We start from the raw sequence: 142,634 nt of genomic DNA on the forward strand, positions 1-142,634 counted from the left end.
TGAGGTGAATGTTTTGCGCATTGTACATTTCATATGTCTCGTTTTTTGCAAAATTTCTTCAACATACCTTGAAATCTTCCATGAGCTCCATACAAATAAAAAATCAATTGTAGGTTGAAGAAGAAGAACAATAAATTTCTTCAAGAGACATTGGTCCTTATTAGAGGTTTTTCAAGGGATTAGAACTTGCATGAAAAATAAATTTCCTCCTATTTTAATATTTTTTCAATGAAAGTGATTCAAACTTCACTCCAAACTCCGAGAAACAAAACGAAATCATGGAAGATGAAATGCATGGTTTTCTTTTTCTTTACTGCACATTCAATTTTTTATATCTTGTGGTATGGTAAGTATCTATAATAATTTTCTAGGATGACTCAATAAAAAGAAGCTAAAGTATATACATCTCTCTTTTTTTATTTCTGTAATATATTGATCTATTTTTTGAAATATGCATATTTGTTGAATAAGTGAAAGAGTAGGGGGGGGGGGGGTCATAAAAATGATAACGTCTATTGACTGGCTGGAGTTAAAGAGAAGAAAAATGAACATTATCAGAATGTTCCGTATTGTTCCGTATATGTGTCAGTATGAAAATTGAGAGAAACCAATTATATGAACAAAAAACAATGTTAGCAGATATTGAAAGAAATATGGCAACCTTCATGGTGAGGGGTCTGTAAAGCCACCCTCTCTTACTCCTCCAGTACTGTCTTTGAGTCAAGTTCTGCAAAATTCTTCTTTATGTATAAGACGCCTACGGTCCCATTCGTCGAAAGTAACGTAAAAAGTAAGCTATCAAGGATCCCATTTTCAATAGTCATGAAAAAGTGTGTCAAAATCATATTAAAACTCGTTATTCGGCTAAAACATGCTCAAAAATTGAATCTTTGACGAAAAATACACCAGGTCATGAAAATTTGCTATATTCTAAGGGCAGGAAATCTCTGTAATCAGAGAAAATAGGACTCGTGATGCGCGATGACCGACCTCTCCCATTGACTCGATCCACCGTGAGGCGCAGGGATACAACTATATGAACGCTCCGGAACGCGTGAGGTATCACGCCTCAATTGAAGGCGTTTTCGAATCTTCTCTATTTACATGACGAGATTTTCCAAATTGTTTTGCATTATATTTGAGATTTGAGTACCCTTTATTTTTCAGTTAAATTAATCCTGCCTCTTAATTTTTAATTATTCTGCAAAAATTATCCATTTGCGAAATACAACCCTGGCTTTAGCGCCCTTTAACTACGGCCTTAATGGTCGAAACTGCAGTAGCGGCACAGGAAAATCGAGAAACCAAGCGGTGACGCTACTTCAATATTAAGCTTTCACCAGCTAAGGCGCAGGAATACAACTATTTGAACTCTCCGGAACGCGTGAGGTATCACGCATCAATTGAAGGCGTTTTTGAATCTTCTGCATTTACATGACGAGATTTTCCAAATCGTTTTGTATTATATTGTAGATTTGAGTTCCTTTTATTATTTAGTTAAATTTCTCCTCCTTCTTAATTTTTGATTTTTCTTCAAAAATTATCAATTTGCGAAGTACAATCTTGGCTTTAGCCCCCTTAAACTAATCCCTAAACGGTCGAAACTGCAGTGGCGACACAGGAAAACCGAGAAACCAAGCGGTGACGCTATAGTCCAGGCACCTGGTAAGTCTACCTGGAATTTTGGGTACACATGGATTTTTATGGCTTACTTAATGTTTTTTGGGTCGCTGAATCCGAATCTGAAGTTTCCCACCGCGTATCTGGTGAGCATTTTTCGCCATGTTGAAAAAATTTCCTAAAAAGGCCTTTTTTGCGGTTTTTTTTATATAGCGATTACGCATGAGAAAAAGTCCCGGATTTAGTTAATGTTTTGAATAGCTGACATATTTAAGAAGAAAATGGTATATGAATATTCTAGGTTTGCTTAAAAATGGAGGATCTTCGGAACTCGGAACTTCGGAACGGTTCGGAACTTGGCTGTCCGCGGCGAGCCGGATCGCGCGTTGACGGGTGCGCCGCGAAAACGTGAATGGGCGCGATGTTCACGATGCTGTGTCTTCCTCAATTTTTAAGCAAACCTAGCTCATGTATACACCATTTTCTTCCAAATTATGTCAGCTATTCAAAACATTTAATAAATCCGGGACTTTTTCTCATGCGAAGCCGCTTTATGAAAAAAACCGCAAAAAAAGGCCTTTTTAGGCAATTTTTTCAATATGGCGGAGAATGCTCACCAGATACGCGGTAGGAAACTTCAGATTCGGATTCAGCGACCCAAAACACATAAAGTAAGCCAAAAAAATCGCTGTGTACCCGAAATTCCAGGTAGCCTCATTTTTAGCTACCAGGCGCCTGGACTAAGAGTCAGCTGGAGCGCGACGCGTTGCATCACCAATCACCATTGCTTGGAAACAAAATTTCCCATTCAAAATTATCCATTTTCATTAGTTCGCCTTCAAATTAGCATTAAAAAAAGGAGGTGTTTGCATCTTAAGGATTGTGTGCCCTGTGATGTAGGTCGATACAACCAAGACCAATCCACACCTAGGTCAGTCATTGCGCATCTTTTTGAAAGCCACTTCCCCGCCCGGCCCTAACTCGGCTGCACTCAATAGTACGTCACAACGGGTGCTCCCATAAGAAATACATTGCAAGCACTCAATAGTACGTCACTGCGCAGTAGAGTACCAAAACTCGTCCACGGGAATGACTGACCTGTGTGGATTGGTCTTGGATACAACCTGGTCAGCAAAATCCGGAATTCGATATATAAAAAACGGAGCATAACGTCCGATTTTTTTGCTTAAATCAACTCATGATATAATTTCGAACACTTTATGTTCTATGAATTTTTTCCATAAACTAAACCATTTCCAAGAAAATCGATGATAAAAATAGCCGTACCGACATGCGTCATCAAAAACATTTCAAGAGACCCGAAATGCAAACACCGCCTTTTTTTTGTCCATGTCAAATCAGGAGATGCAATCGAACCTCACACTGAAGTTCATTAAGTTGCATCCACTGATTGGCTTTATTTTGAATGTTTCCACATGCAGAGATCCTGAGGACGTATTAATTTCACTTCAGGAAGTAGGTATTAATACAATGACGAACACGCACAATAGATAAAACTTGAATGATTGGTCTTCAAGCCAAAAATCCTCATGTTGGTTTTAGATAATCGCTAAATTTTTTCTTTGTAACTTCCTGTTCATACTAGCTATTTTTTCTTATGATTTCTTTTTGTTTTTTTCCCTTTTGCTTTGCGCTTCTCTCGAGAGCACCTCAAAATTCATAATTTGGCGCTTTTTCGTGACGTCAGTCGTAAGTTAGTGACGTCAGTGGCAAAACCACGCGCCACCCGCCACCCTCTTTCTTCTCTATGTGAAATGCTTCAACGAAAATGAACGGCTCGTGAAATCCTTCAAAAGTTTTCCTATTTTTTATATTTTTTAATTTTAAAAGTTCCCTGTAAGTGTTACACTTCGTGTGATTTCAATTGTTCCATCGTAGTATCGTACATATTTGTAAACCAATATTTTGTGTCCGTAACCGGATGCTCGCATTTAATAATGTTTAGAAAGTTCATCGGTAAGTAGGTCCTCTTCACTTTTCTTTTCAACACTAATTTTTCCCAATGATTGTGACAGTTCAGGCTTTAGAATTAGATTAATTTTAAAACTGTCGGATGAATGAATCCGTCTTTTGATATTATCCCGAAATTTGACTTAGAAGTGATTGAAAGAAGGTGTCTCCGCGCTTAGGTTGTTCAGTTAGGTTAAGTCGACGGAATGTCAAATTACAGAACAAAGACAATCAGGACTGAAAGTCCCTTCACTAACCCAGTGCATTGGAGTAATATATGGTAGCTTTTCTCTTGTTTGATTTGCTGCAATCAGATTTGTTGATGTCCACCATAAGTTAGGGTCGAGAAGTCAGACATCCTGAAAGCTGACATTTGGCTACGAACTGTCCAGGGACTGTCTATGTCTTGTCATGCTCATGAAAATGCGAAGGCTTCCTAGTGGTCAATCAAATTTGTAACATTCTCACATTCCACCCTGATTTGATCTTGATCTCATTATTTACGTTTCCTCCACCTCAGTATTCATCCTTCAATTATAAAAACTTAACATTTACCCATGGATGGTATAGGTTAGGTACTTAAACCGAAGCCTTACGGTCTCCACATTTTCCCAATCTGCTCTTGCATGCAATGCGCATTGGCAGCAAACTCTCCCTAAATGTTCCAGTTTTTGTAGACCATTGGTGAAGTGCTTCTTATCAACAATGAACGCAACAAAATTTTGTTACTCAACTAAGTACTGAACTTACTTCAGGGATGGTATCATTTTGATTCAGTATTCCTTTTAAAGGCTCTGTTTCACCTGTTGTGGCATATTTATTGAACCTCAAGTGATTCAGCACTGATTAACCCAACTTTCCAAGTAGAGGTTCGTAGACCTCATCTATTCAGTCCATTAAATGTCATTCAAAAAAGAAAACTTTTTTTCTGTCTTACCTGTCATCGTTCACGCTCTTTCTTATCTCTCACAACTTTCTTTGATCCAACGGGTGTCAGACACCTTCATATTTCTTTGTCAAAGAACACCTTGTTTTAAGAGAGACTGAAGCACTGAATTCATGCTTTTAATGGCAGATTTGTTGCCTTCACACTGGATGTTGCTGCAAGGCTTTCAATAAATTGATGGCTAAATCTCCGATAATTTTCATTTCCTTCTAGGAAAACTAAAAACTTTCCTCGCAATTTTGTGCCATATTTTCAGCATAAGGGAAGGAAATTCATAGATAATTTCTTTAGAAACTGTTGGTTAGTTTTCCTTTTAAAAAATGAAGCACCATTGAAGACTTACAACGTAGCAATCTGAAGTTGCGTTTTTCAACCTCAGCCATTGAAGCAGCAGTACCAAAGAGGTTTTAGTTGAATTCTATCAGCCTGAAAAAGTCAAACCAAACTAGCCTTGAATTGGCATCATCAGGCCATTTCATTCACTCAGGTGGCACAATTGAGGAGTATTTTTTTTTAGTGAAACATGTTTCCATTTAAGCTCGCCCTAGGCTTTTCAAATCCCAGGAAATCCCCCATATTTCTCGTCAAAATTTTCTTCTGATTCAGCAAAATCGAACGTCACCATCTCTGTTGAGATTAAATTGACATCTTCCCTGTTTTCTTTTCCAGACATTGGTGCCAATCTGACGGATCCTATGTATGAAGGGTTGTATCGGGGATCACAAAAACATCAGGCAGATCTAAAGAACGTTTTGGAACGTGCATGGTCAAACGGGCTGGACAAAATCATCATCACTGGAGGAAGTTTAGAAGAAAGTCATTCTGCTCACAAACTTGCACTCTCTGATGGTAAGTGAAGTGTTCTTCCTGGCAGTGATACTTCTAGGTCTTACGATTGTAACCGAGTCAATCCCCACGAAAAAAATGCAACTTTTTCAATGGTTATAATTAGAATTTTGAGGGATGCAGAATCTCCCCAACCATGCCTGACCGGACTAGCCAAGTGAATTGGGCCAACCCAGATGGTTTTATATTTTAAAACTGCATTTGATCAGTTAGAAAGTTCAATTTTGGGTTAAAAAAATTGAATGGTGCATTGTACCACCTTTGTTCTTTGGGGAAAGTTACCAGAAATTTGGTTGAACATAGCAGAGAGGTTGATTGAATTTACAGGACAGTCCGAACCTTTCTAGAGGTGTCGTCAGATAAGTCGACATTTGTTTACTTTCGATTTGCAGGCGTTTTCGTGTTACTGCTATCCCCATGAAAACATGACTTTTGCAGAAGCAAAAATACAAGCTTGGATAGGTTTTTTAATACGTTCAAACCGTGTAACACTTCAATTTTTAGCCACACAGAAATCACAACCACCTAAAAGTTGCAGACCACAACTGATAAGTAGTTTCTTTACGGTGCGATCATGATACGGATGTTTTTAAGGTGGACAGTAGCAAACATCGCTTTGTGCAGAGGCGTAAATTCGTTGCCTGCACCTGCAAATCGAAAGTAAACTAATGCCAACTTGTCTGACGACACCTCTACACCCCTGAAATTGTATTTTATTGTAAGCATGGTTGAATTCAAATCACGTATAAACCCAAAGAAATGTATCGATTAGAAATAAAAACAACTAAAAGTCATACCACCAACCACCTGACCTCTTGTATTTGCTTTTGAGCAGTATACGTCAGAAAGGGGAAAACTTCTAAAAATTCATTTCATCAAGCAGCCTGAATTTTCAGCAACATAAATCATGAGAAATCAGTATCCTTACTTTCCAAAGTCTCTAATGAGCAAAGAAATTGGAGATTAATTTAAACCAACGTGCAAAATGCAGTTAAAATGGCCATGTGTCCAACTTATCACAAGTTTTCTACTCACACCATAGAAAAGTGAGACATACGCAACAGATTTAGAGAAGTCTAGCATTTCAGAAGTGATCTCACCTTCCTTGATCTCTGGGTTGAATTTAAATGAAGAAAATTGTTTTCTCTAGGATATACTTTGCAAAAATATTTTCTATGCAGCTCAGCATTTTCATGCGTCATACTTGATAGGCAGCTTCTTGAGAGCCAAAGTTACGCTATTGCAAAGTTACGATCATCCTTTTTTCCTTTTAGGTCATCATTTTTTGTTAACCGTTTAAACCTTTTAACTACCAATTATTGTGATTAAGAAACTCACCGTTCACTGGAGCAAGGCTCTGTATGTTAATTCCGAAGTCCTGGAGGTTCGCTTTTATATAATCTGTTGAACATTATCTGTTGAAGTAAATCCGTTGAACATTATGTAGCTTAATTTAACTGATTAAAACTATTGAAAATAAGGGACTATTGAAATAAGGGAACTATTGAAATAAGGGCACATGTGACATATGTAGCTAGTAGCCAATCAGGCACTTTGGTTATATGCTGTTGAACGAGGTTAATTTTCCTTTCATGAGAAACTAACCATTCCGAACACTGATGGATTGCCTTGTGAAGGATTTCGACATTAGCATAGATAATTTTCAGAACACAGTTTTCTTATCAATTCCATATGTCACCAAATTATACCAACTGGTTTAAGAAAACTCTTTTGATGAAAAATGGACTGTTAAAACTTGCGATTCGTCAACCGTTGATCATACTTTGTACTTTTTATTTTGCTTCAGTCTTGGTTTTAAAACTCGACAAAAGGAATTTCACTTGAATTCCAGTAGAATCATAGGTTTTCAATCAAGTTTTGAAATTTTGACATTAAAGGAGATAAAAAAAGTTTGTGCTATCAGAGGATTTGAAAAGAAAGCTCATGAAACCGGAAAAAAAAAAAAAAAAAAAAAAAAAAAATCAAAAGTAAATCTACAAAAATGTATTTTTGTCGATTTGTGTTCTTCACTTGATGCACATTGGCGGCTAATGATGCCTTGAAGAGTAGTACTTATTGCTTCTTAAAGTTTTTTCCTGATAACTTTACAAAACGAAGCTCTGACTGTCCTTTCTAATTCGGACGTCTGTTTTTTATTTCAGTGTTGGTTGGCGACACAAAAATGTGCCAGATATACTAAGTTTGGAAATAACTTTAGAGTTGGTCTGCTCCAGTGAACAAACCAGCATACAGAAATGCCTTCAGCAACTGGTAACGCGTCGACCGTCGGCAACACAGTGTCCTCCGGGCAGTCACTAACAAGTCCGTCCTCAGGAAATAACCAGGGCACTCTCGTGCGGCTCAGCAACGAAGAATGTGGTATCAAAGATGTCTGGGCATACAACATGTACGATGAATTCCGAACGATCCGTCAAATTGTCAGCAAGTACAAGTATGTCGCAATGGACACAGAATTCCCAGGCGTTGTTGCCCGACCCTACGGTGACTTCAAGAGCAATGCAGACTTCCAGTACCAACTCCTAAAATGCAACGTTGATCTATTGCGAATAATTCAGCTTGGACTGACCTTCCTGGACGAGGAAGGTAAGACAATCAATGGACCCTACACAACGTGGCAGTTCAACTTCAAATTCAATCTCTCCGAAGACATGTACGCCCAAGACAGTATCGACTTGCTCCAGAACTCTGGTATCCAGTTCAAAAAACACGAAGAAGAAGGCATCAATCCTGTCGACTTTGCAGTCCTTCTCATGACTTCTGGAATTGTTCTGATGGACAACGTTAAATTTTTGTCCTTCCATTCAGGCTATGACTTTGGGTATCTCTTGAAACTCCTAACAAATGAGAAACTACCCCAAGAGGAGTCTGAGTTCTTTGATATTCTCCGCACGTACTTTCCAGTTGTTTACGATGTCAAGTACCTAATGAAAAGTTGCAAGAACTTGAAAGGCGGCTTGCAAGAGGTTGCGGATCAGTTAGAACTTGCACGGATAGGACCTCAGCACCAAGCTGGCAGTGACTCGCTGCTGACAGGCATGGCTTTTTTCAAGATGCGTGAGATGTTCTTCGAAGACAACATAGATGATGCCAAGTATTGTGGACATTTGTACGGCCTAGGAACCTCTTTCATCGTGAATGGAAACAACAGTAACAGCAATCCTGCCAGCACAAACGCCACCACGAATAGCAGTAATTCAAATTCAAGCAGTGCGACTACTAATGCAAACTCGGGATCAGCAAATGCTACGAACACTAATGAAAGTGGAGACAGTAATAACACTTCATAAGGGAATTCAGTGCTGCCTCTCAGTAATTTTTTTCTTTTTTCAATGTTTTGTCAGAAAATGTGAAGAAGTGTCGTGAATGCAGCCCCGATTTGTTATTTATTTATTTTAAGGTATTTGTAAGTATGTTAAAAACCATTTTGTACTTTTATTACGATTTTTACTGTAACAGCTCTGTTGGCTGTTAGATCAACTATTTTTCGCTAGGAATGAATCTACATTATGTGCTGTAAAATGTAAAGATAATAAGTCAATCTTCTTTCATCAAGAGGGTCATCAATTTTGTAAAAAAAAAAAGAAAGAAAAAAAATTACTTTTGAGAAAAATTTGGGTAACATTGTTGGCATTATTCATGTTTTGAATATCCGTGAGTCCTGTAATTAAGTCCTCTAAGCACACCATTAGTCCTCAAATCTTGAGGAGAAGGTAAATGTTCTTTAAAAATTTCCAGGACAAAACTTTGATCAGAATTTATATCCTTTATGAAAAAAAATAGATTTTTTCTTCATTTTTTCAAAACCCCAGAGCCATTTTCTTTTACTTGTTCTCTAATTATTGCAAAGAAATCTATATCCATTTTTATTTTTCAGCTATTACTCTGTTTATTACAATATTTTTTTTGTTTTTCCATCAGAAGAAATTATCACTGAAATGGTTTTTTCGTTTAAGATATTTACCAAAAATAAATGAATTGTGAAAGAATGTTCTCAAGCGAAACTAACGTGGTTTTTAAATTTTTTTCTCCCTTGACACTCTTGTTCTAGTTAATGTTAATTTGCTTTTCACACGAATTTTAAAGTCACAGTTTTAAACCAAATTTTTTCTTCATTCTCTTAGATTTGTGATAATTTATTAATTTTATGTTTCCAAATTTATGCAGCTCAGCAAGGAATGTGCTTAAAACCCATTCTGAGTTTTTAAAACCTGCAGACATGTTGAAAATAGAAGAGTAAGAAAGAAAGAAAAAAATTATTTCTCTTAATGATCAATTATTTATCATTGATGGAAAACAAGTCCTATCATTTTTCAACTCGAAATTCATTTAGTCCAATCCGGGCATTTCAACTGCCGATGATGATATTCAGGTTGCAAAATTGTATGAAAAATAATATCATGAAATTTCATGTGAAATATTTCATGAAATTTCAGAAATTTGTGAAGGATATTGAGGTGTGCCGGTCCGTCTTCATTTTTCGCAAAATGTAAAAATTGTGACTTTCTTTGATTTTTGTGTGTTTGAGTGCTGGTCGCATACTCTAGCCCCTGAAAAATATGAAATATTCACAGCCTCGTGAAATTCCATGAAATGTATCACTGAAATTTCCAATCTTTCATCTCTTTTTTACGTTTCATGCCACCCTGATGATATTATTTTACAGTAGATAAAGGCAATTGGTATGCACTAAAAATGTTGATTTCCATTTAGGTTTCATCATTTAAGTCTCTGTGTATTTATCATTTGAGCCGTTTGGAGGAGAAATAATTTAAATTCATTTCGATGCTTTTAAATTATTCGTTTTTAATTTTTGTTCTCCAACTGACAAAATATTATTAAACTCTTAAAGCGAATTTTTTGTAAGATATGCTGCTTGAAAATGTATGATGTTGTAGTAAGGTCACACTGCTTTCACTCTGGGCAGCTCATTTTCCTAAGATTCAATCCTTGATTTCTCATGACTTATGGCTGAGTATTTAAATGGGTCAAAAGTAAAAATTGAAACCAAACTTTATGTGAATATCGACCAGATTCTCAAAATTAGTTTACTCGTCAAGTTCATTAATTTTACTGCAAAATTTTCCAATGATTAACGAATGATCCAAAATAAGATTCTCTTCTGGTTGCAGAGCGTCTTTTCTGCACCGTTGGTTGTCATCCGACCAGGTGCAACGAGTTTGAGAGCTCAGGAAATCCAGATGACTACTTGGAATCCCTTTCGAAGCTCATCAGAAGTGCTCATGGAAAAGTTGTTGCAGTTGGAGAAACAGGATTAGACTATGATAGACTCCAGTTTTGCTCAAAAGAAATCCAAAAAAAGTATTGTTTCCCTTTATTTTAGTTGACATCTACTAGTTTTGAAAGGCAATGGATGTTGGAAGGAAATGAATTGGCATTGAAATTAAAGAATTCCGTATTTTAAATGCAACGTTTCAAAATTTCTGCTGTCAGTACATTTTTATTTAAGGATACTGGGAGTCAGCCTGTCTCAATGAACTTACAGGCCCCAAAAGCAAGTTATTCCCATGGTGCTAAGTTAAACAAAAGAAGTTAGAAATGTTGCATTTTGAGATACCTGGCTCTCTTGATTCACCACTTAATGCTATGTTGTACCATGGAAGAAGTATTGATTTTTGTAAAAATTCAAGAATCCACTCATTTTATTGAACATTCGAAAATAGAGAATTGCATGGCGACACAAAATTAATCGAACATTTCATAAATGACTGACTTAAAATATATAGATGGTTTGTACGAACCACATATCCTAATTCTGGTGTTTGAAAATGTATTATATAATTATATTTTTTCAATAGGAAGCAAGAAAACTTATAACTGCTCGAAATTTTCACTGAATATTTCTCAAGTAGGAAAATATTTGTTGAAATTTTTCAGATACCTACCTACGTTGATTAGCTTTCCAATGCATAAGTAAGTTTCTGTGGGCAATGCCATGCAAAAATCAGATATGTGGCTCAGGAGTTTAGGCATTGAAATGTCTGATTAAAATGGAAGGAGAGCGTTCAGCATGCAGAAGATTTACTGTGGTGTCAACTCAACTTCCTATTTAACTGCGCTTAAAACCCTGGAGATACCTACTTGAAAATTAATTTGGAAATTTCGGAACTACCTGAAGTCTGCTGCACAAGCATTTTATGTAATACATGCATGCATATGAATATTTGAGAGTTCAGCATGACTTGAAGATGAATGTAAAATAAATAAATGAAAAAAGAGTGGCAAAAAAATTACATGCTCAATTTAATTGAAATTGAGCATTGAAAGTTTCGGTGAGCGATCTGAAGAGTGAAAATGCGAACGCTAAAAATATTCCCATTGCTTCGCATTAAAATCTTTAATATACAGGGTTATTCAAAAGTCATGCACCACTGGCCATAACTTCAGTTCTAATTATGATATCGATTTGCGGTTTATGACGTTTTTCCTCATATCGAAGGGGGAACTTTTTTAAGAACTTTCCAGTTTTTGACTCCTTCAGAGGAGGGGGGGCGAGGGGCAACTCAAACATTTCAAATGGCCACCCCCCACATGGCCAGTGGTGAGTGACTTTTGAATGACCCTGTATGTAGATTAAACAATTATAAAATTGAAAAATTGATTTCTTGTAAGAGTGTCATCAGCATAGTTTTGTTTCTTCGCCAGATATTTTGAGATTCAATTGAAACTGAGTAAGTTACATGATTTACCCCTATTTCTTCACAATCGAAACACTGGTGGAGACTTTTTGGAAATTCTTCAGAAGCATGCTGGAGATTTACCTAAAGGGGTCGTCCACTCATTTGACGGCTCATTGGAAGAAATGGAATCACTAGTTAATCTCGGCTATTACATTGGTATAAATGGGTGGTAAGTATAGTGAAGTAAATAAATTTGGAATTTAAGTGATCTGGGTCAGAGTAATAGAACAACATGCACGACATCTGAGAATGAATGTCTTCATAAACTTTCAGTCCAAAGTACTATCATCTAAGAAGATTTCAGAGAATTTTTTTCAGACAAATCAGTGAATGGAACAAATTTTAAACGCATGCTTTATGAAAAGGATTTTTCCTGATCTCCATGCTTGGAATAATTGTCCGAGGGCTGTAAATTTTATTTTATATCCTAAAATTCTATTATTATAGTTCTGTCCTAGTTGGTAATGTTCATGTCTGCTAACAACTGAAAAATGTTACGACAAACTATACCTCATCATAAACAGGGCTGAGTTTAGAATTTTTGGGCACATGTAGTGGCATTCTGAGGTGCAGACCCCCCTAAGGGGTAGCCGCCCAGAAAGGAGAGATTCAGCAGGAAAACTTTTCAGGCAAGGTGGATCGAAGGGGTTTCCCTTGATAAATTTTGAAATTTAAACCTCTTTTTACTGTAATTAAGGCGTTTTTCGACACATTCTGTGAGGGAAAAGAAGGAAGAGGGTTCTCTATGAATTTAACTGTAAGTGAAGGAAACCACTTAGTATAAAAAAATAAAAAGATTACACAAACGGGAAGAAAGGGGGGGGGGGGGAAGTCAACGATACAGGCCCCTGGGTGTGCGCTCATACGATAAATCCGGATCAAAGTGCAGTACTGATGTAACAAATGTAAAAAGCACTTAATCTAACCGATTACTTAGTTCACTAATGGTTGGTATATCAAGTTTTTTCTTTACTTTTATTGCTTCTATCAGCTCTCTAAAAACAAAAGAAAATTTAGAGGTCGTCAAAAAAATCCCTGAAGATAAACTGCTGTTGGAAACGGACTGCCCTTGGTGTGAGGTGAGACCGACCCATGCTGGTTTTCCATTCGTCAAAACAAAATTTGATGCAGTGAAAAAGGAGAAATGGAACCCCGACCTGATGGTGAAGAGCAGAAATGAACCAGCAACAATGACGTAACTACTTTTTGAATATTTAACTGATTTCTATTAAGTGTAAAATTACCACTTTATGTACCTTCTAATCTTTTTCCCAAAAAAAGATTCCATAGATTCCAAATCACCTGAGAGCATGGGTGCTAAATGCTGAAAATTATAATGGCAGAAGAATGCTTAGTGCTCAGTCAACCGGAAAAGAAATAAGAAACATATTATCTTGATTGCCATGCCTCAATATTTCTGCTCAAAGTGACAGGCTCTAAAGAAAAAGCCACTTGATGATCGTAGTTTGGGAAGCTTTCTGTAGCTCCTAATTCTGAGCGAAAATAAAAAAATCCTGTGGCTAAGAAGTTTGTGTTCCTATCAATTATTTCAATGAATTGAAAACTTTAATGAGACATATATTCGTGACCTTGTCAAAGGGATAAAGGAAATGAAATATTCCTGTGCAAAGATATATGGTCATTGATTAAAGTTTTCCAACTTTCATTTTCGGAAAGAGCATACTATGATGATTTTTTGGTAGAAGATCACATTTAATATTTCATCAAATTTCTCTTTTTTGCAGACAAATACTGGAAATAGTAGCAGCCATTCGGGACGAACTCGAGGAAAAATTGTGTGAAATTGTCTACAACAACACCATAAGACTTTTTTTTAACAAATGATTTCAGACTGAAAAATTGTCAACTTTCTTGACACTAATTTTTCAGGAATAAATATTTTCATCTGCCATTGTTGTGATATTTACTTTGTTTTGAAGTTAAATAAATCCTATTGCATCATTGTATGAAATCTTGTAACTAATTCAATGGATCTAAGCTAAGGATTTTAAAAAAAGTTAGAAGTTAAAGATTAAAACTTAAGATCATACTCCAGTGATCAGGCTCTACTAGCTGTTATTCATTGATCAAGATTGTAAGATGGGTCATTCGTGATTTTAAGATTTGACACAAAATTTAGGGAGGAAAAGTTAGTGCTGCATCTTTAACCAAAACTTAAGAATAAACCCAATCAGAGCAATGACCTGCTTGAAAAGATCAAGTTTGAAAATTAAATACAAGAGGAATAAAAATTAACTGATTAGCACAACGATTATACCTACAATTTTTTGGCTACTGAGGATGGACTAGAATGCGAAAAACGCCTGCTGAATTATTTTAATGATTGATGTACAGGTGAGCTTGTGTTTATAATTTAAAATGTTCACACTTGCGGAGTATGATGGATGCATAAATACAAGAGTTATTGAAAAAAAAAAAAAAAAAAATTACACAAATGCCTCTGCTGACGATACAATTATGCATTTTTGCAAAAAATTAATTTCATGAATACCTTAAGCCCCCAAAACAACAAAGCTCTAATTAGGATGAAAATGAGAAATTTATCAAGTTTTAAACTCTGAGAAGGTAGGAAAAAAAAGAAAAAAAAAAGATGAAGACATTTATAACTTTCCTGATATTTTATTGGCAAAAAAAATAAACAAACAATATCTTAAAACATCCGATATATACAATAGACTAAATTAAAACATCTCATTCAATATAAATAAAATAACTAACTAAAGCCAGATTGTGTGTGCAGCACTTGCAGCTGAAAATAAAGTGAGATTAATGCGAACTGAGAGAACAGGAGGCAGATTTTTGGACGCTCCTTAATTTTTCAATTTATGTAAAACTAAATGTTATGATGAAGATAATCTGATATTAATAGATAACATCTTTTACACCGGAAAATTCAGGAAGAAGTATAAGTTATTTTTACAAGTGCTGCAAACACCAAAATATTTTAAAGACACAAGAGATAGAAATTACAGGGAAATATAAACATGGCAGGTACCCGACAGTCCAAATTTTAAGTAAAATTTAGATACATATAGATGAGAGTGCAGGGTTGATGTAACTGAGCTTTTATTGTTTAAAAAACTGTTTTTAAAGTGAAAAATCATGCTCGAAAAAACCCATGCTTACAGGTTAAGGAGAAAGAAGGACAGAAAATGACAACTATCAGGACATCTTCAGCAATAAGAGCGTATGATGGAGTAGATCGTGAGCTTGAAGCATTTGATGTACTTAAACGTTTCTCAAGAATGCATCAAAGAATGAAGACGATTCAGGGGGAATAATTGCCTATTTAATGCTCTGCGTTTCTCAAAAATGCGAGTTGAAATGAGGAGGACAAAAACATTTTTACTCATTTGAGGCGCTTTTGTAACTTGGGATAATGCAGAACAATACACAACAGTGTTACTCCAAAACTTTAACATGAAGAGTGCGTTATCTGCTAATGCTCTTGTAACATATGTATGAATAAGAATTTCAAGTGTCCAGAGGATATTATAGGACTCTTATCAAAATTATTTGGAAATTTTAATCTTTCTTTCCTAAAAGCCTCGTCCATGGTAAAAAAAAAGCATGAGTAATAATTATTGTGTGACTGATAACAAATGGTTCATTCACAAAAAATATCCTTTCAAGGGAGCATCTAACATTTCATGTATTACTGAACATTTTATGAGGTGTTCGGCATTTACACTGTTTAAAATTCAGACCAAAGGTCAAGAAACTGAAATTTTAGGATCGTTATACATTTAATCACCATGATTCATTTATGTTGCATATTAACTCAAACAATAACAATAATTTTTTTCTGTAATCTTATAACAAAGGTTACAAAGAGAGGAATGCCTAAAGTTCAGTGTTATTACAGCTAAAAGAGAGGAGAGAAGAGAAAATGGTTAAGTATGATCAGCATGCAGAGAGTTGAATAATTATCCATTAAAATTTCATTTTTCCATGAAGCTATACTATAAGGAGTTTTGAATCAGATTCAGCCTCTAATCACTTGTTCAGTACACACGGTTGCTGCAGAATTTGGAAGAAGAAATTCCCTGACAAATTTTGGTAAAATTCTCGAACATTTGAGTATATGCTGGATAATTAGAATGATATAAAAATTGTCAGGCATGCAACATCTGTTGTTGGAAATGTAAAACACATTCTAAAAAGAAAAAAAAAAGGTGATTTTGGTGAAAATTTTTTCCAGACATTTCCCGGTTTTACGCAGACTGTAGCAACCCTGAGTACGTACAAAGTTGATCATAGCATTTACAGGGAAAAAGTTCACTGAAGGACTGATTTCTCATTAAATCTTCTAAATCTAACTCTAATCAAGAACTGTGATGAGAAAAATGTACCAGTATAAAAGGCAGGGTAGATTTTTGTTAATAACAATCAAAAATTTAATCTTGAAAGGTAGGCTTTGGGAAAGAGTTAGTATACTCACTCCAAAGGCATGGTTTCAGTAGATGGATTAAATCTTCTGAGGGAGATTGAAACAATTATCAACAGACTCAGGAGTAAATAAATTTTAAAGATTTAGCAGCTAGTTTAAGTATTTTTCGCAGTTTACAGTAAACCTCCACTCCAATGTCAAACAAGCACAAGAAAAATTGCAAGGAACTTCCACATGTAATGAACCAATTGCACTTACATCAAGAACTTAGACTGAATTGTTTTTTGTACGTTGCTGCTTCATGTGCCCAACATGAAGCGGGCTATAGAGCTCAAAATCTAGGTGCACCATACCTACCATTAGTTAAATCATACCTTTGCCGGCCCTTGACGCCGTTCAAAAATTAAAAACACTGTCAGGTGCCAGCACCCAATCTCACTATGAACGTGTTTACAAATATGAGTAGCAATGATTAAAATATCTTCACCAACAAAACTTGGAAACATCTTATCTCAATTTGCAACTTTGTAGACTTCCATCATACTGAATTTTTCAATTGAAAAACTGGTCAATGTAATTTCTTGAAGACTTCTGAGATTTCTCTTCTTTGCTGATGGAATGCTCTAAGAAAATTTACAGCAATTAGGTTGGATTTCTTCTTTTAAAAATATACAGCAGTAGCGGAAAATTTGAAATGTCACAATCAAGATAAGACATATTAAAGTTTAGCGGATAATGTATTCTAGTGATACTTGCAATTGACTCATTACAGCTGCGCTTAAACATTTGACGGTCAATTGTTGGACATCAAGTTCTACAGACCTTAAATATTAAATATTTTGAGGATCAATTGATTTCACAACCTGGGTAGAAAAAAAACAGGACGGGGTAAGAAAATGTATACAAAAAGGTTTGAGTCATGGAACAGAGAATTAGACTGCTTACAAAGAACTCTCGCTAACTGTTGAAATGTTTTGCTAAAACTATGCATAAAAACTATCAATAACAATAACTAAAATTAAATAATAACAATGGGTACATCGTTCTATTATCAGTCTGTGACCCTTCAAATAATCGGTTACCACAACAATGCATCATTTACAATTTGTAAGTTGCTCCAGTATGATGGAACACTGAAATCATTGTTTTTCTAAAAAGTCACATGAGTTATTTTCACGCCCAAAATATTTTGTACATGCTTTCTCAAGATATGAAGAATGATATCGACTGTTGTTTCACATTCGTTGTATTCGTTTTCATAGGGCTTCCTTCAGAGACTAAATAAGCGGTAGATTCAAGAGCCTTCGATTCAACTATTCACTTATCAAAACTCAAGAGTTCAAGATATCTTGATCAATGAGGATAATAAGGCTCAAAAACCTCAGTCACTTGCACCTTTTTAAAAATGAACAATTTAATCACATAGCATTTAATAAAAATGTGCAAAATGACGTATTTAAACAGAGAAAATAGGTTAGAGGTCTCATTACTCTGAAAGGCTTAGTGTAAAATTAAAGCTCTAAGTCCTTGTTTCACATTCTGCATGTTCTGTTCAGACTTCAATTTTAGACAAGAAGAATGCTCTTTTGACAAACTCAATACTGCCTTTACCTCAATTTTATCGAAAATTTCGTGCTAAATGCTCAAAACTATGACAAGTTTTTGATAGGTTTTGTTAATAACTCAGGTGATGAACAGAAGGGACCAAATGCAGATTCTATTGACAGGGGGAAAGATTTCTGTGGTTTTGGCAGGACAAAAAATCATAGATGGTATTGAAAAATGATATTTTGAAAACTTTTGACTTAAAAAGCACAGAAGAAACTTCTTCGATAGGCTAATTGACATTGATACTCCTTTCGCGTCAGACTCAGTTACTACCTGAAGTAGAGTAAGTGATATTTAAAAATTTGATGGAGTAAGTTAAAATAAATGAAAAATTTGATGATGTACATCTGAAGATCTTTACAGCAAACTTACCACACACAAAGGGAAATACTTCTCCAACAAATGCTCAACATTTTAGGGTAAGCACATCATCTGCCAAACCAGAATAAGCTGTTAGTTAAATAACTTCTTGAAAGAATTCTCTCCCCCAATTCTGTTCGATGTTCAGTTACAGTGCAGGGTCCCGATGAACCAATTTTGAAATATGGATTAGCAAAACTTTGCTATTGACTAAAGACATGAATATACATTTATACACAGCTATCTAAACAATATCATAGAAATATGTACAAGATTAAATTAATTGATTAGATAACAGTATAAAAAAATCATAAGACTCAATACAACTTTCACTTATCAAGTTGAGGGAGGCCTTTTGGCCTGAGTACATGCTTCCTGATCAGATTTTCACAGCATAGCGATCAGAAGTGAATTGATACAATGATTAATTTTGGAAAATGAGGTGATTCTTTGCGAATCAAAGTGAGCTGAGGCCAAACTTTACTGCATTTTTCAACAAGAAAATACTATTCCTAGTTCATTTATAGAAACGACATAAAAACCATTGATGTCGCTATGCAAATAAATGCTTTTGTAAATAAGTCTGGAATAGTAGTTCCTATTACAAAATTTACTCCAATTTACTCCAAACCACATTTTGAAATGAGAACTACTATTCCACGCCCAACATTAGAAACAACATCAGTGCTATTAGTTTCCCTTCGAAGAAAGGTGCTGTTCTGGATGAGTCAGGAAGAATAGTTCCATACAACAAAATATAGTCCAATTCAAGTAGGTACACAGTATAAGTTCTACTTGGTTTTGAGAATGGTTTAAAATATTATAGAGAAATTAAATGACCACAAGGTACTTTTAAAACGGGTACTTTGACTGAAGTCTATTGTATTTTTGACATGGGTTTTGAGGCAAGATATGGAAAAAAAAATTTAGAGAAAAGTGACCAATTTTTAGTTTAAAATAGTTGAGACCATTATCCTTAAAATACTTTTGACAGAGGATTGAAATTAGTAAAAAAAAATTTCGTTCGTCTTCATTATCGATGATTTTCATTTGCAATAGCATATCGTGACGGTAATTAGAGTGAACTTACAATCTCATTCAAACTGCAATCATCGTAAAACAAGATTAAAAAATCGGAATTCGTCTTGACAGCCAATTTTAGAAAATTAGCGAAATGCGCATAAAAAATTCATTGTAAACAGAATTAAAAAAAAGAGACTTTTCATTTATAATTTACAGGAATGGTCGAATAGAGTGAGATATAAAAACCTTAGGTCAGAATAAACGTTGGAATTTATTTGATTTTAGTTGAAAATGTTGTTTCGACTTTCTGAGCGATCCACGAGTAGGTATCCAAAGCGTACTTTTGGGTAGAGTTCAAGGCTAGGGAAGCATACTTCTTCATATTTTCAGGGGACATGTTTCCACTAAAAATGAAAAAAAATAACATCAATTACTAACTATTCAAATTTGTTCAAGAAAAGCTAACAATGCTCATGTTTCTGTTTGAAGGAGGCAAAATGAACAAATATTCAAGGCAATTAATAAGCTTGAAGCTCCTGGTAAGGCTACTTTTTGATATAAGTAGCAGAAATTAAGCGATTTTGAAACTTCAAAAATTTCTTCTGGTATCCAGCGCCAGGATTCTTTTTATTGATGCATAGTATTTTCATTCCCTACAAGTAATTTGAAACTCTTTCACATGAGCAAGGAGATCATGATGAGAAATTTACACACGCTAAAAATCCTGATTTCCTGCATTCATCTCATTCGTCTATTATTTTCGAAGTGGGTTCCCTCTCAGTATTTGGCGATCTGAAATCTTCGGAATAATTCCAATTATGATCAGTTTGGAGGTAAAAAATTGAGCACTTATTAGCAGCGTTCTAAATTTAGGGCAAACGTTTAAGAGCCATCTTGGCTGGCAAACCTAATTTTTAGGAGCGATCAACAACTTTTTAGGGGCAAAAATTATTTTTATCATTTGTGTTACCTGACATGGCAGATGAAACTTTGCGAGGGGCGGAGATTAATAGTTCAAATGTATAACGGAATTGCGGTTTCCAAAATTTTCAACGGGTTCTATCTCAATTATTTGCACATTATTTTTACGCACACTCAAGAGTTTTGATATGAAAACTCCGTAACTTTAGTCACAATGGAGAATTTGCACGCAATTTTTTTATTGCTTCATCTGAAAGTGCCTAATGAGCTGAGTTCCCAATATTTTTCATAATTTTTTTCTGACATGGGAAATTGGAGAAAAATTGATTTAAAAGTGAGAAAATGTGCGCCTTGTGACGTCATCTGGCGGCATTTCCCATTTAAACACATGTATTTTAGCAGAATCGGTTATTTTGTCATATCTCCTCTAATAATTGCTCAATTTATGAATCAAGGGTATCTTCGTGTTCAGTTCACTCAGAGGATTCCACTTAAACAGGAAATTCATCAAATTTCAGACCCTTGCAAATTCTCCATTTGCGTACGGCACCCAGTGAAGTTGGAATACTAGTTGATGGGTTTGAAAATACCGATAGTTTACGTTTTTAGGTCTTTGCCTATCGAAAGATGAGAGAGGCGAAATCTCATCACTTTCAGACGAATTCATTTCGGTCAGTTAAGAGCATTTCTAGGAACTAATGGTAGGAGAATGACGATTAATACAAACAGTTAAAGTGCATAATAAAACCAAACAAATTTAAGGTGAAGGGAAGGAGAAAAGAAACAAGCTAAAACTAACCGAACGAGTAAAGTACTCCAACAGCCATGCGTTGAGAGTATATTATATGAACAACACGATGAAAATGGATTCCGATTCCTAGTGAACAAATTCATAAATTAACATCAGGTACAGTGAGGTGAACAGAGAATACTTTTTTTATCAGCCATTGAAAAATAATGGATTAAATGATGGAATAAATCACAGCAAATATTCTAGTCTATTTAGTTTGAAAAACTAGGATTAAATTTCTGACTCAGAACAACTTACGTGAACAAATTTGTTCGTGCCCATTCATCAAAACTCTTAAAATATTTGGCACTGAGGGTCACGCCTTCCCAAAAATAGAACTTTGAAGCGGTCCAAGCTTTCACCGCAGATTCTTGTGCATGATGTGTAAAACCTTCTGGAGCATACTGGTCAACCTAAGAAACAAGAAACAGTCACATTTTACAATGGATGATCTTAAAATGACATGGATATTACACTACAATTTTTTTTTTAAATTCACTGAGCGATAAATTTCCTAAGACATATCGTCCGGATAGATTAGCAACCCTGTATCTTGTTTGCAATGTTCGGGAGTCACTGCTCCTGAATTATTTATTCAAAGGAGAGCGAATGGACATCATTCCTTGAAATTTTGCAGAAATTTCTTCACACAGAGATGTAAAATCACCACGGTTTTTAATAATTACCGTTGAGTTTTCAACTGTCCACTAAAATCTAGTAGACAAACAGATGTATGATAAAATTGTTTAATTTTCATGTATCAGATACTGGCATCTGACATTCGAAAATTCGAAATATCATCTGTCATTGGTGACTGACGCTGTGCCCAATAATTTGGATTTGCACACATCCTCAATGCAAAATACTTCCAGCAAGAGTCATGAAAATAAGCAGAAAAGAACTTACCCATTTGATAAAATCAGGCCATTTTTGCTGGACATAAGAGGAAATAGTTTGTGCCGCCTTGACTGCGTTATTGTACACTACCAAAGAAGTTTCTTTTGCTAATATAGCATATGGTGTAGCAAACTCAACTGTTGCATTATAGTAGATGGGAGTATTTTTCACCGTCCACCTATAAATAGAGAAAATTATGAAAAAGTTAAATTGGTAATACCACAGAAAGGATACTGCCTAGTTTAATTTTTCTACTTGCAAAATTGCCTGGATGAAAAAACACATGTGAAATTTTCTTAATGCACTCATGTGGATCAAAGTGACTTGAAACCTATTAGTTAGACTTTTGATCAAAACAATCAGAAACTATATCTAGGTTTTTAAGGGTTGTTCATAAAATACGCAACGCTCTAGAGGGGGGAATGTCAAGGAAAGCGTTTTACACCACTCCGTTTTAATGTATTGAAAAATAGGGACTTGGGCCACGAAAGTGTTACGAGGAGGGAGGAAGGGAGGTTGAAAATTCTGACTTTAACGTTACATATTTTATGAACGGCTCCGTTAAAATATTAATTCTTTAAAGAGAGGTATGGCAAAGCAGCTTAGTGCAATGACAATACCTGCAAGAACCAAAAAAAGTTTAATTGAATTTCCCAACAATGAGGCTGAACAAAACATGACCTCTACTATAGAATTTATTTACTTATTGAGTTTCTAAAACTTATACTTCAATTCCTATTCACTAGAGCTTAAACTGTAGCTTCAAGTTATTCAGGGTGTCTAGTTTTTTTTTTCATTTTGGGAAATCCTGATTTATCCTGATTTTTGACAGGTACATCTGATCAAATCCTGATTTTTTGCGGAGAAAAATAAAAGTCCTGCATAAGCTTAAGCAAAAGCAGAACTCTAGAATTTCGGACGGCCGACTTTTCTCAAATCCTGATTTTAAGACCGATTTTTCCTCAAATCCTGATTGAATCGGGAAAATCCTGATGCTAGACACCCTGTTATTGCTAACAGTTCTGTCCTAATGATTTCAAATGTATCAATGGTGCTAAACATAGTAAATGATAAGAAATGAGTCTACTTGTAGAAAAGGTAGAAGAGGTCAACTTACTTGTGAGCCTGGTTGTAATAAACTTTGGATTTAGCAGAGGCTTGATCGACAAACTGCAGAGTTCCACTTTCTTTCAAGAAAACTCCTGTTTTGGATGCTACAAAAAGGTGAAAACAACAATGAGTATGAGTTGAATCAAACTAGTTACATAAGAACTTCAGCTATCGGGCACTTACAATAGAGGAGGATTAAGATATGAGCTATCAAAAGTCAGACTATAAGCAAACAATTTCCAGCTTGGTTTTTTCTTTGTTAACAAAATTAATTGCGACCACCAAATCTCAAAGGATACATAATTTTTTCTGTAGATTGAAACAATAATAACTGGTATCAAAACCAGGCCGCTGGTTTGGTATGGACACGTGCGGAGAATGGCAGATGGTAGGTTGCCCAGAAAGGTATTTGATTGGGTTCCTCCGAAAGAAGACGGCGAGAGCATCCAGTTAAAGGTTGGCAGGAGGGAAAAGATGGAGGAGGATCGATTCCGATGACGATTTGGAGTCGCAGAGCGCTCTAATGCACTGAGATAGCGGCTTGATATATATATAACTGGTGCATATACTTTCATAATGGGCCAGTTCACAGAATCGCATTTTGAATATTTAAGCTTGTAGATTGGCAAAAAATAATATAGTCTGTCTAGACGAAAGGTTTTCACATCCAACATGAATGGAGATATCACCCTGCAAAACACAGTGTATGATGCCAGCCACTGCAATACTACATACAATTGTTTCTTTTACCTTGGGTTCATGAATTAACTGTGCACACAAAAAAAAATGCACAGGTTGATGGACTGGAAATACTGATGAAACTAAGGTGGTAGATACCATGGTATGCACCACTACAGTGGATGATGTCATACGCTGTGATTTTTTAGTGATATCTCTGCCAATTTTGGACGAGGAAACTTAGTGTCTGCACAAATCTCACTATTTTTTCCTGGCCTATGATCTGAAAAAATCAAAACTTAATTCTGTAACCAGCTCAACCGACCTACTCAAATAGAAATTAAGTACAGTGGAAATCGGATATTACGACATATCGGACAAAACGACCTGCGATCTGGTCGTACCCGTGATTGACTTCCCATTGACTCAATGTATTTGTGCATCGGTTATAACGACAATCGGATATAACGACCAAATCAGGCCAGTCCCTAAAGGTTCATTGTATCCAATTTCCACTCTATTTGGAGGTGACATCAGTTCTTGTCTCTCATCCTCATGCTGCTTCTTCTTGGGAGTGCTTTTCACTGTCTACCGAAACAATTTAAGCACTTTGAAATTAAAAAAGAGGCAATTTAACTAATTCTCGATCGATATTCAAAGGGAGGATATTCAAAGCTTGATGAGTCTTACGACATGTCACCAAAACTAAGAAGCTGTCCCGCTACTTTAGCAACTATCTATACTTACTTAAACCAAAGAGTGACAACTATTTCCTCAAATATGAGATTCAACCTAATGAATGGATAAATAGCTTTTTTATGAAAAGTTTCAAGGCAACTTCTCCGCCTAACAAAATCTGATGGGGCTTCACTAGTTTTATGTTTCCTCCTGTAATTTTTCTGTGGTGTGGATAGAGGAGCCAGAAATTGATAGTTTGAAATATCAAGTTGTCTAAAGACACAAAGCCAACCTTGTTATAATTTTTTCATTTCGCTCTTGTCCTCTTGGAACTCTAAAAAAAAATTTCAAGGGAAACTGTTTTGGTACGTTCTTGAAAATCTGATCTTGAGGAACTTACCTTTAAAACTGCCATGTTTGTTGATATCATAGGCGATCAGCGATGCGGCTGCAAATATGATGACGAAAAGTAATACCTTCCATGAGAAGGAGGATTTCTGTTGTTTGCTGGCTTTTGATTTGGCGGACATTTTTGTTTGCGTAAGGCTCTGCAACAAGAAGAGAAGAGAAGATCATAAAATTAGAATACCTTTTAACAAGTAAGTTCTAAAAAGCATCGGGAAGGGGAGGGGTGGGGTGTTGTGTGTGTGTGTTTAAATTGAGAATAACCACGATATCAATTAAATTGAGGATATAATTCTTCGAAACGAAAAAGGACCAACCTGAACAAAAAACATTATTCATTCAATGGTTCAGAACATGTCATATTATTAGATCATTATGGCTGATGTATAATGAAATGATAAACGCTGAAAGGGGGGGGGGGGGCTTAAACCAGGGAGACAAGATAAGGGATTTTCAGTGACAAATCCCCCCCCCCCCCTCTTCTTTCAAATATAAAAATGATGGAAATCAGACAAGGGCAACATAGTATCTCCTCTCAACTTTAAATTGGAAGAGCACCCAAATGTGAGGATAGGTTCGATGAGGAAAAGAGGAGGGTGTTCAGAGGATAAGATGAACAAACAAGTAAAACACAGACAGATGTAGCATTCATCAGGAAAATCTGAGTGTGGTTTTACTGTCGGAATTTGAGCAGGGTGGACATCACAGCTGACATTGAAACAGCTGGCAGGCAGATTAATTAAGTATTCAATGAGCTGCATTAGGACAGGTCGTTTAGTGGTAACGCTGCGTTACCACTTCCAGCAATAAGAAACTGGATTTTACTGAGAACGCGAATGCCTTTCAGTTCGACTGCACTGACTGATTTACAGTTGAAACAAGCTCAATAATATACAGCTTGATTGTTTGGAGATAAAATATTCCCACAATAATAACTTGATTGAGCATGACGTTTTTTTTTTTTTTTCAAACATTATATTTTACAAACAAACTACAAGCTAAATTGTTCTCCAGGCAGATTGAATACCTAGTACACCCAGGAAGGACGCCATATGAGTCTTTAGATGTTGTCAAATTCCTTTGATAAAATCAGAATTTTCAGGAAAACTGCCGATTATTTTCCTTTCAATTTTTTAGATAATTTCATTTGCAGTTTATTTTAAATTAAAATGTATAAAAATACTGAGGGAAAATATTCGTAACTTTTTATAAAAATTATGGTTTTATCGGAGAAATTTGGCAACATCTCAATATTCATACGGCGTTATTCTTCAATACAGCAATATACAGGTGGCATGTTTCTTGCTGGATTAGCTACTTCTTTGTACATGCAGAAAAATTGCAACAATTTTTTTTTCCATACGTAACTTAACAATACGTCTATGGCCCTACTGATGAAAGTAATAGACTATTTTTAAGCAGGGGGAGCTTTAAAACATGCATTGACTTTTGAATGGCTTAAGGTATTGACATATGAAAGTTAAAACTTTAAAACTTTTTTGGTGAGGCCGGAATTAAATGAGCCTCTCTCTTTCAGCAATACTCATTTAATTAATGTAACTTGATTAAATTATTTGTCTTTAAGTAATTTCAATTTTTTCTGATATATAAAGAAGCTTGAGTTGTTGTAAGTTGGCCTGTTACTTAGATAGATTGTTGCACTGGATCTTTATTTTACTTGTTTTTAGACACACATTCCTTACATTTGTCAATAAATGAATAAATAAACTTTTTGCTCTTTCTTGGAGAAAGGGATACGTGAGTAATACTTAGTTATTTAAAACTGGAATTTGATAAACAGGAGCTGTTGTCTGACAAGCTTCTATTATTGGTCAATACTTAAGTGATCAATGAAAGAAAATAATATTTTTTAGAGCCTCATTCTGTGGGCTTACCTACATGTAAGTTTCATTTGGATTTGAATGATTAGATGAAGGAACTTTGAGCGATAGATATGCAACTTAGCTTTTTCAGAGGAAGACCAGGAGACTTCAAAGATGAGGGGGATGCAGTGGCGTAGCTAGGAAATTTCTCTGGGGGGCGGGGGGGGGGGGCATGGGACCACCTCTCGTTGTGAAAAGATCGGGGGGGGGGGGGGTTGAGGAATGGAGGATCCCGTTTTTCTTGGGGGGGGGGGGGGGGGGGGCAAGATTTCTGGGGGGGGCCAGGACCCCCCCCTCCCAGGACCCCCCTAGCTGCGCCCATGGGGGGATGATGATGAGAGCCATAAAGACCAAAATATAGATAACAATACTAGCTTTAGATGAAAACAGCTGTTTAACAGTTCATGAAAGCAAATCAAACGAGTGTATCTATCCTTCCTGTGAGGTAATAATTTTGCAACAAGGTCACACTCAGCTAGTCAAACATTGACACAGAGTGACAATTCCCTACAACTCTCGTCAAGCTAACTTAGGTGACTCATTCATTTCCGACAAATTTGATTTTAGATAAGAGAGAGTTACCTAGGATTCAACTCAAGACTTGGATACATTCAAGGAAGTCTCATTCCGTGTAGTAGAACTGGCATGCATAATCGATATTGGTTACACCAAAATTCTTAGCAGATTTTGGTGCCCAAAAACCCACAGCAGTCCCTATGCATGGATTTAAAGAATTATACAAGACAAAAAAATTTCAAAATTCACAGAAATAAAAACACGATTCGGTTACGAAAAAAAACATTATTTGATACAGAGATCGGAGGCATACCAAATGTGCTATTTTTCCGTATCCAGATTTTGTTTCTATCTCTGTGCATTATGCACTTTTTGCCACAAATAATTCTTCACACACATGCACCAGGGCTATTATAGTTCCTTCTTGCTAAAAAGTTACAATCGGCCAAGATTATTAACCTATTTAATTATTGTTATATATCACCCAACAGCTCGACAACAGTAAGAACCTGACACAAAGATAAAACAACGTTCTCATTAAACATTGTTATGTACTTATTCATTAGAAAAGAATCTAAAGGATAAGAAAATATTGCTCAGCTAATATCCTTCTGGTAAGCGTTACTCTTTCATGTTATGTAATGCTAGGTTAACTACTTTCATTTTCTCTCCCAATGCTTCATCTCTCAATAACTCAAAGAAAACAGTGGCCGAAGACCACAAGAGAGCATTATAAAAGCAGGTTGACTCGTTTGTTCAAATTCTTCCAAGGGGTGAGAATTACAAAATCTCTGAAAGATCACTTGATTTATTCTGTTATACTTCAATTGCTCACCTACGCAAACCATGTCAGAAGCAAATTATGTAGTGCGCTGAGACTTTTTCAAAAGTCCCAACTAAGTTTAAATTATCCGAGAGAACAGGGTATTAGCAAGGAGTCAATAAATGAGGAAAATTTAAACTGGAATAGCCTCATATCAGCACCACTCAACAGGTCAATGCATGCATTTCAGCCAATAAATCTAGTAATTAAGAATCACTGGACATAGGCAACACTACTTTCTTCATAATTCCATATCACTCCTCTCACCAGCCAGAGCTCTGTATGACCAACATATATTCATTCATACAATTTTTTTTTCCACACAAAACAAAAAACAGCCAATGCTGTAAAGATCCAGCAGCAATATAAGGAAATAGGAGCCGTTATTTTGAAAACTTAACAGTAGAAAACCCATTAACCCGTGGAAAGACCCAAACAAACAGCAACAAGTGGCAGAGTTTGGACCAAACAATAATCGCAGCAAAGCCCGAAGAGTCTGATAGGAGCCAATACCTGCCTTCTAAGGGATCATTTAATGAAAGATTTATCACATCTCGATTGAATAATAATGTGTGAGAAACTAACCTCGGAGGATAGAGCAGCTGTATTTGTAAGTGCATGTAAGGGCGGAGAACAAAGGATAAGGGGATGATCAAGAAGTGAAATTCTTCGTCGGCTGACTTTTGAACTTTGCTGATAAGAGAAATACACGTATGCCGCCAGCAATCAAACCCTAGTTGACCCTTGATACAGCTACTTAGTTGACAGTGCAAAAATGGATAACAACTGTGAATTGTGGCAAGAATCATGAGTTGATCAGATTCTACAGAATCCTGAATGGATAGTCGTGTAGTTCGCTGGGAAGAGCGATACTTACATTGCTGCAAAAAATGCAACTTTCTAAATGCAAATGGCTTGGGTTCCAGCAGACTAGAGGGGGCAAATAAACTCGACCTAGAGTTGAGTTCAGAATACAAACTTAGAGATGAGAATGAAAGAACAAGGGAGTTATGCAATAAAATACCTGTCAAAATGCGAAGAGGGCCGGGTTATACGTGAAACTGAAAGCAAAGTCTTGGACTGTTGTGTTCCTGGTGAAACCCAGCAAATGCAAGATGATAAACTACACTGAAACCGAGAGACTTACGAACTCGCGAAGTAAACAAACTGAGATGATAGCTTCAATCCACAACTTGGAATCTTAGATTGCAAAAATCGATCACGCGATTTTCCAATCCGAACGAGACACGAAGCAAAAGCACAAAAAACAACGCGAAAAAGCGCTCAAAATGCCAGGACGCGACAGTTGGAAAGCAGATGCGCCAATCATCAGCCAATCGCGAGGAGAAATCGGGTTGTGAGGTTATGGACAACTTCCTATCGTTGGCGGTGACGTCGACATTTTTCTTAACTCGACTATTTGAAATAATGGCGCGAAAATATGACGCGCCGATGGGCTCGATTTTATGGTTGGCGAAAAAATTAAAAAACCGGAGAAAAATCCATAAAATGCGAGAGGGTGCTGAGGGAGTCGTAAAAAAGTTGCAGATACCCTATTAGTTCAGGTACGGATAGGGGGTGGAATTATTTTTGTCTTCATAATCATATCGCTTGGCGCCGAGATTTGCCGCCACGCCACAAAAGAACGGCCGACAAAGAGAGGGAGAGAGGAGGAGGGGAGAAAAGGGCTAACTGAGAGGGCCAAAAGACTAAAAGGATTTGTGCTTTTTCTTTTTTTTTTGGGGGGGGGGGTCCTTTTGCAAAATTTTGAAACTAAGTTTTCTCTTGACTTTCTTTCCAAACCCAAAATCATCGGCTTTAAAAGGCTTTTCAAGCCTTTGATGTACTTTTCAAGCTTTGGAATACTTGAATTAAGATCTGTTGACTGTTGAGGACTTTCGGAAATTTTTTGATGTAAATTCGATTTAAAAAAAAAAAAAACAAGCAGTGAACTCCAACACAATGTGTTGATAAGGCGCGTCATTAACTCACACATATCAACCCCTTTAGTTTTCATTTACAGAGATTTCAAAATAGGCAAGTAGCACAACAAGAGAATTCATACGATCCAACACTTCAACGAAGCACTTTGACGAGACCGTGTATTGTGAATGTAGAAAGCCATTCGAACGAGTTTAAGTTTTTTGATCTGCCCCCAGCAATATCTCATCAGATTCTAAAAGAAAAGTGCTACGTAATACTTAAGCAAAGAAAGGAAAAATTCTGTCAAACTCCTGAAAGATACAGTCGATTTAAAGGTATTTTTGGGGCTAAAATATCCAAATCACCGGTAAGTATCTATTATAAATCCCGATATATTATTGAAAAGAAATTGACTCGATATAAATGTAATTGCATTAAATATGTCTTGATTTTGTTATTTTAAACGTATATCCATGCAAAGAAGTTCAACCATGTCCGTGCTTTTTTCATTCATGAAATGAAAGTAAGCAATCTACATCCCGAAAATCTACCGATTTGTCGTAAAAAATTGCAGAAACTTGATATACCAGGTCGATGCACTCACTCGTTGAATTTACCAACCAATTTCGTGGAAGCAAATATATAAAAATCAATATGCTATAGTCATTTTGGGTGCATTTATTTTTCATGAAACAATAATAATTTCAATCCCGAAAAACCATCAATTTTCCGTATGAAATCGAAAAAATCGAGATGTGTCGACTCCCTGACATGAAAATTAGATTCTACGTGTAAAAATACTTACACATGGATATGCTGAACAGAAACCATGTGTGGACACAGTTAGGATACATAGCCCCAGAATACTTTTAAAGCGCCTTTACTTTCCCGAATCTTGACGGAATTTTTTTTTGCTTAAACGACTCAAGAGACACTGTAGTTAAGAAATATAAAGAATTTTCGATTTTGACACACAAAAAAATGTTTGTTCAGGCACGCCATGTATTGTATGGTGTATTGCGCTGGTATTCAATCCTTGCCTTCCGATCAAAATTCTTACAAGGAAGCCCCTTGCAAGAGGCGAATTTTTTGTAATTTCTCCCAATTTTTTCTCCGTTATATAGTTGAATTGCTTGCCAAATTCTGAGGTCAATTATATTTAATTGTAATTTATACATTTCTTTTTTCCCCCTTCATTTTATTTTTTGTTTGGAGAAGTTTCGTTGATTTCTTCGGATTTCGAATACTGTAATTTCTCTTCTATTCGGCCGATTTTTATGAATGAGACCTCTTTCAATTCGTCTTTGAACGGAGAGTAAGGAAAAAATTGTTAAGTACTCGCGAAACAATTTTTTCGAAAATGTGATGGATCCCAGCGTGACGGTGAAATGGGTAATCGAGTGAAAGTAATTAGGTCCGACTGTGACGAGGACCGCGAGGGTCGCCTTTTGTTCTTTAGCTGGAAAGCGACGCGGCGAACCGAGCCAGGACCGGGACACTACCTGGGTTTTGTGCCTGCCTGTGCACTGTTTTGGCCTGATAGGGAAGTGAATTTCTGTATGGGCCACGGTTAGCACATGGTCTAATGAGTCTCGAGGCTCATCACAGATTGCACTTACCACTATCCTGCTGGCCCCGGCTATCAGAGCAAGAGGTACCAACTTTTGAAAATCATAACAGGGTTGTGGAGATCTGTCAAAGCAACGTTTTAAACAAAACGAAGAAGTGAAATTCTCATTCAACGAGTGCCGACCTGATCAGCCATCCTCGAATCAGTTCGCTTGCTTCTGCTTATATATGCATATTTTAAATCAGCGCGCCCCATTCTAAGGTTTTTTTAAAAAAAACCAAGTAACGTAGACTCTTGGTATTCACTGCACATAAACTAATGAGCCCCAGAATGAGAAACAACTTTAAATCACAATTATTGACGGATAAATAAACTTTTTACACGCTTTGGAAAATCTCAGAAGTTCGCGGTAGTCACTTTTCGGTAAGGAACTAAGGGACTCGGTTATTGTATCGAGTGGGGGGTCGAAACGATCGCAAAGGCGGTATACTACGTATACGCGCCAAAATTAAAAGTCTACGAGGGTTTACTTCAAAATAGAAATGTTCCGGGTACTCTCGTTCTGTTTTGGCTTTGCTACCAATACATAAAAATGCAAATGTAAGGAGTAGGCGCAGAGGACATGACCCATATTAGAATTTCCGAAGTTTTTAAGGCAAAAGAACAAGAAACGACCGATTTATCAAACGGTCGTGAACGGAAAAACAAGATTATTCAGACTTACAAGTATCTACGCCTACATGAGCTCAATTACAGATGTTCTTTTCAAAAAAAATAAAAAAATGGAAATTCCAAAAAAAAATTCTATTAATTTCAAGTTCTTTACTAGGGTTAGGGTTTTTTCAAAACCTGTCTTTATGCGTACAATTTCTCAAGACAGACGCCCGAATCCTCTTCTACGTAAATCAATATTTTTTCTTTTTCTCTCTGACCACCATTGGACTTTGGATTTGGAGAGATCATCATGCTAATCAATCAAGGCTGCCGTGTTATGGAATTAAAACAGGGATATTTCACGGGATTCAAGCAGAGAAAGGTACCTACTAATTTTTGGCACTATGTGGCAACGATGCGTTTAATTATAGGGTGCTGCTACTGGATTGCCGAATGTCGTTGTTTTTTTTTTTTTTTTTTGACGTTGCTGTCACTAAATCACACTTGCTGTGCTAGTGCCGTCAAATCCATTGCAGAAAGCTAATAAAGATAATTAAGCGCAATTCACACTATCCGACTTTTCATCAGACATGATTGAACGAAAAGTTGGATGGAAAGTTGGACGCAAACAAATTTGATTCAATTACCGTTGCAGTGTGATATCGTCATCAGCCTGCGGTTCGCAAAGATACAGCTTCCGCTCATGTCGGTCAGAAGATTTTATTCCAACTTTTTGTTCAACTTTCCATCCAATTGGTGGGCGCCAGTTGAATGGAAAGTTGAACAAAAAGTTGAAGGTGACATCACATTCAAGTTTTCGTTCAATTTTTCATCAAATTGTCGTTTTCTCTCGTCTGTTTCAGACTATTGAATTTTCCATTCGACAAGTTGCATCCAAGAGTTGGATGAAAAGTTTGATGGTGTGAATGGGCTTTGACAATTTTACCCTGACGTTTTAAAATTCCCTGACATTTCCTGACTGTGGCAAACCTATTTTCCCTCTTTACTAACTGAAGGTTGAATAGCATTATTACTCAGCTGAAGGATTCTGGGTTTGAGTGATAACAAACATGGCATGCAGATGTTCAAGTTTGACCTGCATTAACGCAATCTAGTTTGATTTATTTTTAACTGATTGTTTTTAACATCTGAATCCTTTGAGCCTGTTACTTTCCTCTGCTCTTAATACTTCTACTTTAATAACGTGACAGTTGTCATTTTTATCGAGGTACAATAGTAAACAGATGTGGTAGCTTACCCTCGATCACCGCTTGCCTTTTAGTAGTTTTTTTTTCTCAGGTTTTTTCCCCCCTCAGTTTTTTGTTTTAGTTTGCTTCTGCTAGTTTTTTGGTTTTAGTTACTTAGTTTTACTAGTTTTTTTTTGTGTTTTTATTTCGGTTTCGGTTTGTGACTTGTCACCATGTGACCAACCCAGGACATTACTTCCATCAGTCTGGAGCAAAAACAACACCTGATGATGGAGGATTTACTCCGGAATGGCCATCGTGAAAATAATTTGAAGTAAGCCTACTAAGTGGCAAAAGGGTGATCGACAGTATGCTACCACATCTGTTTACTTTTATTTTACCACTTATCCTCTTTAGCTCAATGATTTTGCCCTTCTTCCTTTCACATATCCATGGAATAGGACTTTTAGTACTCTCCTCTAGCTTCAAACTCTACCTCTGCAAGAAGCATTAGACGTCCTTGTTAGCTGCACCTTCTATAGAAATAGAATCAATCTCTCCTGAAGTGGTAGGATTTCTAGTCGCAAAAATCCATAATAAATGTGCACTCGACCAAAAACTTGATTTCGCCTTCCATGAAATTAAAAGTTATTTTGTTCAAAATTTGATTTGCCTCTAAGTCATTTAGTCGCAAAGAGACAATGTTTGGAGTGATTTTACGCCAAAGCCCTTTGGCAAATTAGGGAGAAACATTTGAGTGCCAAGACAGTTTTGGGTAGACGGAACGCACTTCCTGGTGTGTATTCTTGAAGGTAGGTCCGGTTTGCTAAACGGAAAAGAGGTTGTCAATGGAGCCGTCAAATTTTGAATGCAATGGTACCTCACAAAAAGTCTTAGCGCCAGAATAAGCATACGCTGAATGTCAAACTTTGACAACTCTGTCAACAACCTTTTTCTCAATGCAAAAAAAAGTATGAGCGGTAACTGCATCAAGTACTGAGGTCCACTAGGACAATTTTCATTCCACATCTTCTAAAACTTATGCAATACAAGGTAACTTATCTGATTGTGAGTTCCATGCACTTTTATTTGATCATGTTTTGAATTAAGGTAATTAAATTTTTGGGTGTGACAGGAGAAATTGTACAGTTCACATTCATTTTTCAACAAGCTAACACTCTGACCAACTTTCTTACAAGTCATTTAAATAGAGGAGAAAAAAGTAGCCAACTTTCAATAATTGCCACTATCTGCTAGATTTTGCAGTGGACATCCGTAAAGAAAGGTTATCTATTTAAATTATGGGCGCATAGCAAAAGTTGGTTTGCACACAGCAACGGGAGATTGTCTCAATGAAATTGAGTTTCTTTGCGTGACATCCGCTCTTCTGAATTGATTTTTGAAAACTTGAGCTTGTTCCAAAGTGATGAGTATTTCTGACACGTATTTTTGTAAAAATTTGGGTTAAAAATTTGGGTAAAAATTACGCGCTCTATTTGAAAGATATAAAATAGAAAACCTTACTATACATAAGATCCTTGTAAAAGATAAGCGAATACATTCTTAACAATTCTCTCATCGTACCTTAAAGTGCAACATTATGAAAAATTGCATTGTAGATAAAAAGAAAAGACTTACCTCCAATAATTTTCCACATTTTTTACACTCTTGAAGACCCTCTTGGCTTTTCTTCTTTTCAGACAGGTCATTTGCTGTTTTGAGGAGGCTTCCGAACAAGGACTGCAAGTCTACTCCTGGAGTAGATTTTTTGTCTGGCGGAAAAATAAATCATTCTAGTAAGTGGTTGCCATTGCCATAAATTTTGTTAATTAAATAGCAAAATAGCAGACCAGGAGGTCTGCTCAAATTTTCCTCCTCCATCTGACTTACAAGGTTTTCTTTGACCCATAAATTTTCCATTTTCCTGATTCTCTCTGACCTTTTCATTCAAATCAAAAGAAATTAAAAAATAAACAGCACAAAGCACCAAGATAGACCAGGATATGCCTGGAATTTTCGAGGGTAAAATTCACTGCAAACCGGGAGAGCGTAACAATGCTCAATATCGAGGCGCCATGAGGTTATGCAAAAAATGTAAATGTTGCACAGAAGTTCACAACTCTTCTGCTTACACATTTTCTTTCTTTGAATCTCTCTGACCTGTCTCTGACGAATTTCATCTCACTAACTTTCTTGGTTTTTAGAAACCCTACATACTCTTCTACGATCATTCTGATAAAAGTAATTAAGAAAAACTCCTTGCCCTGACTGATATGTGTAAGAGATATTTTTTCTGAGCACTTGAATAGAGGTAAGTTACAGAATGATGGCGTAAGTCCGCAATCACATATCTCGTTTGCAGTGTCTGAAAATCTCCGCCTCTGTTATTTTTTAAAGCAGAACAAATTGACATCATTCCTTGAAGTTCATGCAGAACTTTCTTGCACAGAGAAGAAAAATCACAGCAGTTTTAGAGAATTGCAATTGAGTAGTTTTCCATTTAAAAATAAAGTATGACTGGAAGTCTGGGACGTTGCAAACCGAGTTGTGTGATTGTGAACTTACACCATTGCAATGCTCTGTAGCCATACCTGCGCTAAAAAAGTATACTGTTGGAACGATCAAACTTGGCTAATTTTGATTAAATAAAAATGTCCTCAAAAAGTTGTGGATGTTTCTCAATGAATTAACTGCTAACAACTCACTTATCATTTAATCCATTAAACCTGAGAATTCGACAGAAAAATATTTGTATGCTTTTTGCTGAATGAATATTTCATCTGAAGAAACTAGTCAACATTAAAATCCTTAAAAGGAATTTTACTTATCACTGTTGCATGGTTTATCATGATTCGGTTGGGAAACTCAAAAACTCATTCATGATAATTGATTTTTTTCACAAATTGCTGTAAAAATACAAGAAGCACAGAGAGCTTCTTCTACAGCAGAAGCACAATAGTAAAACAGGGGCAAATGCTCTACCATTCTGGACCATGAGATTGAAAAAGACTTACCAACATTACTATCACCTTTGCCGTGCTGAGAATCTTTGACTGCTCCGTTTCCTACTTTAGTACTATTCTTCTCACCTAGAAGCAAAACATTTTGGTCATATTAGCTCAGCAGTTTTCAAATGGAACTTTTATGTAGGGGTGTTCTAACGAATTTTTGCCGGATCAGTATTGTCTTAAACCGATACTGGTGGTGGTACCGACAGTGACGATGATATCGTTAACAGCCCGCCTTATCAGAGTTTTGAGAGCTCGCACTCAATGCATTGCTTCCTGTGTGACAGTTTGTTAGATTGCCTGGCATGGCGGCGCGTAAAATAGAAGTACACATGGCAACAGCCTATTTTCGTCAGCTCCGAAAACTCAGAACGCTGTTGGTAAGAGCGCTCTTATCGCAACTTTTTCCTAATGAAACTGTTTTGGTAGCTTACCTACGACCAATAGAACAGCCCTACTTTTATGGTGGTCAAATTTTACTATTTTCCAAAATTTAATGAAAAAAAAAACATTCTTTGATGTAAAATTGATTCATTCTACTTTTTTTCTCCTAACCAGCTTCTCCTACAGGTGTAATTTTCGGAAGCATTTTGATTATCACATAGATTAAGGTTGGACAGAGCTAGCACACTAGAATATGCCCTAAAATAAAGTGGTAAGGAAGCCAAAGTTTTTTTCTTTTATTTATTTATTTATTTATTTTCTGAATACTTGGTTTTTCAAAAGCCTAACTGTGCTACTCTAGTAATCAAAATTAAAATTTTCCCCATATTTTACATTCTGACATCATCTAAACTAAATGATCGATCATCAGAATTCCATTTATTTTTTCTCTTTGTTGTAATAATAGTCTATTCAACTTTTCTTTTAAATTTCAAAAGTAAACTTCTTCAGAAGTAAGAATCAATATAATCATCTTTGAAGTCCCAGCGAAGTTTCAATACTGAATTCCAGAGACTTGGATTATGAAAACTTAGTGCACACAGCCAAAGGTAATTTATTTATATTTTTGTTTAAAATTGAATTTCAACCTACAATTGATTTGCTTTGCAAAATTCAGAGAGAAAAATAATAGGCAACTGACAATTTTTTTTTACAATTTGATTGCAAAGGCTATCAAATATAAATCTATTCAGAGGTATTTACTGACCAGATTTCATTCAGTAGCTTTCTCAACACACAAATTGGAATCACAACAGAAATTTTAAGGGAGGAAAAAATTTGAAAATGAGTAATAATAGGTTTCTTAATTATTTGTACACTAGAATGGACTAATTAATAAATGCGTAATGGATTCATGATCTCTTTAAACATTTCATAATCAATGAAGACTGTTGCCTGGCAACATGGTTATAATATTAAAAAGCAAAATTTATAATGTAAGAAGGGTGTATCAAAAGAGAAAAAAATTATACATGCACAGAGGAACCCCCCCCCCCCCCCAAAAAAAAAAAAATAAAATAAAATAAAGAAAATGCTCATAGAAAAAGTGGATATGAATAATTGATAACAAATATTTGCCTTCGGCAACTGTCTGCAAGAAAATCATAGAACTCGGACTTTTTTGCAGCATGTGACATAGAAAATAATTGTGTCTAGAGTTATTTAGGCATGAGAGTCAAAATGAAGTCAACTGTTAGAATTATTTCGAGTAAAAAGTATCTGGTTCATGTATTTTTTGTTTCCCAGCGAAAATGTTTTGTTATTAATTTTCCTTTTGATATTTCTTCTTTTTTATTAAGGCCAGAAAACATTTTGAACAAAGGCTTTTAGACTAAATATATGGATTTAAAAGATACTTACTAATAAAAGACAAAAGAACTGAAGACTGAGATAAATTCTTAGTAAATATATTTTTCCATACCCCACTTGTTTTTGGGTCACTAATAAGGCACTTGTAAGTAAAAGAGCACAGCTGTGAAAGAAAAAAAAAGAAAACTGATGACACTGAAATATTTTCATAAAAAGTCAATACATATGTATTTGTGCAACAATGCTGCATTAATCGATACATTTTCACTTCCTAGGGGTGCAGAATGTTCTTAGTTCCCACATCACTAAGTGCTATTAACAGTGCTTTCCACTTTCTTCTCTGCGTAAAACAGCAAGTTCACTTATTTTTATCGATTAGTAACTGGCAAATCTACGGGCTTACTCGAGAAAAATGCTGCTTATGAATAAAAAAAAAACTCAAGGTATTCACATTATTGGCAGCCTTTAGTTTTGCTATGAAAATGTCCTTTTCCAGAGAAAATAAATGGCAGTCAAAAATTTGGCCTGGTGGTCTTAGCTCCTAAGAGTATCTCCTTAAAGGTGGCCAGAATAAAATTTGAGGACAAGCCTCACAAGCGTAATTACAAGATCTAATATCTCAGACTCAAGAATCTAATTAGCATTGAATTTGAGGAAAATGAGACTATTGTTTTGTCAAAATGTAAACAAATAAAAGCTACAGGTGACAATTAAAAAATCATAAGGATAATTGAATCAGATAAGCAATGAGGATCTTAATCTAATAAATGTTTGGAAATCAGCGTAATCACATCAGACGATGTCTAGTCTTCTCTGATGTTTGATTTTTAAATACCTAGAGAACTACCCGACACTTAAACTTGAAATTTTGAGTATATTATTCATAATCTGGGGTAAATTCACGAAAAGTTGAAAGGCGTCAATTCTCTCAGTTCTCTATTAAGAAAATAAAACACGAGAGAAAAGTAGACGATGTGAGATGCAGTTAGGCTCATCACAATTCAATCCATGCACTTGTTCCAGGTCTATAAAAAATTAATTTTCCGAGAGAGGTTGGCACCTAAACTAGAGCAACTTACCTCAGGTTTAATACGAATAGATAAAGTTGGAGTCAGGTACTTTAGAGAAGTCTCAAAATATTCATGCAGAGTATCACGAGGTATAGTGTTAATGGAAGATTTCTGCAAACAAACAGAGATGACCAAAAATGAAAAACGAGTAAGCAAGGCACCTTCAATTTCCCATTGCTCATCCATGGGACAAAAGTGAGGGCCGTTTAACATGTTGTCTGCCGATCATGCATCAACATTGAAGAGTTCCAAGAGTGCTATGCCAGTCATTTTGACCAGTCATTTTTTTGGGGGGGGACTCGCATTGAGTGCTCCCAGGAAGCAAGCAGTTGTCAAAGCCGTATATATGCTTAGTACTCATAGCCGGCACGGCTTCAATGAGGAAAAAAGCATCACGGAACTTTTCTTTTCTTGTAAGGAGAGGAGGGAGAAAAACGCAGTGGTGCAAGGGGAAATACGTACCTCAAACACCGTGGCAGGCAACATGTGAGTTCTGATAGAAAACTTGCCCGTGTTGATAAAATTGCCCCAGTGAAATATTTATTTTTAAGAAAAGTTGAAGACATAAACCTTAAAATTTCTACATCCTTTAAATAAAAGTGAGAAAAAAATTCTCTGCGAATCTCGAAGAGAAATATTCACAAATTTCCGTGAAAATCTGTCTTTAACCCTAGCAGGATAGTAGATTCTACAAGAAATAAATAAAATCAGATAGTAAAGTTTTGTACACACTTTCACTGCTAAAATGAATAAGGTAGATTTTCTGTTGCACTTTTGAAAAAACAGTACGGCAGTTTGCAGTACATGCAAACTAGAACGGTAATAAAATAAAAAATCAAAGCCACACATTTAATATCTTAATCAGTTTGGTCTGAACGATTTTCTTTTCCGACAAGATTACGATTTCAGAATAATATACTAAGAGAAAGTCAAATATTTACCTATTGAGGAGAAAACTTACAATGAAAGAAGGAAAATGACTTTGATAGAGAGACACAGAGCTTGATTTGCTAAAGGGTGGATGAACAAAACTATGTAACAGCTTGGCGAACATTGTTGGAGACACTGGCCGCACGTGGGGCGAACTAGAAAACAAATATTGGAGGAAGGCAGAGACTGCTTGCGGGTGATTATCTAGATGCGGTAGGACAATGCTTGTCAAAGCTGAAAAGAAGCAGAGAGGGACATTTTGATTATTCATTATGTGTGAGAAGATATGAGTTCAAACTAATCTGAAGGAAATTAAAGCAATGAAAACCAAAAATTAGCTTTAGAGTCACATTTGAGTTTCAGTGCAAGACTGTTACCTACTTACTGTATTTGGGCCATATTTTCAATTTTTTTCTTTACGCATTACGTTAGGTAAGTTAACTAATGTAAATAATAAAAAAGTACTAAAAAAGGGATATTCTAAGCACTTTTTTTGATGAAAATGTTGATTTGAGAAGGTAAAAGGATGAATTCATTCATTACGTCTCAAACAAAAATCTCTCTCCCACTTTACAGAGTTTACAGAGGCCAATGGTTGCCGACCGGATTACTGGAATGGATGTCTGTTTGCAGATAGGCAGTATTGCTCCTTAGCAATCAATAATCCTGTAGTGGCTACAATGGTTTTCCAGGCAAGGTATGAATTAAAATATCAAGCAACACTTCTCTGCAAAATAGCACAAGGGAAACTAAACACACAACACAAAGTCTGAAAATTTATTCCTAAACAAGATGCAAAATAAATTATTCAAAATTAAATAATTACTTAAACAACAAAATAAAGATTACATTCTTTGCACAATCTAACTTCAATTTGATTCGTGTTAAGAATGCATGTTGTCATTCAAGAGTTGATTTTTAAATTTTCTAAAATGTGAATTGTGTCTGCATACAATTTTGAAGAGAAAACATGAGACATTATTTTCTACTCTAGACCTTGTCTAGTGGCCTTATCTTTTAAATGAAATTTTCTTTAAAAATAAAATAAAAATTATAAAGCAAGTGTGCTCCTCACATTGAAAACATACCTTTGTAACCAGCGAAGAAACTTTTCAAAGCTTCTAGGCAGCAGGCCCATAGAATTACCGAAACATTTGATGGTTTCTTGCTGTTTGCTTCCAGTAGAGACTTAATCTTAGAAATATTGCTAGTAACACAGTTTGGGGACAAAACAGATAACAACTGCAAGAAAAGTAGATAGCCATTGATTTGTGAGCCTGAAAAGTAAAAATAAGAGGATGAAATTAAGAAAAAGTAGATAATTTGGAAAGTTAAATTCACCATTGTTTAATAGACTTAAGAATTTGGATGTTTTGCTAGTTTCACCATGCAGGTATCTAAATTTAATTTTTTGGTGGAAAAATTTGGCATTGTAAAAACTCATGTAAATATTTCTACCTTCTAGAGTCTCAACTTTTCACCTTGGAAGGAGGGCTGAATGCAAAAATCAATAAAACGGAACCAACTTTAATAATCGCATTTTTACCATGGGTTTGACAAATGGTTAACTCTTCAAGATGTAAAATGGATGCCTTAATTGGCTACACAAAATGAAGAAATGTAACAGACTGTAAAAAAACAAACCTTTACTATGCTCTTCCACTGCCATTTGAAGACACATAACAAAATAATCTGCTAGAGCTGGTTCGCCGATCGCTAAAAGCTCCTTCTGTAGCAGGCTATGAACATTCGATGGAAGCTGCTTCAGAGGCATGTGAAGCGTTTCGAACGCCAACACAAGACTGTATTTTTCGCTACCTAGTTTTTGGTTGACGTAGGCTGCAAGATTGCTTAGTCGCATTAGTGGAATCTCAGAGAAACGCTTTCCTCCAATTTCCACCTCCAGTTTCAAATCATCAAAATTCTGCTTCCCTAGCTGTAATACACAGAGACATAGGATTAGACCAAAAACTTCAATACATCAACCTGCATAAGACTGCTCCTTTAGCACTCTCTCGTCACTCTTTTCGTTGTCTATACTTTAATATGAATGACAAAGCTTCAAAAATCTTCATCTCCTGTAATGATTACTTCCTTGCATAAAATAGGTTTGTAAATTTTCTTAATGCAGCTCTTGCAGGCCACGGGGATTTGCTATTTAAGTAGATCTCTATGGGTAAAATTTCACGAGAAACACACTGATGCCACTGGTTTTCTCTAAGACAATTTCTAAACTAAAAAAAGCTCCTAAAATTGAGTCCCCAATGGAGGAGATGCCTACATTACGGAGAGTTTACATCTACTAGATACCCATACAAATGGGTTATGTCCTGCCAGTTTTTTTTTTTTCTTCTTTCTTTCTTTCTTTTTTTTCAGTCTTTAGGGGTACTTAGGGATCATAAATTAAGATTCAAAATTGGGTAGGGCTTACTAAATTTGAGGGAGAGTTTAGCTCTATCTGCACCCCTGTGTGGCAGAGAAGTCATAGGACCCTTTTCATTTGGGGTTTTTCAGGGCAGGACTCCGTCAACAGATGACCTTTAATTCTGCTGCAGATAAAAAGATTTGAGAGTGATTGGCTCAATACCGCAATCATGGCAGCTGTAAAGGAGACAGCTTTCCGTGGGGCTGACTTTTTCCCTGATGGATTCTTTGGCGCCTTCTTTTCATTTTTCTTCCCTTCATCAACCTTGTTTTTGTTGGGGATTGCTCCATTTTTCTTATTTGGCACTTCAGCATTATTTATTGCATATAATGTGTGAACTTCAGAGGCTGGCACTGAAAATTAAGAAATTTACAAAATATATTAGGAGAAATTTTGATGGATTAATTAATTTCTTCTCTCACTTTTCAATGTACCTGAATGACTCCTGATGGATATGTATTGAGAGAAAGCTGCTGCAGCACTCTCTGTACACCCTGTCCCTGAGTTGAGCACAAATATTTCGGCAATCACTGAAATTGGTGCAGCAACACTGATTAGATGCTTGGTCCACACTACTTGATAAGATAGATGAACCGTCAAGTATTTGTCCAATTGAGACAGTTGATCGACGTTGTTGATTCACCAAATGATTTCCGAATAATTTTCGCCCATTTCAGCCTTAACTAAGTACAGCACAGAACCTTTGCTTGAGTACTGAATGAACTTACACCAAAAAGCTATGCGGCCTTGGATCTGCTTAAAATATAGATCGTAACTTATTTACTGCAACTTGTGAATGTTCCTATGGAAACTGGGGATTTGAGGGCTATCTGCGCCAATCATTTAAACTGACATATGGTGGCACTAAGATTGTGGTTTATCACCATTACATGAAGAATAATGTTAGCTTCACACATGAATCAGTTGGGCAGGTACAGAAATTGTCTTTCAGGGAGAAGTCTTTGAGATTTGTGAATATTTAGTGGGAGATGTATAAAAATAAGAACATTAGCTGACGAATGTATATAACACGGATGGTGCTCAATACAGGAGTTCCGATGGAAGTTTTAAGGCAAAGGACAGTTGAAGTTGAAGGATGTACAGAAATTCCAAGGCTTGCAATTGGAAACTTGCCTATAATTCACATTCTCAACAAGCCCAGAGAGAGAGAGAGAGAGACAGATGAATATGAGGTGAGATCGATAAGTACAAGAGGGAAAAAATGTTTTTTGAGCGCTAGCGGGAATGTGTGGAATTTTAGATAAAAAACTAAAGAATATCAGGACTAACAGACAGTTGTGAGACTTACGTATATCCTCAATCTTTGGAGCCTTGTCCAGAAACTTTTGAGTCTCCTTCTTAGCGTTTTTCTTGTTGGACGGCTTCTCTTTCTTGTGCTTGCCACCTACTACTTCCCAGTCAGACATGGTACTGCTACAAAAGTTTAGTGCAAAAAAAAGAGGAAAACAAAATCGGAATGAATCACCTGGAGTGAAAAACGAGATTGATAATCAAAATTCAGACTTTTTTAGGAGTGCTTGACACTAAAATTTGGTGATAAGGATTCAAAACATTAAGAGTAATTGATGTGGGCGATTAAACCGGTAGAACTGAAGGAAGGCTTGACCTATGTTAGAACTTTCAACTTGATTAGCACAATTTTCTTCAATCGGTTAAAAGGGTTAAAAAAGGAGAAATAATGAAAATTTCACATGTACGACACGGTTTTGTTGATGACACGTCGGACCAGTTTGCAAAGGACAGATTATAAACAAATAGATAGGACTGTCCTGTCTGAGATGGTCCAAGCAACCAGTAACAGATTTCAGATTTCAGCCAATCACCTGGCAACTTTCCAAACTAAAATCTACATCTCGGTACATCTAGGTGCACTAAAATGTAAAGAAGTTGCCTATACTGCAAAAAATAGCTGTGATTGGTCAAAAAATGTAGGTTAAATTTTTTACTTTAAATCCAGTGGTTATGATTGGCCAAGGCTAACCCCAGAATGGTTGGCGCGGTATTTTCGTTTGTTTTGCCCCTTTCTCTGACAACTGCTCTGTTGTTTTGAAGAAGAACGAGGTTATGTGTGGTGTGTGCAATTTTGCATTATGGCTTGCGTTTGTGTCATATTTCCAAATTTTTCAGTTTCCCACGATATCCTAGAATAATATTCTTAGTGCTGTTTTATTGTTGTGTGATTTGGAATAATGAGTAAATCAAAATTAGTTTTGAGCCTTGAAGATGTCTTCTGCATCGCATGCAGAAGCATCTTAATCAAACCAGTGACCATGCCATGTAGCCACTCAATATGTGAAGCTTGTTTTCACAGCACTGTAGAGTGCAATAAGTTAGAGTGTCCGTGGGATAAGAAGCGATTTGGAAGCTGGCTTCGCCGAGCCACAAAGAAAAAAGAGCTGGTGAACGAGGCATTCTGGGCAACGATTCAACACCAATATCCGGATGAAGTTGCGAAAAGACTGAGGGATGAGGATGATGGGGTAGAAGAACGTAAGTTACTGCTTCACACATGTGTTTCCTAAATAAGTGAGACAAGTTAGCACCCAAGGTATTCTGGGCTGAAACAACTGAGCTCCAAGATTGTCACTTGATAATACGTCAGTTCAGGATTGCATGCAGAGAGACCAGGTGACCCAAAGATGTCATAACCGTTTAACATACATGGAACTTTGCCTAGCTGCAGGCGTAGCCCAGTTGTGTGACTTTGTGCACACTTTTGTCTCTACTTACAGAAAGTGAATCTCCCAGAGCAAACTCAAAAGAATATCGCCAAAAAGGTCGAACACCTCGTCAGTACACGTAAACTTCTGACAAGCCTTAATCCTTCCTGTTATTTAAGAGCAGAAATAGAGACTCAAAAGTATCCATCGATCAATAGTATGTCGAGTCAATTAAAATTTTAAAACAAAAACTATTTACCTACCCTCTTCACAATTTTCTTGCAGTCCTACAATAGATCTTCATGAAAGTTGCATTACTTACTTACTTATGCAAGGGACTCTACATCCCCCGAGGGTTGTTGAGGGTTCAAATATAATATTGGGTTTGCTAATGTCAGCCCATGAATCAGCAGGTAATTCAAACCATGTGGGTTGTTGGACCTTGAGCAATTCTGTTTCCAATATGTCTACTCAGACATTGCACCTTTTATTTGTTAGCACAGGAAAATAAAGCAAGGCCCTTTGCTAACCGTAAAAGCTCCAACCATAAACACTCTCCTGATTTCTCTCCATCTCAAAAATTAAATTGAGAATGGAGCTCTTACATGTCAAGCGGTTTTGCAATTTATGCACTCTTTCATGTGTAAATTTTGCAAAAAAAAACGTTACCTACCTCTGGTTTACTCTGAAAAAATTCCCAAGTTCTAAACAGCTCTCAAATTTGTGGTGGTAATGGAGTGGATCACCTACATTATTGTGAGAGTCTACCTCTGCATCCATTCAAACCCCCTTTGCGCAGATAGGGTGCAAATACATCAGCAGTGTTGTCACTTTGTGTGACACACAAAGCTGGCAAGGCTTAATCCTTCCTGTTATTTAAGAGCAGAAATAGAGACTCAAAAGTATCCATCGATCAATAGTATGTCGAGTCAATTAAAATTTTAAAACAAAAACTATTTACCTACCCTCTTCACAATTTTCTTGCAGTCCTACAATAGATCTTCATGAAAGTTGCATTACTTACTTACTTATGCAAGGGACTCTACATCCCCCGAGGGTTGTTGAGGGTTCAAATATAATATTGGGTTTGCTAATGTCAGCCCATGAATCAGCAGGTAATTCAAACCATGTGGGTTGTTGGACCTTGAGCAATTCTGTTTCCAATATGTCTACTCAGACATTGCACCTTTTATTTGTTAGCACAGGAAAATAAAGCAAGGCCCTTTGCTAACCGTAAAAGCTCCAACCATAAACCGCAAGGCTTTGTGTGTGAGGCAATCATGGCACCCCACTAAAGTATTATTCACTTTTTTTCCGAGATATTTAGATTATCGTTATGGTATCGCTCGGAATGTTATAAATGGTTTATATGTCGCAACTCAGAAGGATCGGATTTCTTCTAGTATCGCAATTGCACAGGCTGCATCTTTAATTATTTAGGTGCACATGGGACATAGCACCTGTGGGATTCAAACACTAGTTAAAACATTAAGGTGCTTTTTATTAATCTTGTAGTTATAAGTATGAATTCAATGTTCCAGGACTTCTGAACCAAAGTGGTCCTAGCGTCCAAATTAGTAAGCCTGGTGAAGTGGGAGAAGAGTTTCAGAGGCAATTGAAAGAGTACGAGGAGCAGCTAAGGAAAGAGAGGGAAAAAGAAGAAATGGCTAGTGAAGAAATTGTTAGGCAACTTCAGGTAAGAATCTAAAATTACCCATGTTTATTAAACTATGTTTCATATTAATCATTTTATTCTCTAATATTTGTAAAGTGAAAGGGAATAAATGTATCAGTCAATAAAGCAAATTAAGGTGTAGCACACACACAACTAACATAAGTTGTCAACAAAGAGAACTAGGATCACTAAGGCAGATAATCTTTCATTTTAAAGTGGTTAATTATTTTCAATACTGAACATTTAGCATAACTTTTTCTGCTAATGTGGTAACAGTGGAATAGTTCTCAAAGTTAAGGGAAACTGAAGCACTGGGTGCTGAAAGTGCATTTCTTGGATGCCATCTACTATAATCAAAGCAAATGCATGGAAATCATTGAAATTTTTACAGAATTTGCTTCATGATTTTACAATGGTAAAAACTAAAAATTTCAGAAAATTTGCCCGATAGTTTTCTCACTAAGATATAAATTAGCGGTGGAGATTCTGAAACTCCGCAACAATAAGAAATGCCCTTCCTACACCCAATGACTCAACTTCTTTTTTTTAATCTCACAAGAAAGTTTTTGGGAACCAATTTTTTAGTTTCTACCTAGAAAAGAAAATTTTTTTCCATAAAGTCTGCACTTTTTTAGCATCAGGGCTTGCTTAACTGGGCACGAAGATGAACAGTCCTTTTAGCAGGAATGATCTACCGCTAAAATCAGGAGATCTTTTACAATCCTCTGTTTAAAGTATGGCTCTTGGTCTTCTTTTGAAATGGTCAGGAAGTGCAGGGTGTCTACAGGTCCGGAAAGTCCCGAAATTCCTGAAAAAGTCCGGAATTGGCATGACCGGTCCCGAAGTCATGAATAAGTTCGGAAATTTAGCTCGAGGTCCTGAAAAATTTAAAAATTATCGGTTTTTGCGAGTCAAAGTGTAGTTGTCGAGTAGAAAAAATGCCCCCCATTTTACATACATATCATGGATTCCTTTAGTCATCAGCAATTTTCATAAAGATGGACTCGATTTCCATTAAAATTAGTAGTAAGTGAAGACCCTGATTGGCTAAAATACTCTGAGGGTCCTGAAAAGGTCCTGAAAATGGTTTTCAAAAATCTGTAGACACCCTGGAAGTGGTGATAGGAAAAGGTGTTACTTGAAGAAGGTGCTCTAAACATATTATTTCTGAGAGTATCAAATATGGACCATGGAATCGTCACCAGACTTAAAATGCCTCCTTTGATTTCAGAAAGAAGAAGAAGAGAAAGCAGCGGCGCTACAGCGAGAAAGAGAACTAATGGCTGCAAAAGATGCAGAAATCGCAAGACAGTTACTGACTGCAGAGCAGACAGCAGATGTAAGTGATCGTTTTTTTCTTTAAGTATGACTATCCAGGGCTCTAGAGGAGAGATAGGTAGAAGAGGGATTTGCCGAGTTACGTCATCGAAGCCTGGGGGAATCCCTTTGTGGCAAGCCACTTTAGACAAAGACAAGGGGAAGACTCTGATAAGGGTTTGGTCCAAACCCTCACCCTTGAAAAAGCTACAGGTACAACCTAGTCTGCAAGGTTTCTCCTTCATCAAATAAAAGGCCAATTCTTTATTCTAAAATTATTTTTTGCAAGTAAAACCAAGCAACAGTAATGTTCTTAGTGTTATGAAAGAGACAATGCAATTGATTTTTCAGTCGAAAAAGACATGGTGCATTTCTTTTAGAAAAAATACCAAAAATTGAGCAGACCCAGGATGAAAATGACCAAAGTATGTCTCGAAAACAAAAGTAGTAACAAAAACATTGCTCGATTTATGGCGTAAAGATTGTCTACTAGTCCTATGATCACTTAAAATGCAGTGAAAAACCAAATTATGCCCACTTATGTTTTTTTGTTCTATTTTTCTGTTTTGCACATGAGCAAGCAGTGTGCAACTGTCTATTTTTAAATGGATGTTTTTATCATCAGGTTGTAGGACGAGAACCCACTCTCATCACATCATCTTCATCTATTAGTTTCTCTGATGACGCAGTGACCTCAACCCCAAAAACGAACACTCTTTCCAAAACGTCAAAGAAAAGAATGGTTTCCAGCCATGGAAAGGGTTTTACCAGTAGTAATTCCACGATTTCCTCACCCCAAGAAAATACTGTTATTGGACCCCTTGACAGTTTTATACGTACGTATATTTTCAACACAGTAGCTTTGATCAAATTTCCAAAAAGGTTAAGTTTAATTTATTGTTAAGAGTGCTCTTATCATTACTGTTTCATAATGGAAGACTCTCAGAGGCTCACCAAAAAATGAAAGAACAGCCCTAGATTTCGATCAAAATCTTGCAGCAGCCTTCTCAAGTAACCTCTCTCCTTTTCCTTATTCATGGTTCTCTAGTTGTGACAGTTATTCAAAATAAAAATTACTATTGACCAATTTAATCTCTTGAGCATTGTCATTACAAAATGTATTTTTCATGGCAAACAACGCCAAGCAAGTGCTTTTAAAGTTTTGCAAAGATGCTGAACCAATCTTTTCAGTCGCGTTTGTCCAGTATAATACAACTGAATGGTTCAGTTGCCATGTATTATTTTAATGTTGAAGCTAGGCAACGATTAAAAATCTTCCTCTCTTTTTCTCAAACTTCAAATCACTTCTCTGTTAACTCTTCAGAGCTGTTATAAGTTGTACAACTGTTTTTGCTAAATTTTACAAGCATAATGACCGGAAAACACCCAGATAACCATATCTATACTATAAGCTCCAAGACCTCCTAATTTGGCGAAACTGGTGACGCTTAGTTCCAGCGTTCTACCGGGCCGATTTTCATGATTTTTGCGGCAATCGACGGGCAATTGTCTCTAGATAAGCCAACTCTTTTCAGATTTTCAAAATATGGCCCAGGTTTTTTTATATTACGTGGTAAAGTTGCAAATTCTCTCATTTAAACAATGTAAATTTATACTTTTTGTCATAGTTCGTTTGAGCGTTCTACCGGGCCGATTTCCATGATTTTTGCGTAAATCGACAGGTAATAGGCCCTAGATGAGCCGCTGTAATCAGATTTTGGAAAAAGGACCCAGGTTTTTTTAAAATCACGTTATAAAAGTGAGTGAGTTTATAGAATGCTCCGGTACTGCTACCGCTATGCGCGGGAGGATGCGCAGTGGTCGAGGAGGTTGCGCAGTAGCTGTGTAGCCTGCGCATCAGCTCTACACTTATCTACACAAGATTCGCACCTGAGTCCACACGTCGAGCGGTGGTCGAGTCGTCTAAGACGTCGAAAGCGTCCATTTTGAACTCGGTGTGGGTTCGATCCCCGACCCATGCAAAGTCTTAATGATTACCTGTGACTATCTCTGTGCATTGTTTTACTGCAATATTTTATCAAGCAGTCATTCCAAGACGCGTCCTTTAATTTTAAAGTAATTTTAAGTAATGTTTAAAATTAAAGTATACCTCATATCGTAATTTTTTAGGGGAAAAATGAAACTAACACAGATAGGAGGGTAAAAATAGGGCCGCGAAGCGGCCCATTGATGGCGCGGAGCGCCTTCAGGGGGTTGGGCCGCGTAGCGGCCAGGGGGCGTAGCCCCCTAGTATATGTATAGGATTATTTAACAGCTCTAGTGGGCTCAAGTAAGCTTTTTTTCTCTGAAAATATTTGGTTTTGTACATATCGCATTGTATGACTGATAATGCTACTTTTGTGTCCTAAAATTTGTATTCACTCTTATTGTCTTTTATATTTTTCAATGAAAGTAAGCTTTATATCAATAAGGTGTTCTGTATTCATTTTAAGGTCCTAACAAGAATGCTTCTGTGAACACAAGTAAAAATGAAAGTGGGTGCCTCTCAACCATAAGCTGTATCAGTGACTCTTCCCCAGAAGGCTCTTTGTTGGCTTGCTATAAAAAAGTGCCAGCTCTAAATCGACCAATGACAGACTATTTGAAATTAAATTTTTCATCAGATCGTGAATTGCCTGTCAGTGGGAGCTCGAAAGAAGGCCCAAACCAGTTTCGTCCAATCAGGCCATCTCCTGTCACTCCAACGAAAGATTCTCCCTGTAAGTATTCTAAAAATTTGTTAATTGAAAATAATTCTCACAATATCCATGACCATGATCTTGATAAGTTTTCAAGTTGTGAATCCCAAACAAATAACAGACTTTAAATATCAATCCTATCATGCTTTCAAGTATGATAAAAAAAAAGGTATGGGTGATGAAGATAGCCGTGTCTGAATGGTCCTTAACTTGCCACAGTAAGTGTAGACAGAAAGATAGATCAGAATGAATGTAAGCTTTATATCAATTATTTTAAGGTCCCGACAAGAATGCTTCAATGAACACAAGTAAAAATGAAAGTGGGTGTCTCTCAACCATAAGCTGTATCAGTGACTTCCCCAGAAGGCTCTTTGCTGGCTTGCTCTAGAAAATTGCCAGCTCTAAATCAACCAATGACAGACTATTTGAAATTAAATTTTTCATCAGAACGTGGAATTTGTACACAGAACAAACCTTTCTTGCAAGAGGAACATTCAAACTTTGGGACTGATGGCCGTCTTGTTACTGCAAGGAGGGAAAATATTAAGATGGTCAAAAGAATTACTTTTTATAACTGGAATCATCCGCAAAACCAATTCAAATTAGATATAATCAAACGAAATCAGCCTATTTACATTTCACAACATGAAAGGACAGTGGCAAGGAATTTTTGCAGGGTTTTTGTTCAGTTTTTCCCATGTAAAATTTTACAAAAAAACCTTAAAGTCTATTAAATAGTTCAAAAAAAACGTTTTGAAGGGGAGAAAAAGCTAATCAAAATTGGACCAATCAAAAGCCAATTTCTGGGCTAATATGACAGTAGAATGGTCGCACTGTCAGGCGCTAGCACCTGACACACCTGAAAATACAAGGCCTGTTAGATTAGAAACCGGATTTTGGTGATAACTAGCCCACAATGCATCCGAATTAGGTTTTCTTGAACTTTCCTAATAGCTAGAAATGTACTAAAGAACGCTACATTCACAAATTTGAAAAATTCTAATTAGCTTCGTTGGTATATGGCTTGAAGTGAGGCAACCTCATGGGTGTTCTGTGATTTTTATGTTTGACCGAACTTGTCTCTCCTTTTTCGGTCTTGCACCACCTTTCTCAACCCTCAAGGATGATTGGAGTTTCATAATCATATCGTAGCCGTACTCTCAAGTTTTGTCACCGAAAATTATCCTATCTAAAAATGTAGGATCATTGTTAGGATGTTCATGTAGCTAAAGGGAAATTGACATTCGGTTGGATTTTTGTCCAACGGACAATAATCAAGGGGCAAGTTTAGCTGAAACTTGATGCATGTCTACATAATAAAAATTGTATGTACAGAGCCTTCAGAAATATTACACTGTTCAGCAAGCTCGAAACGACCATTTTCGAGCACTTTTGCTGGCACTTCTTCCACGTGGCAAATGTCAGTTGCCGTTGATGGTTGATTCTTATGCTCCTCATTTTCGACGGACTTCTGACCAGTTTTGAATCGTTTAACCCACTCAAAACAGTGAGAACAACTCATACAATGATCTTGGTAACTTAGCATACCAAAGGTTCCAGTACAAGGTATACAGAGTGTAAAACAAAATTTAATGTTAAATCTTTGCTCTATCAGTGATCGCATGATGAAAATCGCAGAACGCACCTGACTTACTCGTATTCAAGGTGACACAGAATGAATACTGATCAAAATAAACAAAGTCTGTGAATCTCGCGTTCTATAGAATGTTATCAGCTATCAGGAAAGTCTAAGGAAACCGAATTTGGACGCACAATGGGCTAGTTATCACCAAAATTCGGTTTCTAATCTAACAGACCTTGTAACATTCCTGCTCATTTTGGGACTCGAGTCAGAAATCAAATGGCAATAACTAGAACTAGGAAGCATGATTTCGAAACGTCATATAGCGCAACTGTTTTGCAGATAAACAAGCTCATCACCCTGCAGTCAGATTTATGCATCTTCCAGATGTTAGCATTTGATACCAGACTAAATTTGGAAACTCTGTCTGGTGCCAGCTGTCATTACCAAAGTGGTAAAAATTAGAGCATGAAAGAAAATTCGGCAGAGTGTAGTATCATCAGGCTGTCTCTGTTCAAAACCAAATGCCAAGTGTTCTGGGAGAAAATCTTTTTCTTACCCTCCTGCTAGGGAAGCAGTCCTAATTGCCTAATTCTTGTATTTTAGCGCCAATGTTTTAGCCTTGCACCACCACAAAATATGTATGCTAAAAAAAATATTTTGCTTATTTGTTCACAGCTAAACGCATAATTATACCGCAGACTGTAAAGCCATCGATTTGCAAAAGTTTTTTCCAGCCTGCAGGGTCCACTGCCCCGAACAAAAGCCTGTCATTCTCTCCGCACAAGCGAGCTTTTGCCTTCACATCGACTGCCAACCAAGGGAACTCAGACTCGGAGACAGATTTTGAAGATGAAGATGAAAGTTGTGTCCCTTCAGAACCGCTAGAAATTTCGGATGTTTCTGAATTGAAAGAACTAGAAGAAGATATCATAAGGAGCTACTGTGAAAAGTCGACCCAATTACTGGAGCCCTGTTCAGTCCGGAAACCAAAGCAGTCTCAACTGCAAGAAAGCCATCGGGCAAACAAAATGTCATTGTCACCATATAGCAAAGAAAAAATGAGGCAAGTCAACGAAGATTACGAGCTCGCCCTAAAATTGCAGGAAGAGTTTGACAAAGAAAACAGGAGACGGAGGCAAGTTGTTAGCGATTACGAGCTACGAAATAAGCGCCGGTCTGAGTTCGTCAAACCTGAAGTGCCTGGCAATGCGAGCAAAAAAAGGAAAATAGAGAATAAAAAAGCAGGAACCAAACAGAGAACAATTGAAGAAGCCTTTCAGATGAAGTCCTAGGACTTCATCTGAAAGGCTTGTTTAGGCTTGTTCTGAAGGCATTTTCTGTTTGTTTCATTTTGTTTGCTGTACTACAGTATTGATTTAGGGTGCAGGATGCTCCCAAATCTGCTGAAAGTTCGTAAATTTTTAGTTATGTTGGACCTATCAATTGATTTTTAACAATTTTTGGAAATTTTTTAACATTGACAAAAGATTAAAATTCATTTGTAGGGGAGATCTTTGAAATATATGCAGGAATTATTCCTTCGAATTTTCCAACATCCCTATGAAGTTCCTAAACTACGTTCTTGAGCATGGCAGTCCTGCACCCCTACCTCTTAGCGTACAGCACAGCAAGTTAGTGCCTGACCACTGTGAACCAGTTGTTTCTCATTAATTTGAGGAAAGCTTGTAAATGTTACCACATTTTTCTCAATTTTTTTCCCGTAAGTATTATGACAGCCGCATCACAAAATTAGCTGGTTTAGTTTGATTGTATTATTTTAATCGAGAGAATGAAAGAGTCTTGTCCCATACTAGTGTTTTGTCCACTTGTCTCTCAGAAACCTAAAATATCGAGGTGCTGTCATATACAACACGGAGTTTGTATGTATGTTGTATATTTACAAGGCAGAGATAACAAGGATTTAGAGCCATCTTTGTTTTGTAAGACTTTGCAAAGCCTAAGCTTTGGTTGTTTCAATGTTTTTTTTTTATTTTTTCACCTGTTCTCTTCATGTTCTTTCAAAGACTACGCACGGAACATCAGGAAATTCAGCACAGGCCAAATTTGGATATTGATTGCTATGATGTTCCTCACAACTTCCTTAGCACTATGAACTTTTAAAATTGAACTTCGTGTCAGTCAATGTAAAAAAATAACAGAAAAAAGAAAAAAGAAGAAAACAGGGCCAATTGGTGAATTTTTGGCCTTCTCACAAGCATCTTCTTATGTAGATGCAAGACTGTAATATGTGCGGGACGCTGTAATCACTGAACTCTTCTCGATTTTCAATATTTAACCAGATATTGCATGTATAAGTGTCAAGAAATTCACTCTTCACTTCAAGGCTGGTTATTTTTTCTTTTAAGATTAGCTCATAGGAAGTTTGATGTAAGCTCATTCTGCTCAGGGAACCATGAAGAACATCACATCAAATAATATCTAAATTTAAGCGCCACCAAATGTCTTGTTCTTGTTATTCCGTGCATAAGCCTTTACCATCAGTGTCCTCAGTTAGTGCGTTAGCCCACTTCCTCAATTTTAAGTTGTCCAAATAAAAAAATGTGTTTTAGTATACTCAAAGATAAGGGGTACATGTACATGTATCATTCCACCGGAAAATCGACTTTAGTTCCTAGTGCAAAATTCCTCTGGAAAGCGGTTTTTGTTCAAGTGGGTAAAAAAAAAAATTCAACATTTTGACCTACAACTTTATATTATCTGTGCGTAAATTGAGGAAAATCTTCAATGTTCTACAACAAATGCCCATTGCTAAGGGACTGCTTTTCCCTTAATTTTATATTCATCACTTCTAAAAACAAATTTCAGCTACCTTTGCTCAAACAATTTTTTTCTGACATTGTGAAGTAAGTACTCACATAAAATTACTGGTGCATGAGATTCGCTGTTTCATTCAACTCATTAGAGTGCAATATTTCATGATCAGGCTAACCCGACTTTATTTTCAAGTTACAAGAACTCCTAAAACTCGGCCTAAAATGGCAGCAATGGCCTCTTTTTAATAGGAGACCTATTTTCAAGGTTAGAAACAAAAAGTACAGAAAGAAATATGCAGGTATCATCCTTGGAGAGAGTGACAACAGTCATCAAAGTTGATAAAAATAATTATTTTTCAATTCTGCAATTTTGGATTCAAGGTGCTGTAGTGCCTTTGTGCGGGTTAAAAAATGTTTGGCAAAGAGTCTACCCAGGACTAGTTCTTGGAAGATTTAATAAATAAAACAGTTAGCACAATCCAGGTGCGGCCAGAAAAAGCCCTTTATGCTACTCCTCTCTTGGTTTCAACCAATAAATTTGAATTTTTCATGCCTAAGTATATTCTCAAAAAAATATTGTTTTCATCACAAAACAGTTGCAATCCTGTTTTTGAGGAACTGAAGCCTATTTTCCATGGAATTTTTTTTTTTTTCCTTTTTTCTGGAAGAATGTAATTACCTGTGATGGCAAGTGTCATTTACCAGGTATTGGTTTACCTGAAAGTGATTTGCACAGTAGAGTTTATCTCAAATGAGTGTAAAGAAGAGGTGATGGAATTGTAGTGAGGAATTAGATCGCAGAAGATACCATTAGATAGTTCATAGAGCTTTTCCAATTCATGTTGATTGATCACAGAGGAAAAAAAGGTCTGCTGTATAACTGGAACATTCCGATTTTGTCAGTATTAAACTTTGATCAAAATCATTTCAATGTTGTTGAGAAGATGAAAGTTGTTCATCCACCACTTCCTCCCTGAATTTGTTTATATTTTTGTAAATTTTAAACTTTGTCTTTACGAACTATTGAATTATTGTCAGTGTAATGTTCTCTTTTGATTGCTGTGGTCATTGGTCCCTTAAAATTTGATGACACTCCCTTCACATTAGAGATTGTGAGGAATACTTCGTGTGAGATTGACAGAAACCTTTAGTTGGACCGAGTTTAACAGAAAGGAACCAAGCCACATCAGCTATTGCCAAATTTAACTGGGCAATTAAATTTTTTACGAGAGAGCGTTTGTACAGATTCCTTAGAAACTTTAAAGGAATCTGCTTCAAACTATGGCGATTTTTCACTGAAATTTGCACGAAAATCTGCAGAACCGTTTTCATGTAAAAAATTAAATTGCCCATTTAAATTTGGCAATGGCTGATGTGGCTTGGTTCCTTTCTGTTTAACGCGGTCCAGTTGAGAGTCGTGTACAAAATCCATATGAAAAAGTAGGAGCCTGTTTTGAAAAAGAAAAAATTATGCTAATGCACTGTTCTGTCTAGTCATGCAATGTCGCTCAATCCTTTAAAACAGAATATACCTATATGAAGAAAATTTATTTAGAATTTTCACTCTGCCTCAGAGTCATTTTGAAAAAACTAAATACATGCCTTTTTTAACCTCCATTTGTATCTAGAGATACAGAGTATGAAACTTTTCATTGTTATTGGCTTCACAGCAAAGATTTTCTTTTATTTTTCTTTGATGTAAAGAGTAAGCATTAGCTGAACTCAGCACTACAGAATCTTATTATGATGGTAGGTATCCACATTGTGATTGGCTCTAAGTTATGACATTTCTCTGAACTCTGAAATTTATTGTCGTGAAATTCATGAATACATGATTTTGTAAAATGGAAGATTGATGGATCAATCTTCCATGTAAATATTGATTTGAAGGATACTATGAATGACCGAGTTAATTAATATATTTTTGATTACGAGAAAATTTCAGTTAGAATTGACGAATTTTATAGAAATTTTTATTGAGATAAAATAATAATGGTAAATATGTAGAGTTCTATTTTTCATAAGCTCCTCTCCAAGTGCAAGTATGTATCTCAATTTTGGTGAAAATATTTGTACGTAGAACTCCTTTATTATTGATACTTTGTGACGGTGATGAACTGAGGCAACCATTTTACTTCACTAATTCTCTTACTTTACCTTCGCGATGACAGAAGTTTTGTTTGTTTTATTTGAGGTATCTCTTTTATTTTGTTATTATGTTGTATTAATTTATTATTATTTTAACCAAGTTCTGTAACTTGATTGAATAAATTTATTGCGAACTAATCTCCTCCAGCCGCTGTGATTTTCACCCTTCCCGAATCAGTAGTTTCAATCTGATGAAATAAATTAGATAACATTAGACTTTAACCTTACCATTAATAAGATTAGATCAAATTGGGTGTACTTTCCGACCCTTATCATTCTCATTCATGGCATCTTGCGGCAAATTCAATGATCATTGAGTGTACGCTGAAGGGCTGTAGCTTGAACGACTCACTTTTTTTAATACTTTCGGGGACTATCAGGAAAGGGTTTAGTTTTAGAATTCTTCAGACTTGAATTTCCTTGCGGTCTACAAAAGTCAACCTGGCACAAAGACCATCGACTCAAATGGACTATTACAAAAAGGAAGAATTTAAGAACCACAGTATATGTTTCCGCACCCAAATTTTCAAAAAACACAGAGGACTTGTCAGAAATGGAGAATTGGATTACATTTTGTAATTTGGAACTATAAATTCTAGCTCCGTTTAAAAACAACACATGTGCCATTAGTTTCTCCATGCACATAAGTGTTTCTCCAGAACAGCCAGAATCTAAGTTCCAAATTGCAAAATGCAGTCCAATTTGCAGGTGTCTGAAATTTGATGAATTCCGCGTTTGAATGGACAGGGACGCCACCAAGTGAGCTGAACACGAGGTACCGTTGGTTCATAAATTGAACAATTATTGGAGGAGATATGACAAAATGATCTAATTTGCTAAAATACATGCGTTTAAATGGGAAATGCTGCCAGTTTACGTCACTAGTCGGTGCATTCTCTCACATCTAAATCCATTTTCACACTATTTCCCATAGCCAAAAAAAATTATAAAAAATACTGGAAAATAAGGTCTACAGGCACTTTCAGATGAAGCAATAAAAAATATGCGTGCGAATTCTCCATTCCCAAATTTAACTTTTAAACTTATGATTTTCTGGCACTTGCTGAACTTGACAGATTCGCACTCCCTTCATGAAAAGATCTTGAATCTTGTCTTGATCTGACAAAAGTCAAGTAGGCTAGGTTTAGCAGAAACGCACCAAGTCACATTTAGGAAAGCAACGTTAGTTTGGAGTACCTAGTCAACCAGTCAAAAAAAAAAAAAAATTGAAACTTCTTCACAAATCAGAGTGAGATTGTTTGAGTTTTTGGATCTTACGCATTTCTTTTCTGTTATTTTAATCCAGCTCGGTTTGTCGCCTCGTTTTTATCACTCAGTTCCGTTTCACATGTGAGAACAAATGTTAGGCTTCGTCTTCAACATTTATCTCTAGAAAGACAACATGTTGAACCTCATTTTATCCATTCCAACTTAGTGCAAAATGGTGCATTTCTGTTACTCTCTGCCATAGTGCCATCCAAGTAAAGCTCCGAACCAAGTCCAGTGAGCTTCATGTTGAGATTATTTCCTTTGAGGGCTGAGTTTTCTTGACAATTGCAGGAGTACATGAATCAAAGGAATAAGAACACATCCGTGTAATGATTATATCTCAAAATGTGCCTCAAATGTGATGTTGCATTCTCAATGGCTAATTTCACCTGCACAGGTTTAGCTACAAGAAATTAGAATCTGGTCATTCTTGCACTAAATGCAATGGAACAGCAATCAAGTCCCTAATTATTTCCTAAGGCGAAGTATCAGAGTAAAAAGTTCTGATAGAATCAGTAAATCTTAACTTCCAGCAAATTCATTTCAATCAACTGGATTGCATTTAGCAGAAAGGAACCAGCGCCCGATAACAGTGTTTTCAAACTCATGCAACTTCCTTCCTTCTAAAAATACTCATGCAAGTACATACAGTAGTAAAACTTACACAATAATTTTTCTTTAAAATTAACAATTTTTTGGTGGGAAGCATAAACTATTTGCTATTCTGAGAGATTTTTTAGATAATTATGAAGGAACAAAATTTTTAAAACACTGTAATCTCGCTAGTTCCTTTCAGGCCATATGCGATCCAACTGATCATGGAAAACAGGGATAAGGTTGACTTTCAGCTATCCTCATTTCTCCATACTTTTGAAATTAAGTAAAGAAATTAAATTAAGCAACAGCCACAAAGTGAAGTATTATTACCTTGACGAGATGAGTCAATTTTTGATGAAACAGAGGATACATAAACTTCACCAATAGTACCAAAATAATAAAGCATTCTACGAAGGTAATAGCTCACACAATTTTGGGCATGTTTTACGGATGCTGGTAGAAGTATTAACGAATTTATCAAGACTTGGTAAATATTTTTTAATTGAGGGAGGTTATCCAGTGCACTAACTGATCTTGGATGAAATAAACACACAAAACTGGGTAGTTTTTAAACAATTTAATCATTGTCAGTTTTAAAAATAATAAAAAAAATGTACAAATAAAAAATTACTTCTTCTTCTGCTTGATTTTTCTTAGATAAAACTCAAGCTCTTTGCCTTCAAGAATATAACCATCACAGCGCCCACACTGGCCAGGTCGACTCGAAATACAAGCTGAAATCAAGCCCAAAACAGATATTAGTGTTTTATAGAAAAAGTCTACAGCTAGGAGTAATGTTTGTTTATTTTAAGGCACTGTTTATCAGACTAGAGTGGTTGTAAAAATCCTATTCCCAGCCTTCAAAGCCTTATTTACAAAAGAATACTGGCGGTGTTGGTGCATATTGAAGTCTACTCCTAGGTGTATCAGGAAGGGGTAATTTCTTCATAGAATCCTGTGGACATGTCTGCTGGTACATGATTACCTAAAATCCTTTCATTTCATTACCATCTCTATGCAAATAATATACTTTCCGAAAAATTTCTCTTCACAGAAGTTTCCCAAAATCCTTCCTTTTATAGCATTTTCCTCACTTCTTCCTTATCTGACACACATTTTGAGCTCTGACAGGGACAGCTTTTGGGAGATAAAAAGAAATTCAGATGGTGGGAATTCCAAAAGAACAAAATAAAAATCTAAAATTTTTCGAGATAAGATAAAATGAAATATACATAAGAATCGCGTACTACTGAGGCTCTTACAGTTTACTGCAAAATTCTCGACTCTTTATTCCCTTTCTAGATGAAAAAAACTGGCTGTCCAATTTTCCATACTCTTGCAACATTCTTTTCAAATCCTTGCTTTTTCAGTGTATTTGTACTTTTTTTGAAGACCACCTTCTGGGCAGACAGCCTCTTTAAACAGAGAGCCTTCAGAGAGATTTTTAAATATCAGCATTCAGATATGAAGCACTTAGATTTGTAGGAAAATGGCAGCTACAAGCTGCTGTTTTCCTGCATATTAGTGCTATCAATATTGATTAGTTGGAAGTAAAATTTCGATGCATATAAGGTAGGGCTGTGCGAATATTCGCAATTCCGACTATTCGCTTCGTCTGCCCTGCGCACTATTCGCAAATCGCGAATAATCGCGCTGTCCCGAATAGTGAATTTTTGAACTGACATTTTCAAATATTCGCGCTGTCACGAGGAACGAATTTTCAAACATTCGCGCCATCAAAAATAACGAATTTCCGAGTAGCAATCGTGAAATGTTGCGAGGACCTGCACAAGGCTTCCGCTTCCACCCGAGACATCGCGAACGGCGGATCTCCTTTGATCTTTGCCGAGTTTACGAACAGTGAGCGCGATTGTGATTGGGGGAAGAAGCAAAGAGCCCAAATTATGAATTGAAAGACACAGAAATGTCTGAAGTAGAAAAAAAAGTTCATAAACACATTATCATTTACACCGAAAAAAATAAAATACTAAAATGTGTCTGGTGATCCTTCGATACTAGCTTGACTGCCCACGCAGTTACCTTCAAATCCTGGAAATGCATACTGAACTGCAGCGACAGTCAAGCCAGCATCCAGAGATCTTCAAACACATTCTTAACAGCCTAGGCTGCTATCATAGCATTTCATTGTTTTCTGTGCAGGTGTATGAGCAAATGGAATATTCTTAAAAAAATTAATCACATTTTTTTGGGTTGGCTTTTGTAATATTCGCGAATTTTCATACTTAAAAAATTCATTTCAAATTATTCGTTTTACTATTCGTAACTGTGAATAATTGACTTAAATTATTCGTTATTCGCTTCGCTATTCGCGAATAGTTGCCGAAATTATTCGCTATTCGCTTCGTTCCGAAAATTCGCTATTCGCACAGCCCTAATATAAGGATAGACAACTGATTAGATGAATAGCATTTCATACATACCGAGGAGTCGTGAAGTCTGGAACTGTTCTTCAAGGGCATGTTCGAGTTTTGCTCGGGTCTGTCTTTCGGCGTACTTAGCCGCAACTTTCGGAGACCGCTTCTTATTCAAAATACCTTGGGCGACTTCTCCCTAAGAAACGGAAACATTTCTGTTATAGTTTGAATGGCTGAAATAAATGCTCAACAAGAAATACTCTGTCTTGGTGAAAATGAAGTACTTGTTAAAACTATGTTTTAAAGTTAAAAGTACTATCATTGATCTGTTGAGATTGTGATAAATGTATCACATCATTAGGATTGGACAGGCTAGAAAGGAACTGACTTATAAGAAATTATCAATGGATGGCTTTCATTATATTCTATGGCAAAGGGTTTGCCCTTTCCCTCAACATTGCGGCTAAGTTGTCATTATTCTATCTCCTATTAGGTGAAATGGTCTTGCTACTTCAGTGTTGCATGGATAGATATCAAATGAAAAGTTGATATACTGATGAAGTGTGGTTTACTACGAACTTGACAAATAATTGATTATTTGACATGAACTAGGGTAAAAAGCATTTATTAAATAAGCTTTGCCTACTTTCCTAGTTTAAGACACATCAAGAATTGAAAGGAAGGGAATGGTAAATTTGAATGGGTGGGCTTAACCTTTGCAAATGATACTCAGATTTCAAAGCTGTGCTGATCGTGAAAAACAGTGTCTGAGGAGTGAATCGCATAGGTCAAAAAAACTAGGATGATGCTCATTTGAGCTAAAACAACAATGCGACAATGATAAAGAAGAGAACGGATGCAAACAAAAAGAGGAACGTTCTTCTTCCGTCAGTTTGTTCATTTATAACAGTTTGTCAGTTTCATATCGCACCACCGACTCCATCCTTTCCTTCTCTGTTTTGAGCTGGAGTGCCTGTTGAAAATAGTCAAATTGTTGCCTAATTGCTCAAAAAAAACTTACATGCAGTTCATGGATTGATTTTATTTCCATCATTCTTCAGAATTTGTTTACCTTGAATCATACAGCAGGCAAAATTGCAACTTTTTTATTTGCATTACTAATAGGACTTTTGACAGGCTGAGTATTCGAAACAATAATCAAATGGAAACTTACTGATTTTCCAGTCTTCCTCCTGCCAAGAGGTAAAGCGTAATGTGCTTCATACCACTGTCTGAATGGGGTACCGTCAATTTGGATGATGGAATTCTTAACCAGAGTTTTTGTACGGACCAACTCGTTGCTGCTGGCATTATAAACTACATCGACGATTCGGGTTTTGCGTGTGCAACCTGAAAAGAAACAATGTTTTTCTTTATAATCTGGAAATTTTATGCGGAGAATCTTAGAATTCATGATATTGAGGGAGCCTATTAACAATTGGAGCAATCAAAATTTAAAGAAGTGCACCTGTTTATTTTGGAAAGATACTTATAGGTTTACAAGTGAACATGGCGACACTGGGCACTTTAAACAGCATTGTCATAGAATTTTGGAATGAAATGAATTGACAATTCCCAAACTAGTATTATTAGTAAAATTCCCTGACATTTGACAATACGTGAGGTGGTTAAAAATCCTTGCTGCGAAACCTTAATATGCAACATTTGTTGTTAAAAGCATCAAAAAGACATTCTAGAAAGCAAATACAGTTAATGTAGAGCTCTTTTCTTGCCCCTTTAGTAATTTTCTCAGCTTTGCCTCTATTATCACAGACTACTTAAAATTCCCTGACAATTCCTGGTTTTCTTTGACAGTGGCAACCGTGTGAAAATATTGCTGTTATGACACAATAGGTACTCCTCTTTGATTCTTGTAGGACACAATCGCACTTCAAATTCCAACACTTAGGAATTAAAGTCGGCGGTGTCCAAATGATTATTTTGGGCTCCGATAATAATTCATAAGAAAATTCTTGTTCAGATGATTTGATACACAGAGCCACAACAGACTGCAATTCCGGCGTGACTGAGGGAACTTGACTGTTCCTGAATGAACTGCATTCAATCAATGGTGGTTGATAACCAAAATCATGTAGAGTCATTAGGACTGTGAAACTGCAAAAACGCATATCTCGTTTGCAGCATTTCAAAATCTCCACTCCCATCTAATTATAATAAAGGAAAACAAACCAACACCATGGCGGGAAATTTTCATGGAACAATCTTCACACCAAGAGAAAAAATCATTTAAGTCCTCAAAAATGACATTGAATATTTTTTCAATTCAGAAAATAAAAAACGAGGAGTTAGCAATGTAACAAACCAGGATACTCTCTTTTTTAAGTAGTTCTAGCATTGGTAGGTTTGAATATCTGTTTGAGATAAATGTATGAACTAAATAAAAATATCTAGGGCGGTGAAATAACATCACGAAGAGCTTGGCAGCTGAGCTCATGTTTAAACCAAAATTATTATTTGATTAACCATTGATATCGGCACCACTCAATAGCTCAATGCATTAGGTGGTACCATTGATGAGTGGTGACATATATTAGACTTTTCTTTGATCTCAACAGAGGATGAGTCAAGCTATAATGCTAATAAAAATGAATAAATTAGGAACACTACCTTCAGAACCCCAAGAGAAGTTTCCTTTGTCTAATCTTAAAGCTCTAAACTTTCTGTTTCCACCTCGAGTACGTAACGTATGGACTCTACGTTTGCCAAGCTGAAACACAAAAGAAAATAAAATGAACTCCTGATAAAATAAAATAATATCTAAATTCATCACTGAAGTTGAGAGAAGCAGTGACACAATACATGGACCAATTTTAAAGTAGCCCACAGGGCTAATCTACTTCTTTAAACCCTAGGATGAGGTGACCATTGCCCGAGACAGTCAAACTCAGGTCACCTAGCCAGGAATTAAACCTAGGATCTCTTGGTCTTGGGGCAGAGTTACAATCACTACACCACAGGAGGCCCGCTTTTCTGGGGCTGGATTTTCTGAGATGGAACTAGATCATTGACTGGAAATTTCATGGCTGACCAGCACTGTATACATTAATGAAACTTAAGAGACTATAGCAATTACGGAATCCATCCCAGAAGATGACGTCTGAGATTTTCACAATAGATCAGGTGGAGGATGATGTTTAAGTACTCTACTACCCTTTCATTAATTTAATTCCTTTTTCTAAAGACTCATACTACAAATGTATCATATATGCCTTCGGCAGTCTACCCAAACGCATTCCAACTAGCCCCACGTGACTACTGATAGAGAGTAAGACTGCCATTCACCAATCTTTAGGCTGGGAACTGAGCCCAGAACCTCCTTGACGTAGGGCACACGCTAGACCAGAGGGGGTTGACAGTCTGGACTGAGTGGCAAATTCAAATCATGAATCTTCTTTCCACTAAGATTCGGCTTGAGGAAATTCAGCACTTGCAAAATTCTGATACGTAAAACTAAATGTCTTAACTAAGTCTGGCATGTACACGGTTATGAGGTATTCATTATTCATTTCAGAACTTTAAGGATACTATGGAATGAAGATAGTAAGTATGATTGCCAGAGATAGGGCTAGCTCATCATATAATAAGACTGGAATCGAGTGGACTGCATTTTGCAATTTGGAACTATAAATTCTGGCTCTTCTGGAAAAACACTTATGTGCGTAGGGAAACTAATGGCACATACATTGTTTTGAAACCGGGCTAGAATTTATAGTTCCTAATTGCAGAATGTAGTCTTAGTGTAGGTTATATTACCACTTATCAATGGTACCGCCTGATAGCATTGTCGAACTGGTAAGTGGTACTGATTCAAAGTAGATGAAAGATTATTAATAGTCTGCACATAAGATGAGCAAATTTGGCATAACAATTACTTCTTGTTAAGTGTGATTATTTGTAATTTTCTTTTTGTAAATAAAATAAAATAAATAAATAAATTGTTTGAACAAGGTTCCATAGACTTAGCTCTACATGAAAGTGCTGTTACATTGCAAGAAAAATCCATACTAAAGTACCTTTGTGTTAGAGACTGGGCGACCAAGTTCAAACTTCCTCTTCTTCCTCAGAGGCTTCCTTTTACCTCCGGTGCGCCTCCTCTTATGCCAACTGTCACGTGAGATTCCTGTAACAATGACAGTAAGTATTAAGCAAATATACCTAAATATGTAACATTCCTTCAATCAAGAGCAGCATGAACTGGTACACAATCTGTAGAGAGGTAGATCATTACACTCAAACAATAGAACTTGGAGGTAATGTCATCACAGTATGTGCTTCATGTGATTATTCACTTGCGCTAGAGCTCCCGCATCGTATGTTGAGACAAACGTCAATCTCCGATTAGCTCTGAATTCGCACCACTCAACAGGTTAATACATGTAGTCAGGTGGCACCACTGGTGAATGGTGACATAAACAATACTTTGACATTTGTCTCAACATACGATGCGCGAGCTCTAAGACTTACTGTATGCTATTATGCACAGTCACAATACAATACCAAAATCAGACGATCACATTACCCATTTACTTCGTGCAAGATGCCGACAGCCGATCCAACGGCAAGTATTGAAACCCTAAGACTGGTTTAGTCTGACTTTAGTATACTGTTAGAATTCTGCTACTTGACTGCCAGACCTAAGCTCAACCATTATAGGTTAGAACTTGCACATTTGGTCTCGACAGACTCTAATTGACTCGCGCTTCGAGGAGTTGGGGACGAGCTCATTTCCTCTGATGCTCAGTTAAGAAAGATTGGTACTTGGGGGGCGGAAAAGTTTTTTTAGGGTAGTTAATGGATGCAATAAATTAAAAGTGCTGGCTAAAACAGCGGGTTGACACGACAGAGGGGCCTGTAGGATCACGCCCGGATCAGGCTATCAGATGTACATTTTGAGGGCGCAAGTTTATAAATAGTGAAGAATAATCTATTAGAAGGAAATAAAAGCATTTAATTTAGAACATTACAGAGTGATTAGGTCGATTTGAGAGGATAAATTTGAGAAAATTACTCACCCATTTTCACACACTACACAGTTGCACACACGGAAAAACAGTAATGGCCGATACAGGTTGTCGTCAAGAACAGCTCAAAATGGTTCAAAACGTTGTGTGTGGCTTGGCACTTCAGAAATTCTGAAAGAGAAAAAAATAATGGATGAACGAATCAGTTTAGTAAGAAAATTAAAAAAAATTAAAATTTTATCCAAATGTGATTAAAAATTCACCTTGAACAGGTTAAAAGACCACGCGATTGAAACTTAAAAAAATAATTATCCTCTGAGGAAATTTTCATTGGTACACGGGCACACTTGAAGAAACCAGCCGGGAAAAGTGAGGTTAGGAGGTTTCTGTTTACAAAAATTTTGTTTACAATTTTGGCTCACACCTGTCATTTTTTACGTTTGCTTATTTAATTATGTCCTTATTAATCAATGCTGGTTTTATTTTGCTTCTATAACATAAATTGGTAATGTGCATGAATTAATATTTGTTTGTGTCAGTTTTAAAAATCGAAAATGCAGTCTCTATATCAGTACTTAAAGCAGGTACGTTCAGATAATACTCCCTATTTCATAGTTTTCTCTGTTGCTTTCAGACTTCTGAACGTTTAAAAAGTATCTGAAAAGTACCTAAGAAGTAATTTTTCATTTTTACCAAATGACAGATTCATGCATGTAAGCAGGAAGACTCTTCAATTGTTGTCTGCGTCGTCTCCAAGTTTAGAAATTTAGGATTCTCCTGATTATACCTGATCGAACCACAATTCTGGATCCTACTATCCCTCATTCTCTGTACCACCCGATGATCGTTTGATGAAGGCCCCAATTAGCGACTATCAACCCTTACATAGTTGAAACTTTAATGAAATTTTGTCTGAATCTTTTCTGACTAATAATGCACAAGGCGCTCATGATTTTTTTCTTCTTCAAGCTAGATCATAATTTTTGGATTTTTTTCATTCCAGGTCAGCATTGCAATGAAAACCAAAGATGGTATCAAAATGTCTGTAAGTATATTCTGTCTTTTTCCTAAATGATTAGCATAACACCATGAATAGGAAGAAGAATGACAAGTATTGTGAAGAGTTCACACCAATGGGTCGATCCCAGAAATTTAGATGCTTCATTCTTATAGATCAGCTAAAACCAGTATGGTCCGTCAAGCTTGAGACTGCAACTTTCTACGTTTTAGAAATATTTACCAAGATATCGCACTTTGAAAAATTTGGTGTATGACGTCATCCTCCGCAGTAGTGACACCCTTGGTTTCTTCCACCTTGCTTTCACGCGAGTTTCACGTTGAGTAACCATTGGAACTATGTGTATCACTGACTGATGAAAGTGAGGTGGAAGAAAGAAAGGGTGTCACTATCTTGGTGGATGACTTCGAAAGCTGAAAAAAAGCAAAAAAATTGAGGTAATTTACTCAATAATAACTCATAACAGTATATTTTCTTTGATATTGAAAATTTTCTCTGTGGTGTAGTGTCTCTGCAAAAGGTAGCTCAAACAACAAATTTTGTCACTTTCTCTACCTATGAAAAAAAAAAAAGTTTAACCCAATATTTTCTGCATTCTTACTCAAGAGTTCAGATCATCACATGGCATCTACTGTACGTATTACTTCATTTATCATTTTTTATTTTTTCTCTGTTTTAGGACTCTTTTTCTCTCCGACACTCACATACCAAAAACTCAAACTTACTGAATGTAGATTCCGAAGAGGTTCTTCAAACTATCGACCACCATCTTGGTGAAATTACTCTATTACATCTGAAGTAAGTAATTACTGTATCTCTTTTCTCCTCTTAATTATTATGATGAGAAAATTATTTTGAACTTCGAATCGACTCAGATTTTAAATCTAAGAATTTAGAAAGAAACCATGATTTTCCATGAAGATGATCATTTGTTTTCAAACTTCAAACATTTTTTAATTTAAAAATTACATTCGTCCTGAGCAGGCAGTAAAATATATGACATGTTTTTCAATTTGATTCAATTTAGGAATATATGTTTTCACAAGTATGATTCTGAGTCTGGAATTGTTACTTCCTCTGAAAGAAGTAAAATCAAGTCCAAGAATTGATGCCTCGTAAAAAATTGACATCTCTCGGCATGGCTGTGCTCAAATTTTCTCTGTAGGCCTTTTTCATGAAAACTGAAGCTTATCATATCTCTTTTTTCCAGATGTGTAACAGCTGTTTCAAGAAAGGATTATAACGAGGCATACAGCTATCAAAGTCCTCTAGTTCAACAGTGGATAAAACTGTTCCAAGCAATCAAAGATGAGAATTGGCTTCTGCCGGTCATGATCACAGTTTGTTTAGATCTGCGATGCCTGGCCCTGAAAGTCGGTACAGTCACTTCTGGAGAGTCATCAACCGTAACAAAACCCCGAGAGGCTTTGGAGAAAGCAGCAGAGGCTCTTATGAACTGTTTTAGAATTTGCACCGCTGACAAGTATGTGGCTAAGCCTGTTTCTAAAAAGAAGTTCAGATTGAGAAACTAAACTGACCGCAGTAGCAAAGTACATAAATTTCGTATCCTGAAAGTTTTAACATAAATGAAAGAGTGGAGGTTAAGATAAATGTTTAAGATAGTTGCTTGAGTTTCTAAAAGGGACCTTGTCCATCTTCAAGACCCCTTGATGATGAAATTACAAAAACGCGCATCTTATTGTTTCAAAATGAACCGCGTTCAACAGAAAGGAACCAAGCCACATCAGCTATCGTCAAATTTAATTGGGCAATTAAATTTTTTACAAGAAAACGGTAGTCTGGAGTTTTGTGCAAATTTCAGTGAATTTTCTGCATAGTACAAAGCTAATTCCTTAAAATTTTCTAAGGAATCTGAACAAATGTTCTCTTGTAAAAAATTAAATTACCCAGTTAAATTTATTTCAGTGAATTTTCTGCATAGTACAAAGCAAATTCCTTAAAATTTTCTAAGGAATCTGAACAAATGTTCTCTTGTAAAAAATTAAACTACCCAGTTAAATTTGGCAATAGCTGATGTGGCTTGGTTCCTTTCTGTTAAACACGGTCCAAATCTCTGCCCCTGTTTTATTTTTGAAAGCAGGTTAAACCAACTTCATCGCTTTAATTTTCAAAGAATATCTTTCATGTAGAGTAAGAAAGATTTCTAAAATTAATGGTGCGTACTTTTTGGCACAAGTAATGAATCATGACAGGAAGTTTGTAGCATTGCAAACTGAGATATGCATTTTTGTTGTCCAGTTGACAGGTAGGTGAGAAGTTCATTACTGAAAAAAAAAAAAAAAAAAAAAAAAAAAAAAAATTATGCAATGCTGGCAACTACCCAACTCTTTCAGACTTACTAATTTACGAGAAAACACAGTGGATGGCTTTTGCCACAATTTAAAATTTTTCAAACTTTTCATCTCATGAAATTTTTAAAACGAACTCATTTCCTTAGTTTTTAGAACTTGCAAAAAATTGTAAGTATCCAGCTTTTTCTAAAAATATAAATTTATTTTTACTCTTTCATAAGAAAAAGTATACATCTCTTTGAACTTATAATGGACCACTAGACAAGGTACGAATTTCAGCATTCTGATACTTGTTCCTTAACCAAAATTTTACGTAAAACACGATGCGCACAACAAAAAATACCGATATCAACTCCTTACGAAGATATTTAATGATTCTTGATGCGTGAATTCAAACCATCTGCTCATGAAAACTCAATGCTCTACGTGATTTACATCGCGCGCTAAACGTTATCATGACAGTCTCTGCGATATAAATATCTGGCAACCTCGATCTTGACGCTTTGGCTCAGCTACAGCAAATTGCTTGTAGTTTGAACAACACATGGCTGGAAATGAACATTGCTCGATTGAGAAGCTTGCTAAAACCGTTGTAGTGCGCGATTTGACTCACGTAGAGCTTTGAGTTTCTTGTGAGCGGGCAGTTCAAATTCGTCGTAACCAGTGTGAAATAAAAACTTTAATATCTTCGTTAGGAGTTGGTTTCATTTTCGTTGAGTGAATCGTGTTCTACGTGAAATTTTGGTTTAGGAACATGTATCAGAATGCTTAAATTCATACCTTGTCTAGTAGTCCATTTGATAATATCTTTTTTATTTAATTGAAAATTCTCTTTTTCGCAGCCGAGCAGGTGAGCGGGAGACGAAAAAATGGGGCATGATGTCTTTCGTTAACCAACTCTTCAAAGTTTACTTCAAGTTGAATAAATTGAATCTAATGAAGCCACTCATTCGAGCCATTGATTCTTCTCCATTCAAAGAGAAGTTCTCGAAAGCGCAACAAATAACGTACAAATATTTTGTCGGAAGAAAAGCAACTTTCGACAGCGAATATGCCCTAGGTAAGTGCTCAATGTTTTAAGCCAACAGAAAATGCTTTTACCTGTTGGGCCTTGGAATTTTAATTGTACCATGTGGAGTCTCATTAGTTATTTTAAACTATCTGAAACTCGTGTCATGTAAGTTGGCAATCATATAATTTATTTATATGATTTATATTTTAAACGGAAATATTTATTTTTTAAACGGAAAACTACTCAACTGCAATTCTTTAAAACTGCCGTGTTTTTTCTTCTCTGTGCGAAGAAAATTCTGCATAAACTTTAAGGAATGATGTCAATTTGTTTTCCTCTAAAAAAATAACATAGAGGTGGAGATTTTCAGACACCGCAAGCGAGATATATGATTGCGGACTTATGCTGTCGAGTTGTTTATTTTCCCTTGTCAAACAACTGCGCTGCCATTAATTAAACCTAGCTTGCACTTAACAGGTTACTTGTAGCCCTCTAGATAGTGTCATTTGTGCGCCCTAGAATTTGAAGTATAACATCATTCAACATTCAACCGTCAGACCCGCCTAAATAATCTTCCATCCCTAACAAACATGTAGGCTAAAAAAATTGAAGGAAGTAGCAATTGAACTTTTCAAAGTTAATCGTTTTGTTTTATCGTAATCTATAATAGTTGGGACTCAGTCAATGTCATTCTCATTTTCTCATTGATTCCTTTTCTGTTTTCAGCCAATGAGTATTTAACTTATGCGTTTGAAAAGTGTCATAAATCAATGAGGAAGAACAAAAGATTGATTTTGATTTACTTGGTTCCTGTGAAATTGTTATTGGTAAGTTCTTTTTTTGGTTCTTGTTTTGTCCTTTTAAGAATTTTTGACCTCTCTTACTTTTTTTCATCACTCAAGCTACACTAGGGCTTATAATGTATCAACGCCATAGAATATTGGTAACAGTATAAGATGCTGTTGAGGAGCTTTAATTTTTTAATCCACTTCGTTCCACGTGTAATTATGATTAGCAATATGCTTTCATGTGTCATGTACTTTGCTTTGTACCTGATACAATTGGTCTGCATTTTGAACAATTTTCCCAAATTACACTGTATTTCCAATACAAAGTGCCATTTTTCTCTATTTTTTTAAAAAAATGCATCACAAGGTTTGCAGCGGCCTTGGCAATTTTGTAAAGTGGAGGAATTTACAATGACCTGGGAAAGTTAGGGAATACATAAAAAAATCCATGGAGTTTCACAAGTAGCACATCAACTCAGCAAATTTCAGTGGGTGACTTTCAAGAGAGGAGGAGCTACCTCTGATCACCTTTTTCCGTACTTTAAATATCTGTAAAAAGACATTTTGTCCTAAGTTTAGCAAAAGCCTAAAAAAAAATCCACAAGAAAGTTGTTTTCGAAGCTTGAAGTTTTGTGGAAAGTAATTCATGTCATGAGTCATGTTGACTGTGGGTGATTACTTCGTTGTAGGCATATTAATAGAGCTTCATTTTTTTATTTAGTTAGAGAATTCGGAAATTTTAGCATGCAGGAAAGGAACGGAATCGGAAAATTACGAATTCATGGACACTCTGCAGAAACGACACTGCCATTCTGGCCAATTCTGTAGTGGTAAGATCATGCTAGTGTGATAGCTCTTATTTGTATCTACTTGTATCTTCATTCTTTTCCAAGGAGTCTACTTCTGTGAAGACACGCTCCCTATCTAGTGGTTTAGGGTAAAATAATGTGTGGCTATTCATTCATCCCTTAAAGTAGGTGGGTCATTCCACGTCAACTGTGCCAGGCTCGGAACCCGACCCCCTCCGATTTGGCTGAAAATTGGTATACGGGGTCTTTACATCATTATAAGAAACTAATTTGAAGGGTTTTCCCATCCGACGCCCCGTTCGCGAGATATCGACGCCCAAAGATGGGGTGAATTTTAGCGATATTCAAAAAAGCCCGTTTTAGCGATTCTCATTTTCTCGACTTCCCTCTCTTTGACTCTCCATAGCGAGACTCTGTATCAATCCATCATACTTTGAAAGAGTGTTTCTAGACCAGTTTTTCATGTAGATTCTAAATATGCCATCGAAATTAAGCTGAAAATTATTTAAATAGCCGTAATTTAGAGTTTTTTAAAATTTACGATTTTTTTGCCATTCAATGTTCAAACTCAATTATCTAAAAAACAGTCACTCCGATTTTCGATTTTTTTTTTATACTTCGAGCTTAGGATATATACTTTTGGTTGATATACTTTTTTCAATAGTAATCGGACGGTTAAGGGCCTAAAAAAATTCAAATAGGCCAAAAAAGGTCAAAAATTGGTAAAAAAAGACGATTTTTTACATTTGAATCCAAATATTTCGATAATGAACACTTCAATTAACGATGTTTTCCCCCAGTTCACCCTCTAAGATGTATAAAATCAGACTATCGACGCTTTCCATACATTTACCGATCGATTAACGGCCTGATGGAAACCGGAAACCGACCGAAAATCCTCGAAATTGACGCAAAAAGACGATTTTTCACACCGTAACCGATGCTTTCCATAGATTGTAACTGCAATTTCCAATTTTCTCTCTCTATTTCAACCTTAAGGTATATACTTTCGAGTAATAAACACTTACTAACGTGCATCAATGGGCCACGGATCTAAACGGAAATGAAAACCGGCCGGAAATGCTCAAAAATGACGGAAAAAGGCGATTTATTGCATAGCCAGGGAAGCATGTGTTCGAAAATTACGTCCCGTTTGCACGTTTGTGATGCAAGTTTACTCCTTCATTTTGGTCCCTAGAATGAGAAAATCTTTGGTGGACTATCCGATTTTGATGCCAAGGCCCCAAAAACAAGATGGCGGCCAAAATGGAGGCTGAAATTGAAATGTTGGTGAAACGGCACAAAACGTCAAGAGAGGTGTCGATCCTCATGTTTTTTGAATCGTAGATTCCAAAAAAATTGTCATACAGACCCCTCGACCCACGGAAATGACCAAAATCCAAGATGGCGGCCGATTTTGGCTCTTTAGTGGCTAAAACGTCAAATGAGGAGGAAAGAGAGGAGTAAACACTCCAGATATCTGTTTTCGAGGTCACCGATTCCAAAAAATAGGAGAAAAAAACATCTCATGCCAAATGGTACTGATTTGGACCATGCAAAGGCCGAACTCGGCAGTCATTCTGATTAGAGTGTTCAGAAACACTCTATAATCGGGACCTCTCGACCCACGGAAATGCACAAAATCCAAGATGGCGGCGATTTCGGCTCCTGAATGGTTAAAACGTCAAATGCGGAGCAAAGTTCCAGCAAGTGTGTTTTGAGCCACTGAATCTGAAAATTGCGTTTATAATTTCCGACCACCCCTCAGTCTTCCAGAAAACTGACCAGGATAATGACAATTTTTCCGGGCGGAATCGACTTTTCCAGAAAATCGTCCTGTTGCAAACTTTTGCTGGATCAAAAATAAGAGTTGGTAGGTACTATAGAAATGTCTCAAAAATCACGATGAGCGGATCGGCAAAGTCTAAAATGTACTCCTTACTTCACAATTTGCATAAGAAATTTGAGTTTTTTTTAGCTTTCCGCCTCAAAAATGATACCACGGCACAGGTGAACGTTTCGTTAGAGGAGTCATATTCCATCCAACCCCTGCTTACAAGGATACTACGCAATATTCAACATAGCTGACGCCAATCCACCAACACGCTTGAGATGGGACGATGATTCTAACCACTTGATAACAATCGGCGTGTTTACATTCACATTTTTCTCGCGTTGACAGATATCCGCCGTGATTGACCTCATGCTCTCCTCAACTTGCGCGCGGAAGCGTGAGGAGGGATTGAATGGAACGACTCCTCTAACGAAATGTTCACCTGTGCCGTGGTATCGTTTTTGAGGAGGGCAGCTTAAAAAAACGGAAATTTCTTACGCTAATTGTGAAGTGAGGAGTATATTTCAGACTTTGCGAAAGTGCTTATCGTGATTTTTGTGACATATTATCCATTAGGAAAAACTCTTAATTTTGCTCTAGCAAAAGTTTCAAACAGGCCCGGCCCATTGCAGGGTGATGAGAAGGCACGGAGGAAATTTCCGGATTCAGCGCCTCATAATACGAAGGAATCACCTTATCTCGTCCGGGAGATTATTATATAGTAATTATTTGGATTTGCTGACTTCTAAACTCGACTTTCGATACTCCGCTACCAACTTGCGCTTCATGTACTAGGCGTCATCTTGATCTTGTGCAATCACCACTAGGTCATCAGCAAATCCGAGAAACTGACAAAGGGAGGTGATCAGCAAAGCACTAAGTTGGAGGATGGGCAGCAGATCAAAGGCTGCGCGCACTATAGGTACTTGGGGGGGGGGGGGGGGTGCGGTTGACCCAGGATGAAAGAACGGATCAAGGGATCAAGGAAAGAAACATCCAAGCAAAGAAGGCCACAGCGATGTTCAATGGAATCCTCTGGGATCCGCGGATTTCCAAAGAGAACAAGAGAAAAATTTACAAAGTTGAAGTCAAAAGTATTCTTACATATGACAGTGAAGTTTGGCAGCTGAAGGGATGGACCCAAGGGATGCTGAGAGCCACGAAAATAGATTTCTGGAGGAGGTGGCTGTAGGAATTTTTAGGAACGATCGGGTTCGCAATGAAAGAGTGCGGCAGATCATGGGAGTCGAAAATGACATCGTATTCGACGACATGATCAGACAGCTTGACTGGTATGGCCATGTTAATAGAATGACGGACGAAGGACTGCCAAAGAAGATGCTTGATTGGGTATTCTTCCAGGGAGGAGTCGAAGTGGATGCCCAGTGAAAGGGTAGCGACATAGGGTTTTAGAAGGAATGAGGGTAAGTGAACTCCCTGAAAGGCTTTTCGAGGATCGGGAACTTTGCTCCGCATTTGACGTTTTAACCATTCAGGAGCCGAAATCGCCGCCATCTTGGATTTTGTGCATTTCCGTGGGTCGAGAGGTCCCGATTATAGAGTGTTTCTGAACACTCTAATCAGAATGACTGCCGAGTTCGGCCTTTGCATGGTCCAAATCAGTACCATTTGGCATGAGATGTTTTTTTTCTCCTATTTTTTGGAATCGGTGACCTCGAAAACAGATATCTGGAGTGTTTACTCCTCTCTTTCCTCCTCATTTGACGTTTTAGCCACTAAAGAGCCAAAATCGGCCGCCATCTTGGATTTTGGTCATTTCCGTGGGTCGAGGGGTCTGTATGACAATTTTTTTGGAATCTACGATTCAAAAAACATGAGGATCGACACCTCTCTTGACGTTTTGTGCCGTTTCACCAACATTTCAATTTCAGCCTCCATTTTGGCCGCCATCTTGTTTTTGGGGCCTTGGCATCAAAATCGGATAGTCCACCAAAGATTTTCTCATTCTAGGGACCAAAATGAAGGAGTAAACTTGCATCACAAACGTGCAAACGGGACGTAATTTTCGAACACATGCTTCCCTGGCTATGCAATAAATCGCCTTTTTCCGTCATTTTTGAGCATTTCCGGCCGGTTTTCATTTCCGTTTAGATCCGTGGCCCATTGATGCACGTTAGTAAGTGTTTATTACTCGAAAGTATATACCTTAAGGTTGAAATAGAGAGAGAAAATTGGAAATTGCAGTTACAATCTATGGAAAGCATCGGTTACGGTGTGAAAAATCGTCTTTTTGCGTCAATTTCGAGGATTTTCGGTCGGTTTCCGGTTTCCATCAGGCCGTTAATCGATCGGTAAATGTATGGAAAGCGTCGATAGTCTGATTTTATACATCTTAGAGGGTGAACTGGGGGAAAACATCGTTAATTGAAGTGTTCATTATCGAAATATTTGGATTCAAATGTAAAAAATCGTCTTTTTTTACCAATTTTTGACCTTTTTTGGCCTATTTGAATTTTTTTAGGCCCTTAACCGTCCGATTACTATTGAAAAAAGTATATCAACCAAAAGTATATATCCTAAGCTCGAAGTATAAAAAAAAAATCGAAAATCGGAGTGACTGTTTTTTAGATAATTGAGTTTGAACATTGAATGGCAAAAAAATCGTAAATTTTAAAAAACTCTAAATTACGGCTATTTAAATAATTTTCAGCTTAATTTCGATGGCATATTTAGAATCTACATGAAAAACTGGTCTAGAAACACTCTTTCAAAGTATGATGGATTGATACAGAGTCTCGCTATGGAGAGTCAAAGAGAGGGAAGTCGAGAAAATGAGAATCGCTAAAACGGGCTTTTTTGAATATCGCTAAAATTCACCCCATCTTTGGGGGTCGATATCTCGCGAACGGGGCGTCGGATGGGAAAACCCTTCAAATTAGTTTCTTATAATGATGTAAAGACCCCGTATACCAATTTTCAGCCAAATCGGAGGGGGTCGGGTTCCGAGCCTGGCACAGTTGACGTGGAATGACCCAGGTGGGACCACTGTATTTCCTTTGCTGACATTTTTAAAGTCTCATGCTTTACTGCTCTGCGTGTTATTCTAAATCAAGCAATTGTTTTAGGTGTACTTATCATTTTCTAATTATGTTCCAGGGCTACATGCCAACAAAAGCTGTCCTAGAAAAGTATGATTTGACCTCACTATGGGAGGTAGCAGAGGCAGTCAAGTGCGGACGTCTAAATAATCTAAATAGCGCCATGGAGAAGCATCAGTCATTTTTTATCAAGAGTGGAATCTACTTGATCCTTGAAAAATTGAAATTAATTGCCTACAGAAATCTTTTTAAGAGAGCGTAAGTAATTCTAATATGACTCCTCATCCATAAATGTGATTTCCCAAGGAAAGGCAATCGCTGCTGTTTTTACTTTGCTATTGTAGTGCCCTAATTTGGAGGTGTTCAACTGTCAAAAGTTTGATGGCTAAACTCCACGACCATGTATCTAGATCTAGATCAAGATTTTCTGACTTTTCCAGGTTGCTGTGTATGCACTAAAATTTTTTAGGTAGGTATCCCATACCACCTGAGACCCTGCTGTAGTATTTAAAGCACTGAAGGTAAAAGAGAACCATTTTTCATGAAACTGAAAAAGTATTTTTTGAAATTTTTTCCCTGAAAAACAAACTTGGAAACATAATTTTTTTTTATCTTCTTTGGCAGAGCTTATTTTTGAACAAACTCCATTTTACTCTAGACAGAGCATATTTTCGTTGCTGATCGGTTGAGCAAAGATCTCTGATATGTTTCCCACTTCATCAAAGTATCAGGGTTCATCATAATCCTGAAATTTTCAGGATTCCCTTTTGGCCCCAATGATTAGTTGAAAGTGTACTGATCTGTGGCCAGATGAACTGCTAAGTCAGTAATGTGACCAAAGTAAATTTATGGAAACCTTTGAAGATCTACAAAGCACCATGCAGTCCTGTACAATCGCCGTACAATAATTTGTTGATCTAGTCAAACAGTTCGAAATCCATCCAACTTGGCTCAACAGATTTACAATGGAAATATTAAGCTTAAGTATTGATTTGCGTATGCTATCCTTCATCTCTTGTACTTCTGAATTTCAGGTATCTTCAAGTAAAAAATCATGTAGTACCCATGCAAGTTCTTCTAGCAGCTGCGCAAATTGTTGACAATGAGCCAGTCGAAATGGATGACGTCCACTGTTTAGTCGCCAACATGATCCATAGTGGAAAAATAAAAGGATACATCTCACTTGCTCATCAAAAGTTGGTTTTAAGTAAAGTAGATGCTTTCCCAAAATTAAGTAACATAAATCATTCTAACTGATAATGCTTGTTTCAATTGAACTTTAATTTTATGTAATTTTATACAACCCAATCATTTTAGTAATAAACTGTTTTTTATTATTTCAGTTTTTTTTATCAAGTTTTAAACTAAATATACATAGAAATACCAAAAGATAAAATGAAGAAATCTCAAGAGATCTACCAGCATCTGGAGCAACAACGTTTGAATTTTTAATCACTTTAATAGTGAAGTTTCTAAAATTCTTGTTAAGCACCTATTTTAACCATCAAATTACTGAACCTACGGAGAATTTGCAGCTGTCACAAATTTTGTGAATTTCATGTTTAAGAAGAGACTGTGAAATGAAATATACATGAGAATATTCTTGGTTTCTGAAATGAGCAATTATCAGAGGAAATATGACCAAATGACCCAATCTGCTGAAGTAAAAAAATACATGTGTTCAAAGGGAATTGCCGCCTACTGACATCACAAGGCGGCCGATTATCTTTTTTTTTATGTCTATTTTTCCACAATTTCCCATACCAGAAAAATAATTAAGAAAAATAATGCGAATGCAGTCAACTGAGCATTCTCAGATGCAGTGATAACATTTTATGTATGCAAATTCTCCAATGTCTGATTTTTATTGGTGATTAGTTTTTTACACAGCTCTTAAATTTTTAGTCTGAAATGATTTTGAATACAAACTCTCAAATTTCTAGTCTAATGTAACGACATATGTTTTGAATTATGATGAGTGACGATACACCTTTTTAAATCACATTAAAGTCGAAAAAGATAACTCAAGCTGGACCCAAACCCAATCAAAGGCTTACAGAAATCCTTTAAAACTCCACGAAAACCCAGAAATATATTTCAGTTTCACCTCTTCTGCAGATTGACGTTTTTGTGTTTTGCAATTCTTGCCTGGAGCTGCTTCACATAAAAAAAAGTCTATCTGCATGATAACTTTCAGAATAACCCTCTGACCACCCCGCGCCAAGTTATGACCTCTACTACTTATTGGTTCTCATTTTTTCTTCTTCTTTGTTGACATCTACATACGAATAGACTTATTTTGTGTGAATGCATCTCAACGGTGACCACTACCAGACCACGTATTTCTTTTGCGGCGTTCAAAAATTTCCACTTCTAATTTATTTTTTTGAAGGAGAACAAATCAATATAATTTTTTGAAATTTTCACAGAGTTTGCTTCGCACAGAGAAGAAAAATCAGGGAAGTTTTCGAGAGTTGACTTTGAACAGTTTTTCATTTAAAAATTAAAGTAAGACAGGAAGCCTACATCATCGCAAACTGAGATACGTCCTCTGGTACTTTCACCCTAGATTTGCTTGTTTTCGAGAAAAGAGAAAGGGAACAAACGCAGCTTGAGAAGTTCTATAAACCTGTATTTAATTTCAAATTTTTTTATAGAATCATCACAAAGAAACTAGAATAGAAAATATAAACATCAAATAGAGCTTACACGTATCATTAAATGAAAGAATCACATTTACAATTTATTTACATCAGGTTTAAAAATCCTAGCAATCCCTGAGAGTCGACAAAAACTGGACGTATTTCTGCCAAACGGAACTATGTGCTTATGACAAGAGCTCTGTTATGCATATATTCTTATGGGCCTCAGGGCTCTTGTCTTAATGCACTTAGTTCCGTTTGGCAGAAATACGTCCAATTTAACTCCTACAGAAAGTGGTCCCATCGAAAGTGATTTGGTGAAGAGCAACAATTCCGAGTAGTTTTGACTCCTCAATGACAGAGGAATAATAGATAGAACTAGCCGAAAAATTAAGAAATGAACGATGTCAGGCAATAGCAGGCGGCAGAGTAGTGCTCTGTACTAACAAATTGTTTTCTTTTTTTGTCTCAAATTTTTATGATACATTTTCATTAAAACTAAAATAATGCGCAATCAGGCTAGAGATTTAGATCGCGTCACAATTAAAGTGATAAATACATTCATATATCGATATCAAGAAAGCTATTACTACCAGACTACTCAGTACCTCGGACAGCAACTTCACATCCATACAAACAAAATTTGGATTTAAATTTGAATTTAAATCTTTTGAGATATTCTAAGCCTTAAAAAACTCCAAGAGCTTGGATATGATAAAAAGAGCAAAAGCAAAACATTTTTCTTCTCTTCAAAAGATTAACCAAGGAATCAAAAGATCACGATCTCCATTTTTTTTTAAATTGTGATGGAACAAACAGTATTTCATAAAGCTGGAGGAAAAAATTATCTGATTCAAGTTAAATCTTTTTTCTTCCCTGATAAAAATGACCTGTAGATCAGTGCTAAAATTCCAGCTGATTGGTTAAAGTTTATACCAATCTCAACTGACGTCAGTGGGAGATTTAACTAATGTCAGTTGTGATAAGGTGAACATTCAATAGTTCTACTGCAATTCTGACACTGCTCTACTGATCATTTCACTAAGGTGTTCAGTGTGCAAACCAGGACCTCAGTTCATCCTTATACTTTTGACTATAAATACAAATTAGAATTATCATATTCTGTTTCCATAAATAACGTAAAGTTACACTAATTAAACCCCACAATGAAATGAGTTATTAAAAATGCATAAATAGTTCACAACAGCACAAACTAACAAGTCGTCTTTCAGATGTAAATGGCAAAAAAAGTTAAAATGAGTGACATTTAATGATGTGTTTTTACAAGCACCTCAGACCCGCTGATCAATTTCAACAATTGCTTCAGCGTTAAAACACCTTGAAGGAACAAATTGGTATAACTCAAGATAACATCAAAAAGGCGCAAAATGCTTCACAGAAATTGTGATTGTTGGTGTCGCTCTCAAAAATCACTGTTTTGGACCGGGTGGCGGAGGAGCTTGATTCATTCGTTCTTGACTTTGATTCATGCGTTCCTTGTTTATTCGACTGATCCTGTCTAGCTCCATCACCCTACTCCGAACATGTTCAAGTCTGTGCCACGCCATCTGCAGGACTTTCTGAGAAGCGTAGCCTGATCCTTCATGAGGTTGACCTGAAAGAGAGAAGAACTTAAGTAACCATGCCTACTATATTTCTAGGTGAAGAATTGCTGACTTCTTTAAAAAAATACTTATTTTGAAATCGAACAATCCATGTGCCAACTTCAATGAAAGCTGGGCTGAAAAGTGAGATTTTCTGCATTTTTACACACAATATCTGGTTAGAAATGTGACAAAATCTTATCAATAATTGAGGAGATCTTTTACTTCCTTGCAGGCAAGGAAGACAAGACACAAAAAGAATTAAATTCCCCTATTTCCTAAACAGTGAGAGCAAGCGTTGCAGCATCCACACAAACACAGCAAAAATCCCTCATTCCCATATGAAAACTTAAACAAAAGGGCTGAAAAAGTCACTTTTCAGTCCTACTATGAGAGATCAACATTTAAAAAGCTCATAAATTTAGCCCAGAAGTTCAAGATAAACAATTCTGTCAAAGTAAAATCAATTTCACTTAAAAAAAAAGGGGAAATAAATGAAAATCACTTGAGATGTTACAAAATATCTTTCAAAAAATTGTATAAAATTATCAGAGGAGTATTGAAGTGTTAAAGTAAACAGTAATTACCTGTTGACACTTGAGTTAGGTAGTTGATTTGTTCTGTTAGTTTAGATTCAACACTGTTCAATGTTTTAAAGAACTGATTTGTCTGCGTTTCTGCCTGTTTCACACTTGACTTGTTCTCTTTACTCAGTTCAGAGAATGCAGCTCCTGAAACCAAAATTTGCACTCAAAGATAGTAATATAACTCAAAAAAGCTGATTCACTAGAAAATTTGTTGGTGTATTATAATCTCTCTTCTAGGGTGCCACAGCATCCTAGATGCATCTTTCAATTATCATATCACACTGTAAGAGATAAAGCGAAAAACAAATCTCCGCTTCAGGCAGTCTTCATTGAGCTATGAGAAAAACAAGACAATCATTTTATTTTCTCAGAATCTTATGAAGGGTTTATTTGAAAGCTGTAATATATTACCGAAACGGCCATTTTCTTATTAAACATCTACCATAATTCTTCATAGTAATAGAGCTCGCACATCACATGTTGAGACAAATTTCAAAGTATTCTTTATGTCGCCACTTGTTAGTGGTGCCATCTGACTGAATGTATTAACCTGTTGAGTGGTGCTAATTCTGAGATAATCAGAGATTGACATTCGTTTCGACATATGATACGCGAACTCTAACGGCTGCGTATGCAGTGTTTTTATTTTAGAACAGATTGTAAGGCCATCTACTTATTACAATGCTCGGCACTTTTTACTAGGTTGTGCACTATTTCTTGGGAGCCAGTTTACCTGAATTTATATCATTCATGAGTTCATGGGCCAGTACACCAAGCATCGTACGTAAAGTGTTACAGCTTAGTACAGCGATATTCTGGTGAGTTGCTTTGGATGCCAGTGGTGGCAAACATGAGGAGTAACCTGTTTTGGTTACAAACGTCTTCCGAAAGTATTATTGAAAAATATTTCAAAACTAAACATACCTGCAGCTTGAAGACAGGTGATGATATCTTTCTCAATGGCATCCAAAGCTTGAATACGCTCCATGGGCGCGCTTGTTTTGTTCATAATGGAAGATGCACCAGTTAATTTCTTCACTGACGATAAAAAGTCTATCAAATCTATTCCAATATAAGTAAATAAGAGGGAGAAACAACCGAACGGAGTGGTTTATCAGCGGCCGAAGCGAAATTGTAAATAAATATTTAACCTTAAAAATTCTGCAAACGTTGACCATACATGCAACATACATCAGTGCCGGCAAGCATCGCGCATCAAAAGAGGGGGAAGGGAAGGGCTGAGCTCCCTTCTTCGGATACCTCCCCTACCCACCTGCTACCACCCATTGGTGAAGCCTATATATTCTGTGATTTTACTCACTCCACTCCACTTACAATTCGTCCTATCTCACTCTTTTTGTTTTACATCTCTTTCTCGCGACACATTTGCGCATGCACTGTTGTAATGTCTACCTTGAAAATGATGATGTTCAGCCAAATTGATTGGCTGTGTGTCATTTACGTGCCCCTATCATAAAATTGTGCCGTTATACCGATGCCATTTCCTTGAAATCTTGTGATTTCTAGCTTTGTGCATACAAATATCTTTTCGGGTATCAAAGCAGGTGTCGCGAAACTACCCCAAGCAAGTGCAATTCCGTAGATCCTTTTCTTTTTACGTTCATTTGTGTCGCATGCCTAAAAGTTGCTCGCGAGGAAACGCGTTATCTTCGCGTTGTTCAGTGTTATTGTTTTGTTTCGCGTTTGTTGACAGAATGGGTGTATTTCTGAGCTGGAATCCCTATGCAAAAGTCCGCAATTGAAGGGAATAAATTCTTGCGATTGTCATGAAGAAATCGATTAAACCGAGACTACGCACTAACTCAGCATCCGACTACAAATCGGCGGAGAGATTGGCGGAATACAATAAAGGCAGCAACGAGAGAGTCAGCCCTGACAATCCACATTTCCTGAACGAGACCTGCAGCCAAGATCTAGGATTAGGTATAAGTGGTGAGACTTCGGATGTATTCAGTAGTTTAAACATCAGCAGCCCCACAGTAACCATGAAAGATAAGAAGGTATCTTCAGCGAGCCTCAGTTCTCCTGAGGTTGCAGCTGCCAAACCGAAAACCGTAACGGTGAAACATCCCGAGTCCAATAAACCTAAACCTACTGCAAAGAAGAACAAACCAGTACAAGCCAACATGGATCTTGTCAAAGAACTTATTCGCAGCAAAGAAGAGAATGTCACTCGCCTCGACTTGAGCAAGTCTAACATAACCTCAATTCCTCAAAACATACGCGATGTAACAACATTAAACGAATTTTATCTCTACAGCAATAAACTAGTTTCTTTACCGAATGAAATAGGTTGCTTGGTGAACCTCCAAACTCTTGCCCTGAGTGAAAACTCGCTGACAAGCTTACCTGATTCACTTGTATCACTGAAAAATCTGAAGGTCTTAGATTTGCGGCACAATAAATTGAAAGAGATTCCGTCAGTGGTCTACAACTTGACATCCTTAACCACTTTGTTTTTACGATTTAATCGTATTCGCCATGTAGATGATGAGATTAGTAATTTAAAGAAACTAACTATGCTAAGTCTTCGAGAGAATAAAATCAAAGAACTGCCTGCAGGAATGGGTGAATTGACTAATCTAACCACGCTGGACGTCTCTCACAACCATTTAATTCGTATTCCTGAAGAAATAGGAAATTGCGCTAATTTATCGACTCTTGATTTGCAGCACAACGATCTCTCAGAGATTCCAGAAACGATAGGTAACCTTCAAGCATTGACTCGCCTAGGTCTACGCTATAATAGATTAACCTGTGTGCCAAAATCTCTCAGTAATTGTAAACACATGGATGAATTTAATGTTGAAGGTAATGCCTTAGTTCAACTCCCTGAGGGGCTTCTGACCTGTCTGTTAGAATTACAAAGCATAACATTATCTCGTAATATGTTCTCTGCCTATCCATCAGGAGGCCCTGCTCAATTTACTACCATTAACTCCTTAAACATGGAACATAATAAAATAGACAAAATTCCATATGGCATATTTTCCAGAGCAAAACATCTCACTAAATTAAATATGAAGGAAAATGAATTGACCTCTTTACCTCTTGATGTAGGCACCTGGGACAATATGGTTGAGCTTAATCTAGGTACAAATAAGTTAAGTAAGATTCCAGATAATATTTCAAACCTGCAAAATTTAAAAGTCTTGATCTTATCGAATAATGCTCTGAGAAGAATACCCTCAAGCATCGGTAACTTGAAAAAATTGCGGGTTTTAGATCTTGAAGAAAATAAATTGGAGGCTATTCCTAGTGAGATCGGGCTTCTGCGAGATTTACAAAAATTAGTGATGCAGTCCAACCAACTGACATCCTTACCTAGAGCCATAGGCCATTTGTCCAACCTGGTATTCCTGTCTGTAGGTGAAAATAATTTGAACTGCCTCCCCGAGGAAATCGGGACTTTAACTAATTTAGAAAATCTGTATCTTAATGATAATCCAAACTTAAATAGTTTACCGTATGAACTAGCTTTGTGTACTCATCTGCAAATCATGTCAATTGACAACTGCCCACTGGCTCAAATCCCTCCAGAAATTGTTGCTAATGGCCCATCCTTAGTGATCAAATACCTGAAAATGCAGGGACCCTATCGAACCATGTGAAAGGAGGAGCTCCTTTCAAATATCTAGGTACGGTTGAGTTTCACATCGTTCCAAGGTGATTTTTCAAAATCAGGTCTTTATTTAACTTTTCTAGTACCTACCTGTAGGTAGACTTCAAGTTAGTAAGCATACAGGTATCTATTGATAGTAAAACTGCAAAAGCGAGGAACTCTGCTTTCAGAGCTGCAGACATCCTGTCTTTGTTCAGGGTGTCTACAAGTCCGGAAAGTACCAAAGAAGTATTGATTTTTTAGGGCAGTCTGGAATTACTGAAATAGTGCAGAAATTTTGCTAGAATATCCGACATTTTTTCATTTTTTTGGAATTTTTGTCGCAATTTGAGCAAGAAATTCAAATTTTTCGAATTTTGTCAATTGGAGGTACTGAAAAATTACTGAATATTTAATGTGAAGGAGGTACTGAATTTCTTGGGAAGCACTGATTTTTGACCAGCCTGTTTTAGTAGACACCCTGGTTTATTTTCTAGATAGAAAGCTCCTTGACATCCCATCTTGAAAACTGAGGGAATAGTTATTTTGTTGTGAAGAATATACTGTTAAAATTTTAAGCCATGTTGGTTCAATTTCCTTTGAAAAATTAAATATCAGAAATTTTGAACCACCACAATCGATACCCAGATGCATTTTTGCAGTTTTACCATCGATATGCAATTCATCGGACTATCTACCTACCTGAGTTTTACTCATCGAACGCCTATATATACTTTTCCAAAAATATTTAGTTTTAAGACCTACATTGTTTAATTTTTTTGTAAATTTGTCGCCACGATAACTTACTCAGACTGATAGACTGAAGTTCTGAAAACATCAGTGCCCATTTTAAAGCTCGGATATTTAAGAAACCTTTCCTTTCTTAACGGAATAAAAACGAATATTTACCAATGATTGTGCCGAAACTGTATGGAAAATCATTACTTCATTAGGTTACTAAGAGTAAAATTCTAGATTGGACTCATGATACCTACGAATGCATGCCCTTTTAACTCATACATCACATACCGTGATCCTTATGTAAATAAAATACAGATAAAATTGTTTCATGCTGAAAGTTGATGCTTTCAAGGATATGTTTTTAATTTTCTGTGAAATTGAAGTTCGTACTCTCTTAGTCGACCGTTTAAATCAGAAATCTGGAGAAGCCCCTTAATATTCATTTTGAACAGACGTAATGTCTCTTAGGAAAAATTGATGACTAAATTTGGAAAACAAGGTGTGTGATAAAAAAAAATGATCTTTCTCCTTATTTTTGCTCTTACCTGAAGTGAGCTTTTTGACCGTAAAACTGCAGAAATGTGTATCTTGGTATGCAGCGTTGCAGACTTCCTGTCATGGTTTATTTTCTACGGAAAATTACAAAATGTCATTTTTTTAAAACATTAGTGATTTTTCTTCTCTGTGTAATGAACACTCAGTGAAAATCTCAAGCCATTATGTTGGTTTGGTGTCCCTTTAAAAGGCGAAATAGGAAGAAGATTTCGTAATGCTGCAACCGAGATATGCATTTTTGCAGTCTCACCGTTGTTAATTCAAATCACTGGTTAAAAGTTATTTTTCAGTAATGCTAAGAATTTAAAATTTTTCTGCTGTATGCACCCACACAGCTTTTTTTTTTCTGTCCAAATGTATGCATTCAATGTAAGAAGAGCATCTTTCCCAATGGCTTAATTTGAACTGTTCTTCTTTTACGCTTCGCAAGTCAACTGTCGACTCTGAATTTTTCAACTTTGGTCTGAATCTACTCTCTTCTTGTCAAGTACCTGGGAAATTTTCACAGAAATCTAAGGCTTGCTGTTTTTGATGCAGACCTTCAATATCTCCAACAATGTCTGATCTTACTGATGCGGTTATCACTTCGATTTTTTTTAAGGAAATGATGCTATCCTTACAGTTTATTCAGCTTGTGCTGATTTTAATCAACAGTTTTCTGGGGCGGGCACCATAGCTTTTTTCTGAATGTAAATATTGATGGTGCAACGAAAGATCATGCATCTTAGTAGCGGTGTAGCCAGTTAAACCTCTATTTATAATTCAGTTTTTCTGGATACATCTATCAGCATCACTGATTCCGATTTTTTTTCTCCATAAAATTTGAACTTAACCAGACTTTTGCAACCTTTGAAATCAAGCTTCGCATCTTCCTAGTTTCTCCATCAATGTAATACTCATTTGCTGATTGTAAGTGTTGTCTATAACTTTGTCAATTTGTGGAAAAGCTATTCTGTAAATGTTCATTGCAATGGGTACATATGTATAAATCTGATAGTGAGTTTGTCAATTTGGAATGCTAAAAAAAGCTTAATACTTACTGTTTTCAAGATTAATATTCTGTTTACAAATTTTGTTGGTTCCATTTATATTGTTGGAACAAAATTTCAGATTGGTGCTATAAAAACGTGAGTTCAAATGAAAATTATTTATTTTTTTAAAAGCCAGCCTGTAAAAAAAACACAACTGATGTTTAGTTGTCTTCAAACCATACGTCATGTCAGAATTAGATTTTATGCATTACTGCATGACCATTAATGAAATTCTCATCGTCATAATAATTGAAATGGAATTTTAACATTAATTCCCCTTTTTATCAAACAAATTTTCTCTCCAAAAATCATGATAGAGGTGAACTTGAAGCGACTTAAAAATATTTGTGAAATTAACTAAGCCCATTATGAAACCTCTTAGGTGACCTGACCGTAGTAGTGTTAAATTTTAAACTCTATGAAATGGGTCGTTGAGACAGTATGCATTGGTAAACCACTATCATCATTACTTATCTTTCAATACAGTTCAGCCTTATTTCATTGCAAGGTCTGCTGGGAAGAATACTGATTTCTGTTAGTCTATACCTGATAAGAAGAATCCTTCCGCAAAACATCAGTACCTTTTCCTGCAAGGAAATTTTATGTACCTACCTTTGTGAGGAAACCTTTATCAATTCTCTCTGAAATCAAGTTTGTGCAATTGTCTTCAATATATCTGTAGCTAAGAGTCAAAGAGACATAATCGGGAATTTTGGATGAATTGAGACATTTGTATTCTCGGCGAACTTAGTAAGGGATCTGCATGCGTAGAAGCAAGAATGTGAAGGCGCTCAATGCCCAAAGGGTTGTGGTTCGACAGAGGGTAGTGAAGGTTCTACATGTGTAAAAAAAAATATGTTTTTGTCTTCAACACCAGGCCTATAATACAGAGTTTTTAAATTTTCAAAATACGCTGCAGACAATGGAGCCTTTGTATGTTTTCCCCCTGTTTTCTTGAATCTGTTGAAATATGATTACAGTCCTTTGGCCCTTAGTTACAACTATGTCACTATTATTTAAATGCGATTAATTATGTTTGGTGTAATAGCAAATAACTGTAATCCGTCTTGAAAGTGATACCCACTTATTACAAATTCGTTTGAAGGTGCAATATCCATACCAAGGGCTGGCTAGAACTGATGCCCTGTGTTTTTGTCTTTTGATATCAGAAAAGAGAGGGACCATATAAAAGAAACTCTTTGTGTGGCATTGCTCTAGGTTCTGCCTTTAACTCGTGCAAAGGCTTGAACGAACATTAATCATTTCCTCAGTAGGTTTTTAGAGATTATTAAAGGCCATCCTGGTTGTGTTAGGGGTTACAAAAGGAGGAAGACCTAAATGACACGATTTGTCTTACAGTTTCATATACCTACCTTGCATATTAAAATAAAAAAGAAAAAATGTTATCCAAAAGACAGTTCTCTCAGCCATAGACCTAGGTTTGAGAGGTATTGAAATAGTGATTCAAAATTAAATCGGACTGTCCAAAAACCTTTTTCGACCCATTTTCGAGCTGATTGTTTTAAATTGCATGCATTTTCACTACTTAATTTAAGTTTATGAATCATAAAATTGTGCAATCGAGTTGAGGCAATGATTGTGATGATTCTACATACAATATTGAATTTTCAAAGCTGCCTGATTTTTACAGTCAATATGTGTATGTGGTGAATCAAACAGCAGTAGAATGAGATCTCCTGAAAAAGCTATACTTAAATACTTCAATTTATGTAGTATCTGGCCCTAAGATGATTTGTATGGATTAAAAGCAGGATCAGCCTATCAGCATTTCACGTTGCTTAATTTTCTCTTGTATTTTATTTTTTTGTTAGAGAACTTACCCACTTAAATGCTTTTAAACTCTGTGAATTGTCTCTAGATTCTGAAGAATACACCCACAGAATTTCAAGTTTCAGTGTTGCTTGGTTTTTTTTAACAAAAATAGAACTTCAGAAAATATTAAGCCATGTCTGATGTATGAGGCTGATTCTTGTTGTTAATTACGTTTACTTTACATAATGTTCATGCTACTGTTCTCTATATGTGAATTTGACTCAAAGTTTCTGTTTGTAATGAGTGTCCATTTTCTCCATAACTTTTAAAGGCAACGTATTCAATGCTTAGAGAGGTTTTGAATCCCGTGATATCCCATACTACTCAGGATGGTGTTCTTAACCTGCTGTATTTTTATCGATTGAACTCAGTGCCAAATACGAAATTACTTACTAATGATGACGAGTAGAAATGCCCTTTTACTGTTGCTTTTTATATCCTTTTGTTATCAGTTTTGATCTTTTCTCCTTACTTTGAAGGTGCCCAATTGTAATTGGATGAGTTCATGCAAAAAAAGTCAGGGACTGTTCACAAGATACTTTTATACACTGGAAATGGGATTTATTTACTCCCCTAGTAACGAACCTGTAATATGGGTTTGCAAAAAATTTCCTAGTGCTTATCTCAACCCTACCCCCCCCCCCCCCCACCCCCCATTTAGCATTTTGGAAGGAGTTTTGGCTTTAGGTAACACAGCCCTGAATGCCCGTACCCCTCCTGTAACGCATTGGTTATGCAGGTTCCAACTCCATCTCCTCAGTATTTTTTGAACAAACCCTTAGTGTCCATGTTCTGTGTGCAACACAGGTGATTCTCGGCAGACTTTTTTTACATGATCTCAAGTCAACAAAATTTTAAAATGTCTAAATGAAGATTTTTAGTTTTTATTGCCCATTTTAAATCGTTTGCTGAAACGTCAACATTTGTGCCAATTTTGTATTCTTCCACTGCAGTATTATCGTTCTTATCATTTTCTCCCCCTTTCTTTCTAATGGTTATCAGTAACCATGCTGGTGGACTGTTGTATCTATTTTTATACTCTGATCTTATTTTAACACAAAAAATGTGACCCACATACTGCAAGTAATAGGACGGTATAAAAGTGTTGGGTCTACACTATTTTGCAGGAAAATCATAGCCCAAAAATTAGCATAATGAACACATAATGAATTACAAAATGAACTGTACTGGGTTTCTGTACAAGACTGAGGGCTTTAACTCATCAAAAACTACCTAGAAACTCGTTACTTAGAGCTCATTTTGTTTTGGATTGTTTGGCTTTGATTTGCCAGCAGAAATCAAACCCAGTAATATTCTACCATCCTGTTACTGTTATTTTAATCCAGAGTCTGTTTCTTTCCTTCAAAATTTTATTACCTATGTACTAACTAAAAGGATTAAACCAGATACAGCTTAACTGCGTTTAACATTGCCTAATTTCCTCTATTATTTCATTTGTCTTACAGAGAACCACCCAATAGAATGTCTTGAAACGTTCTGAAATTTTTTTCTCTTTTATAAAGAGAGTGCTCACAAAATTTCAAGTCTGAACGTTGTTTAGTTCTCTATTTAAAAAATACAACAGCAAAAAAAATTATGCACTATCTGATGTAGTTAGGCTGATTCCGGTTCAATTGAACTACAGTTTACAACTAGGAACTACAATTTCTGCTTCAGTTTAGGAACAGCGTATGTACCATTAGTTTCCCTATGCACATGAGCATTTGAACCGATGAGCCAGGAATTGTAGTTCCTGATTGAGGAATGTAGTCCAATTTGTCCAATCAATGATGAAGATATTCCTGAAGTGACAAAGCATGTTTAAGTCCTCGTCAATTTCGGCTCAAATATGTAAATATCTATGTCATTTTAATTATTTTACCGTTATTTTTTTATCACTACTTTTAATGTGTATTTAAATGAGCCTCATGAACCCCATAGCTAATTATGTTATTTGTCTGTGTTATTTTAATTTTAATGGTGAAAAAAAAAAATTATTAGTGTATTTGATTTGTATGATAAAATAATTTATGAACATCATCGTCGTGCGTCGAAACTTATGATGATCTATTATTTTGAATCGAATGCATTACATTTTCTTGTATGTGCTAATTATTAAGGCGTCTAATTACGCATCACTGTCACAGGTTTTTCACGTTCTTGAAATCGAGATTCCTCTAAATGCAACAACTTATTGAAGGTTAAACTTAGAAAGCAAGTACCTCAATGGGCTTTTAGACAAGGTTTGAACTAAAGACTTGACATGCAACATGTTACCTCTACGAAATTTCACAAGGAAAACTAATTGCACCACAAAAAATCTGGAAATCAACCTCTAAACAAGATGTTTTAATAATTAGCATAGGTTAAATAGCAAAAATACAAATAATGCCATTCATAAAGTCTAATTTCCATTTGATCTGTAATAAAAAGATTCATCAGTGTATCATTCAGGAGTTGATTTCTGTGTTACCTGTTGTGTAAATAGTTTTCCACAAAAGATTTTGATGAGAAAGCATGTGACTTTTTGCCCCTTCCGACCTTGTCTATTGTGGCCCAACGCTGTCCTACAAAATTTTATTCCTTTTATTTCTTGGAAGGAGAATGAGCTATGTTAATTGCTTGAAATTTCCACTGAGTGTTTTCAAGTTAGAGAAGAAAATTGTGGAAATTTCAAAAAAAATCTAGCTGATTGGCTCTCCGAGTGAATCCAAACGCATTACTGGAAGTCTGTATTGTTTTCAACAGAGTTACAAAGTTTCCGAGTTTAGTCGTTGATATTTTTCTCATTTTTATTGCTACTTTTGACTGACCTAAAAATCAACTTTTATGCATGAATTGTTGACTAATTAGTTCTTCAAATTGATTTCCAGTTGGGTAGAAACTTGTAGCCTCCATAAAGATATTGATAGAAATTGAAAACGATTTGTCCGCATTATCGGCATCATGAAATGTCTGTTCTCCTATAGCTCTGCACAGAAAAATAGCACTCTTCATCTGTAGTCAAATTTTTAAAAGACACTCTTTAAAAATCGAAATATTCTTTATCAAAAGTAAATTGTTCAAGTCAAGTTCAGTCCAATTTTTCTGTGTTATTTATAAAACCGTTGATTTCTCTAGTACTGAATTTTTCTAAGAATCATTCAAGCTTTGCATGAGAGAGCCTTTTAGTCGATTTCAAGGCTCTCTCATATCCATCAGCAAGAGAATAACTTCTCTCATTAAAAGAGTAGAAAAGGGAGCCCCTATATTTGTGTGAACATACCTTTTTCTTAGCTGCTGTTCAGTGTCTAAATTAAAACTGCAGGATTCCCTTCAAAATTTAATTTCTGGGAAGGAGTGAAGTACTAATAAAGAGACTTCATTTTACAGTCCCTTGAACTTTTAGTGCCGAAGACCTCTAATGTCAAACCCTGAAATACTGGTTATCGTAGGAGAACTAAGTCTGTTATGTTGTTAATCGGTTGGAAGAAAAGTGTACTTTTTATTGCAACTCAAATAATAATGAACTGTTGAATTTCTTGGATTAAGTTTAATGTACAGAAAAATTGAAACCTATACTTGTAAGATTCTGCAAAGAAAACAGTATGAAAAATTTGTTGCCTCTGTGTATATATAAGCACATATAAGTATTATTTATGAGGGGAACAAATTTTCCAAACGATAATGGACGAATGTATCCATACCCTCCCCTCCCCCTCCCCCCAGGTATACCACCTCCATTTTATTCTGTTAACTTTGATGTGATTCACTTGTCATTGTTAAATGTTTAATATTATCCATGTTTATTGACAACCCTGATAAAAAAAAATAAATAAATAAATATTTTATTGAAAAGTGCACCTTGTGTTATTGTTTTCTATAATCCAAATCGTTGTGCTTCTTCTTTTCATCACTCACAATATCTTAAGCAGTTTCAATGATGTATACATATGGCTTACTTTCTTGCTAGGAAAGCACATTTGCATTAAAAAATTACTCTCTAGTAGCACTGACTGTTTAATCTGAATTTTAAAAAACAAGAAAGATCTGGTTAAAAGTGGGAATTAGGAAACCAACTTTGTTTTTTTTTTGAAGAAAAATGTATGAGAGTTTTACTTCAACTTTCTACAGCATGATGTCACTTTGCCATAACAACTTGCGTTGGTTTCTTAAAAATTAAACTATTTCTCTGCAACTCTGTTTACTTGTTGTATTTGACGTGACTGTTTTGACTGTTGTAGTTGACGTGACGTATTTTGTCTCACAGTAGTGGCACAAGATACGGACTGCTTTTTTCTCAGTATACGCCAGAGGGAGGAAGGAAAAAAAGTGAAAAATAGCTTAAGAAATAATAATAATTTTCTTCCGTAAAACTTGTTTTTGGTGATTAGATCAAGGGTCATCTTGATTCATCAATGAACTAATGACATATTGTCTTTCGAGACCCTGATTCATCTTAGCATCTATTCATTGTTTTGGTTTTTTTTAGTGGGGGTTACAAAAGATTAAAAAATCCTGATGATTTCATAAAAAAAAAAAAAAAAAAAAAAAAAAAAAAAAAAACCTACGTCTGCTAATTGAGGATACCTAACTCAGATAGCAGGAAAGTGAAGATGTCAGGTAGATAGTGCTTGTTATGTACCAAAGATAGAGGCTATTAGGAATTCCAAGTGGAACTCTGAAACAGAGCCATCTCTGTTTAATCTGTGCAAAATTGAGTTTTTTCAATAATGTAATTTCTGAAGCAGGAAGATTAAAAACAGGTGAATTTCTTATCGACAGTGTAAGTTGGCAATTACATAACTCGGTTTGCGACGTCGCAGACTTCTTGTCTCACTTTATTTTTTAAACGGAAAACTACTTAACGGCAAGTCTTTAAAACTGCAGTGATTTTTCTTCTCTTTGCAAAAAAAATTCTGGATAAACTTCAAGGAATGATGTCAATTTGTTCTCCTTTAAAAAGGTAACATAGAGGCGGAGATTTTCAGACACCGCAAACAAGTTATCATGTTATGTGATTGCCGACTTACACCGTCGATATGCAGATTAAGCAGTTAGGAGAGAGACTTTTCTGATGTTCTCATCATGATTATTGAGTAATTTTCATTGGAAACAGCATCCCTGTTTGTTCTCGCCAACTTTTTCAACAGACCCACTTGCAAGATGAGAAAAGTTGGAGGCTCTTAATTAAATGATTTCAACAATTGTCCTTTTTTTAACAGAAAAATGTATATTAAAAAATAATTAGAATGCTAATTGAGATTAGAATTTTACAAAATAAAGAGGAAATTAATTACAATAAACAGAATGAAAGAACTTTAAATAATACAAACATTATCCATCATGATTCTTCGCAGCAAATAGTTCGATGCGACAGCATACGATAGTCATTCATTCCAAATCTTTTCAAAAGCTTGTTGGTGCCATTTACAATGAGACTGGGAATTTCTGCTTCTCCATCTCCGCCCTACAACAGATTCACGGTAAAAGTTAGTAACAATATTTCGTTGAAAAATTGGCAAAGATGCTCTGGTCCCTCGCCACTAGAGAGGCAGAGAGTCACTGCCTTGGAGTATTTTTTAAATGTGGAGACGCAGTCAAAATGGCTCCTTAGGGTTTGCCGAGGCCTATCAACCTTCAACAAAAAATCAAGCCAATAACCTGAGTCCACTTCTGACCCACCACTTTTTGTGTCAAAAACTAAGTTCAGGAGTGTGATTTGATTTAAAGCATTTTCAAAAATTCATGGTAATCATTCTCAACATTTCTTGGACTATTTTCTTTACCTTTATTTATACCTTCACCCAAAAATTTGTCCAATTGCTTTTTGATTTTTAATTTAAATCACAGAGCATCTGCTACCATGGTTGATGAGAGGATCCAATACCACCTACCCATACCTGGTCATTGTTTGATGTTACCTGGTCGTAGTTGCGAAGGACACAAGGGATCGTGAAGGGAGGACTTAAAATAATTGATTTTTTTACAAGAGAAAACGAATTTGTTCCACTTATGGAATTTTTAATTTAAATTCTAAGGAAGTTTGAACGAATTAAGCAAATTTGTATGGCAGAATCATATTTGAAAAGAAAGTAAAAATTATTTAATGTATGCCAAAATAGAAAATGCTTTCTTCCGCAGAATTTATTGTTGCCGGGTAGTGTTGAAAATCAGATAATTTCCCTTTTAAACCCGTGTAAAATATCTGAATTACTTATATTGTACAATCTGGCAATATTGCCGCAGCTAATACCAACACATTCTCACTTGATTTCTCGAATGGCCAGGAATGGTATGTAGGAATTGGAGGATCTGATAATTCCAAGTCACTAGGCAATAAAAAACGAACCACAAAAAGCTGTGAAATAAAAGAGTATTAAGATACAATAGTTTAGAACTCACTAGCTAAGGAAAAAAGCATTAAAAATAATACCCAAACTTTAAGTAAGAGGATGGTAGTACAGCGCTGTGTCAACACTATTCTGCAGGGAAATCAAGGCCAAAAATTTCCATAAGAGTGAAAAATATGATCTTCTAAGAGTATCAATGCAAGACTGAGGGGGAAGAGTGTTCAGCTTGGGCAGAAGCATTGAAATACTAAGCTAGGGTAATGCCGAGAGATCTGTACTGAATTGGATTTTTAGACCTCATTAATTGATCAGACTTGTCAGTTAGCCCAGCTTAGCATCCTGCAAAATCCTAGATGGCATTGAAAATTTGTCATGAACAGTAACAGTCCCTTTTAGTCTTGCACTGCTACTCATATGTTCATACTTACCTTTGACTCAAATGAAAATTTTTGGCTTTCATCTCCCCGCAGAATAGTACATCAGTATTCTACCATCCTGTTAAGGACTGGTAGCACTTCAATGACTAGGCGCAAGGAATGCATAACTCAGGTGCTACGTTCCCAAATCTCCTACCATTTTTCAAGGAAACATATCAAAATTTTTCCTTGCAATTCTTCGTGATTTCTTTCTTTTTTTTCTCCTTTTAATGAGAAGCGAAAGTTTCCAAAAAACGATAGAGACTGGTTATTAGTTTTCCTTCACAAAAGTAAAATGCGAGTGGAGACTTTTAAAGTTGCGATCTGAGATACATTTATGACTTCAGTAATAAACGGATACATTAAATCTAGATACCAATGAAATAGAAATGTGGTGCAGGGCCAAAAGAAGCTAAAACTTAGAGTACATAATCATATAAAACTCTAGACTCCAAATCTGAATCAGAAATTTACTGAATGAAAAACATCAGTTGATGCGGATCTTACCGAAGTTGGACATTGAAGTCATCTTCTACGTTGTCGTCGTCCCAGTTGTCCTCCCAAACATTGATGTCTTTTTCATCTTCATCTTTTCTTGTCCAGTCTAAAAATATTAGAGTAAAATCAATAAACACAATTGGTGACCTATGTTTTTCATGCCTAAACTTCAAACTACTGACTTAGGGAGCTATTTTTTATCCATAACACGTGATGAATTGGGTTATCTGCCATTTGACTTCAGGTCAGGACTGCACCAAACCTATCAAAAACCCAGTTAGGAGGGGCAATCCGAGCGTACCACTGTAACGTAAGGTACTGGCTGAACCGCAACAGTGGGCCAGGATAAAACAGTTACACAGTTTATTGCGATCCTCTATAGTTCTTAAGCATAAAGCTCTGAGGCTTCTTGAAACTTAGTTAGGGTATTTGATCCTCTGGCAAAACTGTCAAGGCTACTGCTTTTACTATGAGAATTTACATGGTAATAGTCAATGATTCTAGGATGAATGAATAATACGATAATTTTATAATTCATTTTAAGAGGTCGAGAGCATTCATGATAAGAGAAACTGCAAAATGTAGAAAAAGAAAGGTTTATACCTTCAGCAGGAAATTCTTCGAACTCATCATCCTCTTCCAGGACTCCGAAGTCCGGTTTCGGTTGCTTGTCTTTCTCAGCTTTTTGGTCTGGAGTTAAGGTCATGTTGAACTGATTGAATTTTTAACTTAAATCAAGAGAAGAGCGGAAAACAACTCAACCAAAAGTGAAAAATTAACTTCGCAAACTCACGATTTTTCTCGAACCTTTGTTCTAAAAACAAGGACTAACAACCTAGCTTTCTTGCTTCTCGCTGCGCCAATCAACAAGCTACACATCTTGGCGCCAATCTAGACCATCTGGTATTGGCTAATCGCAAAACAGGTTCAAAATGTGGCGGGAATATTCGAAATGACGGGACTTGGTCCAAATCACCGCAACCTGGAGTTAATGACAAATTATTAGTTTGTTACCTTCTAGAGAGGTATGAAAGATCTATCTTGTTTCGTGCACTTAATTTCAATGCAAAATTGAGAGCAGAAAATTGTAATTTTCAAGCATTTTCAATTCTTGTTCCTATGCAATTTCCGATGTTTTTTTTTTTTCTTTATGAAAGTGGATGAAAATGTGGTGGGATTTTCCGAAGATAGATAGAAGTGTTCGTCAAAAATAACAATTTAAACTTATAGACACCATTTACGATGTTATACTTATTTACCGAACTATTCTGACATGGTGAGTCATTTTTCCAGACAAGCACTATTTAAGTTTACCGCATTTGACTAAATAGCTGTGAATTGGCACTTATATACTAAGTACTCCGATATTATCACTCCGTTGATGCCTTCCCTTCGGAAACTAGTTTTTCTCTCAGGAAGTGCGTGGGTCACTCAAAAACAACTTGGTCGACTGAAATTGTAAATTCAAATAAAAACACGGGTGAAGGACTCTTCTTCCTTAACATCCCGTCCAAGAAAAATAATATGAGAGGGAAAGGAGAAAAAGAAGAAATAAATGAGCGGAAGAAGAGGAGGGAGAGAGGAAAATCTAAAAAAAGAAAAGAACGAGAGGAAGATAATAGAAAGAGGAAGAAGAGAAAAAGAAGAAATGTGAAAGAGGCGGAACAGTGGTATCATAGTGAAATTGCACGCCCTCTTGGAGCACATACGCCGGTAAGTTGAGACGCTGAACGCTGTTCAATTGCCTTCAATTTCTAGTGTAGGCAAAACGAGCTCCCAGTGGTCGAATAGTGGTATCATCGTGAAATAACGCACTCACTCCCGAAATGCGGAAATACCAGACTGAAGAACCAGCTTTTTACCCACCGGGAAGAGGTTACTTTAATGCCATATCGTCACCTTCCAGCCAAAGTATCACAAGCGCCATGCGACGTTTCAAAATCTCCGCCGCTTTTATATTTTTTACAAAGAAATTGTTGGTCGAATCTGTTCGAAAATTTCACTCAGTTTAATCGGCAGCACAAAGAAAATTCAGTGAAATTTTCGGACAGCTTCGTTGAACAATTTCTCTGTGAAAAATAAAATGACGGCGAAAATTTTTAAACGTCGCACAGCGCTTGTGATACTTTGGCCGGACGGTGACGATATCAGTTCGCCTTCATTATTTAGTGTAGGCAACACGCCCATGCTGAACTTGCGGAAATGCGTATCTCGGTTTGTGGCGCTACAGACTTCCTGTCTTGATTTATCCTCTACATTGAAAACTTCTTATCATAATTCATTTAAAATTTCGGTGATTTTTGTTTTTTTCTATGTTAGGAATATTCTGTAGAAATTTCAAGTCATGGTGGTGGTTCGGTCCTCTTTTACAAATTCAAAGAGGAGCGGAGATTATTGGACACCGCAACCGAGATGCGCATTGTTATATCGCAAAGTTACGTAACGCAGCCTTGGACTCCTCCTTGTAACGCACCCGTGAATCAGGCTATTGGACAGCTTCTCTTCCCCTGGAGTGTCACGTATTTTATAATCAGTATTGAACAGCCTCTATCCCTGCCAAAAATGGTGAGTACAAACGAGTAGAAAATCAAAGTCATATGAATAGAATTTCAATTCAAATGAATAGAAGTTCAACTCATATGAATAGAATTTCAACTTATATGAATAGAATTTTACTCGTATGAGCAGAATTTCTCTATTCACATTTCGCCGACTCATATGACTAGAGATTCCGAATCATATGACTAGACTGAGATTTCAACTAATCACTGGAAAAAAACACATTGGATCTAGAGTCCAGACTCTTGAAAACATTGACAAGAAAAAATACTCTTGATTCAATAGGATTTTTGCTTGAATCAAAACGAAATCCGCTTAAATTAAGAGGCTTGGTTCTTGATTTAAGCCAGATTCTTATTGAATCAAGAGCAATTTTTCTTGGCAATGTTTTTTTTTAAGAGTCTGGACTCTAGATCCAATGTGTTTTTTTTTTTCCAGTGCGACCACTGAAAGCTCGTTTTGCCTACACTAGAAATTGAAGGCAATTGAACAGCGTTCAACGTCTCAACTTACCGGCGTGTGTGTGTGTTTTTTTTTTCCAGTGCCATGTGAGTTCAGCGTTGAATCTACCGTGTCCGCAGGCCCGCCACAAGGGGAGGGATACTGGGTCCCTGGTGCCGGGGCCCGGGCCCCGGAGGGGGCCCGTGTTACCCGTGAAAAACCACTACGAATTCACATGCAACCCTTGTTTCGTAAGAAAAAGTGAAAAATTTATCCTAAAAATTTCGCAAAAGGTGAATAGATTTTCAGAAGTACGCTGGGGCATTGTAGAATTCTTCTTAAATTTTCAAAGAAGTATACTTCTTGGAAAATATCTATCTATTTTCAAGATTTTCAGTACAGAGGGATATTTTTAGTAACTGCGTTTCATTTTCTTCCGTCGTCAGATGCTAAGAGTCTCCAGTCTGGGCATCCTCGACTTCAATGGCTCATGGCTCAACTCCCTTGCCATAGACAAACGAAGGGGGAGTCCAGGGGGGCCTGGCCCTCATAGAACTGAAAATAGTATCATATGCCCCCCCCCAAAAAAAAAAAAAAAAATAAAAGTTTTCCAGATGTTTTGAATGCAACAATTCGCAAGTATTTTGTGCTGAAAGTATGAAAAAAAAAACAAAACATAATTATTCCGCAGAAATTAATGGAAAAATTCTTTATGGAAGCTTCAAAATGCGTCCGATGAGTCGTTTAAATTCTAAAATTTCTCGGGGATGCACCTCGGACCCCCCTCCCCCTCCGTGCTTGGGGCACGGACCTTAAAACTGGTACCAGGGCCCGAGATGGGATGTGGCGAGCCTGCATGAAGGCTATTTCCATTTAAATCTTCCGTCACATTCATACGGCGCAATGATACAACTATTTGAACTCTCCGGAATGCGTGAGGTATCACGCCGCATTTGAAGGCGTTTTCAAATCAGCCGAATCCCGATATCCGAATAATCGTTTTGCATAGTTCATATTCTTTTGTTATATTCCGTGCCATATGTTTAATTATAATCCTCCTTAAAAAACCACCCATTTGCTATGTACAATTGGATTACATTTTGCAAAAAGGAACCACTAGCATTGCAATGTTGCTAAGATTGTGCAACTTCTTTGGTCTTGGAGGAAAACCCCGATTATCCATTCATAGTTTCTATTTTACTCGCTAAAAACTGTATATTTAAGACAAAAATTACCATTTAAATGTCATAGTTTTTCACGATTCCCGCAATTTTATTGCAAAAGATGAAGTTGCACAATCTTAGCACCATTGCAATGCTAGTGGTTCCTTTTTGCAAAATGTAATCCAATTCTAGCTGAAGCGCACTTAAGCGCATTCATGACTGCAAAAATTTCAGAGGAAATCGACAATCCCAGAGTGCATGGAGGCTATCGCCATTAAAATCTTCCGTCACATTCTTACGGCGCAATGATACAACTATTTGAACTCTCCGGAAAGCTTGAGGTATCACGCCGCATTTGAAAGCGTTTTCAAAACAGGCAAGTTCCGTTATGGGAATAATCGTTTTCCATAGTTCATATTCTTTTGTTATATTCCGTGCCACTTGTTTATTTTTAATCCTCGTAGAAAAACCACCCATTTGTAAAGACAATTCTAGCTGAAAAACACTTCAGCTATGCATTCACCACTGCAAAAATTTCAGAGGAAATTGACAAGCCCAGCGTGCATGGAGGCTATCTCCATTTAAATCTTCCGTCACATTCTTACGGCGCAATGATACAACTATTTGAACTCTCCGGAATGCGTGAGGTATCACGCCGCATTTGAAGGCATTTTCAAAACATAGTTCATAATATTTTGTTTCCATTTCTAACCAAATCATAATCCTCCTATAAAAACCACCCATTAAGAAAACATGAGCTAAGAAAACATAGCAATCCTATATGCAAGCGAAATTTACAAAAAAAATTTCATCAGCTTTTCAAAGCTTGATTCCGAGGAGAATACACGCGTAATGAATCATGCTTAAAAACTTAGGTAACGCGACGTTTTATTGTAGCACGCGAAAATATTGACTTTCCATCGGCACTCCAGTTCCATACGATAACAGATTGCGGTGACGTCTCGCAACTTGCAACGTCCTGGCGCAAGGAGGCGTCTATAATTGTAGCATGACGTCGAGAGACTGAAGGTTGTTTACGATTCGGCCGAGATCACACCAGGACGGACGGAGAGGAGGGGTACAACGTGATTGTTGAATCAACGATGAGGTTAGGTTAACTAGCTATACCCAATGATGTATACTCCAGAGTCAACGGTCATCCATCGGTTAAGACAGCGGATTTTTCGATCACGCGCTCAATTATCAGTGAGTCGTAGTGACGTCACAACCGGATGCACTCACCGCGATTGGAGGCCTTCGATAAATATGCTGGTTATCTATCGATGTTAAGTGCGGGAAACTCCGAGTTTTATGTATTGTTCATGAGAGCGTTTTCCATAACAGTCCTCTGATTCGTCTCATCAATAGATGATTTCTGATTAATCCACGCACAAATTAGGTACGTATTCATTTATTTGTATTTCATTCCTCTCGCCTGAAAAAATATCAAGGTACACGAATCGTAAATTTTCTTTTCTATTCGAAGTAAAACTGAATTGTAGAATATTGATAATGGGCACTCTGTGGAAATTCAGTTCACTGATTATAATTTGCTTTTTCCCTCATCAAGTTTGATATAATGGAATCAAATATAACCAAATAAAACCGAATATGTCTTACAAAGTAGGTAGCCGCTCATAAAATACGTAACGTTCCGAAAAAATCCTGCGTGACGGATGCGTTCTCGGGGGAGGAAGGGGGTCGCATCAAGTAATGCTCAACGCTTATTTTTTACTTGTTCATTGATGTTTTGTCATGTTTGCCTCTAAAAATTGCAATTTAAAAAATGCCAGGATCACTAATGATGTCCTCATTTTCATCATCCAGCTCTACCTTTAATCATTTTCTACACAGGGAGGACAAAACAAAGGAAAATCTGCTGTAAATCAGTGATTTTGGGACTTTAAGGCGAGTATTTTGGGTACCTTTCCGCGCTTTTTATAAGAAATAGATCTGCGTTATGATTGCGTTACGGGAGGGAGAGGGATGAGAAATATACGATTCTTAACATCACGCATTTTATAAACGGCCCTTCAAGAATTTAAAATTACACGCGTTCAGTAGTTTAGTTCCACGATAGAGACAGTGGCGCGGCGTGAATTGCGATATATCGTTTGTTATGTAATTTAAACCTACGGTAAAGAATCGATTATTAAGGTGTTCGCTGCGAACACCCTGTTAATAGATAATTTTCCATAGGTTTAACTGACAGATCAATCGATGTATCGCAAAGCACGCCACGCCACTGCATAGGGATAGTAGTTGCCCCCTTCATTCGCTTTTTTGACAAGATATTTCGTAAATGGAAGAAAGGACGGGTGGTTTTAGGGGGGAAAGGTTGATTTTAGTTTGATTATGGCATCAATTCATTTCGGAGTTGATTAAAAGTTTAAGCGCTTTTGCTCTTAGCCTTTTTGAACATCATAATACAGAGTAGGTAAGTCAGTTGATTGATCCGAAGGTCAAGTTCATGAGTGTGGCGACGCACGCAGCGCGTATTCCTAAGATCGTGCAATTTTTAATTTTATTTATATCTCTTCAATTGGGAGGAGAGTGAAACCCTTGCTCAGAAATTTTACCAATTTTCACATAATCGCTACTTTTCTCAGCAAACATTTTAAACGTTACATTGTTAAGACACTTGCACAATCTTAAAAAGTGTCGCAACACTTCTCTGGCCTGCAGCCTCTAGCCATCGAGTAAGTCAGTTGTGACCAGCCATGAGTACTGCCGCATGCCGTGCTAAGGAAGAACGCCGTATGAACATTCGAGAGTTGCCAAGTTTTTCCGGCTAAAACATGTGTATTATTGTGGAAAGTTGCAGATGTTTTTTCTCGAAATTTTCCGATATTTTAGATTATATCGCACACAAAACTGTCCGAAAAATTTGAAGGAAAATATTCACAATCTTCTCAGTAAATTCGATTTTTAGTGAAGGAAATCTGGCTACGTCTGAAAGTTCACACGGCGTATTTCCTTAACACGTCAGAGTAGAGGGACCGCAATGCCTGGAGACAAATTTTTAGAGGAAGCGATTTTTATAAAGCTGCGCAGGGGGTTCATTAGCAGAATTTGATTTTTCGACGCAAAAAACTTTTTAATGATGTAAAGACCCCGTAAATTTACAAATGCTCAGCAAAATCGGAAGGGGTCGGGTGCCGGACCTGACTGGGTTGACGCGGAATGGCCCATAACTTAAATTTTGTTTTACCATTTTCCAGGTGAATCAAAATGGCTGCGTTTACCGTACTGAGCACACTCCCTTCCGTGACGAGTGTGGTCCTGATAGTTTCCAGTGTTGCTCTTTGTGCCGCATATTACCTCCATAAAAAATACTCATACTGGGCGAAACGAGGTGTGCCCTACGTGAAGCCGGACTCCTGGTTTTTCGGAAACACCAAGGAAATGATCTTCCAGCGGGAGAGCACAACTTTCATGTTTGCGAGGCTTTACAACGAGCTTGCAGGTCATAAATTCGGCGGTTACTACCGGAATCATAAGCCGTTTCTCGTGCTGCGAGATCCGGAACTGATAAGATTGATCTTCGTAAAGAACTTCTCGCATTTCCACGACCGGAACACGCCTGACGAGAGGGATTTCGATCCTTTGTCCAGGCATCTCCTCAACTTAAGAGGACAGAGGTTTGTTTTTACAAGGGCTTTTTTCAGTGGCAATTCCAGTAAATTGGTAACAGTGTTACTACTCCATTTAAATCCATGAGCCCTCGTCCCACGATCAAATGAACTCATCAAATACAAGATGGCGGGTTCATCAAGATTTCGTCACCTTCCAGGCAAAGTATCACAAGCGCCACGCGACGTTTAAAAATTTCCGCCGCCATTTTATTTCTTTACTGAGAAATTGTTGGTTGAATCTGCCACTGAAATTTCACTGCATTTTATCGGCAGCACAAAGAAAATTCAGTGAAATTTTCGGACAGCTTCGTTGAACAATTTCACTGTAAAAAAATAAAATGGCGGCGGAAATTTTGAAACGTCGCATGGCGCTTGTGATACTTTGCCTGGAAGGTGACGATTTGACGGCCCGCTACATTTGATAGCGGACTTTGGGCGAAAACCAGTCGCCATCTTGCATTTGATGACTATTTGATGAGTTCATTTGATCGTGGGACAAAGGCTTTAGAATATGTCGGTTCTAGGCAGGCTGTCTCAGCTGGAATCGACAGTTTAACACACATTTGAATGGAGAAAAAAGTTTTGCCAACTTGCAAGAATCGCCAATGGCTTTTCCATAGAATTTGCATTGTACGTAATCCAGACCAACATGATTTTCAGTTTGTTCCCTGGTTACCCTATGCTTGTATCTTGAAGTTGCTCTATCTAAGAGGTATTTTGATCAGCACTGCGCAATCAGCTTAAAGGCTAGAACTCGATTTTGTGACTACCATAACTCACCCACTCTAACTCGTACCCTTCAATTTCTTGCAAAAATGTCAAGTTCCACCCTTGCTTATAAACTCGGTGTTAGTACAAACTTTACATTTTCTGCAATTGATCAGCTCCTCTACCAAAACCCGATTCTGTGACTATCTTAACTCACCCATCCTTACCCTTAAAGCGTCTTCAAGCCAATTTTTAATAGGTCTGAAAACCTGTTTTATCCTCTCGGAAAATATCCACTTGTAGATTCAGCCGGCGATGCCGCTGAGATGTAGGAGTAAAAGAGCACCAAGGTCTTATGCACCGGCGTCAAGATCATAATTATGAGAGCCATGTTATTAATGTGCAATGCGCGTGGGCTATAATTACGGCGAAAATCATTCTTTTTAACTGACAGATAGTGCAAACGGTTATGTAAAGAGGGAATCGCTTTTTTGTATAAAGGTGAAAGTTTATCGCAATAACATGAAACAAATTAATTGCATGCTGAGGACATTTTACCTTTACATGGATAGATAAAAGAGAACATTTCTTCAGGGAAATTTTGAGAATTGTCTTTTAACGGTCACTCAAAATCGATGAAACATCGAGGGAAATTTTCTCGGTGGTGCATTTGCACAAGACCGGACTGCGCATTGCAGCTCTGAGCTGATGTGGTTATAGTCATTTCACTTTTCCTCCTCTACCGGAACTAAATGCACACATTGCTTTACTTCTCCACGAATGAAGGTTATTATTTTTGATCCCTTGGCGCCGTTTTCTGTGGTAAAACATATTTTTGAAAATTTTGAGGTCAATTGGTTTTATTACTTTTTTTTTTTTTTTTTTTTTTTTTTTTTTTTTTTTTTTTTTTTTTTTTTTTTTTTTTTTTTTTTTATAAGTTAGTTTTCAGTGAGCTTCCTTATACATAGGAAATATACAATTTGTTATTAAATATAAATACATGTGAATGTACAAGCGACCGAGTAACTTGTAACTTGTTTACATGTAAAAAAGATAAGATATAAAATTACATTATGAAGAAATAAAATCATAGGGTCAGACCGGGCGGCTGGCCAGTTCCCACGGCTTTACCCTTTTGAGGCGTCTGTATTCATTGAAGTTGTCCAAGAGTTGAATTGCCTCAATGTTGGGATGAGAATGGAGACGTTGCTCGTATAGTTCGTTGCGATTTCAGAGATGTATTTCAAGAACGTCTATATCTTATTTTTTCTTTTTTTTCTTTTTTTTTTAACTGAACCATTTATTCAATTTGATTAGATGGAAGAATGTGCGTTACAAGCTGACCCCAACCTTCAGCTCGGGCAAGCTGAAGGGGATGCACGAACTGATGCAGGCCTGCATCCTGGAGCTGGACGATTATCTGACCAAGGCTACAAGCGGTGACTCCAAGGATTTGAACGTTCAGGACTTGAGGGAACTCATGGCCAAGTTCACGACTGACGTCATCGGTGCTTGCGCTTTCGGCCTCAACTGCAACTCCATCCGAGACGAGAACTCCGAGTTTCGGCGCATCGGGAGACTCATCTTCTCCTTCTCGTGGCGAAGTTATATCCGTGCCATCGTCTTGACTCTCGCCCCCGGGATAGTAATGGCTACCAAATGGAAAAGTATCCGCCCTGAGGTAAGGCCATTGACGTATAACACAATCTAGACCGCGCATTAGGAAATTTCGGCGAGACTAGGCTCCCTTCAAGCGAGACGATAGGCAACCCAGCAACACCCAGCAATAGTGTACCGGCGAGACAATGGTGGAATTCGTGGAAATGCCAGTCTTGCCAGTGCCGTTGCCTAATACGGGTACACTTAGCTCGTATATCCGGCGGTATCAACTAGGCTGAAGGCGCGTCTTTGCCCTGATTTACCCCCCTAGCTGTCTTACCTTCCCCGCCTAAAGTCGGGCCCAATGCGCGGTCTAGATTGTATTATACGTCAGTGGGTAAGGCATACTCGAGAATCTCAATTATAGACTTATGATAGAATCTAGACCGTGCGCCAGGCTTGACTTAAGAACGGGAGCGGTAACACAGCTTGGGGTTCTTAACGCGCCTTCACGTGTAACGCTGCAACCTGGCATACAAGTAGCACTAAAAGTGCAGCTTTTAAACATATCATCTCCTCAAAAGAGCTGTATGAACGGTCTAGACTGATTTCTATGTTCTTGATGTCCACTCTCCTTTTCATATCGATGCAATCTTATTTATTACGGTCCAGGGGACAGAGAACTTTAGTCCAGATAGAGTCCCTTTATAGGGAGAGTTAAGGCACTTCGGCTCTTTGATTTTACAAACGGACAAAAATATTACGAAATTATAAGTATCCATTTAAAGTAACATCTGACGTAATATATGATGAACGCACTCCTGGATCATTTTAGTGTATATTCGGAGAAAAATGTATTATTGCATTACTCTATAGTCCTTCTTTTACTCCGTTTTTCTTTGTCGTTTTCGTGCTTATACCCTTGGATTTCTGGTCCAATCTTATTCAGAATCCTTGCTACCAGTTAAAGTGTAACAATTGTAACATTTCTACCATCAATCTTATGACACCGTTAGAGCTTAAAATACAGGAACCAGTTAGAATGGGAGTCCAGATGTCTTAACCCTGCTATGAAGGGACTCCAGTCCACGGAGGTAAAGTAAAATTCCAGCAGACCGATTTTGGTCGAGTGGGGTTGAAAAATCAGATTATGAGATTTAGACAGAACATTTTATGTTCAATCTTGATTAATGAGCTGCAAACTTTTTACGCCGTTTTTGTGCCTATGAAGGGCGTAGGGGCACATGATAAATTGGCAGTTTCTTGCCCTGAACGTCTCACATGAAAAAAATAAATAAATAATAATTTTCTTTAAACTGAGATTGTTTGATATATGTCAGGCGGTAACATTGTCAGTAATATTTGCATTGCTTTATTTTCTTTCATTTTCTTTTTAGATTGAGAATTTCTTCATGTCAGTTCTGAAGGGCGCTGTTGAACACAGAAAATCCCATACCGAACAAAAGAGAAACGACTTTTTGCAACTTTTAATCAATATCCAAGCAGAGGAGCGAAAACAGTTGGAGAGCAATAGAACCCAAAATGGCACCCAAAATGGCACCCAAAATGGCACCCAAAATGGCACCCAAAATGGAATTCAAAATGGACTTCAAAATGGACATGCTGAGAGTGTATCAGAAAAATCCAAAGGTAAATCAGTTATTTTCTTACATATAAGCATATATATTTTTATTGAATCAAATAATGCAAAAATATGATCCTCTTAGCTTCAAGACGATCGAATATTTTCAAATATCTAGATTTATTCACGAGACCATTGTGAGGGAAGGGGAGTCACGGAGACTGGAGACATTTGTGAAAGAACTTTCTGGTAGAGATTTAGAAAATTCACCCACCGATTTTCGGGCAGTAACTTTTTGCCTGCGCTTCTGAAGTAAAACTTTGGCCGACTCAACTTCGAGCTGAATGGCCCCGACTCTCCTGCATTCTATTACAGTTGCTTAAAAAAAATTGATTAGGCATTGTCCAAACCGATATCCGAAACGCGAATTACTTAAGCCTAAACTCTACTGTGCTAGAGAAAAATTCCGTATAAACATCCGGATGTTGCTAAATTTCCCACTGTGAAACATTAATTTTTGAATATTTTTCCTTGACATTTTTAGACACTGGAGAACAAGTTGCGCTTGAAACTCTGTGAGAATTTGGAAGAAATATTAACACAGATTTCCCTGTAAATTCATATTTTATCAAAGGAAATGTAGCAACGCCTAAAGGTTCATACGGCGTTTTTCCTTAGCACGGCAGTACTATGCTGACTGATCTTGACAGACAACGTCATCTCGCTGTTACCGTTTCAGATATTCTGTTCGATGACTCAGTAGTCGCTTCAAATGCGTTCATTTTCTTCATCGCTGGTTTCGAGACGACAGCTTCGACGCTCAGCTACTGTTTGTACGAGCTGGCTCTTAATCCGGATATCGGTGAAAAACTGTACGAAGAGGTGGAATCCGTGAAGCAAGCCCACAACGGCACTCTAGACTACGACGCTGTGAATAAGGAGCTTGTTTACATGGAGGCAGTCATATCAGGTAAGCACCAGCCCTGCCAAAACATTGTGTAAGTGGGCTACTCGCAAGGTGATTCAATGTTTTACCACAGCGCATTTAAAAAATTGCAACATACGCGAAGTACTCGAAAGATAAAAAAGCTTGAAGTGGTCTTATTATATTCGCTCATCTGGAAATAATCTTGTCGGGTTGCATTTCCGTTGTAAATCGTATCGAAGGACTCAATTGTAGGAACGAGAGATAAAAAATCCTGATTATCAAGTGTCTACCAATTTTTGTCGATAACCGCATTAGCATTAACTGGTTAGGATCGTGGGAACTATGGACGGACCCCTTCGATTTAAAATAAATTCCGATCTGATAAAAATTCTGATACATTTTTTTACCGTACCTATCCATTGTCATTCCTCATTTTCAAAGGAAAGGGTAGCTATTTAAGTTTTGTTCCTTTACGTCATCAATCAAACTTATTTAATCTAAGTTACCCTGGTAAAAATTGGCAGTAGAGTCTGTGTTCCAAAATACCATAGACCTACAGTCGGCTGTAAGGTTTCCAATAGCTTCTATAGCCGGCAACACAATTTCTTATAGCCTTTTATAGCCGATGGCGATTAAGCAACAGCCTGGCGATAAAGTGTATGCTAAACGTTACTAATTACAGATGCTAGGACTTAGTGAGTTTTTGGACTACCGCTCTCTTTTTAGGCCGCAGTATCTTGATTTAATTTGCGAGGAAAGCTCCGTACTTTTGAAGGATGCCTGCCATTCCTAATATGTTGGAGCGTCTTCAATTTCGTATGATACTGTGCAATACCTCTGGTGTGAAATAGTTGCTTCAAGCGCCGCGGTACGCTGCGGTGCGGCGGGCAGCCAGCGCTGAACGCGCATTGACGCCTACAAACCTAACAGGGATACTTCACGCATTGCGCAAAGCGTGAAGTATCTCTGTTAGGTTTGTAGGCGCCAGTGCGCCGCCGCTTTGCTTTGTGTTAGGCTCTAATATTTAATCTCGCAGAGTCAGCGTTTTTCAACTCATGACTTTGAAATGTTTGCACATTCTGTATGGATTATTCTCATTTTCATTGATGAAAAAAAATATGTTGTAGAGGAAAATATAATGTGCGTTTTGTAAATATTAAGGTGATTCCGTACAAACTTAAGGATTTACAAAGCACAAGAATTTCTGCACAATTTCTTATAGCCTTTTATAGCCGATGGCGAAAAAACAACAGCCAGGCGATAAAGTGTAAAACCCGGCGATAGGAACTATAGCCCGGCTGTATAATTTTTTATCGCTTCGTGTAGCCCGGCCGGCCGTATGATTTTTTCAACTTTCTACAGCCAGCTATATGATTTTCTATCGCCTTCTTCAGTCGGCTATAAGAACTCTTATAGTATTTTGAAACGCAGCTACCATCGCCAATTTTTACGAGGGTAAAGAGTTCATTCTATAAGTCAATTCTTACGTATTCAAGTATTAAAAAACAAAACAAAAAAAACATAGAAACTAATATTTGTCCTTGTCTCTCAGAAAAAAGAACATCAGTGCTTAACAGCAAAATTTTTTAGAGTAATTTTTTCAATTATAGATCAAGAAACCGGATTTCGACGTCTCGATGAAAGATATTTCCCCGTATACCGTAAAGTATCTCATTTCCTAGGTATTTGTGCCAATTGAGGGCACAAAGCTGCATTTAGCTCCAAAACTCATAAGCCTAAAAAATGATTGTCAAAAACTTTAACAGTTTTTTGAACTGCAAATTTCATTTGAAATTTGGACCGCATTTAGCAGAAAGGGACCAAGCCACATCAGCTATTGTTGAATCTAACTAGGCAATTTAATTTTTTAAAAGAGAAATTTGGTGTGGATTTCTTTGAAAATGTTAAGAAATTTATTCCGTGCTATGCAGAAAATTTCTCGAAAATCACACAAAATTCCGCAAAAATGTTTTCGTATAAAAAATTAAATTGCCCAATTAAATTTGGCAATAACTGATGTGGCTTGGTTCCTTTCTGCTTAACGCGGTCCACTTGTTGTTCAACGTGTTTAAGTAATTTTCTTTTTTGGTCCGTCAAAATGTTCCTAAACGCTTCGTTCAGCCATGGTCCAATTTCAGTCTTTATCTAATCGGCACTAAAGTCTCTCTCCAGTGGACGGTCAAACAAAAGTGGCGTCTGGAAAATTCTATAATGCCAATTGACTGACAGGCACTTGAAACAATGAGAAAATATACCTTGCAGTTTGTGAGTGGCCCACATGTTCTATCACGTTGTCAAGAAACCGAGGGTCATGTTCTTGATCTGATTTTTCCAGAGACGCTGAGAAAGTACCCACCCGCATCTGTTCTGGGAAGACGTTGCAATGAGGCGTTCCAAATTCCGGATACGAATGTTGTGATCGAGGAAGGCGTTGGTGTCACCGTTTCTGTCTACGGTCTCCATCATGATCCGCAATATTTTCCGGAGCCGGAAAAATTCAAGCCGGAGAGGTTCATGGGGGAAAATAAGGACAAAATTGTGCCCGGATCGTATCTACCTTTCGGCGATGGACCCAGGATATGTATCGGTAGGCTTTGGTACACAATATACGAAAACACAAAACAAAGAAAATACGTGGAAAATATTTACTGTAAAATTGAGTTTTTTCGAAGACCCTTCGTTAAAAAAAAATGTCCTTTGTTGAGGCGCAGTTTTATTACCTCCGGATTAGATATTGTCACCTTCCTGCAAAAGTATCACAAGCGCCATGCGATGCTTCAAAATTTTGTCTGGCATTTAATTTTTTTTTATAGAGAAATTGTTGGTTGAATCTGTTTGAAATTTTCACTGAGTTTTATCGGCAGCACAAAGACAATTCAGTAAAATTTTCAAACAGATTCGACCAATAATTTCGCTGTAAAAAAATAAAATGGCGAAATTTTGAAACATCGCATGGCGCTTGTGGTACTTTGGCCGGAAGGTGACAATTTTTAATCAGGTTAAAACTGCGCAAATGGAGAGCGCACACCCCGCACCGTGTTGTGCGCTCAATGCGTAAAGTATTCACGCATACTCCACGTATCCGTGAATTCACCAAAGTAATACTTCACTTTTGCAGTCTTGAAGACGCTAATATACGTTTCACGTCAACTGACCGCCACTCCACTGCATTTGGTACAATGCGAGAAGTATTCATGCAGTCTTGTAGGCGCTGATGCCGCGCCGCGCCGACTGCACTGTTTGGTGCAATGCGTGAAGTATTCCTCCATCTTGCAGGCGCCAATATGCGTTTAACGTTCATCGCACTGTGTTTGGCGCGATCATTCGAAGAATTCGCTTTAAGATACTCATGGCATCGAATAATGGGGCTTAACCATGTCATGTCTAGACGTCGTATGAGCATTCCAACGTTGCCTCATTTCTCCCGATTAAAATATTTTTCCGAGAAAAGTTGGGAGAGTTCTCTATATTCGTTTTTTTTAGATTGAATGGACCATTAAACAAGGTACAAATTTGAGCATTCTGATACATTTTTCTTACATAGAATTTCACGTAGAACACGATTCTTGCATTGGAAATTACTAAAATTAACTTATAATTAAGATATTAACGTTTTTATTTTACATTGGTTACGGGAATTTTGAATTGCCCGATCATGAGAAATGCAATTCTCTTCGTGAGTCAAATTGCACCTCACAACAGTTTTGGCAGGCTTCTCTATCGAACATTGTTTCTTTACCTTTTTTTGTTCAAAGTGTAAAAAAATTTGCAAGAGGTGAGGCAAAGCGTCAAGATTGAGGATGCCAGATTTTCATATCGCAGAGATTGTCATGGTAAAGTTATGTCCATGTTGCAAATAGATAAAACAAATGGAGGTAAAAAAACTGGTGATCTCTATACTGTGTTTTATTAGTTGGCTTTTTCCCATTTTTGGAAAAATACTTAATTTATAACACAAAGGGACATAAACAAACACTTGGCAGTAATTGATTAGGATCGAACAATTAATCTATGAAAATAGATTAAATGAAAACCGATTCATATATTCTCTCATGGAGAATTTCGACAACCATTGACCAACCATTTGACTGACTAAACCCCTTGAATTCGAGTTCCCGAACTTCCGATTAAATTTTACTAAGCTCTGCTCCTTGCTAAAACTGAAGATTGTAATGCAATTTTATGAACTGTTCCGCCATAAAAATGGAATAAATCACTCGAGTTTTCCGTCGAAAAATCACATACCGATTATTTAGCTCAACGAAAATCAATCTATTAAATTTTGGCCTTTGTACACTTGTATCCTTTTTCCGGTCAGCGGTCTCATTTTCTTTGATGTGCCTTGTATTGGTTTCATTTATGTATTGGTGTATTTCATAATATATATTATAAAGCAATTTATGTATTAATTTTTAATTCCAGGGATGCGATTTGCTCATTACGAAATGAAGTCAGTCCTATCATACATCATCACTAATTACACTATCCACAGATGCAACAAAACTGTCGTGCCTCTGCAATATGATACTCGAAGTGTCCTTCACACTCCAGTTGGAGGCGTTTGGGTCCAATTTCAGAAAAGACTTAAATTATAAGAATCTCTGAGTGAACTTGTGAATGTTGAAGAGATGTTTCCTTGTTTTGAATTATTGTTTTTATGAATTATTTTTAGTATTTTTAGTATTTTTAGTATTTTTAGTATTTTTAGTATTTTTAGTATTAGTAAAAATTTTATTTTGTATTAAATCTAAGTATTTTTTAAATAAATTGTTAACATTTTTAAAGTTATTTTTAATTGAATCCAATTACATCAACAAGTTGCGGAGCCTTACTAGTCGAAGTGCATTCGAAGACTTATTTCTTTTTCAAAATCACATGCTAAATAATTGAACATAACGAAAATGGTCAAAATGAACTTGAGACTCAGTTTGAAGAATATATTATTTACATTCATTTTTTTCGATTGAAAGTTCTCACTCATTCAAAATCATCGTAGGTCAAAATCGGGCACTGGATTCAAAATTATTGTTCGGCACAGGCCTAAAGTTGAATTTTATACAAATTTCCCTCATCCTTTGATGAGCCATTTCGCTCGATGAGACATAATTTCTTTTTTAAGCGTGCTAAATTTGGTGTAATGTCAAATTTGATTTAAGTAAGCTTTGAAGAAAAGAGAGTATAAATGCACGAACAAGGAAAACTGTAACCTTACATCTGGAACCGTTCACGAGAAAAGGGTTCTTATGAACTAGAGACAAAATTTTGAGAAGAGCGATTTTTATTGAGTTGAGTAGTTGAAAAATAGGTATTTTAGATTAACAGGTTTTGAGCTTTATAATTGGATTACATTTTGCAATAAGGAACCACCACCTCTGGATCTTCCTTAAAGGCACCTCTCTGGGTAGGGAAACCAATGGCATATATATGTTGTTTCTAAAACGAGCTAGAAATAGTGGTTTCTTAATGCAAAATGTGCTCAAATTAGTCTTATGCCAATAAAGGGCCTGAAGATGGATTTTAGTACGGCTAATTGGACTGAGTTAAACAGAAAGGAACCAACCCACATTTTGGAAAAAATTGAGTTATGAGTGGTATTGAACTCAACCACTGCTCTACTATCTATCGCCAAAAATTCAAAGTTTTTGTTGGAGCGAATTTTGCAGAAATTGAACTTGAAGTTTATCTTTTACATTGAGTCTTATGCAGGAGCCAAACTTTAAACCTCTTTTTCTCGGTTCGATCCCAATGTGGCTTGGTTCCTTTCTGTTTAACTCCGTCCAATTCATACTATGAATATAAAAGATTAGAATTTTGAATTACTTCAACCCATAACTACGTTTTTTGAGCTTTAAACTTGAAAACGCGACAACCTCAATTTGGCTTAAAATTGAGCGTTTTTTGATGCACTAAACTGAGAAAAAAACTCCGGCCGTGGAAGCCGCAATTACGGGCTATATAGACATACCGTTCGTTCCGGGCTCAAAGGCCGAACATTTCGGCTGCTGGAGGCGTAGCTTCGATTGCTGCGGGTTCAGAGGCCGAAGCTACCGCTCCAGCAGCCGGAATTTTTTTTTTTTTTTTCAGTGTAAGTCTTGCACAACTCAATTTTGAGTTTTTATGGACTAATTTAATGTAACTTCTCTCGTGAATGGTCACATTTATGAGTTTAATTTGGAACTTTTGAGAGTGTTCACTATATTGGTTTTAATGAAAAAACACGCATTGTATGCTTAAATTCTCACTTTGTCTCCTGATGGCACACCAAGTTTCAGAAGTGTTTTGGAAAAGCGTCCCTTAAAACATTTTCTCTAATAATCTGCGACTAAGATAGAGGCAATATTAGCCAACTGAGGCTAGCATGACGACTTATTCCACCAGAAAAAAGTAGGAGACGATTTAATTTCAGCTAGACACGCTCCAGACTCATTTCTGAGTTTATGTTCCGATATTCAAAACAAGACATGTAAAACCCCTTCAATGCTTGTAGTTGCAATATGCTTGACTTCTAAGGACTGAACCTCTTGACTCACATGCACAACTCATTTCTGTGTCTATGCTCTCGAAGTAGAATCAGGACTCATAGAGCCCCTTCAATACAAGTAGATGCAATTTATGTTACTGATGCGGACTAAGCTCATCTACTTACGAGAAGGCGTTATACCACGCGGAGACATTTTTCCTCAATAAATACTCACTGACTGATTTTACCTTTTTTCAGACTTGAGCGCAGTTTCATTTACGAAGTCTGCTTGAAAAATGAGTTCACTGGCCGAATGCATATTTTTATGTTATTTATTTTAATTTAGTAGAATACCAAAAAGAGTAAAAATGAGGAAACACAGTTTAGGTAAAAAAAACTGTTCAAAATTGATCAGGGTCTGAATTTATGCATTATGTTCTGCATACATTTTTTCATCAGAAATTGGCGTAAAAATTAAGTCATGCGATGAGACTGTCATAACTCAGATTTCCAGTGCGGTATTGATATTTTTAATTATAACTTTTCCATGAAAATCTAATTCTCGACTAAAATGGAAGAAAATACCAACAATTGACAATTAACTTTACATGATCGGTGACTGAGTTCATGAACTCAGTAAAACGTGCACAAAGTTTATAATGGGAAATCTGCGCACGTAGAAATTGTATTGATCGTAAAACACGCAAAATTTTTTTTTTTTTTCAAAGAATACAAGAAGGTACTATACGTCCTTTCAGAATTGACGTTAACAATTCTCTTCGTCAGCCCTAGTGTAATGGAACAAGTTTAGGTGGAGGAAAAAAATCATCAATACTTCTTTCTCAGAGTTAACCTCCAAATTCAATCATTACAGAAATAAATCAAAGCGCCTTCAATTTTTCATGTTATGCAGCACGCACATCCTAAGAGCACGAATAGTTGCATTCAGGCGCCGGCATCAATTTTGCGTTCACGTTTACAGCTCACCGATTCGTTGATTGAGAAATAAGATCGACTGGAACTGTGCTGATAGTGCTTTCAACTTAATATAGTTTTCTATTTGGAATTGTCAAATGCATCGCATCAGACAAATATGGAAAATGTCGTATAAAATGTTATTCTGGTACACATTGTGTGTATAAAATAACTATCGATGGCTAATTTCATTTAATTAACTTTCTACAAGCGGGAATTTGAATGGACCAGGGCGGTGTTATTATAGAAAAAGTGGCGAACAATAAAATATGTCACCGGGAATTCTCCTCCTATATTCAACTATATTTATAGTGCCACCTTGGTAACACGTAGGGGCGTCGCGCACGCCTTTCGAAGGGCGTTTCTGACTAAACACTTGCAGATACGCCAAAATGCTTTAAATTTACCTCTCTATGAACCCCTACTCGTTAATTTAACATGATTGATATGCGACATTGCCCAAAAGTCAAAATTATACCTTGCGCCCTTTTCGGGCGTTGTGCACCGGGTAAATTTTTTTAAAATTTGTTTTCCTTCGGAAAGGTTACTTTTTATACCTCATAGCACAAATTTAGCTCAGGGCTAACTCGAAAATGCCAATTTTCAAAATTATGCTACACCCTGACGCCATGTCTTCACGGGACGTTTCATGGGATTTTTCCCAAGTTCGAATCGCAGGAATGAAACTTCTGCGTTTTTTTCCCGTTAAACAACACAGCACATTTTCTTCTTCTTTTTAATTCGTTCCTGGGACTCCACAGTGACTGTTAGTTGGCACTGGGATTAATATTGACAAACTCAATATTTTTCCCAACTTTGCAGGTATTCCCCTGAAACGTTCCGTGGAGGCAAGGCGTAACGTTGGCGCACCATTTTCGTATCGACATGGTACCACGTTTCCCTCAAAAATTTAGTCGAATTCAGCAGGGTCGAAAAGAGGTCGATATCAAGGTATGTGCTGATCGTCTGTGCTCGCCCGTCTGTATACTGACGTATCATTTTCACCTGGCGGGGTAAGTGACACCCGTTCGACGGTAAATTGTAAACAATCGGATTTTATAATGCACGGGAGACAGAAGCAGACCATGGTTCTACTGCGTCGGTCGTTTCGGGGTGACGTCATTGCTTAATTTTTGTGCGTCGGCGCCATGGTTTGAGGTCACGCTGGAGCGGACGAGCCGGAGGATCGCGCGTCGCTCGCGCGTGCCAAAATGCCATTTCCCGAGGTGTTGACGGCTCTCCACGATGGGATCGAGTCAATTATAGAGAGATCGGACATGAAATGGAGATGTTGCATGTGTGAGGAATTTGCGATTTGACTATTGATTCTTATGTTAAAGTTCGCGAGAAACACGATGGTGCCACTGGTTATCGATTCTTGGAGGGGCCAGCAGCCTGATTGTGAAAACTTTAACTGGCTATGTCGGCAAGGTAAGACAAGACATAGCCCTATCTGCACCGTGTAAAATATCGATTTACGATTCTTTTCGTGCCGACATTTTCAACGATCGGGCTGTAGGTGCTCTGACAAGAGTCGATTATTCAACATAGGTTTAAATGTAGGAAATCCGGTGTTGCCAAATGGAAATGTTGCGTGTGTGAGGAATTTGCGATTTGACTATTGATTCTTATGTAAAAGTTCGCGAGAACCACGATGGTGCCACTGGTTTTCTCTGAAATCAACTTCCAAGCTCAAAAAAAGCTCTCAGGTTGAGGCCAAAATGGAGGGGATATCCCACCTTACCCTGAGAGTCCACCTCTACATCAAAACAAACTCTCCATGCAAAGATAGGGAGCAAATACATTAGCAGGGTTGCTGTGTTTTCAGTTTTGGAGTCCCCAAATAAAGTGGCAGCTCTGTCAATGTATTTGCTCCCTATCTTTGCATGGAGAGTTTGTTTTGATGAAGAGGTGGACTCTCAGGATAGCGTGGGATATCCCCTCCATTTTGGCCTCAACTTGAGAGCTTTTTTTGAGCTTGAGAGTTGATTTTAGAGAAAACCAGTGGCACCATCGTGTTTCTCGCGAACTTTTACATAAGAATCAATAGTCAAATCGCAAATTCCTCACACATGCAACATCTCCATTAAACAGTGATTGGGCATGAAATTTGCAACTACAACTGCAAATTTTGATGTTTATCTCGTCACATTTTAAATTTCAATGAGTGCTTGTAAGTAGGAAGTGTTACGAGAATACCAATGGGACCAATTTTAGAATCTCAAAGTTTTGTATCAACGGAATTAAAAGCGTTTAAAGTTTCCAAATTTTTCCGACTTCTCCTATTGACCTGATCCACTTTCCGATGTGATCGCAAGCCGGAGGCCCAGCTTGGGCTGTTTGCGATGGTCCTCCTGTGCCCTGGTAAAAATTGGCAGTAGAATCTGTGTTCCAAAATACCATAGACCTACAGCCGGCTGTAAGATTTCCAATAGTTTCTATAGCCGGCAACACAATTTCTTATGGCCTTTTATAGCCGATGGCAACTAAGCAACAGCCTGGCGATAAAATGTATGCTAAACGTTACTAATTACGGATGCTAGGACTTAGTTAGTTTTTGGACTACCGCTCTCTTTTTGGGCCGTAGTATCTTGATTTATTTTGAAAGCTCCGTACTTTTGAAGGATGCCTGTCATTCTTAATATGTTGGAGCGACTTCAATTTCTTATGATTCTGTGCAATATCTCTGGTGTGAAATAGTTGCTTCAAGCGCCGTGGTGCGCTGCGGCGAAGCGCGGCGGGCGGGCAGCCAGCGCGGTACTCGCATTGGCGCCTACAAACCTAACAGGGATACTTCACGCGTTGCGCAATGCGTGAAGTATCCCTGTTAGGTTTGTAGGCGCTAGTCCGCCGCCGCTTTGTTTTGTGTTAGGCTCTAATATTTAATCTCGCGGAGTCAGCGTTTTTCAACTCATGACTTTGAAAAGTTTGCACATCCTGAATGGATTATTCTCATTTTAATTGATTAAAAAAAAAAAAGATGTAGTAAAGGAAAATATAATGTGCGTTTTGTAAATATTACGGTGATTCCGTACAAACTTAAGGATTTACAAAGCACACGAATTTCTACACAAATTTCCTATAGCCTTTTATAGCCGATGGCGGAAAAGCAACAGCCAGGCGATAAAGTGTAAAGCCCGGCGATAGGAACTTTAGTCCGGCTGCATAATTTTTTATCGCTTCGTATAGCCCGGCTGTATGATTTTTTCCACTTTCTGCAGCCAGCTATATGATTTTCTATCGCCCTCTTCAGTCGGCTACAAGAACTTCTATGGTATTTTGAAACGCAGCTCCTATTGCCAATTTTTACCAGGGTGTTGTAGGGACAGGAGAAAGAGAGCCAGAAGAGAATTACGGACCCCCCTACAGATAAATGGGGGCCCAAAAGAGGCTTTGAGAGGCTCTGCGAGATTTCTTATCTGGGCTGCGTTGAGCAGAATGGGACCAAGCTACATCAGCTTTTGCCTTTAACTGAGTAATTTAACCGGGAGGCCCCGGATCGATTCCCAGCTAGGCGACCCGAGTTTGATGGTTTCAAACAACGGTGGTCTCGCACTGAAAAAAAAATCTCTGTGTATTTACTAAGAAAAGAGTAAACTTACCAAGAATTCAGGGTTCTATTTTTTTCCCAGTTTTTTCTTGGTAAAATTACCATTTATGGAATTGGTAATTTTACCGAGAAATCTCGGTAAAATTATTGACTTTCTCGGTAATTTTACTGGACCCCGGTAAAAAGGCCAATATTCTTTATCGACTGTAGTAGAATTACCGAGATAAAATGGCAAAGTTACCGGGAATTGATTACCAATAAGAGTGGTATTCTTACCTGAAAAAAACAGTAAAAATACCGGTTTTTAGGTAAGTTTACCAGTCTGTCTTAGTAAAATTACCGATAATTGGTACCTGGCGACCTTTATCGTAGATTTTCTTGGAAATGGTGTAATTTATGGAAAAAAGTCACTCTACAAGAAGTGCTTAAAATTATATCATGAGTTGATTTAAGCAAAAAATGGGACATTATGGTTCGTTTTTCATACTTCGAATTCCGGATTTCGCTGGCTAGGTTGTGACGACCTATGTCACAGGGTAAACAAACCTCAAGATGCAAACACCTCCGTTTTTTTCTCTATGCTAAATGTCCGTATTTTTCCAATGTAGGTATTTTAACTGTGACGGACCTCCTCTCTTTAATGGGTAATACTAACATTAAACCTTGCAGACCAACTCCATTGATCGACAGATAGATGGAGTAGGATGGTTCACTCTTCGTAAGAAAAATTTCGATATGCACCGGTAAAAGGTAGAACAGATTCTTTGATGAACCCCAGTTTTGGGGAAATAAATCATACAATCATTCGATCTATGAAAAAAGTTCTCTGGTAAAGCCCAGTTCGTGATAACACGAAATACGTCTCTTGGAAAAACCGACTTATGGAGATGATACACCGGTTTCTTTTTCTCCTCATTTAGCGGTCGACGCAATTTTCTGAAAGTCCTAGGTTAAAGTTTAATGGGAAGACCCTCTCTTGAGAATTAATGCCACTATTCGACATGAGTTTAAGGGGCACATTTTATGTAATTCGTTGCCACTATGTCTGTGACCCTAAATTTTGTAACCATCTTGAAACAAGCTCCCCATTCATTAAATTGTATGTTTAATTTTTTACGAGATGAAGAGATACCAATTTCCGCAAGATCTCTACCACGGAAGATTCCGGTAGCGGGTAGGCGTCGCAGAGCGCCCTTGCGCGCAGTAAAATTGACTAATACTTACTAATACACGTTTAAATTTTTTTTGAGGGGGGGGGGCTAAAAAATTAAATCAAGCGCTATGATAGAGAAATTGAATTGTTTAAAGAGGAAAGAAAGGGGAAAAGAGGGGGAGATGAAGGATAAGGATAGTGTGCAGTAAAAACGACTATAATACACACTCATAAATGTTTAATAGTTTTTTTTTTTGGGGGGGGGGGGGGGTGGAGGGCTGAGAAATTGAATCAAGCGCTAGAATAGAGAAATTGAATTTTTTTGAAGAGGAAAGAAAGGGATGATGAGGGGGAGATGAGGGATAAGGAGAGGGGAGGTTGAGGGAGAGAGAGGGAAAAGTTATCGATCACCGTTGAAAATGATTGATCGGCGTAATGAGTATCGGTCAGTCTATCCAAACGCCATGCCATGTCGATTAGGTAATTCAGTACAGCACGAGACTAGTTTTCTCAAGGTCGCGTAAAAGTGAGTCCCCTTAATGAATGAAACTCTACGCGCAATCTCCGCGAGAGAGAAACCGAACGTCTTATCACTTTCCCGAAAGCGAATCTCGACGAGGAAGGAAGAAAACGCATGCGAAAAAATTCGCAACCGTTTCATTCAACGAACATTCGGACGAATTCATGCTAGAAAGAACTATGTGCATAGGGTATGCGTGAGACATAGTTCCTTTCGGCATAAATATGTTCATTCAGTTTCCGTGCGTAGCAAAATAAACACTCCCATCCGTGCGCCCATCGTAAACAATCCGGCACTTGGCGCACAGTGGATCGAGTCAACAGGAGAAGTCGGACATGAAATTTTCGACGATAATTTCAAATCTTGATGCTTATTTCGTCACATTTTAAGTTTTATGGGGTGATTCTTAAAGAAAATTTCGAGAGGAAACCAATGGGACCACTTTTAAAACCTCAAAGTTTTGTAAGAACGGAGTTATGAGCTCTAGAGTCCCTTTATACTGAGAGTCAAGACAATGCGAATCCATTTCTGATTGGTCAACCGGATTTTAGGCCTTCACAGTGTCACAAACGGGAATAAAGATTGCATTTTCACCAATTGCAAAGATTATAATCTGGAATGGACCGAGGAATTTCGGGTTCGACAAGGAACAAACGGAATGAAAGAAGGAACGGAGAAAGGAATTTAAGAATGAGCCGATCAAAGATTACGAAAAAAGTTCAATTTGTGTAATCTTTATTCCCGTTTGTGACTCCATGAGAGGTGTTGTCTTGACTCTCAGTATAAAGCGTCCAGCCCACATACAAACTAGAGGCTTCAAAGAGACTCATCGATTGCCCCGACTTAAACCGCTGGCCAATTAGAGGGCCAGGAAAGGCATCGATGAGTCTCTTTGAAGCCTCTAGTTTGTATGTGGGCTGGACGCTTTAAGGGACTCTAATGAGCTCTTAAAGTCTCCAAATTCTGTCCGACCTCTCCCAACGACTCGTTCCATTGTGCGGCGACCGTTCGGTATGCTCCGCGACGCCCCGACCAGAGTGTAAAACTATAATTACGATATGACGCATTGTTCAGGTTATTATTGATTCCCTCCGCGTAAAAGTAATCAATGAGAGGGGGAGAGATGCGAACTTACTATCGACGACCGCGGGTCAACCTGTAGATGTGTCCGTGACGGGACGCAGAGAGTTGATGTTGAGATTTTCGCACCTACTCAACGGCTCAACGAGATGTGTTCTTGGTGGCAACGGGCCTCCACGGTGGTTGCCCGTTGAGTATAGTGACTGTTGAACAATGTGTTGAAAAATTTGTCCATCAAATAAGCCGGAGTTGTGAAACTTAAAATGGAGCCATGCATAATATACGCGCCGCTAAAAAATCGTCGCTCCTCTAACGTAAGGGCGTATCTGTATTTTCACGTGAGCCCTGAAAGGCATAGGGTTATATGAAGGACAGGGCTCACGTAGAAATTGAGATACGCCCTTACGTCAGAGGAGCGACGAAATGTCCCCTGTTCTTCGCCTCCATTCTTGTAACGCACACACGAGCAGGTGTCTCTGGAAAAAACTCTTGCTCCTGGAACCGTAATTATTAAGAGTTTGATGATCGCTCTTGAACTCTATGTCGTCACCTTCCAGCCGAAGTATCACAAGGGCCATGCGACGTTTCAAAATTTCCACCGCCATTTTATTTTGATACAGAGAAATTGTTCAACGAGGCGGTCCGAAAATTTCACTGAATTTTATCGACAGCATAAAGAAAATTTCAGTAAAGTTTTCGGACCGCTTCGTCGAACAACTCCTTTGTAAAATAAAGAGAAATGGCGGCGGAAATGTTGAAACGTCGAATGGCGCTTGTGATACTTAGCCCGGAAGGTAACGATGTATTTTCATCCATGTGCCTCCTGTAGCTGCTATAGTGGTTAAACGCATTAGTTCAGCACATTTAAAGTTGAGGTGTGTGATGTGTTCGTGAGGGATAATTATCATTTCTGCATCCCCCGTCAAGTAATCCGCCATTCCGGGTTGATTCAGAAAAAAATGTTCGGTCTCGGATTTTCGTTCCCAGCAGAGATTCTGAAAGTTTAATGGCGAACGCATTAGCTCAGCACCTTTAGAGTTAAACTGTGTTTCCTAATAGATATCAGAAAGTCATTTCTAACTGTCCGTATCAAATAACTCACCTTTTGAGGGTTATTTAACATCAAAAATCCTCTGTTCAATCCTTATTTTACCCCATTTTTCTTTCTTCCTTTTTTTGTGCGGATAGGGGGGGGGGGGGCGTGCGCTCCCCTGGATCCGCCTATTGTGCTTAATGTTAATGCTTAGAAAGGTAGGTCAAATGGCATCACCCTGGTAAAAATTGGCAGTAGAATCTGTGTTCCAAAATACCATAGACCTACAGCCGGCTGTAAGATTTCCAATAGATTCTACAGCCGGCAACACAATTTCTTATAGCCTTTTATAGCCGATGGCGATTCAGCAACAGCCTGGCGATAAAGTGTATGCTAAACGTTACTAATTACGGATGCTAGGACTTAGTTAGTTTTTGGACTACCGCTCTCTTTTTGGGCCGTAGTATCTTGATTTATTTTGCGAGGAAAGCTCCGTACTTTTGAAGGATGCCTGCCATTCCTAATATGTTGCCTTCAATTTCGTAAGATACTGTGCAATACCTCTGGTGTGAAATAGTTGCTTCAAGCGCCGTGGTGCGCTGCGGCGGGGCGCGGCGGGCGGGCAGCCAGCGCGGTACTCGCATTGGCGCCTACAAACCTAACCGGGATACTTCACGCGTTGCGCAATGCGTGAAGTATCCCTGTTGGGTTTGTAGGCGCCAGTGCGCCGCCGCTCCGCTTTGTGTTAGGCTCTAATATTTAATCTCGTGGAGTCAGCGTTTTTCAACTCATGACTTTGAAATGTTTTCACACTCTGTATGGATTATTCTCATTTTAATTGATGAAAAAAAAAAAGATGTAGTAAAGGAAAATATAATGTGCGTTTTGTAAATATTAAGGTGATTCCGTACAAACTTAAGGATTTACAAAACACACGAATTTCTACACAATTTCTTATAGCCTTTTATAGCCGATGGCGAAAAGGCAACAGCCAGGCGATAAAGTGTAAAGCCCGGCGATAGGAACTATAGCTCGGCTGTATAATTTTTTATCGCTTCGTGTAGCCTGGCCGTATGATTTTTTCCACTTTCTACAGCCAGCTATATGATTTTCTATCGCCTTCTTTAGTCGGCTATAAGAATTCCTATGGTATTTTGAAACGCAGCTCCTACTGCCAATTTTTACCAGGGCACGTGAAGTTTTGGTAAGTATCAGCTCTGCTTGGATTGGTGACTGGTCCTAAAAAGATAGAGAAAAAATCTGTTTCCCGAATCTATGGCCCAAAATCTACACTGGGAAAAAAAACACATTGGATCTAGAGTCCAGACTCTTGAAAACATCGACAAGAAAAAGTACTCTTGATTCAATAAGAATCTAGCTTAAATCAAGAACCAAGTCTCTTAATTTAGGCGGATTTCGTTTTGATTCAAGAAAAAATCCGATTGAATCAAGAGCGTTTTTTCTTGTCAATGTTTTCAAGAGTCTGGACTCTAGATACAATGTGTTTTCATTTCCAGTGTAGGTGATGCCAGGGTCCTTGTTTCTTGCATCTGGCTAATTCAAGTTTAGCGAACGTTGTTCTTTTGCACAATGTCTAAAAGGTAGTAGCAGTTCAAATTTTTCCTCGCTAATTCAGTCAAAGCTCCAAATAGTAGAAATGCTCAGCGGTGATCAATCGATGGAGTCAACGGACTCAGCGGTCCATCGGAAAAATTGGCGCGGTCGCTTATCGCGGCGCGCGGTGACGTAATCGAAGTCTGAAGAGCTGCGTCGCAAACGGGGGGGCCAATACTGCGCGTAGCCCCCCTCTCTTTCGACGCTAAATTGTAGACATAACTTGTTTTCATTGTTTCATAACAGTATCGCGGCTGCCTCGATGTTGTGGTGATCGATCGGCCTCTGCTGGTTCGTTGTGTCGTTGATCTTTATTTTCACTGAATCGCACAGGTTCGTGCCCGATATTAAACGGTTCCGTCCCCCGGTTTTCGCAGTGTTTGTTGTTTTCGGTCGAAACAGGAGATCGAATCTCAGCGCTGATGTTGCTGGAGTTTCGTTGTTTCTCACACCTGTCGATTTGTGTTCGGAGGTTTCAGTTTAAACGGATGTAAACGGTAATTTAATTTCAATTTTAGCTTTAATTTTAGTGTTTTTGTGAAATTTCGATGAGTTCAACATCCACCGAAGCTGCGAGCAGACTTTAAGATTTTGTACAAAGTTGCGTTACGTAACAATTTATGTCACCTGAAAATTAATTGATCACGAGTCATGCCGAGGACAACACCGTAAGTTTATTCACCCTGCCATGCTGCGTCGCACTGCTGTCTATGAGGCTTTAATAAACATCTTCGAATAACGCGAGATGAAAATTTATAAATTTTGTTTTAGGAGAAATATGTAATAATTATTTACCCTCGAATAAAAAAAAAAAACACTTTGCAATTTGACTGTCATGACCAACGTTGTGGTGTTTACGTGGTAGGTAGTATTTTTACAAATTAGAAATAGATGATACGTACACTGCAATTCTTTGCTGCGTCATATAATACTTTTGTCTTGATAGATGGGCAATAATTTTCATAATATAAGTAAAAAATTACACAAATAGCTTACTCAGCAGTCAAAGCACATATCAGCCATGAAATTCTTAAATGATACATACCTACGCGTAAGTATGAGCGCGCCAAGTTGTTTGTTGATGATTTTAATAAATTCTTCAATTTTTAATAGGTATCAATGATATCTTTAGATTTTTGGTAAATACACCTAAGTCTGATTGCACGTATACATTATCATCGATGACCAAGTGCGAAACCACATATCGACGGTGAAACTACCAAACCACGTATCTCGTTTGCGGTGTTTAAAAATCTACGCTCACATTTTATTTTTTTGAAGTAGACCAAATCAATATCATTCTTTGAAATTTTCACGGAATTTTCTCCGCACGAAGAGGAAAAATCACAGAAATTTTCAAGACTGGATGTTGAGTAGTTTTTCATTTAAAAAATAAAGTATGACAGGAAGTCTGCGACGTCGCAAACCGAGATACGTGGTTTGGTAGTTTCACCGTCGATATGGGACCTGCGACGCTGCAAACTTTCGGTCCCATTTAATTTTTTTCTTTGGAAAACTAGTCAGCGTAATGTATTTAAAGCTGCGTCAATTTTCTCTGTTTAATCAGAATACATCCTGTGTAAATTTTAAACTGTGAACTTGACTTGTTTCTCTTCGAAAAATAAAAAAGGGATGAAAGGATGAAAGTGTAATAACTGTGATATATTTATGTATTATTGACTGTACTCTGAAGATGGCGAAATGCTGAAAGGTCCTAAGTAAATTAATAAAATTATACATCACCTTGGTTATTCTTCAAAACTAAAAAAAAAAAAAAAAAAATAAAAAAAAAAAAAAAAAAAAAGGATCGGAAATTTTTGAACACTGCAATGGAAATACGTAGTTTTGCACTTTGATCAGCGAATATTAGTTCTCATAATGAACCTAAACGTTAAAGAACAAAAACAGGCAACTTTTCGCGTAACGTCATTACAATAAATCAAAAAATTCGCTATACCTACTTAGATGTTTGCTAACAAATATAGGACAGGGTGATCGAACTTTGGACAACCGATGTCGGTATTCTTCATCATGCAATACAACTTCAAAACTGAGCTGGATCCCTTGAACGTTTTAGCCGTTTGTCTCTATGAAAATTCTTTAAGCGCTTTAAATTTTCAATCAATTTTGGGTCTCAATTTTAAGTTCCTATGGAGCCTACTTATTACAGGCCTGAAAATATCGAAAAGATGAGTGCAGATAATCATTTCTAAGTAATTTATTGAAACTTGCAGAATATAATACTATCCTGTAAAATTGACTCACTGCAAAAGAATCATCTCGAATTGCTTCAAGTCTCATCATATTTTGACACCGACAAGCAAAGACTTCTCTGTCTACTTCCAAGAATTAAATCGTTCACTTGAAAGTGCCGAATTTTAATGTGATGCCACATAATTTAAATTGAAGAAGTTAAGAGGAGCAACTTATCAGCTCCACTCTGGTCATCGCATGAAAGAAGACTCGGCAAGCATCATTTTGTCATTCTGTTCGCACGACAGCAGACAACACCTCATGGGATTAAGAGGAGAGGGCCATAAAATATGGAGATTAGATCGAAGAGAATTATTATCAATCAAATCCATTCGAGAAAATTGAATCTTTGAAGCCTCGAAGCTGTTAGTGTGTTAGAATGTTGCCAATGTAATAAATAGATTGATCTGTTTTCACCAGGTTAGTGAGTTTGATTCCGGGCAATGGAGATGTTGCATGTGTGAGGGATTTGCGATTTGACTATTGATTCTCATGTAAAAGTACGCGAGAAACACGATGGTGCTACTGGTTTTCTCTGCAATTAACTCCCAAACGCAAAAAAAGCTCTCAAAGTGAGGCAAAAATGGAGGGGATATCCCGCCCTACCCTGAGAGTCCACCTCTACATCAAAACAAACTCTCCATGCAAAGATAGGGAGCAAATACATTAGCAGGGTTGCCGTGTTTTCAGTTTTGGAGTCCCCAAATGAAGTGGCAGCCCTGTCAATGTATTTGCTCCCTATCTTTGCATGGAGAGTTTGTTTTGATGTAGAGGTGGACTCTCAGGGTAGGGCGGGATATCCCCTCCATTTTGGCCTCAACTTGAGAGCTTTTTTTGAGCTTGAGAGATGATTTCAGAGAAAACCAGTGGCACCATCGTGTTTCTCGCGAACTTTTACATAAGAAACAACAGTCAAATCGCAAATCCCTCACACATGCAACATCTCCATTATTCCCCGCTTGGGTCGCCTCGGAATAAAATCTGAAGCTTTCCGAAATGCACAAGTGATCCGTCAAGGATTCATGGGACTCCCCTTGGGTTCAGCCGCGAGGCGGCTTAGGGATGAAGCCACTTTGCAAAAAAAAGTTCGTCTTGAACTCAGGATTTTAGATTTCAATGTTTATTATTCCTCTTCAATATACTAGCATCGGATTGAAACAGTGCAACATCACAAATGAGGGATTTTGAGGACAAGGCGCATGGGTACAGTTTTTGAAAAAATTGAAATTTCAAAAAATATTAATGATTTCAAGTAAAATTAGTCTTAATGCATATTTTTTTTTAAAAATTCGACCCCATATTCCAATTTTTAAGCATCAAAAAGTCAGTATGAACTTACTTTCCGCCATAAGGATCCATGAAATTTAGAAACTTCAAAGGCGTATTTCTCAAAATATCAAAAATTGCTCCGATGCGTCTTGTCGTTCAAGCCCCTCATATGAGCCTCCTAAAAATTCGATCGTGAGGATCTCAAATTTCGCGGTATAATTAATCTTTTCAAGAGAATAATATTTGATATTTCACGCATGACATTGTGATACAGCGAAGAAAAATTGCAAGTACTTTGGTCAAAAAATGATCCGTCTGTCTTTTAAGAAAAAAATAAAATATGCCAAGAAATTAGCAGCATTCCAACTGCGGTACGTATATTTGTCTAGTTTCGCCATCCATTTAGAGAAAGCATTACAAATAGAAGATTGAGTGTCTTTAGTGAAGGAATATTAGAATAGGTATTTCTGAGAAAATTCATTTCGGGGTGTGCTTTGTGAAAATTTTGAGCGGAAGAGTTCATTTTTTGGCCTCCGCGTTCTAGTTTAAAGTTCAGGAGATTCAATTAATGTAACCCCTCGGCTTCAAACGTATTTCCTTTTTAATTAAATTTATCGCGTAGTTTAGCTTATCTCGGTTTGCGACATTGTAGACTTCCTGCCATAATTGATTTTTTAAATGGAGAATACTCCACGCTATTTCTTGGAAATTTTCCTGCTTTTTCATCTACGCATGAAGAATATTCCGTAACAATGTCAAGCGATAGTTAAAGCAAAATAGGGATGAAGATTTTGATAACTGCCAACGAGATACGCGTTTTTGCAGCTTCATCGGGGGGCGGGCGGGGTGAGGGGCAGGGAGCAGTGGCATGGTGGGACGAAAAATAAAAGGGATGCTGTAGCTGTGGTCAAAATCAGGGGGTTTCGGCACTTTTACTAGCGTATATTTTATCTTCTTACATCCTTCCCATAAGCCCTGTCCTCTTTTACTACTAGCAGCACAATCAACGAACTCAGGGTATTGAATATGCTTCATTTAAAAGGCCCCATATGTTTTTTTGCTAGATAAAACTCTTCGGTGTTTCAATGGCAGGAGGCGTATGAGGGGCTCATGCCCCCCCCTCCCCTCTTCGCTCGGAATGAAATTAGGAAGAAAAAGAAGAGGAGAGAAGCTCGACATTGCGGCCGGACTTGTAAAATAATTGTGAGAGCCAGTGAGTCTATTTCTACAATGTTCTGTAGATTTTTTTTTTTTTAAATCACCCATTAGATTCTGCTCTAAGACATAAATCAGCGTCAGAGATTCTGGAACACGGCAACTGAGAAGTGCAGCCTTTCCTGCACTCAGCGCCTTAATTTTATGACGATTAATTATTTTAATTCATTCATACAAAAGGATTCCACCTACCTTGGAGTGTTTACGAGTTCAAAAAGTCTGGAAGAGTATGTCTTATTGAGGTGAGACCCACCTTCTGTATAAGAAAATAATTTTGGACAAGTACTTCTAACCAGTGTCAGAGTGCCTCTTGACCAGACGTATTTAAAAAGTTCGGTTTCCTGAAATCTTTCCGGATAGTCTAAAATGTTTTGCAAAATGTTTTTGAAAAATTTGCCAGAACTTTTCTTGTAGGAATTGCTTTCAAAATTATGGGAAAGAATTTTTTAAGCAGTTACTTAATATTTTCTAAAGATCAGGTTCTTAATTTCAATTCTTGCAAGAAAAAACGCCTAAAGCGTACTAAAAAGTTACTTACTTTTTACCCCAAAGATTCGAGTAGATATCCTGATCTACACGAGATCTTCCTCCTCATAGTAGATCAACTACTTTTTTAAAAATTCAATTTTTGTTAAATATAAAAAACAGGTAAGAAAGATCATCAAAAAAGTATTAATGATCCTAATAAATGGAACACCTTATGAGCTAACTAACTATCTTTTCCACGCATAATTTATTATTGACATCGTAACTATTGTATAGTGCGCAACATGAAACATGCGTCAGATTTATATGAATACTAATAAGTGCCCTGTTCTTCAACATCTTTTTTGCAAAATATGTATGGTATTGCAAATCTATCATTTGTTGTAGAATTTGTGGAGCTGACGAAATATCTTCACTAGCATAATATGTACTAGGTCTTTTATCAAATTCAGTTCCAAGCAAGATTCCAAAGTCATTTTTTCGTTTCACAAGAACAACATCAAATCCAGTCGCTCCGCTTAAAGACTGAATTGTTTTTGCTTCTTTGTTTGGTCTAGGTAAGAAAATATCATTATATTCTTCTATACGCTCATTGCCACTTGATCTTACTAAAAAAGTATAAATCGGAGCGGAAATTTCAAGTTCCGGCTTAGGGGGTTTTACTACGAAACCTCGCCAAAAAGTATTCTCTATCGATTCTATCAAATTATTTAGGGTATTTTGCTTACCATCAATAGAGTCAATACTGTCTCTAAATTCATGAATTGCAGTATCGGAACATCCTAGATATTCCTGATAATATTCAACTTTGGTGATTGCATCGCGCAAAGATAGTCTTGCGATCTTGTTTGAGATTTTAATCGACAGCTTTTTACCAATGTACTGGCCTCTGAAATAGCCATGCTCTAAAAGGTAGAGTAAAAAGATATTCTGATTCTTCTTGAAATGTTTTATAGCCCCCGTCTGTTCTGCCTCTCGAAGACGCAACCAATTTTCAAATTGAATCCTTGAGTTGTTCTTGATTTCTATTTCGAAATCTGGTTTCAAACTTTTGATAATTTGATTTCCGAAAAGCTTAGGGGATAACAAGTTTTTAAACGGAGTCAGTGATCGCAATGAAGAATAGTTGACGGCAATAACAGGTGTACCTAAAGGTTTCCCTCTATCCTCGGCTAAATACTTTGTAACAAGACCTGGACAATAAATAGGTCCAACAATCTCGGACTCATTTTTCTGAAATATAGAATACCCCTCTAAGTACTCCTGTAAATTGGTCTTTTGTTCAGCGCTCATCCCAGAAGTACTGATAAATTCTTCAAGGTCCTCTTGAGTAAAGCCATATCCAGTGGCTAGCTTTCTTGACGTAAAAATTGATGCAAATTCAACATTAATAATGGACTCATTGTAAGGTACTTCAAAACCAGTTATTGCGGTCAGGTAACTTCGCCATACTCCATGGTTACCTTTAACGACCGAGGAGAGAAATAGTTGAAGGGAACCGATAATGCGGTCTAAATCATCATCTTGTCCAATGGGGTGCTTCCGTGTGTAAGCAACTGGCCACACACCCTTATTTCGGTTATCAAGGATCCGTTCAAAAGGGGTGGAAACAGCATCGATTAAGAGCAGAACCCCTTTATCGACATGACTCTTTACCATTTGCGGTAAATCTGATCCGCAGCTCTCAAGGGTTGAGCAGTTAACGGGCAGTGTAGGGTCTAGTATTCCACAGCGTTCGAAAATGTGTCGGTTCAGATACGCGTCAAGCTCTGATCTTGGATCGCGAATCAGATACATATGCTGTTCAAAAGCCTTCTGTATAACTCTGCGGAACTTGACTAGGTACTCAGTAAGATTATTGAAATCGTTTAGTATACTAAGGTCCAAGAAAACCACACCTCTCGTCCCGAATTCCCCAAAAAACTTTGAGCGTCCGATTTTTTTACTACTGAAAATTTTGAAAGAGCGTGCCTGTTCTTTCGGTTGTTCGGTCCCGTTTTCATTCATCGGAATCTGGAAGAAATCTCGTAACATGGACAAGTGCAGGGATTTTCCGAAGCCTGAAGGAGCCATGATGAGTCTTGCGTCCCTGGGATGCTCTAATGCTTCCTCAATAAGTAGAGTCTTGTCAACATAATTCGAACCCTCAGCCAATCGTCGGAACTCCGATTTTTCCTCCTGTAACACACGATCTCTTTTAAAAAAAAATGTTAACTCAATGTTTGATGCGTACCTAATGTATTGTGGACTTGTAAATTGACCGTAAAATGATGATTTAACTAGAAAATCACTACCCACCTCAGAATCTTTGTTCGTTCTGTGCTTTTCTAGAGAAAAATCACTAGTATTTTTACTCTAGATTTTCTTTTTTTATTTTGAATTAACATTATCGTCATTAACAACACGACATATTAAATCAAAAAATAATGTATACAATGTTTCTACTAGAATACAACACCTAACTAGAATAAAATACGATGAGGAATCTTCAACATTGTAAACAAGTTTCTTTTTTCTGTCCTAAGTATCAGGAACCAGGGCCGGATTTACCTACTTGCCGCCCCCTTCTCATTCGTTTTGAAACATCAATGAAAACCAACAAATGAACGTGCCAGCGGGGGAGGAGTGCATAAGACGCGTTTACTGGTGTTGAACATATTTTTTGGGAAAGCCCTGTCAACACTACTAGTAAAAGTTCACGGAACTTTGCGCGAAAGTTAAGTTTCGTAAACCTATCTCTGTGTAGACAAGGCCTTCCATTCATAAGAAATGAACGAAAAAATTATGAAAGAACAAACATAAATGTGGATTAATGATTTTAACTTCCGCCGCCGCGCCTCGCAGACCGCACTGTGTTTGACGCAATGCGTGAAGTATTCACGCAGTCTTGTAGGCGCTATGCGTCTCCCGCTGATCGCACTGTGTTTGCCGCAATGCGTGAGGTATTCATGCATTCTTGTAGGCGTTATCCGTTTCACGCCATCCGCAATGACCGCACCGTGTTTGATGCAATGCGTGAAGTATTCGTGCAGTCTTGTAGGCGCTAATATGTGTTACATGCCGATCGCCGCGCCGAGGGCTTCTCCTTTTCATCTCAAGTCCTCGTCATCATTTCTCTCTAGGTAAGTCGAGCCGTTCCAGGGCAAATTGCGTGTTTGGTTTCTCTCTTAACTCGAGTAATTAAAGGTGCTGCCTCTTAAATCACTGAAAGACGACAAAAGTAGAAATTACTATACTCTCAGAAAATTAGAGATTTTGTCGCCTTTTCTCGTTTGTAATTTTTTTTCTAAATCTGAATTTTTTTTATACCTACATTTAAAAAAATCGCAAAATTTGCCGTTCCCTATAGATTTGCCGCCATGGGCCGCGGCCCATGTGGCCACCCCCTTAATCCGGCCCTGTCAGGAACTTTTTACTTTACTTTACTATTAACTTTACACAGATTATTACTCAACTCTTTAATTTCACAAAGCTTTCTGATAGAATGGTTAATTTTCGAATAAGAAAATTGCTGTTTCACTTTTTTCGTGATGGAGAGGAAAAAGTGATTGCTCCGTCTTTGCAAAGTTCCAACGCAGTAATTCATCGTTTATTTCTTATATAATTTTATTTGACGATGAAGGCTTCACTTTTAGCTCAAATGTCGTTAGGTGCCAAGTATTACTTATTACCGAAGGGAATTGATGTTGAGCTGTTAGTGCCTCCATCAGATAAGTCAGCCATAATATGATCTTCCTCAAGACTGGATTCCGCATTGCTGGGAGTCCTTCGATGTTGGGTGGGGGAAGGGGGTTCGAAATATGAGCTGTGAAACAGGAAATGGGTTACAGCTTAAATACACTTTTTTCTAGAATACCGAGTCAATTTTCGTAACGTCGAAGAAGAAATTGTAATTTGGGGTTTGATACAAAGTTGAGAGTATAGTGACTAAACTTTTCTTTCAGTTCCTCTATGTATCCTGATGACAAAAGAAAAAAATTCCGGTGTGTGCTTTACATGTATGGTCAATTTTCAATTTCAACATTTTAGGCAGCTAAATTGGAAACACAACCAGCTCCTCTAACAATTTTTTTTATGTACCTACATAAGTGGGTAGACATCAGTTTCAGAAAAAAACGCAGGAGTTGGGGCTGATATAGTTTCCATAATATATCTCTTTTGCTTCAACTATGCGATGTCCAAAATTTGTGCATGCTGAAATCAGAGATTTGTTCTTCTTTCAGTACATTTTTGTCGCAAGCAGTATTATCCATGATCCTTTCACCTCCAAGAGATGAGTTGTAAAAGAGGAAATCAAATTATCTCTAAGAAAGAAGTGTTTTAAATACTTGTCCCTCACTAAAATGAAGAATGCCTAAAGATGGTTGCATACTAAAAAAACGATCTCCTTCCCTTACGAGATAAAATTCGGGCAATCTGGGTTGCAATTTAATTGCAGTTAAAAACCCAAAAGGTTAAGTAAATGAAAAAGAGAATCGCTACCTTTTTCTGGGGAAAAATTGATTAGCCACACGTCACCAACATGTTTTACAGAATTTTCTTATGTTGCTGCTGGCAGTTGATTTGAATTGGAATACTTTGTTTACAGTAAGTCGGGAGTTTGTTTCTTATTCTTAATGCAGTTGATTATCAGATTGTCATCAAATAATCAATCACCCAATAACAAAACATCTGATCTTATCTCGCGCTCGCATTCATCTATGAACGAGATATTCATTTCTTGCCATAGAAACATTTTCCCCCTATGAATGATCTCATCAACGTTATGCGTCAATTCTTAAGGACTATGTGTACTCTTAATCAAGACAAGACTATGGAGAAACAGGACTTAGGTATACTTGCATCATTTTCTTAAGGTAAATCAAATATTCTCAACGCTCTATCCATTATCTTGTTCAAGGTTTCTACCCGTTGATTAATTTTTTGATTCACAAAACTTCTAGGAATACTTTATGGGCCTATCTCTCGCTTCAATTTACTAACAGATTCTGAGCACTTAACAAAGTTTATGCCTAGGGATAACTGAACTTTCATTTTAGGTTGCTCTAATCTTCTCATCCCCATCATCACTATTTCTGCCGGTCTATGGTAGAACGCCTAATGCACCTTCGAGAGTTGCCAGATTTCCCTTGATAAAACACGTTTTTTTTGACGACATTCTTGCATATTTTCCCTTGGAATTTTCAGCTATTTTAGATGGAATTGCGTACAAAATTGACCAAAATTTTGGAAAGAAATATTCACAATTTTCCTAGTACATTCGGGTTTTATCGAAGGAAACTTGGAGACGTCTAAAAGCTCGCACAGCGCACAGTAGATCGAGCCAATTGGAGAGGTTGGACAAAATTTGGAAACTTTAAAAGCTCATAACTCCGTTTATACAACAAATTGAGGTTCCAAAAGTGGTTTCATTGGTTTCCTCGTATTTTCCAACTAAGAACTCCTTGAAATTTAAAATATGACGAAATGAACATAGAAATTTGTAGTTTGAGTAAAAATTTTCATGTCCGACCTCTCTAATTGACTCGATCCACTGTTCGGCGTTCTTCCTTAGCACGGCAGATTTTGCCCCAGTTATTGTTTTCGCCCTAAAATGATTTGCTTCATTTTCAATTGTGTTACCTAACTTTTGTTCCAGATAAACAGGAATCGCCATGTTCTCGCTACTAAACTTCCTCCCGTCCGTAACAACGGTGATCCTGACCATCTCCAGCCTATCCCTGTACGTCATATACTTCCTGAAAAAGCGTTACACCCACTGGGAGCGCCGCGGCGTGCCACACGTGAGGCCCATCGCCCTGTTCTTCGGCAACACCAAAGACCTGGCCCTCCAGCGCGTTCCCAACGCTTTCGTCTTCCAGCGGATCTACAACGAGCTCGAGGGCCACGACTTCGGCGGGTTCTATCAGATGTTCAAGCCGGCCATCATGCTCCGGGACCCAGATCTTATCAGGACTGTTCTCATCAAGAACTTCTCGCAGTTCCACGATCGGTTCAGCATCATCGATGAGAAGCTGGATCCGCTGTCTAATCATCTGCTGAACCTGGCTGGACAGAGGTTTGTGTTTTGGAAGATTCGTCGTTTCCGTCACGAAAGAACGTAACTCCATTTCAATGTTGCCAAATTTCCCCTCGCAAATTGCCAATTAATCAAGAGAATCTTGGGCATTTCTGACTGAAAAATTCCCTGATTTTTCTCCAGATTTTAAGCAAAAAACAGGCCAATTTTGGATGACAATTGCTTACGTACATTTTTGTAAAATAAAACAATTGTTCCAGTCGATTTGGCAACCTTGGAAAGGAGTTACGTTCCTTCGTGCTGGAAACGACGGATTGTCGTTTTAAAAATTTAACGATTTTCAGCTGTCACGTCGCACAGTGGGTCGAATCAATGAGAGAGGTCGGACATACACGAAAAAAAAAGTAGCTTGGACCAAGCATGATAATTCTTGAATTTGCCGCCAAGAATTTTCTTTATCTTGCTTTAAGCTGACTTTTTCTTGATTCAAGAAAAATAATGCTTGGGTTAAGCAAAACAGTAGCTTATATTAACCAGCAAAATTCTTGATTTAAGAAGAAATACTTCTTAGCGGCAAATTTAAGATTATTTTTTTTTCCAGTGTACTGTGGAAACTTTAAAAGCTATAACTCCGTTCATACAAACTTTTGAGGTCGTAAAATTGGTTCCATTGGTATTCTCGTGAAATTGTTCACGTAAAGCACCCCTTGAAATGTAGAATGTGACGAAATTAACACCAAAATTTACAGTTTTAGTCAATAATTTCATGTCCGACCTCTCTAATTGACTCGATCCACTGCGTCATGGCTATACTATGCCACGGCCCATGTCAAAAAAATGTTTCGCACAAAGCAAAATATTTCGGCCACAGGAACTGGACTTAGGTTTATATTGAAAAAAAGAACCTTGGAAAGATGCCTCAATTTTTGCGATTTCGAGGACTGGTAACGTTGTAATACATTTAAACAATCAATGCGTTTTACAGAAAATTGACAATGTCGCATTAAAAATCAGCAATAGTTTACTTTATTGGTACAGTAGGCGACGTTGAAATTGAAATGAAGTGTAAGAAAAATAAGTAAAGCACTCTGAGTTAATTTCACACGCGACAAACATTAAACGAATTTCACTATATCGCCTGGATGCAACTATTCGGGCTCTACGGATGTCCGTCTTGCATACGCACGGAGTTGAAGGCGTTTTGGCTCTCCAAGCACTCACCACCGCCTTATCTGCGACGCGCTTTTACAGATTTTTTGGCGAATTGATCCTTTTCAAATCTGCGTATTTTAATGGGGCTCTAGACAAGGTACGAACTGAAACACTGCACAAGATGTTTTTTCTTCAAAGTTTTACGACAAAAACGATCACGCAACGGGAAGTCAACTCCTAAACAAGATATAAGTATTTAAAATCAACATTGGTTAAATGACAAAAATACATGTTGTATAATCTGACTTCCATTTGATCTGTTTAAAAAAGATTTGCCAATATCTCGTTCAGAAGTTGACTTCCGAAATTCCCGTAGCATGACTCCTTTTCTACGTTAGATTTTGAAAAGAACTCATGTGACGTTAATTTTTAGTTCAGACCGTGTCTAGTGGTCCACTACAAACTTCTGCGGGCTGATTATTGAAATTGATAGACAAAACAATGGACAAAAAAGACATAGGGAGTATGGAGCGATCCTATTGGTTAAAATAGATGGATCCTATGGACTAACGGGAGAAAATGATGGACTAACTATAGGGTCTCTCGTGGGTTGCCGTCAGTTCGTCTATTGCCGACCTCCTTTGTCGATTGCAACTTCTCCCTTCCACCAATAGGATTCAACCGTATCCTTCTAGTCTTCTTTGTCTATAGCTTTGTCCATCAATTTCAATAATCGACCTGCAGCAGTCCTATCTTTGGATATGCTCGATATGTTTAGGTGTTGTTTGTGCCAAACTGTTTGTTAAGCTCACCTGTAAACGGAGGTATTAATAATGGCCGTAGCTAGGGAATTTTTTTGGGCGGTTGCCAAGGGCGCATTGATTCTTCGAGGGGTTTTGTGACATTGAGTGGCCACAAAATAATTTTTTTTGAGAGCTGCCCCCCAGGATCCCCTCATTATGCGCCCCTTACAGCAGATATCTCACTTTTGAGTTTTTATCTAGGAAGGTCCCTTTGCTGTTAACGATCGCAGGTTTTGCTCGGATGGAAACTCGAAATGAAAACTTCACCCGCGGCCGGTGACGCGCAAATAACTTTTACCTCTTACGTAAGCTTGGGGCCCAGAAACTACGAAATATCCTGGGCGTGGAATGTCAGAGGCTCTTGAGGAGAAAAAAACTTGTTTCGATCAGCGCAGCTGCGGTCATTCGACGTCTTAAGTGCAGAGCTATGACTTCGCAGTTCTCGTAGAATTACTCACTGACAGTTTCGATTGATCGGTGCGGTCAATCGCGCAGAATAAAAGTTTGCACGGTCTGACCACCACGAAAAGAGCATGTACTATACTGGCGTGCTTAGGAGATACGCCGTATAAGCCACCAGGCGTTGCCAAATTTCCTTTGATAAAACGCGAATTTCCTGGTAAACTTGTAAATATTTTCCTCCCAATTTTCCAGATAATTTTGTTCGCAATCTCACCTAAAGATTCTGAAAATGTAAAGGAAAAATATTCATAACTTTCCTCGAAAATAAATATATTATCGAAGGTTTGGCAACACTCGAATGTTCATCCGGCGTTCTTCCTTAGCATGGCAGTATAGACAGAGGGCCCCATGGGAGTTGCTGCTGCCTTGGGCCCGCAAATATATCAGCGGTTTTGAATGAGAGCAGAGTCGTTGCCAACTTTTGACAGTTATTTCTTATGTTCAGTAAATCTTCAAGATAAACGGTTTAGACGGACAGGATGTTCTTTTTTATACAATGCTTAAAATTCGTTTATGAATGAATTAAACAAGTTGTAATGAACGGACAGAATCAGGTTTCGGGAAATTAGGTTTTCAGAGTCACTATACTACGAGGGAATAGCCCCAAAAATTTATTCATTTTATTTTAAATCTGTTTATGAAATCTGCCATTTTGGGCCTTTAACAGTCCCATATGAGCTTGATATGCCTAAACCAATCAGAAGAGGATCTCGTTCAGAGGCGGGTCCGGGAATTTAGCAACACCGGCTTTTCTCCATTTAAACCTATGCTAAATAATCGATTCTTGTCGGAAGCCCCGGGCCCCTCCAAGAATCGATACAATTCCATAGGCTTAAATGGAGAAAATACAATGTTGCTAATTTGCTGGATCCACCACTCATCTCGTTGTGTCCGTAGTCATCCTCAAAGATTGTATGTGTGTATGAGGTCTCTTGTCCGAAGAGGATTTTTTTCAAAAATGGCAATTTCCACTGGTCCTGATATCCTCCTTAAAATTGTATAGGTTGATCCGCATAGGCAAAAATATTCAGTTGGCTGTATTTTTTGCGTGCAACAAGCCCATTGGGTAAATAATAACTGAAACTGGCACATGATTTTCCAAAATCGGCCAAACGTACAAATAACAGATCTCTGCAGAGAAGGACCTAAGCAATAATGTTGGCCGAAGTTTCTTTCCAACTGCGCTAATACAGACCGATTTTGAACTTTCAAGGCCCTTTAATTGAAATTTTTCTCTGAAAATTTCGGGACAGCCTTTGAAACTTTAAGAAACAAATTTAAATTACTGACAGAATTTTTTCGATGTCACAGTATTGTTCGTCTAATTCAATCTCTAGGAAATTTCTTGAGACGTAAAGATGAGCTTTGGGAGGACACTATTTTTATCCTATGAACACAGAAGTAATTTAATCTCCGTAGGTTTGCTGACAGTAAGGTTTGATTTCTTCTACATGCGCCATATTCTTATTTTTGCATGAGAGATAAAGTGATTTTTCTCGTCGGATGACTTATCAAAGCAGAGATCAATGCGCACATCATGATGCAATGAGAAAAGAAATAATCTCACTTTTTTAGTAAACATATGTATATCTCTCACCATAGCTTGATGCTCATTAACAGAATGGATTAGTGTTCGTTTGTCGAGATTTTTCTCGACCTTCTCTCAACATCATCTAAAACAAGTCGGAAATGAATGGTTCAAGCCCATTAAATGGGGACCAAGTTTTTGGAACATTGCGACGGTTTGAAGTCAGAGGTTTTGATGCCTTAATATCTGCCAATACTTAGAGCAGTGCGGGAAAATTAAATCAGAGTCATTTGGCTAGTAACTTTCTCTTCACTATTTCATGGTCTTTCAGTGAAAATTTCAAGCCGATATATTGCTTCAATTTCTCCCTAAAGAATGAATTACACACTGAAATGTCAAAATTGAGTGATTTTTCTAGGGACGTAGTTACGGGACTCACTTAGATACTGATTTATTTCTCTCTATAAAAAGTATAAATGCACTACCTATAATGCTCCAAAACATCAAACAAAATCTGATGTCTCACGTTTTGAAATTTGAAATTCACATTCATGTTGTATTTTTCCGGATTATAATGCAGTTTGTGTCTTTTCATTAGAAATTATCTATTTTGAACGACTCGCAACTGATTTTTCGGGATACTAAATGATATTTCTCGTCAGAGGCTCGCAATAGTTGCTTTGTATTTTAGCCTAGCATAAAAGCTTTGCTAAAAAATTAGGCACAGATCTCGAAGATCTCACTGATTCCCGGAGATGATCTAATTTACGGTTTGAGATCGATACCAATCTGTTCAATAATTTACCATCGCTGCATTTGATACTTAATGCAACCTTGGTCCCTGATCAGTTCTCAAGAAAAATCCTCCAACTTAGGATCCAAAACTTTCAAAATTTCAAAATTTCAAAATTTTTGCCAAAAAAGATGC

The 142,634-nt window shown here is 37.2% G+C and overlaps 11 protein-coding genes and 1 long non-coding RNA gene across 18 annotated transcripts in view; 7 read left to right on the top strand and 5 right to left on the bottom strand.

Moving 5' to 3' along the window:
• The first annotated feature begins 3,364 nt into the window (after positions 1-3,364).
• Pop2 (CCR4-NOT transcription complex subunit Pop2) lies at positions 3,365-14,074 on the top strand. 3 transcript variants are annotated; one of them, XM_019041059.2, is made up of 6 exons: positions 3,365-3,597; positions 5,207-5,386; positions 10,534-10,723; positions 12,068-12,271; positions 13,094-13,297; positions 13,848-14,074. In XM_019041059.2, the coding sequence occupies exons 1-6, from the start codon at positions 3,579-3,581 to the stop codon at positions 13,945-13,947; spliced, it is 897 nt and encodes a 298-aa protein (XP_018896604.1). In that variant the 5' UTR covers positions 3,365-3,578; the 3' UTR covers positions 13,948-14,074. The 3 variants fall into 3 exon arrangements, with proteins under 3 accessions (XP_018896604.1, XP_018896605.1, XP_018896603.1); XM_019041060.2 differs by lacking the exon at positions 3,365-3,597; XM_019041058.2 differs by lacking the exons at positions 3,365-3,597; positions 10,534-10,723; positions 12,068-12,271; positions 13,094-13,297; positions 13,848-14,074 and adding an exon at positions 7,546-9,405 and having other exon boundaries at positions 5,208-5,386.
• A 648-nt stretch (positions 14,075-14,722) lies between these two features.
• Tmem214 (Transmembrane protein 214) lies at positions 14,723-44,496 on the bottom strand. 2 transcript variants are annotated; one of them, XM_072303421.1, is made up of 15 exons: positions 44,034-44,496; positions 42,887-43,077; positions 41,944-42,235; positions 41,388-41,576; positions 40,331-40,533; positions 39,379-39,480; positions 38,351-38,462; positions 36,554-36,628; positions 35,178-35,311; positions 24,979-25,126; positions 23,230-23,326; positions 22,122-22,290; positions 21,474-21,628; positions 21,225-21,302; positions 14,723-19,908 (listed from the first exon to the last, which is right to left on the bottom strand). In XM_072303421.1, exons 1-15 carry the CDS (start codon positions 44,149-44,151, stop codon positions 19,776-19,778), a joined length of 2,196 nt encoding a protein of 731 aa, XP_072159522.1. In that variant the 5' UTR covers positions 44,152-44,496; the 3' UTR covers positions 14,723-19,775. The 2 variants fall into 2 exon arrangements, with proteins under 2 accessions (XP_072159522.1, XP_018896601.2); XM_019041056.2 differs by lacking the exon at positions 21,225-21,302 and having other exon boundaries at positions 44,034-44,494.
• A 280-nt stretch (positions 44,497-44,776) lies between these two features.
• LOC109030218 (uncharacterized) lies at positions 44,777-57,819 on the top strand. Its single transcript, XM_019041057.2, has 6 exons — positions 44,777-45,235; positions 46,947-47,101; positions 48,312-48,419; positions 49,023-49,233; positions 50,851-51,117; positions 53,357-57,819. The coding sequence occupies exons 1-6, from the start codon at positions 44,935-44,937 to the stop codon at positions 53,971-53,973; spliced, it is 1,659 nt and encodes a 552-aa protein (XP_018896602.2). The 5' UTR covers positions 44,777-44,934; the 3' UTR covers positions 53,974-57,819.
• A 2,212-nt stretch (positions 57,820-60,031) lies between these two features.
• Positions 60,032-67,009, bottom strand: RpS8 (ribosomal protein S8). Its single transcript, XM_019041185.2, has 6 exons — positions 66,878-67,009; positions 65,879-65,985; positions 64,473-64,572; positions 63,019-63,194; positions 61,911-62,040; positions 60,032-60,203 (listed from the first exon to the last, which is right to left on the bottom strand). Exons 1-6 carry the CDS (start codon positions 66,879-66,881, stop codon positions 60,097-60,099), a joined length of 624 nt encoding a protein of 207 aa, XP_018896730.1. The 5' UTR covers positions 66,882-67,009; the 3' UTR covers positions 60,032-60,096.
• Positions 67,010-67,202: 193 nt separating this feature from the next.
• PCID2 (PCI domain-containing protein 2) lies at positions 67,203-78,995 on the top strand. The gene is made up of 8 exons (XM_019041186.2): positions 67,203-67,410; positions 67,830-67,871; positions 68,524-68,642; positions 69,055-69,327; positions 70,999-71,216; positions 71,895-71,995; positions 77,717-77,916; positions 78,693-78,995. The coding sequence occupies exons 1-8, from the start codon at positions 67,381-67,383 to the stop codon at positions 78,913-78,915; spliced, it is 1,206 nt and encodes a 401-aa protein (XP_018896731.2). The 5' UTR covers positions 67,203-67,380; the 3' UTR covers positions 78,916-78,995.
• A 2,556-nt stretch (positions 78,996-81,551) lies between these two features.
• MED11 (mediator complex subunit 11) lies at positions 81,552-83,640 on the bottom strand. The gene is made up of 3 exons (XM_072303832.1): positions 83,416-83,640; positions 82,492-82,635; positions 81,552-81,915 (listed from the first exon to the last, which is right to left on the bottom strand). The coding sequence occupies exons 1-3, from the start codon at positions 83,498-83,500 to the stop codon at positions 81,731-81,733; spliced, it is 414 nt and encodes a 137-aa protein (XP_072159933.1). The 5' UTR covers positions 83,501-83,640; the 3' UTR covers positions 81,552-81,730.
• Positions 83,641-83,807: 167 nt separating this feature from the next.
• On the top strand, positions 83,808-94,113 carry LOC109030240 (uncharacterized). Its single transcript, XM_019041100.2, has one exon. It carries the CDS (start codon positions 84,279-84,281, stop codon positions 86,121-86,123), a length of 1,845 nt encoding a protein of 614 aa, XP_018896645.2. The 5' UTR covers positions 83,808-84,278; the 3' UTR covers positions 86,124-94,113.
• A 219-nt stretch (positions 94,114-94,332) lies between these two features.
• Sem1 (Suppressor of exocyst mutations 1) lies at positions 94,333-98,336 on the bottom strand. Its single transcript, XM_019041171.2, has 3 exons — positions 98,123-98,336; positions 97,529-97,625; positions 94,333-95,722 (listed from the first exon to the last, which is right to left on the bottom strand). Exons 1-3 carry the CDS (start codon positions 98,223-98,225, stop codon positions 95,683-95,685), a joined length of 240 nt encoding a protein of 79 aa, XP_018896716.1. The 5' UTR covers positions 98,226-98,336; the 3' UTR covers positions 94,333-95,682.
• A 33-nt stretch (positions 98,337-98,369) lies between these two features.
• LOC140225290 (uncharacterized) lies at positions 98,370-101,123 on the top strand. Its single transcript, XR_011900416.1, has 2 exons — positions 98,370-98,544; positions 99,839-101,123. It is a non-coding gene; the product is annotated as an uncharacterized lncRNA (long non-coding RNA).
• Positions 101,124-102,924: 1,801 nt separating this feature from the next.
• LOC109030285 (probable cytochrome P450 6a14) lies at positions 102,925-114,918 on the top strand. Its single transcript, XM_019041170.2, has 7 exons — positions 102,925-103,081; positions 104,904-105,323; positions 107,343-107,706; positions 109,022-109,274; positions 109,946-110,176; positions 112,470-112,721; positions 114,557-114,918. The coding sequence occupies exons 2-7, from the start codon at positions 104,914-104,916 to the stop codon at positions 114,727-114,729; spliced, it is 1,683 nt and encodes a 560-aa protein (XP_018896715.2). The 5' UTR covers positions 102,925-103,081; positions 104,904-104,913; the 3' UTR covers positions 114,730-114,918.
• An 11,798-nt stretch (positions 114,919-126,716) lies between these two features.
• LOC109030245 (probable cytochrome P450 6a20) overlaps positions 126,717-142,634 on the top strand; it is a 22,813-nt gene continuing 6,895 nt past the window's right edge. Inside the window, exons 1-2 of one of the 4 annotated variants that reach the window (XM_019041107.2) lie at positions 126,717-127,016; positions 137,381-137,800. In XM_019041107.2, the coding sequence (XP_018896652.2) occupies positions 137,397-137,800 (404 nt within the window). In that variant the 5' untranslated portion in view covers positions 126,717-127,016; positions 137,381-137,396. Of the gene's footprint in view, positions 127,017-127,038; positions 127,188-136,448; positions 136,599-137,380; positions 137,801-142,634 lie in introns of those variants that run through there. The other 3 variants (XM_019041108.2, XM_072303069.1, XM_072303068.1) reach the window with 3 other exon arrangements.
• Positions 131,955-136,357, bottom strand: LOC109030244 (uncharacterized). Its single transcript, XM_072303067.1, has 3 exons — positions 136,225-136,357; positions 135,414-135,547; positions 131,955-133,920 (listed from the first exon to the last, which is right to left on the bottom strand). Exons 2-3 carry the CDS (start codon positions 135,495-135,497, stop codon positions 131,962-131,964), a joined length of 2,043 nt encoding a protein of 680 aa, XP_072159168.1. The 5' UTR covers positions 135,498-135,547; positions 136,225-136,357; the 3' UTR covers positions 131,955-131,961.

Source organism: Bemisia tabaci, chromosome 8, assembly GCF_918797505.1.
Source record: "Bemisia tabaci chromosome 8, PGI_BMITA_v3".
Taxonomy (NCBI): domain Eukaryota; kingdom Metazoa; phylum Arthropoda; class Insecta; order Hemiptera; family Aleyrodidae; genus Bemisia; species Bemisia tabaci.

Excerpts from the sequence above, each read along its gene's own strand:
- Pop2 (XM_019041058.2), top strand. The coding sequence starts at position 7,639 with ATGCCTTCAGCAACTGGTAACGCGTCGACCGTCGGCAACACAGTGTCC.
- Tmem214 (XM_072303421.1), bottom strand. The coding sequence starts at position 44,151 with ATGTCTGACTGGGAAGTAGTAGGTGGCAAGCACAAGAAAGAGAAGCCG. Across the intron at positions 23,327-24,978 it reads CAAACATGGCAGTTTTAAAG|CATCCAAAACAGGAGTTTTC; the intron begins GTAAGTTCCTCA and ends ACCTTTTTGTAG. Across the intron at positions 21,629-22,121 it reads GGCCTGATTTTATCAAATGG|GTTGACCAGTATGCTCCAGA; the intron begins GTAAGTTCTTTT and ends CTTGTTTCTTAG.
- LOC109030218 (XM_019041057.2), top strand. The coding sequence starts at position 44,935 with ATGAGTAAATCAAAATTAGTTTTGAGCCTTGAAGATGTCTTCTGCATC. Across the intron at positions 45,236-46,946 it reads GGATGATGGGGTAGAAGAAC|GACTTCTGAACCAAAGTGGT; the intron begins GTAAGTTACTGC and ends TCAATGTTCCAG. Across the intron at positions 48,420-49,022 it reads CTGCAGAGCAGACAGCAGAT|GTTGTAGGACGAGAACCCAC; the intron begins GTAAGTGATCGT and ends TTTTATCATCAG.
- RpS8 (XM_019041185.2), bottom strand. Across the intron at positions 64,573-65,878 it reads GCCCAGTCTCTAACACAAAG|CTTGGCAAACGTAGAGTCCA; the intron begins GTACTTTAGTAT and ends TTTGTGTTTCAG. Across the intron at positions 63,195-64,472 it reads CTTCTCTTGGGGTTCTGAAG|GTTGCACACGCAAAACCCGA; the intron begins GTAGTGTTCCTA and ends GTTTCTTTTCAG.
- PCID2 (XM_019041186.2), top strand. The coding sequence starts at position 67,381 with ATGCAGTCTCTATATCAGTACTTAAAGCAG. Across the intron at positions 67,411-67,829 it reads TATATCAGTACTTAAAGCAG|GTCAGCATTGCAATGAAAAC; the intron begins GTACGTTCAGAT and ends TTTTCATTCCAG. Across the intron at positions 67,872-68,523 it reads AAGATGGTATCAAAATGTCT|GACTCTTTTTCTCTCCGACA; the intron begins GTAAGTATATTC and ends TCTCTGTTTTAG.
- MED11 (XM_072303832.1), bottom strand. The coding sequence starts at position 83,500 with ATGAACAAAACAAGCGCGCCCATGGAGCGTATTCAAGCTTTGGATGCC. Across the intron at positions 82,636-83,415 it reads CACCTGTCTTCAAGCTGCAG|GAGCTGCATTCTCTGAACTG; the intron begins GTATGTTTAGTT and ends TTTTGGTTTCAG. Across the intron at positions 81,916-82,491 it reads CCTAACTCAAGTGTCAACAG|GTCAACCTCATGAAGGATCA; the intron begins GTAATTACTGTT and ends TCTCTCTTTCAG.
- LOC109030240 (XM_019041100.2), top strand. The coding sequence starts at position 84,279 with ATGAAGAAATCGATTAAACCGAGACTACGCACTAACTCAGCATCCGAC.
- Sem1 (XM_019041171.2), bottom strand. The coding sequence starts at position 98,225 with ATGACCTTAACTCCAGACCAAAAAGCTGAGAAAGACAAGCAACCGAAA. Across the intron at positions 97,626-98,122 it reads CGAAGAATTTCCTGCTGAAG|ACTGGACAAGAAAAGATGAA; the intron begins GTATAAACCTTT and ends TAATATTTTTAG. Across the intron at positions 95,723-97,528 it reads GACTTCAATGTCCAACTTCG|GGCGGAGATGGAGAAGCAGA; the intron begins GTAAGATCCGCA and ends AATCTGTTGTAG.
- LOC109030285 (XM_019041170.2), top strand. The coding sequence starts at position 104,914 with ATGGCTGCGTTTACCGTACTGAGCACACTCCCTTCCGTGACGAGTGTG. Across the intron at positions 109,275-109,945 it reads TGTATCAGAAAAATCCAAAG|ATATTCTGTTCGATGACTCA; the intron begins GTAAATCAGTTA and ends TTACCGTTTCAG. Across the intron at positions 110,177-112,469 it reads CATGGAGGCAGTCATATCAG|AGACGCTGAGAAAGTACCCA; the intron begins GTAAGCACCAGC and ends TGATTTTTCCAG.
- LOC109030244 (XM_072303067.1), bottom strand. The coding sequence starts at position 135,497 with ATGCGGAATCCAGTCTTGAGGAAGATCATATTATGGCTGACTTATCTG. Across the intron at positions 133,921-135,413 it reads CTCAACATCAATTCCCTTCG|GAGGAAAAATCGGAGTTCCG; the intron begins GTAATAAGTAAT and ends CGTGTGTTACAG.